Consider the following 110,170-nt stretch of genomic DNA (forward strand, 5'->3'; position numbering starts at 1 on the left):
AGAAGTTTAATGCACAGAAATGAGCACTCTAAAACATTGCTAGTGGGAATTGTACAAACTCTGCTGAAGGCAATGCATCAGTTATAATCAAAATTATTAAATGGTGGTTACCCCTTGGTAGTGAAATTACAGGTGGTTTCGGTTTTATCTTAGTTCTTTGTTTTCCCAACAAACAGAACAAACATTTTCTAAATATTTTAAATTATATTTTGAAATATTTGAGATTTAATCAAGACTCTCTAGTACTCATAAAGACATAGGCTAGCTGGTTAGCTCAGTTGCTTAGAGCACAGCCTTATAACACCAAAGTCATGGGTTCAGGAATCCCATACAGGCCAGCCACCAAAATAAATAAATAAATATATATTATCCTTCATGTTTTCATGTTGAATTACTTCAGTTGGACATTAGATTACAATGTTCAGTGTATTTTACATACCTCTACACACGATCTACAAATATACAAATGATTTGCAAATAATTTTCAACATAATCTCATTATTAAAGGTTAATTAGTAATAATGTTGTCTTAGTCTGTTTTGTGTTGCTATAACATAATATCTGAGACTGGGTAATTTATAAAAAATAGAAATTTATTATTCATAGTTCTGGAGGCTGGAAACTCCAAGATCATGGCACCGTTACTTGGTGTCTGGTGAGAGCTGCATCCTCTGGAGGGGAGAAATAGTGCATCCTCACATGATGGAAACGCAAAAGAGGACCGACTCCCTCTGTCAAGCCCTTTATAAGGGCACCTAATCCCATGAACAAGGGAGAATTCCTCATGGCCTAATCACTTCTTAAAGGCCTCACCTCTTAATACTATCACATTGGCAACACCTGAATTTTGGAGGGAGCACATTCAAACTGTAGCAAATAGGAGGGTACTTCAAATAGTTCATGGAAGAGTAGGACTAGAAGATAATATGAATCTTTCCATGAACTTTTTGAAATACCCTCATATGTAAAATGCTGTTTTATCTTTGAAACTTGTTTTAGTTATGTGATTCTCAATAGAAATCGCACAAATAGAAAAGGGTATTTTTACTAAAATTACATGACATTGTCTTTTCTTATTGTGGTAAAATATACGTAACATTAAATTTATCATTTTAACTATTTTAAAGTGTACAATTCAGTGGCAATAAGTGCAAGGGTACTTCAAAAAGTGAACGGAAAGTTTATTATTATCTTTTAAAAAATTAATTAACGTATTATTTTTTACATTCTAAGATGTTGCGGAGCAGTTGGGGTGGAGGGAGAGAGAGGAACAGGGAGGGTGATAGGGTGAGAGGACAAGGAAGTGGGGACGGGAGCATTGGTCGAGGCCTTTAGTACCCCCCCTCATTCCGGCAGAGGAGCCCGTGGGGCTTATGGCAGCAGCTCGGTTGTGGCTGGGGTGGATGAAGACAACATGGGGGTGTGGCTGAGGCCCTTGCATCCCCCAACCCTAGCTCAGGAGCCCGGGGTGCTTCCAGCAGTGGCCTGATGGTCATGGCTGGGCTGGATGAAGATGTCAGGGGGGCATGGCTGAGGCCCTTGGCCCCCTCCACCCTGGCTCAGGAGCCCGGGGTACTTCTGATGGCAGCCTGGTGGTCATTGCTGGGCTGGATGCTGACATCATGTAGATGTGGCTGAGGCCCTTGGTCCCCTCCACCCTGGCTTGGGAACCTGGGGCACTTCCAGCAGCAGCTTGGTGATCATCACTGGGCTGGATGTGGACATTGAGGGGTTGTGGCTGAGGCCCTCGGCCCCCATCCCCGGCTTGAGAGCCTTGGAAGCTTCTAATGGTGGCCTGGTGGTGGTTGCTGGGCTGGATGTGGACATTGGGGGGCTGGCTGGGGCCCTTGGCCCTTCCACCCTGGCGTGGGAGCCTGGGGTTTCCAGTCGTTCTAGGTTTTATAGACATTCTTTGGTGGTATTAGACATTTACTGGTTAATATCAAGATTTTGTCTCTGATCTCTGGGTTTTTTGTTTTTTTCTTTCAGTTCTGTGTTGGATTATTAGCTACTCCCACCACTTAAACTTTGCACTAGAACTAATTTGTTGTCCTTTGCTTATTTCTAAAATGGGGGAACTTCCTGTGGGGACCAGCACTTGAGCCCTGTGGTTGAGCTAAATTGCCGCTTTGCTACCGATACTCTAGGGAAGGCTTTTCATGCAGCTCAAGTTTTTAATTGTTGACCTTGTAAGCACTTCCAGGTCTTTTGTCCTGCCAAAATTCATACATTGAAATCCTAACTCCCAGTACTTCAGAATGTGACTGTATTTGGAAATATGGCCTTTTGAAACGTAATTAAGGTAGGCTGGCCAGTTAATTCAGTCGGTTAGAGCAGCCTTGTAACACTAAGGTCGAGGGTTCAGTTCCCTGTGCTGGCCAGCCACCAAAAAAGATGATTAGGGTAAAATGAGGTCAGAGGGGTAGGTCCCATCCAATATTGTGGTGAATGTTGAAGCAGAGACGGTCATGAACTACTCAGAGACAATGGCAGTTGCAACCGAGGGACTAGGAGCGACCATTCACCAAGCTAGTGAAGGCCTACAGTCAAAGTCCAATGGATATTTATTATGAAAGCCATGAGAAAAGTAAGCGGACAGGATAAAGGAGAGGGAGCCCCAGTGGCAGAACCTCCTGAAATTGTATTTGAATAGACTATACTGCATACTCCCTTGAGTTCAAGGATGCAGCAGTTTCCAACAGCTGGTGTTATCATCCTGAGAAGTACTGTGTGCTCCCACATGGGTACTGACACCATGTGTCTCTTCTGGCTGTGGCCAGAGGTCATGGCCGTTCTTTTAACAGAACATATCACAGAATGTTAACCCTCTACATATTCCCCTTTTTTATTTATTAAAGGAAGTCGAGGCCCTCAGGGAAATCAGGGGAAGAAGGAGAAGGTAAAAATAGGTGATGGCATCTTAAGTGCAATCATAGCTTCTGCATGTTGAGTTCTTCGGAAAAGGAGGCATACAGTGTTTAAGACTGCAAGCAATGGGGCCGAGCCCGTGGCGCACTTGGTAGAGTGCTGCGCTGGCAGCGCGGCGACGCTCCCGCCGCGGGTTCAGATCCTATGTAGGACTGACCAGTGCACTCACTGGCTGAGTGCCAGTCACGAAAAAAGAAAAAAAAAACCACAAAAAAAAGACTGCAAGAAATAAAAAGAAATGATCAACTATAAAAGCACTTGTGAACCAAATCATAAATTTAAAGAAGAAAACCAGGACCTTGGATCCAACCATTTAGCAATGTCAGTTAACTCACATAAAGTAATATTCTTAGCTTCTTGTTGTAATTGAAACGTCTGCTGTTTTAACTTTGTTTGAAGGGTTGAAATATCTTGTCCTAAAGATGAACTAAATGCTCCTTTAATATACTTTTTAAAATTTTTCCCATGAGACAGACTCATTAAATGGTACACGGTTTATGCAAAACTTATTAAAATTGATATTACATTCCAATTGTAAATGTTGTCCTTAGCTTGTTGTCTTTCTACTATCTCAAGGACAGCCGCCTCTAAAGCATCGAGGCATTGAAGAATTTCTTGATCTATAACAGTAAGAGATTCCAATTCCCCAGTAACATTTTGCAAAAGTCTATTGATATGAGCTGTGGTATGAATAGAATGGGTTAAAGCCACTGCAGCAGTAGCAGCTGTGGCAGCAAGGCTGTAATAGCAATAATAGAAGTGATTAAAATTCCCCAAAATCGTTTTTGACAAGGATGTAGGCTGTCATAGCAAAAAACAAATTTTCAGGTATTTTGGAGTGCCTGTAGTTGACAAGGCAGTCTCCACCTGAGCAGTGAGACATTTTATGTCTTCCCAAGTGATACCAGTGGCTCCATGGGAACTCAGAAGAAGACCATGATCTCTTTTTTGATTTGGGAAACGCATGTATGGAGTGTTTTCAGTTGAATTAAGAGATAGGTGTTAGAGGCCTGGCAGTGGATTCCGATGAGGACAGGCTCTTCTCCAACTCATGGTATGGTTTTATTAATCGGGCAGGAACCCAGATAGGACCTGTAGGCGATAACACAGAAGCATATCTCCTTCCCCATGTTGAGTTCTATAGGCCTTTTCCATAAAGGGCCATTTAAAGGATCTCTATAAAGAACTAACGGTTTAAATCTGTGATCTGATGGAGAAAAATGTCTTTCAATAGCTGAAAAACCAATATTAGAAATGTTTAAAAAACTAAGAGTTAATAAAGCTTTCCACAGTTGTTCTTGTGGGGATAAATGATCATGCATAGTCCCTCTTTTTTGTTTTAAAAGTTGTGATTTAAGGAGCAAATATGCTCGTTCTGTAATAGTTTGTCCTTGAGGGTTATATGGAATTTCTGTAATATGTTTAATATTCCAACATTGACAAAATTGTTTAAAAGAATTAGAAGTATAAGCAGGGCCACTGTCAGTTTTGATTTCAGTAGGGATTCCTGCAGAGGCAATTGAAGCCAGTTGATGGTGATGAACATGTTTAAGAGTTTTCTCCTGTTTGACAAGTGGCATGTAGAACTCTGGAAATTGTCAGTAACAACATGAATGTATTTCGATTTACCAAAAGTCGGATGATGAGTAACGTCCATTTGACATAATGCTTTGGGTTGCAAACCATGAGGATTAATACCAGTTGAAAATGGTGCAGCAAATGATTGACGAACAGGACAAGCCTTAATAATCTCTTTTGCTTTGATTAAAGGCAGAGAATATTGTTTAGCCAAAGCTCAAGCTCCTTGATGAAAAAATTGGTGAGAAATAATTGCAGGAGTGAGATTAAAAGAATAAATATTCAATATATCTGCCATGCCATTGTCAAATGATATAATAGGGCCAGGAAGATTAGAATGAGAACGTACATGAACAATAAAAAGATCCTATGGATCTGCCCGCCCTAGCTCGATGTAGCTGCCTCACCTGCTCCCTGCAGAGCTGGAGACCTCTCCTGGTGGCGCGGGCCCAGGGCAGGGACAACCGAGGGGGACAGGAGGGGAACTGGCCAGGGGAGTGGGCTCTCCAGGGAAGCCCAGATGTGGAAGGTGAATGTGCTGAAAAGGCCTACAAATCAGAATGTTTGTCCTTCCGGAGGGATGAAGTAACTCATGGCTGGCCAAACTCAAGTCCCAATTCAACCGTGGTCCAGCAACATTCGCTCTGGTTAGCAGCCTTTTTTCTTTTTTGGCAGCTGGCCAATACAGGGATCAAACCCCAGACCTTGGTGCTACACACTCTAGGCAACTGAGCTAACCAGCCAGGCCTAAGACTATTTTTTTTTTAAAACTATGCCTTTCTTCTGCATTCCCACTATTGCTTTGGTCCAAGCTTAAATGTACCTGACATGGGGTAATTCACAAAGAACAGAAATTTATTTTGCATAGTTCTGTTGGCTGGCAAGTCCTGTATCAATTTGCTGGCATCTGGTTGAGGATTTGATCTGCTTCCAGGATTGCACCTTGAATGCTGTGTCCTTTAGAGGAGAGGAATGCTGTGTCCTCACATGGCAAAAGGCAGAAGGGCAAAAACGGGCAAACTCCCTCTGTTAATCCCTTTTTAAAGGGCATTAATTCATTCATGAGGGCTCACCCTCAGGATCTAATCACCTCCCAAAGGGCTCATCTCCCAACACTGTTGCATTGGCCATTAAGTTTCCAACACATTGATGTTTTTTTTTTTTTGAGGACAACTCTTTGTTGCTATCAGAGGCTTTTAGCATCAGTACATGGTTCTGACTGTGATACCTTCTTCAACATGCAGAAGGAGCTCAGGATCCAGAAGTCATTAAGAGAAATATAGGTAGGCTAAGGAGGCAGGGGAAATAACTTTTGTCAAGAAAATGCTAATAAGGCTGGCTGGTCAGCCCACTTGGTTAGAGCATGGTGTTGGTAACACCAAGGTCAAGGGTTCAGATACCTGTGCTAGCCAGCCACCAAAAAAAAAAAAAAAAAATCCTAATCACAACAGCTTAATATAAAACTAGGATACTAAATTTAGTTATAACATGTTACAGACTTAAATTGTAGAGTTGTCCCAACATCTAGACAGTGTCTCCTACTGATTATAAATGAGTGAAAACTCATCAGTGCTAAAAATTTAATTTTAGTGGTTACATAAATGTTTCTTTGGTAAGCACCTGGATATATTAACTTTATCACAAATTCTGTATACAAATGTCAAAAATGCTTTCAACAAATCTGAGGGTCCTAATTACCTGTCACTTTTAAGCTTCATTTTAAGATAAACAAAAATGAAGCCTGGCCAGTTTGCTCACTTGGTTAGAGCATGTTGCTGATAACACCAAGGTCAAGGGTTTGGATCCCCATACTGGCCAGGTGCTAAAAATATAAAAATAAAAATTAATAAAATTGGGGTAAATTGCTAAAAAATAATTTTGGGAGTTTCCTATCCAGTGGAAGAGCATGGATCAGCATGCATAAAATTCATTAAGTATTTGATGGAGAAGCAAGCAAATGCAGCAGGACAATTAAATCAAGACACTGAGGACAAGATTTGCTATGAATTTTAGAATTTTTTTTTAATGTTAAATGTGTATTTTTGACATGGGGCAAGCTACGTTACATTTTAGAAGAAAAGGTGAAATACTTTTTAGTAATTTTAGTATATGACATACTATAAATTTATTTTTTTTATTTTTTAAAAAAATTTTGGATCTTTTGAATTTTATGTGTATATATATATATATGTGTGTGTGTGTATATATATACATATATATATAGGTCTTTAAGTGCTCCAGTAATGTTGAATTGTAATTACCTGCACGAGTAAATGAGTGTTTTTCGTTTTTTGTTTTCCTGACTCACTTCAAATCAGTCTTTCTTGGTTTTGCACGTTCTCGTTCCCAGAGTATTCACCTTAGTTTGCACTTGAAGGTAATACTTGTTGAAACTACATGACGGACACAGGCTGCAAAGGTGTATAAGGGGAAGCATGTCCCTCTTGTCTTGATAAATCAGTGCCACACAGAGAACCCACATCTTCTGAAGCGTTAGTTTCAGAGCGTTTGACTCCGTGACCGAAGTCCTCCACTTCCGTGTCCTCTGCTCTGTGTTTAGCAGAGCTGTGCTTGCACCACCGCGGCTGCCGGACCTCTGATTGGCACTTCTGGACTGCTGTTGTACTTGGAGAAATCTGGGCCTGGGACAGAGGAGGGATGTAATCTGAACACTCTATTGTCACAGGTCACTTGGTTGTGCTTGAGGGGACGGTAGACACAAATGGAATCTAGAGGCAGGAAAAACTGCAAAGTAGAAAGGTGACGTGCCTCCGCCTCCCAGCGGTCGGTCAACTGGGAGCTGTCCGCGTCTGTGCTTTCTGCAGGGGCCCAGCTGTAAGAGGAAGCCAGTCAGGAGGGGCTTTCTCCATTTCCAGCGTCACCACTGCCCCGGCAAGCCTGGCTGCTAGCAACTGCAGAAGCTGTCGGCAGGCCATACCGTCGTTGCTTGGTAAGGACTGCCAAGTGTTGAGACGGCTCAATTTGGGCAAACTGAAAGTGACTGGGGCCTAGTTGACACTGCAACAGCACGGAAAATGTGAAGAAAATCCAGTGTGGCAGTGTGAAGGTCCCCATTCAACTCATCCAGAGTAATTCCCTCCATTCTCATTATTTCCGCTGAGAAACAGCCACGGAAGCTGTCTCTTGCCAGCACCTTCAGTCCTGCATTCTCTCATTCTCAACAGCGTGGGCAGCTGGGAAGAAACAGCGGATTGCAATACAACTCAAGCATACAGTGTGGGCCTTTAGGTAGCGAAACACCTGCCCCAAAGACTGCCGGCCAGAGCCACTGTCGCTGGACCGCGGCTGAGCTGCTGCTTGACTTTGGCCAGCCATGAGTTACTTCAGCCCCCCCCGAAGGACAAATATTCAGACTTGTGGGCCTTTTCAGCACAATCACCTTCCACATCTGGGCTTCCCTGGAGAGCGCCAACAGGAAAGACAACGGTCCTGGAAACTTGATGACGTCCTTTGGATCTGCCTGCTCCCCAGCTCGGTGTAGCTGCCTCCCCCTGCTCCCCGCAGAGCTGGAGACCTCCCCGGGCCCAGGGCGGGGACAACCGAGGGGGACAGGAGGAGAACCGGCCGGGGACGTGTGCTCGCCGGCGGGACGCAGGGCTGCGGCCGGGGTCCACCCACCCATTGGTTCCACGACGCCCCCGACGTGAGGCGGCCTCCGCGGGGACCAGGGTGGGGCGGGGCCTCGGGCAGAGGCGGAAGGGGGAGGGGAGGGAAAATAAGACCCAGCCAGGCGGCGAGGGCGGGGCCCACGCGGTAGCCCTGGGGGACGCCAGGGGGACGCCTTCAGACCTTCAGATGGCTGCTTCTTTAGGGAAGCATCTATTCCAGTTCTTTGCTAATTCTAAAATTTTATTGTTTCTGTTCAGTTCTGAATTGCAAGTGTTCTTTACGTATTCAAGATATTAATCCTTGGGCCGGCCCGTGGCTCACTCGGGAGAGTGTGGTGCTGATAACACCAAGGCCCCGGGTTCGGATCCCATATACGGATGGCCGGTTCGCTCACTGGCTGAGTGTGGTGTTCACAACACCAAGTCAAGGGTTAAGATCCCCTTACCGGTCATCTTTAAAAAAAAAAAAAAAAAAAAGATATTAATCCTTTATCAGATATAAAATTTGCAAATATTTTCTCCCGTTCTGTGGTTGTCTTCGCTTTCTTGACCGTGTTTCATCATTTTGGCCCTTTTATTTTTTGTTCTTGTTGCTAGTTCTCTTTTATTTCTGTAAACACTTTAAATAAAATTATTTTATATGCTATATAATCATTCCAGTACCTGAAATCTGCCCTTTTTTTCCCTGTTGACTATTGCCCACAGCACATTGTTTCTATGTATATTTTGTAATTTTTGATGAACTGTTCTTTTTTGTTATTTTAAATTAAAAAAATGTTTTTGAACTGATCTTAAATTATGGAAATTGACAAAGTTTCTTTGCTTGGCCAAATTTTAGTCAGGCTCCTGAATCTTATCCTACGCCCATCTATATACTTCTTTGTAAAATCCAGTTTTGGCAAAGAACTCTGCTATGTCAGTTTAGCCAGAACTCCCCACACTTGATATATGAGCACCCTCGGTATCCAGTCAAGTTCATCCTGCACCATCTCACAGCTGGTGTCTGATACCCTGGCCTGCCTTAAGCAAGAATCCTGTTAGGTCCATTTAGCCAGAATTCACCTTACTCCTCATGTTTCCTGTTAGTAATTTTCCATCCACTACCCCCACCCTGATCCTTCACTATACATTAACACCCGTGTATGCTGTACTTGGAGTTGAGCCCAATCTCCCTCCTACTTCAAGAGTCCATTGCAGTGGTCCCTACACCTTTCTCAATGGTCCTGAATAAAATCTGGGCCCGGTCCGTGGCTCACTCGGGAGAGTGTGGTGCTGATAACACCAAGGCCACGGGTTCGGATCCCATATAGGGATGGCCAGGTTTGCTCACTTGGGAGAGCGTGGTGCTGACAACACCAAGTCAAGGGTTAAGATCCCCTTACTGGTTATCTTTAAAGAAAAAAATAAAATAAAATAAAATCTGCCTTACTGTGCTCTAACAAGTGTCACTGATAACTTTTTCTTTAACAGAATCTAGATTTTACTTTGAATGAATCTGCTGCATTTCCCCAGAGATTGTTTCTGTTTGTACTGCCAGTGCCAAAAGCAATTGTTGGAGCTTAGGACATGATACCCCAAATTATGGCAACTTGTCATACTGAGAATTTTAGCCGAAGGAGACAGGAGGGCCTGACATGCAAGAAGGTCTCTCTCTAATCTTCTCCCACACTCCAGTCTCCCACCCCTCTTTTCCCCCCAAAAGCAAACTATTAAACCTAGAAAGATCGCTCTCTGTCTCACCTCCTCTGAAAGTAGATCATAAGATCCTCATGTGACAGAGGTCCTGCCCTATATCCAAAGGAAAGGAATGCTGCACAGAGAAGTCAAGAAAAATCTCAACAAACAGGGCTTGCTGAGTCCCCTAGCTTATTACTGTTGTCATACCCATTTTTGTCCAATCACATTTCTGTACAAGTATTCACTTCTTTCACCAGACTTAGCATGAAAATATAGTTGTTTCACATTTACTAACAGACCCAAATATATATAGCTTTTCTATATCATATAAAAACAAGATGTCTGGGCCGGCCTGTGGCTCACTCGGGAGAGTGTGGTGCTGAGAACACCAAGGACCCGGGTTCGGATCCCATATACGGATGGCCGGTTCGCTCACTGGCTGAGCGTGGTGCTCACAACACCAAGTCAAGGGTTAAGATCCCCTTACCGGTCATCTTTTAAAAAAAAAACAAAAAAAAACCAAACAAGATGTCAATATATATCAACTTTATTTTTATTTATTTATTTTTAAAAGATGACCGGTAAGGGGATCTTCACTCTTTCTTTTTTTTTTTTAAAGATGACCAGTAAGGGGATCTTCACTCTTTTTTTTTTTTTTTTTTTTTTTAAAGATGACCGGTAAGGGGATCTTCACTCTTTCTTTTTTTTTTTTAAAGATGACCGGTAAGGGGATCTTCACTCTTTTTTTTTTTTTTTTTTTTTTTTTTTAAAAGATGACCGGTAAGGGGATCTTAACCCTTGACTTGGTGTTGTCAGCACCACGCTCACCCAGTGAGCAAACCGGCCATCCCTATATAGGATCCGAACCCGTGGCCTTGGTGTTATCAGCACCACACTCTCCTGAGTGAGCCACAGGCCGGCCCCCGGGATCTTCACTCTTGACTTGGTGTTGTCAGCACCATGCTCACCCAGTGAGCAAACCGGCCATCCCTATATAGGATCCGAACCCGTGGCCTTGGTGTTATCAGCACCACACTCTCCCGAGTGAGCCACAGGCCGGCCCCCGGGATCTTCACTCTTGACTTGGTGTTGTCAGCACCACGCTCACCCAGTGAACTAACCGGCCATCCCTACATGGGATCCGAACCCATGGCCTTGGTGTTATGAGCACCACACTCTCCCGAGTGAGCCACAGGCCGGCCCTATATCAACTTTAAACTTATGCTTAATAGTAAATGTTTTAGTATTTTGACTTATTTAGAAATGACCTGGACATTTAATGAATATCTATTACTTAATTTTACCTAAAGTTTCAAGTTACCAAAAAGATTTTTTGAAATGATGAAAAGTTCATTTATAAACATTTATAAAGCCTTATTTGTTATTTATTTATTGTTGTTGTCCTCTGTAAACCAGAGATAATTTACTTATTTTTAACAACCATGCTTGAACTGTTCATGAAAATTCTTTGAGAAACTGAACAAAACTAGCTGTAATCTCTCAAGTTATTTCCCTCTAAACCATATTTACGGCATGTGAATTTTAGACAGTCATCAATGAAAGAGAGCGAGCTGAAATGCCAGGTACCGACTGAGCTTTATTAAAGGAAAAGAATCTGCCCGGCTGCACTCAAAATGGAGGGCAGCAACCAGTGTCAGGGTGGGAGGGCTTATATAGGCTGTGAGGAAGGCTGACGCAATCAGGGAGGTTTGGTGCTGCTGTGGAGAAGTTTCTGTTTCTCAGAAACCATGAGGTCTTTCATAAAGGAAAGGCTGGTGGCCATTTTGTGCTGAATGTGTGTAAAATAGCACCGGTCACGTCCTAGACTGTGTTGGTCAGGTCCAAGATGGCGTTGGTCAGGTCCAAGATGGTGTCGGTCACAGCCAAGATCCATCATTCCTGCCTTTTAAATATAGGGGGAAGGGAAAAGGGGCAAAGATCTCTTTGTTCTGAAGCTACTTCCTGCTTGAGATGGGCGAAGATACAAAAAAAATAAAACAATTAGGTGGTGGGGTATTGGTTTTGTGTGGGGAGGCCGTATTCTTCTGGGGAAGGGTCGATGGTTCTCAGGGGCTGATAAGCTCCTCCCAGGAACAATTCGGTGACCTTTTCGTTGGTGAAAGCCTGTATGTATTCCCACTCAAGGATGACTTCAACACTGGAGGTGGCCTGTCGGGACCAGTCTTGGAGCAGCTCCTGTGTGAAGGACATGAAGGGGGCTTGGAAGAGTGAGAGGATAATCGCCCGGGAAAGATCATCCTTCTTCTGGGATTGGGGGAAGAGTGGAGGTCCTGGAGATTTTCAACTTTGAGGATCCTAAAATGGATAAAGTGTAAGGAGATGTTGGGTTGGGGGTGAGCAGAGGGACCCCTCTGGCTTGGAGTTAACAGATTCTTTGGGTAAAGTCTCAGGTGCTAGTTTTACCAAGGACAAGTGATACCAAGGGGCCTTTCCTAGTACCTTGACTGCCATGGGGGTGGTGAGAAGTTCTATATAAGGCCCTTCCCAACATGGCGAGAGGGGCTTTGGGATTCGGGTTTTAATATACACTTGCCGTCCCAGGCTCAGTCTAAAGTCTGAGAGGATGGTGGAGAAAGGATGAGGTAATAGAAGGTTGGCCTGTTCCCAAAGAAAATCCCTAATGAGCAAAAGAGTAGGGAGATACTGGCCTAAAGGTGATAGGCTGGAAGGGAGAGGTGTGAGGGTGAAGGGTCTGACATACATAAGCTCAAAGGGGCTGAGGCCTGTGGGTTTGGGGGGCACCTCGCAGGTGAGTGAGTCTAAAGGGAGAAGTTGGGCCCAAGGGAGGTAAAGTTCCATGGACAGCTTGGTGAGGTGTGTTGGCTTTTTCTACTTTGCCTGATGACTGAGGCTGACATGGTATATATAAAAGTCCCATTTGATATGTAAGGCCTGTGCTGTGAGTTGTGTAATCTGGGAAATGAGTGCCAGGCTATTAGCAGACTGGAGGCTGGTGGGCAAGGCCAAAATGAGGGATGATTTTTGAGGTGAGAGCATGCGTTACTGCTGTATCATCCTCTGAAGTGCAGGGAAAAGCCTCACTCCAACCTGAAAAGGTATCTACTAAGGTTAGAAGGTAGCGTGTCCTTGTGTGGGGAGGTATGTGAGTAAAGTCAATTTGCCAATCCTGGCCAGGAGTGTACCCTCTGGCCTGGGGGGTGGCAAAGGACCAAACTTGGAGGCCACTTTGATTGGAGCAACGAGTACACAAAGGACAGTTTTGAGTGATTTGTTTAAGTAACTTGGCCATGTGCGGAGAGTAATATAAGGGCTGAAGGAGGCGTAGTTGGGATTCATAGCCTATACAAACTGAATTATGGAAATCTAAAAGGATTTGCTCAGTTTGTGTGGTAGGGAGGACATAGCAACCAGAGAGAATACACTAGTTGTCCCTTCTCTCTGATCCCAACTGTTGGAGGTGTTGTATTTCTTGGGGTTTGTATTGGGGTGAGGGCATAGGGGCCATGAGAAGGACCTGAGCAGGAGAGGAAGAGTGGGGGCCTGGTGATTAAGCAGCCTGTTTTGCAGTGAGAGATCCACCAGTTTGTTTCCCTGGGCTATGGGGTCGTTGGAGGTTTGGTATCCTCTGCGGTGTATAACCCCAACCTCCTTTGCGAGTTGTGCAACCTCAGGAAATATCTTGATAAGATGTCCATTTTTTATGAGCCCTCCCTGAGTGGTCATGTATCCTCTCTCCTTCCATATGGCTGCACAGGAGTGTAGGATGTGGTAAGCATACTTAGTCAGTATACATATTGACTCATTTGTTACTTGCTAGAGTGAGAGCACGGGTGAGGGCAATGAGTTCTGTCTGTTGGGAAATGCTGTTAGAGGGAAGGGGGGCAGCCTCAATAGCTTGTGTTAGATTTACTATGGCATAAGCCGCCCGGGGGTGGGCATGGAGGTGGCGCTCCCATCTATGAACCACGTAATGGGATGTGGGGAGATGTGTGGAAGGGGATTAGGAAAGAGGTCTAAAGCCTCCATGCAATTGGGTTCTAAGGATCATGAGTGTTTTGGGATGAGAGTGGCTGGGTTAAGGGAGGGCAAGGTTTAAAGGAGAACTGGGAATTTTCTTTTTTTATTTATTTTTATTTATTTATTTATTTTTGTTTTTTTTCCTAAAATATGACCGGTAAGGGGATCTCACCCCTTGGCTTGGTGTTGTCAGCACCACGCTCAGCCAGTGAGCGAACCAGCCATCCCTATATAGGATCCGGACCCATGGCCTTGGTGTTATCAGCACCGAACTCTCCCGAGTGAGCCACGGGCTGGCCCTAGAACTGAGAATTTTCAATAAAGGTAAGGTGGATAAATTGTAGGCAAGAAGGGGAGAGAATTGAATGGCCTTATGGCTGAGAAGGTCTTGAAGATGATGGGTGGAACGAATGACTGTTTGTTGGCCAAAAGTTAGTATAGAGCTTTCTTGTGGTAAAAGGGTGGCTGCCGCCAAGGCCTGTAAACAGGGAGCCCATCCTCGAGCTGTGGTGTCCAATTGTTTAGATAGGTACGCAACTGGGGAGAAAATATCTCCTGCCTCTTGTCCCAAAACCCCAATTGCCAATCCTTGGGTTTTGGTGATGTACAGGATAAAAGGATGAGATAGGTTTGGGAGAGATAGAACTGGGGCTGCAAGGAGAGTGGCTTTTAATCACTGGAAGGGAGAATGAATGGGCTTTGTGGGATTTATTTTTTTTTTTATTTTTATTTTTTTTTTTTTATATAAAAATAACATTTTATTTATTTATTTTTTTTTTTATTTTTTTATTTTTTTTAATTTTATTTTGTCGATATACATTGTAGCTGATTAATGCTCCCCATCACCAAAACCTCCCTCCCTTCTCCCTCCCCCCCTCCCCCCCAACCATGTCCTTTCTGTTTGTTTGTTGTATCAACTTCAAATAATTGTGGTTGTTATATCTTCTTACCCCCCCCCGTTTGTGTGTGTATGTGTGTATGTGTGTGTGTGAATTTATATATTAATTTTTAGCTCCCACCAATAAGTGAGAACATGTGGTATTTCTCTTTCTGTGCCTGACTTGTTTCACTTAATATAATTCTCTCGAGGTCCATCCATGTTGTTGCAAATGGCAGTATTTCATTCGTTTTTATAGCTGAGTAGTATTCCATTGTGTAGATGTACCACATTTTCCGTATCCACTCATCTGATGATGGGCATTTGGGCTGGTTCCAACTCTTGGCTATTGTAAAGAGTGCTGCGATGAACATTGGGGAACAGGTATACCTTCGACTTGATGATTTCCATTCCTCTGGGTATATTCCCAACAGTGGGATGGCTGGGTCGTATGGTAGATCTATTTGCAATTGTTTAAGGAACCTCCATACCATTTTCCATAGAGGCTGCACCATTTTCCAGTCCCACCAACAATGTATGAGAGTTCCTTTTTCTCCGCAGCCTCGCCAGCATTTATCGTTCATAGTCTTTTGGATTTTAGCCATCCTAACTGGGGTTAGATGGTATCTCAATGTGGTTTTGATTTGCATTTCCCGGATGCTGAGTGATGTTGAGCATTTTTTCATATGTCTGTTGGCCATTTGGATATCTTCCTTAGAGAAATGCCTACTTAGCTCTTTTGCCCATTTTTTAATTGGGTTGCTTGTTTTCTTCTTGTAAAGTTGTTTGAGTTCCTTATATATTCTGGATATTAATCCTTTGTCAGATGTATATTTTGCAAATATTTTCTCCCACTCTGTTGGTTGTCTTTTAACTCTTTTAATTGTTTCTTTTGCTGTGCAGAAGCTTTTTAGTTTGATATAATCCCATTTGTTTATTTTTCCTTTGGTTGCCCGTGCTTTTGGGGTCGTATTCATGAAGTCTGTGCCCAGTCCTATTTCCTGAAGTGTTTCCCCTATGTTTTCTTTAAGAAGTTTTATTGTCTCAGGGTGTATATTTAAATCCTTAATCCATTTTGAGTTGATTTTAGTATATGGTGAGAGGTATGGATCTAGTTTCATTCTCCTGCATAACGATATCCAGTTATCCCAGCACCACTTGCTGAAGAGGCAGTCCCTTCCCCAGTGAATAGGCTTGGTGCCTTTGTCAAAGATCAGATGGCAGTAAGTGTGAGGGTTGATTTCTGGATTCTCTATTCTATTCCATTGGTCAGTGTGTCTGTTTTTATGCCAGTACCATACTGTTTTGGTTATTATAGCTTTGTAGTATAGCTTAAAGTCAGGTAGTGTTATGCCTCCAGCTTTATTTTTTTTGCTGAGCATTGCTTTGGCTATTCGTGGTCTTTTATTGTTCCATATAAATGTCTGAATAGTTTTTTCCATTTCTGAGAAAAATGTCTTAGGAATTTTGATGGGGATTGCATTGAATTTGTATATCACTTTGGGTAGTATGGACATTTTCACTATGTTGATTCTTCCAATCCAAGAGCATGGGATATCTTTCCATCTTCTTGTATCCTCTCTAATTTCTCTCAGCAGTGGTTTGTAGTTCTCATTATAGAGATTTTTCACCTCCTTGGTTAACTCAATTCCTAAGTATTTTATTTTTTTGGTGGCTATTGTAAATGGGCAGGCTTTCTTGATTTCTCCTTCTGCATGTTCACTATTGGAGAAAAGAAATGCTACTGATTTTTGTGTGTTGATTTTGTATCCTGCTACTGTGCTGAAATCATTTATCAATTCCAACAGTTTTTTTGTAGAGGTTTTAGGCTGTTCGATATATAGGATCATGTCATCTGCAAACAGGGACAGTTTGACTTCATCTTTTCCAATCTGGATGCCCTTTATTTCCTTCTCTTCTCTGATTGCTCTGGCTAGTACTTCCAACACTATGTTGAATAGGAGTGGTGAGAGTGGGCATCCTTGTCTAGTGCCTGTTCTTAAAGGAAAAGCTTTCAGCTTTTCCCCATTCAGGATGATATTGGCAGTGGGTTTGGCATATATGGCTTTAATTATGTTGAGATACTTTCCCTCTATACCTAACTTATAGAGGGTCTTTGTCATGAATGAGTGCTGAACTTTATCAAATGCTTTTTCAGCATCTATAGAGATGATCATATGGTCCTTGTGTTTGAGTTTATTAATATGGTGTATCACATTTATTGATTTGCGTATGTTGAACCAACCTTGCATCCCTGGGATGAATCCCACTTGATCGTGATGAATAATTTTTCGTATGTGTTGCTGTATTCTGTTTGCTAGTATTTTAGTGAGGATTTTTGCATCTATATTCATCAAGGATATCGGCCTGTAGTTTTCTTTTTTGGTTATATCTTTACCTGGTTTTGGTATCAGGATGATGTTTGCTTCATAGAATGAGTTTGGGAGATTTGCGTCCGTTTCAATCTTTTGGAATAGTTTGTAAAGAATCGGTGTCAATTCCTCTTTGAATGTTTGGTAAAATTCTGCTGTGAATCCATCTGGTCCTGGGCTTTTCTTTGTTGGGAGCCTTCTGATAACAGCTTCAATCTCCTTTATTGTTATTGGTCTGTTCAAATTTTCTACGTCTTCACGGTTCAGTTTTGGGAGCTTGTGTGTGTCCAGAAATTTATCCATTTCCTCCAGATTTTCAAATTTGTTGGCGTATAGTTGTTTATAGTAGTCTCGAATGATTCCTTGTATTTCAGATGAATCAGTTGTAATATCGCCTTTTTCATTTCTAATTTTTGTTATTTGAGTCTTCTCTCTTCTTTTTTTTGTTAGCCATGCTAATGGTTTGTCAATTTTATTTATCTTTTCAAAAAACCAACTTTTTGATTCGTTGATCTTTTGAATTGTTTTTTGGTTTTCAATTTCATTCAGTTCTGCTCTGATCTTAATGATTTCTTTCCGTCTGCTAACTTTAGGATTGGATTGTTCTTGTTTTTCTAGTTCTTTAAGGTGAAGTGTTAGGTTGTTCACTTGCCATCTTTCCATTCTTCTGAAGTGAGCATTTAATGCAATAAATTTTCCCCTCAATACTGCTTTTGCAGTATCCCACAGGTTTTGGTATGATGTATCATTGTTTTCATTAGTTTCAATAAACTTTTTGATTTCCTGCTTGATTTCTTCTTGGACCCATATGTCATTAAGTAGAATGCTGTTTAATTTCCATGTGTTTGTATAGTTTCCAGAGTTTTGTTTGTTATTAATTTCTAGTTTTAATCCATTGTGGTCTGAGAAGATACATGGGATAATTCCAATTTTTTTGAATTTATTGAGACTTGATTTGTGACCTAATATGTGATCTATCTTGGAGAATGATCCATGTGCTGATGAGAAGAATGAATATTCTGAGGTTGTTGGGTGGAATGTTCTGTAGATATCTGCCAATTCCAATTGGTCTAGAGTCTTGTTTAGATCTTGTGTTTCTCTACTGATTCTTTGCCTAGATGATCTGTCTAATATTGACAGTGGAGTGTTCAGGTCCCCTGCTATTATGGTATTAGTGTCTATTTCCTTCTTTAGGTCTAATAGAGTTTGTTTTATAAATCTGGCTGCTCCAACATTGGGTGCGTACATATTTATGATTGTTATGTCTTCTTGATGGATCAGTCCTTTTATCATTAAGTAGTGTCCCTCATTGTCTCTTTTTATGGTTTTTAGTTTAAAGTCTATTTTGTCAGATATAAGAATAGCCACTCCAGCTCGTTTTTCTTTTCTGTTTGCATGGTAAATCTTTTTCCATCCTTTTACTCTTAGTCTGTGTGAATCTTTATGGGTGAGGTGGGTCTCTTGTAGGCAGCATATAGTTGGGTCCTGCTTTTTGATCCAGTCAGCCAGTCTGTGTCTTTTAATTGGGGAATTTAAGCCTTTAACATTAAGAGTTGTTATTGAAAGGTGTTGATTTATTCCTAGCATTTTATTGGTTGTTTGGTTGTCTTAGGTGTCTTTTGTTCCTTGCTTTCTGATTTACTGTTTGGTTTCTTTGTTTGTTGGTTCCTTAGGTTGTAGATAGTGTTTTTGTTAGCTTGTTTTCTCTTCATGAATGCCATTTTTATTGTACTAGCGGGTTTAGATTTTTCTTAGGTTTTTATGGCAGTGGTAGTTATTTTTCAGGAACCAAACCCAGTACTCCCTTGAGGATTTCTTGTAAGGGTGGTCTTGTGGTAGTGAACTCCCGCAGTTTTTGTTTGTCTGAGAAATATACTATTTGCCCCTCATTTCGGAAGGATAGCCTTGCAGGGTAGAGTATTCTTGGCTGGCAATCTTTGTCTTTTAGTATTTTGAAAATATCATCCCATTCCTTTCTAGCTTTTAGGGTTTGTGATGAAAAGTCTGATGTTAACCTGATTGGGGCTCCCTTATAGGTGATTTGACGCTTCTCTCTTGCAGCTTTTAAGATTCTCTCTTTGTCTCTGAGTTTTGCCAATTTGACTATGACATGTCTTGGAGAAGGCCTTTTTGGGTTGAATACGTTTGGAGATCGTTGAGCTTCCTGGATCTGAAGATCTGTGATTTTTCCTATACCTGGGAAGTTTTCTGCCACTATTTTGTTGAATATGTTTTCAATGGAATCTCCATTTTCCTCCCCTTCTGGAATACCCATGACTCGGATATTTGAGCGCTTGAGGTTGTCTGATATCTCTCTCAGATTTTCTTCCATGTCCTTGATTCTTTTTTCTTTCTTTTTGTCTGCTTGTGTTATTTCAAACAGCCCATCTTCAAGTTCAGAGGTTCTCTCTTCAACTTCGACAAGCCTGCTGGTTAAACTCTCCGTTGTGTTTTTTATTTCGCTGAATAACTTCTTCAGTTCAGCAAGTTCTGCTACATTTTTTTTCAGGACATTGATTTCCTTGTATATTTCCTCTTTCAGATCCTGTATACTCTTCCTCATTTCATCATGATGTCTAGCTGAGTTTTCTTGTATCTCATTCAGTTTCCTTAGAATTATCACTCGAAATTCCTTATCAGTTATTTCAAGGGCTTCTTGTTCTATAGGATCTAGAGTATGAGATTTATTAACTTTTGGTGGTGTACTTTCTTGATTTTTTGTATTTCTGGTGTCTTTTTTTTGGTGTTTATTCATTGTGGCAGGGGGTTTCACAGTCCACCGGTTTAAGACTAATGACTAACTAGGATGTTGCTGTGGTTGCCAATTTGGTATGGCTCCCGCCGTGACTGCTCAGTTGGCCTCTAGTGTCTTGTGTGTGTGGTTGCCTCGGGTCTTGGGCTTCTCCGGGGATCCACCTTTCTGGTCAGCTTGTACTCTGCTGGGCTGGTGGATCACGTACCACAGGGTGTGTGATCTCTGTTGAGCTTTCACTTTCTGTACAGGACTTCTCCCCGTTCAGTGTGCTCTGGCCCAGGCTGTTAGATCGTGCAGTGGCGACCCCACCGGGTGTGTGGTTTCTGTCGAGTCTCCGCCTCCCTGGCCGCACGTCTCCCCCCTCTGTGCACACTGTGCTGGGTTGGGGCGTGTCTTCTGCACCCCTCGTCTATCAGCTGGGCCTTCAAGACCCTGCTCAGCACCGCCTCGCCCAGGAAGTCTACCAGGTTTCTGCTAGGCACAGACGACCAGTCTCTCTGGGTGCCTTTGTAGCACTGTGTAGATCTTTCTCGGGTCTTGTTCACCTTTGTATCCCCCCGGTATAAACCGAGTCTAGTGCCCGCCTGCAGCCTGCTCTCCGGCAGGTTCAAGCAGACCTGGGAACTCTCCTACCACACTATTCCCAACCAGAAATTCGTTAGGCTTTTTTCCAAACTGGTGGTCGCAGAGATGGTATCTGCCTCCCAGTAACAGGAAGTTTACCGGGGCCGGAGTCCAGGGTGTGGTGGAGTGACAGTCGGCCCGCCCGTACTTCCTAGCCCTCCCAAAACTGGTCGGGACGCCCCACACCCCCAGCCCTGCCAGAGAACCGTGGAGGGAGTGGGAGAGGAGGCCGGCCCGCAGGGTCCGGAAAGCCCCGCGCCAGGCCAAGCAAATGGGCTCAGTGATGGCCGAGCAGGGCGGAGCTGCCCGCACCTGGGAAAATGGAGGCAGCACCGGGGCAATGAGTGGCCTGGTGGTGCAGGCGGGGAGCCGCGTGGGCATCCACCCCCCGAACAGAGCTTTGCCAGGGATCACTCACAGTGCTGTGCCAGGTCGGGCGCTCGCTCTGTCTCTGGTTTGTTGCCTTCCGTGTTCTCGGCGCTGCCGCCTCGGGCTGTTCAGTCGCGGCGCCGCTCGGGCGCTCCCAGGAGTCTTCTTTAATGCCGGCCTGAAACCTCGAATCCTGGATAGGGCAGCTGGCCTCCTTCAGTGCGGCCCCAGCCTCCGGGATCCTGGCTGCATCCACAGCAGCCCTGGCGCCGTGTTCCCTGTTTCAAGACTCGCTTTTGCAGCTAAGAATCAGTTCTTTTCCTGCTCCACACTTCAAAGCTGTTGCCTGTAAATGAGGCAGCCTCTCCTGCCGGGGGCAAAGTGGCGTTGAGCCCCCACGACCGGCCAGCAGCAGCAGTCCTCTCTTAAGAGATGGCCAGAGAAAGGTCCACAAGTTTCCCGGCTGCCTGAGGCCCAGTGGCCACCTTTTCCACCTCAGCTACTCCGCGCCAGCCGCCGCAGCCGCCGCCATCTTGAAACAGCCGCTTTGTGGGATTTAAAGGAATGGCAGGATTCCCTTTGACTGCCCCACAAAGTGGCTTTGCTAGAATGCCAAAGTTAGGGATCCATAGGTGAAGATACCCTGCAAGCCCCAGGAAAGAAAGGATTTCACCGTTTGTGGTAGGAGTAGGGAGTTCAGAGGTTAAACTCTTCCTATCCACCCTTATTTCTCTGGTATTGGGGGTGAGGTGGACTCCCAAATAGGTGACTAAAGGAGAAGAAATTTGGGCCTTGCTGGGGGACACTCTATATCCCCTAGAGGCCAGGAAATTAAGGAGAGCAACAGTGTGGGCCTGTGAATCCTCATATGAGGGACTACAAAGGAGATTGTCATCCACGTATTTGTATTAAAGTGCTAGAGGTTGGAGGAAGTTCAGATAAGTCTTGAGCTAAGGCCTGGCCGAAGAAGTGGGGGCTATCCTGAAACCCCTGAGGCAGTACTGTCCAGGTGACTTGTTGGGAATGATGTGTATCAGGGTCAGTCCAAGTGAAGGCGAACAGGTTTTGACAGAAAGGGTATAAGGGGATAGAAAAAAAGGCATCTTTAAGGTCAAGTACAGAGAAGAAACAGGTGGTTGTTGGAATTGTGGATAGAAGAGTATAGGGGTTAGAAACAATTGGGGTTATGGGTAAATGGCTGCATTAATGGCCCTGAAGTCTTGAACTAAATGGTATGAACCATTAGGCTTTATAACCAGAAGGATGGGTGTTTTACAAGGTGAATTGGTGGGTCAGAGAAGATGAGAATAAAGGAGTTTGTTTATAAGGCCTTTAACCCTATTAGGTGTTTATTAGCAATTTGGTATTGTGGGACATTAGGGAAAGAAGAAGGATCCCATAACCTCTTGAAGATGGGAGGATGATGAGTAGCTGTGGAAGGTGAGGAGGTATCTCATACTATAGCATTAACTTTGGCAGGGGGAAAGGGGAGGGTAGAGGTTTCCAGGCCCAAGTCTGGGGCAGCCTGTAACAGGAGTATTGTAGCTTGAGTTAAAGTGTTTAGGGTAGGGCCGAGCCCATGGTGCACTCGGGAGAGTGCCGCACTGGGAGTGCGGCGACACTCCCGCCGCGGGTTCGGATCCTATATAGGGATGGCCGGTGCACTCACTGGCTGAGTATCGGTCACGAAAAAGGCAAAAAAAAAAAAAAAAGTGTTTAGGGTAAAGGTAGCTTTGAATTTGGAAAGGATGTCCTGCCCCAATAAGGGGACAGGGCATAGAGGCATTATTAAAAATGTGTGTGTGAATTGGATGTGACGTAGAGTGCAGGAAAGTGGTTGAGTGATCCGTGGGTGGTATTCTGATCCCATGACCCCTACTATTGTGATAGAGGTATGGGATTGTTGGTCCTGCATATTCAGGAAGGGTAGAGTATGTGGCCCCTGTATTGATTACAAAGGAGATCAGCTTACCTGCTATGAGGAGAGTTACCCTGGGCTCATGTATGGTGATCTCCATGGGGTCCTTGGGTCCTGTGCATCATCAGTCCTCCTCCTGGGCAAAGCCAATAAGCTCTGGTAGGGATGGCCATGGAGCTAACTGTTGTGGGTTGGGGACTGGGCCACTGCATCTCTGGCAAGTGGAATAGGCAACCCCCCAGTGACCTGGCTGTTTGCAGTGAGGACAGAGCCTGGAAAGGGCCCAGGGTTAGGACAGGCCTGTACCCAGTGGCCTGGGTGACCACATTTGAAGTAGTTCCCATGTGACTTGCCCCTAGAGGCAGCCAGCTTTGGAGTATGTGAACCACAGGTAACATTAGCCAGGAGTTGGTATTTGGCCTGATCTCTTTTGTATCAATCCTTCTTTTCCTCCTCCCTATTGTTAAAAACCTTGAAAGCTGCATTGGGGAGTTCTTGTTGTGTCGTATTTGGACCATCCTCAAGTTTTTTTTAGTTTTTTTGAATATCGGGGGCTGATTGGGTAATGAAATGAGAGTGTAAGAGGGCCATGCCTGCAGGGGAGTTTGGGTCTGTATGTGTGTATTTATGTAAAGCCTCAGAAAGGTGGGTTAGGAACTCACTGGGATTTTTGGTGGATCTCTGTGTGATTTCTCTAAGCTTGTCATAATTGACTGACTTGTGAGTAGCCTTTTGGAGGCTGTGAAGTAGGTGTATGATCATGTTATCCCAGAGGTCCCAGTCCCATGGCCAGCTTGGTAGTCCCAATTTGGGTCCATGTGAGGAATGGCAAAGGCTCCCACAGGCCGCCTATTATTTTGGGCATGTACCTCATCTCCTGTTGTTGGGCAGTTACCCAGACCTGTTGCCTGTCCTCAGGGGACAAAGTAGTAGTGAGAATCATAAAAATATCATGCCAGGTGAGATCATAAGACTGGGTGAGATATCTGAATTCCTTAAGATATATATCTGGGTTGGACTGGAAAGATCCCAGTCATTTTTGGAAGAGATCGGAAAGAGAAAAGGGGATGTGGACCTGGAAAATTTCCCCTGTCCCTACCACTTCACAGATGGGGTATAAAGGAGCCGGAGCTGAGGCAGGGTTGTCACCTAATGAAGGGGGAGAAGGAGAGGGGTTGGGTGGCTGAGGATGAGCATCTCGAGACCAGGTGTGGGAAAGAGAGGGAAAAAGTGGAAGGGCTGCTGAAGGATTTGGAGTGTAAGGAGGTGGTCGGAGAGTAGAGTGGTCTGATGGATCCAAGTTCAGAAGGGGAGGTTGGGCATGAGCTAGGAGAATTTGAGACATAGGACAGTTTTGACAGAGAGAAGGACGTGATTGAAGACAGAGGAATGCTTGAACATAAGGAATTTCTCCAGCCTTGTCATTTCAGTGACAAAGATTGTTTAAATCTCTAATAGTATCTAAATCGAGAGTGTCATCTTCTGGCCGCTTGGATCCATTGTCTAGTTTGTATTTAGGCCAAACCTGATCGCAGTAGGAAATAAGGCATTTGGGTTTAATGTCTCCCTATAGGCCAAGAGGTTATAAATTGGCCAGGAGACAGCTTAGGGGCATAGAGTGTGGCAATTTGGATCATAAGGATCCCACATAGAGGGTGAGAAAGGAAACGAGTCCTAGTGGAAAGAGGGTGATGACAAAGTCTCATTGGAAGCTGAGAGATTGTAAATCATCCAGGTGATGGACCAGAGGCATAGAACATGGAGGTTTAGATTGTGAGGATCCCATTTAGAGGGTGAGAAAGGAAACAGGCAGTCCTAGCAGAAAAAGAGTGCCACCAAGGAGCGTCCTTGTTGCTGTGCACCTTCTTTTCAAGAGAGAGAAGCCACTGACCAGCTAGAGGAACATCCTCCAATAGCTGGGGGGCATGAGAGGGGTTCCCTCGGCCAGCTGCCTGGTCTTCGGGAAGTAGACAAAAGTCATAGAGAGTAGTCGGGGGAACCTGTAGAAGTAGGTAGGACAGACCCACTGACTCACCCTGAATTGAGGCTGAAATAGCAAAAAGAGAGAGTCCTGAATGTACCTGGTACGGAAGGTCTGGGAAGGGCAGCTGAGAGGGGCCAATAAACCCAAGAGAGGGGATCATCCGATGGTCCTGGCCAGGACCCTTCCTGGGTTTTGGCACCAAAATGAAAGAAAGTGAGCCAAAATGCCAGATACCAATGAAGCTTTATTAAAGGAAAATTATCTGCCAGGGTGCACTCAAAATGGAGGGCAGCTCCAGGTGTGGGGGTGGGAGAGCTTATATGAACTGTAGGGTGCCAAGGGCTGGCTGATACAATCAAAGAGGGGCATTATGCTAATGTGGAAGCTATGTGACCAGGGTGGAGAACTGTGCCCTTGTGGAAGCAAAAGGGTTTCTGTTTCTCAGAAATCATGAGGTTTCTCGTAAAGGAAAGGGGGAGGGGGTGGGGCCATTTTGTACTTGGCCTTGCCTAAAATGGTATTAGTTATGTTCAGAACCTATCACCAAGGGTTAGTTTGCACCATGAGAGAGCATTTGTCATAGGATACCAAGGGTTAGTTTGTGCTGTGGTATGGAACATCACCTTTGGGCCTGGGGTGGCTAATAAGTCACTGGCATAATGGCTGCAGTTTTAAAAGTAACTGACAGAAGTTTCAGTAAGTAGTTATTGCTACAGGGGGTGTGATCTCTGGCTTTTGGAGTTTGCAGGTATGTGGGAAGTTTTTTTGCACGCTTAGGTAAGGGAGGCCTCAGGTGTCCAGTTGGGTCAGACAGAAACTTGAAAATCATGCTAAGTTGGTTCAAGGAGATCTCAGAGCCAAAACCATTTTTGCTCTGAGAAAACCAAGATCCAGTGTAAATATGAAAATGGGATCCTAAGTCATAAAGATCTGACTATTCTGCCTTCCGTACACCTGTGTTTTTCATGTATGTGGGAAAAAAGCCTAAGTGCTTCATTTTCAAGAATAACTTAACAAGGGTTGCTTGAGTAACCTGTGGTGTGATAACGCCTGAAAGTTATGACTTCAGGGTGACTTCTCAAGATGGTGGCTGGTCACCTTGTTCTTTTTACTTCCTGGTTCTTCTCCCTATTCACGACTTCTTTGTGGGCCTTTTTTTGTGGACTTGTCTTGAGTCCAGGCCTTTCCTTCAACAGGAAGTGAACAATAAATACCTTATTAGGAAATAATAAAACTTACGCGATATTTGGGAAGATTGTACATCCCACAGTACTCAGCCAATGGGACTTGTGCACTAGGGAATAAATTGCTCGATGTAACTGTTTCCAGCATACCTGCCCAATAGATGCCTGATCTTGCAAGACTGCCACTAAAGTCTTGCTTCGCCATACCTCATGTCTCCGTGTCCATCCTTTGGCATTGGATGGGTGAGGACATTTTGCACAATGTATAAGAATGATGGTCTCAGAAGCTGCAAATATTTACAAAAGTAGCAAAATCATTCTGAAAATAATTCAGAATTATGATGGCCATTATGAAGAATGTTCCAGATGAGCAACACTGCACTTTAAGATTGATCCTTCCCCTCCCATGAGCAGCTATTGCTTTCCTGTTTGTCTTGTTCTTTGTCCTGAGAACTTGGCTTGATTTTCTTTCTTTTTTTTTTTTTTGTCTTTTTTGTGACCGGCACTCAGCCAGTGAGCGCACCGGCCATTCCTATATAGGATCCGAACCTGCGGCAGGAGCGTCGCTGCGCTCCCAGCGCTGCACTCTCCCGAGTGCGCCACGGGCTCAGCCCTTGGCTTGATTTTCAATCTGTCAGGGAGCACACCATTTATAGGGCTTGTGCATACAAGTTACCAACCAAAAGGCTAGGAATTCCCACAATATGGCCAGAAATGTGGGTTGTACCACATTTGCAACTAGACTGATTTGCTGACAGCTCTCAAGGCATTACCTAAGTCTTGCTTACTTTTGGCTGTTGTTGGGAATGGCTCTGCATCATAGAATGGCCAAATTAGTCCATTTATGTTGCTTATAATGAAATACCTGAAACTGGGGAATTTATAAAGAAATGAAACTTATTTCTTTTAGTTTTGGAAGCTGAGAAGTCCAAAGTCCAGGGCATACATCTGGTGAAGGCCTCCTTGTGGGTGGGAACTCTCTACAGGGTCCAGTGACATCCATGGTATCACATGGTGAGAAATGGCTGAGCAAGAGAGGGCTAATCTGCTCACTTGCTCTTCATTTAAAGCCAACAGAACCATGCCCATTACTCCAGCAATGGATTAATCCATTCATGAGGGCACAGTCCTCACAATCTAATCACCTCTTTTTTGAAAGACCCAACCTTTCAAATACCATAATTAGATTTCCCACCCTCTTAACACTATTACAATGGAGATCAAGTTTCCAATACACAAAAATTTTTATTATCTTTTCAAAAGGCTGTTTTACCAAAGATGGAATGAAAAGCTTAAGCAACTAATTGATGAGAATATTAAATCTATCAAACTTTTCCTTTCATTACTATCCCACTCTGAAGGCAAAAAGAAAGCTAGATAAAGTATTTATAAAAGTTAGAGGGCTGGCCCATGGCTCACTTGGGAGAGTGTGGTGCTAACACCAAGGCCATGGGTTTGGATTCCTATATAGGGGTGGCTGGTTAGCTCACTTTGGAGAGTGTGGTGCTGACAACACTAAGTCAGGGGTTAAGATCCCCTTGCCGGTCATCTTTATTAAAAAAAAGAGTTAGGCCATCAGGTGAGCCAGGCATAGAAAATGCTTTCTTTGCCCTATTTGTTACAGGGCTCAGATATGAAGTAAGATATAAGCTAAGTTAAAAAAGACTGACTATGAAACTAAATCAGTCTCCATAATACAACTTTCTGACATTTAGCTGGCTATTTTGAAACTCTTCGTAAAATAAATTTGCATCTATAAAGGAAATTTCCATTTGTAAAGGCATCTCCCTCTCTGAACCTAAACCACCAGAAATTTTTGTAGCAGGGAAGATATTGTCATAAAATTTACATGACAAACATTACTTGTTTAAATTGTTTTTCCTGGCCATCTTATCTAAATTGGTCCTTTCCATACACCTTTCTTTCTTTCTTTTTTTTTTTAAGATGACCGGTAAGGGGATCTTAACCCTTGACTTGGTGTTGTCAGCACCACATTCACCCAGTGAGCTAGATGGCCATCCCTATATAGGATCCGAACCCGTGGCCTTGGTGTTATCAGCACCACACTCTCCCGAGTGAGCCACGGGCCGGCCCTCCATACACCTTTCTTTGGTCAAGTAATATTGCTTAGATCTAAGTTCTGTAAATTGTCTACCTTGTTTAATCTGGGAGTCATCCCTTTGGAAGTGTAAATTTTGGGGTGACTATGTAGCAATCAGTTAGGGCAATGAAATAGGTAATCAGAAGATTGATAGTCATGGGCTGGCCCGTGGCTCACTCGGAAGAGTGTGGTGCTGATAACACCAAGGCTGCAGGTTCAGATCCCATATAGGGGTGGCCTGTTAGCTCAATGGGTAAGCGTGGTGCTGACAACACCAAGCCAAGGGTTGCGATCCCCTTACCGGTCACAAAAAAAAGACAAAAGAAAGAAAGAAAGAAAGAAAGAAATTCATACACCTACATCCAACTGATGTAGGTGACAAAGGTGCCAAGACAGCGTATTGGGGAAAAGATAGTCTCTTCAATAAATAATCCCGGAAGAAGTGAATATCCACATGCAGAAGAACAAGACCCCCTACCTGTCACAATATACAAAAATCAACTGAAAATGGGTTAAATATTTAAATATAAAATCCAAAATGATGAAACTACCAGAGGAAAACATAGGGGAAATGATCGACAACACTGGGCTGGCTGGGAAGGAATTTTTGAATCACCCTTCAAAAGTACAAGCAATAAAAGCAAACATAGACAAGTGGATTACGTCAAACGAAAAAGCTTTTGCATATCAAACAAAATTGTTAACAGAATGAAGAGACAACCTACAGAATGGGAGAAAATATTTGCAAACTGTACTTCTGACAAGGGATTAATATCAAGAAAACATTAGGAACTTAAATAACTCAATGGCAAAAAGACAAATAACTGAATTGAGAAATGGCGAAGGGATCTTAATAGACATATCTCAAAAGAAGACATATAAATAGCTAATAGGCATATGAAAAAATGCTCAGCGTCACTAATCATCAGGGAAATGCAAATCAAAACAGCAATGAGATGCCACCTCACTCCAGTTAAAATGGATATTATCAAAAAGTCAAAAGAAAATGAGAGGGGCCGAGCCCGTGGCGCACTTGGTAGAGTGCTGCGCTGGGAGCGCGGCGACCCTCCCGCCGCGGGTTCGGATCCTATATAGGACTGACCGGTGCACTCACTGGCCGAGTGCCGGTCACGAAAAAACGACAAAAAAAAAAAAAAAAGAAAAAAAAGAAAATGAGAGTTGGCGAGGATGAGGAGGAAAGGGAACCCTCCTGCACTGTTGGTGGAGTGTAAACTAGTAGAGCCATTCCTGAAAACAGTATGGAGGTTCCTCAAAAAATTAAAAATAGAATTACCATTTGATCCAGCAATCCCACTGCTGGTTATATACCCAAAGGAAATGAAGTTAGTATGTCAGAGATATCTGCACTCTCATGTTTACTGCAGCACTGCTTACAATGTCTGAGATATGGAATAAACCTATATGTCCAACAACAGATGAATGGATAAGCAAATGTGGTATAGCTACACAATGCAATACTACTGAGCCATAAAAAAAGAATGAAATCTTGTCATTTGTGGCAACATGGATGGACTTGGAGGACATTATGTAAAGTGACATAAGCCAGGCACAGAAAGACCAATAACAAGATCTCGCTCATTTGTGGAATCTAAAAAAAAAGTTGATATTATGGAGGCAGAGGTAGAACAGTGATTAACAGAGACTGGGGAAGGGAGGGAACACAGGGAGAGGTTGGCCAAGGGTTACAAAATTCAGTTAGATAGGAGGGTGTAAGTTCTGACGTTCTATTGACTATGGTTAACAGTTAAGTTTTGTATATTACATAATGGCTTGAGAAGAGGTTTTTGAATGTTTTCACCACAAAGAAATGATAGATGCATGAGGTGATGGATGCACTAACTACCCTAAACAGATTATTATACAACAACATTCTTTTGAATGTTTTTGTCACAAAGAAATGAAAACTGCATGATGTGATTGATACATTAACTACCCTAGCTGGATTATTATACAACATTTATTTATATATATATCTCAAAACATCAGATTGTGCTGCATAGGGATGTATAATTATAATGTGTCAATTAAAATAAAATAAAGTGGCCTTCCATAAATTTTATTTAACAATTCAAATCCTGACTCAACCACTTATTAATTAATTGTGTGACCTTGGGAAAGTTACTTAACCTTTCTTTGTCTTGTTTTTTTGCATTTGTAAAAGGTGATAATAATAGTACCTACCAGGGCCAGCCTGTGGCTCACTTGGGAGAGTGTGGTGCTGATAACACCAAGGCCGTGGGTTCAGATCCCTATATAGGGATGGCTGGTTGGCTCATTTAGGACAGTGCGGTGCTGACAACGTGAAATCAAGGGTTAAGATCCCTTTACTGGCCATCTTTTAAAAATAAATAAATAAATAATAGTACCTACCTTAAAAGATTGTTGAAGATTAGTGAGTTAATAAGTGTAATTCAATTAGAATAATGCATGGCATATCTTGGGTTGTCAAAACTGGGAGTGGGGGGCTACTGGCATCCAGTGTATAGAAGCCCTGGATGCTGCTGAACATCCCCTCACAATAAATAAATATTTGGTTTGAAATGTCAGTAATGTTGAGATTTAGGAAAGGTGCTCTAAGGCATTTGAGGCACAGTGATGTTCAACGTCTGACCTAGGAAATGAGTGTAGCTGAAAAAGAGAGAAGGGCTGGGGCCTGCGGTTCTCCAACAGACTGAAGTCAAGACTCCTGAGAAAGAACGGAGAGAATGAGCAGTGGCCAGCAAGGTGGAAAGAAGGCCAGGAGAGTGAGATAGCACAGAAAACAGAACAGTGTTTCAAGAAGGGGAGAGGAGGGCTGGCCAGTTAGCTCAGTTGGTTTTGAGCATAATATTATAACACCAAGGTCAAGGTTTCGGATTCCCATACTGAGCAACCACCAAAAAAAAAAAAAAAAAAGAGGGGGAGTGGGAAGTTATCAATAATAAGGACCCTAATATTTATGATGCCAGAAAAATTCCTAAGGAACTTAATTAAGCATTTACTGAGGCACAGATCTATAATGACAAATGCTTTTGTAAGGTTGAATAGAGAAAGGTCTGAGGTTTGACTATGGGGTCTGGCAAAGTGGAGGATTTCACTGATTAGGACAAGAGAGTTTTCAGAAGAATAAAGCAGTGGAGGATAAAAATCTGATTAGTGTGGTTTAAGGAGAAAACAAGCGATGAATGAGGGAAGACAGAAAGTGTAGAAAATTCTTCTATTTTCTTCCTTTATTTTTTCCTTTCTTTCGCTCTTTGGAGAAAAGAGATAGTAGCCAAAGAACAACATGTGGTCTGGGGAGTGTCTTTTCATTCCTTTTTTTTTTTTTTTAAATTGTATTAGTCTGTTTTCTGTTACTCATAACAGAATACATGAAACTGGGTAATTTATAAGAAATCAAAATTCACTTCTTAGAGTTTTGGAGGCTGGAAAGTCCAAGGTCTAGGGGGCACATCAGGTAAGGGTCGTCTTCTGGGTGGGAATTCTGGAGTCCTGTGGTGATGCAGACTGTCACATGGCAAGGACTGGGTGAGAGGGCTTTTTAATGTGCTCACTTGCTCTTCTTATAAAGCCACCAGTCTACACTTATAATAACCCATTAAACCGTTACTCCATGGATACATTAATCCATTCATGAGAGTAGTCCTCACGATCCAGTCATCTCTTAAAGGCCCCACCTCTCAACACTGTCACGCTGGAAATCAAGCTCCCACATGACCTTTGGAGGGGACAAACATTCAGACCATAGCAAAGATGAAAGATATATTAGCAGCTTGTTTTTTGCAGTTAGGAATATTCCAGTACAGGTCCAGAAACTGATCATTCGAGAAGGTGAGTAGATAACTGCAGAAGCAAAGTATTTGGCAAGAAGATGGTATCCAGTGGAGGAGAGAGAGGGGTGGCCTTTGAGTGGTGCATTGGCAGTTTGTTCATTTTAACAGGCTAGAAGGCAGAATAGGTGGCTACAGATGGAATTAGGCTGGTAGATTCTGTGCTGATAAGATGAAGCAATTTTATTCTGATTGTGTCTTTTTCTCCAGTGAGATAAATAAAAGATGACATTATTAGCTGTGAGTGAAGCAGGGGAGAATGTTGGACTATGGAGGAAGAAAATAGCATAAAACAGTTGTTTAGGAAAGTAGGAGAGGGAAATAACTAGGGGCTGAGGTCTTATCTGGTGTTTGTGGTCATAAATTTAGAGAGAGTTCATAATAGTATCTGTGAGGGCATTAGGGAGAATAAGAGTAAAAATTTGTAGTGGCATGAGCTTTTGCGGTTGGGATTTCTGTTGAAGGAGGGAGGGGAAATGATCTTGAAGTTGCAAGGGATCAGGAGAAATGTCATGTATTCTATCCTCAATTCCTGTGACATATAAGATGTACAAGAAAAACACATCCATTTCCAGAGAGGGCCGAAGGGGAAGCAGTCTTCAGAGGAAAACCATGTCCCAGTTAAAGCAGGAAGGTGAAGGGAAGAACAGAGAAAAAGTTAAGGATATGGGATTTTCTGATAATAGAGAATGAGTTTTCAAGGACTTAATTGAGGTCCTTGGACGAATAGTTTATTCCTTTTTATTGCTGAGTAGTATTCTGTTGCATGAATGTGCTGCTATTTATTCATTCACCAATGTAAGGACATTTGGGTTGTTTCCAGCTTTGGTTAATTACAAATAAAGTCCCTGTAATCATTTGAATACAGGTTTTGGTGTGAACACAGTTTTTATTTCACATGTTTAACTTCATGAGAAACTGCTGAACTGTTCTGCAGAGTGCGTGTGAGTTCAGAATCCCTGACTTTGGTGTTTACAACACTGTGCTCTAACCAACTGAGCTAACCAGCCAGCTCCAGTTCATTTCTTTTTAACATTCACTGAGGATTCACCATATGCCAGGAGTGGTAAGTGAGAGCTGAGTAGCTGTGATCAACACAGTGTGGGTCGCAAATCTTAAATATTTGCTGTATCGCCATGTATAGAAAAAAATTCGTTGACTCTTGTCATAAGACTATGACCCACAGGAATTCATGGTCTGGTTGAACAAATTTTATAAGCAATTTTATGGATTTCTTCTCTGAGGTCAATAATCACCAGCACAATTATTTTATAGAACTGGATTTTTTAATTAGTTAATATAGTACAAACCTTGCTCTTGAAACAGAAATAAAGGTGTTTTCAAGTTATTGGGAAATACGTTGTTATTGAATTCCATGTATAAAACATGCAAGTTTCCATTTTCCAGTTATCCTTGAAAATTGAGCTTGATATTTAAAAGAGAGTAAGGATGTTCACACACTGAAGCACACATCACATAATTCGTCCCATAAGTGCAACAAACAGCCTCTGATATTTTAGTAAGCTGGGAAGCCGCATTCCCCTATTTTAGAAGACCGTAATGCTCTCAACGAAGTGCGCATGAGCGGTGCTAGCCGAAGTGCCGTCGGCGCCGGCAGTGCGCAGGCGCGTCTCTCCGGGCCGGCCTCTGCGGAGGGGCGGGGCTTGCGCCGGCGCCTCTTCTTCCAACTGCAGCTAGTGGCGGCGCCATTTTGACCGTGCGGCCGCCACGGGTTGGAAGGGGTAGAGCTGGCGGCTCGGCCACCTCGCCGTAGTCTGGCCTTTCCTTATTTCGCTCCCACAGATATATGTAGAATCTGTATAGACGTAGGCCGTATCCGGTGTCCGAGGCGACCTCATCGAGATGATGTTAAGAGGAAACCTGAAGCAAGTACGCATTGAGAAAAATCCGGCCCGCCTTCGCGCGCTCCAGTCCGCGGCGCGGGAGAGTGAGCCGGCGGTCGCGGCCGCCATGGCGCTCGCGCTAGCCGGGGAGCAGGCGCCGCCCGCGCCCCCGGAGGACCGCCCGGACGAGGAGATGGGCTTCACCATCGACATCAAGAGCTTCCTCAAGCCGGGCGAGAAGACGTACACGCAGCGCTGCCGCCTCTTCGTGGGAAACCTGCCCACCGATATCACCGAGGAGGACTTCAAGCGGCTCTTCGAGCGCTACGGCGAGCCCAGCGAGGTCTTCATCAACCGGGACCGCGGCTTCGGCTTCATCCGCCTGGTGAGTCTGGGTCCGGCCCCGTGCGGCACCCGCCGCGCCCCCAGCCCTGCATGGCGAGTTGGCGTCGCGTCGCCGCTGCCAGGCCGCTCGCGCAACCCTGCCCGCGTGCTCAGAGCTGCCGGGGGCTCCGAGCTTCGCCTGGGGTCCCGAAAGGGTTTGGGGGCCGGGGGGGGGGGGCGGCAGCGTTTTGAGAGTTTTTCGAGGCAAAATTGTGTTGTAAAGGAAAAGAATTGGATATGAATTTGGAACGGAACCTTCAGTCTGAGCAGAAATTTCACTGGGCGTGAGGGACCAACGAGCAGACCTGCTTCTTTAAAGCATTACCCAGATCATCTCCTTGGCTTCAGCCAGCGGTGCGTGCGTTTAACGGTAAACCAGTTTACTTCTCACCTCCGCGCAGCCCGCTGTTTGCCTTCAACTGCCTAGGTGCCCGAGCTCCGCACTCAGTGATATCGAAGTCTACAGTAATGGGACGGTAATGAATTGTATATATCTAATATGATGTTCTTCCGCCCAGCATTCTGGAGATTTCCACGTTTTGGGGGGGAGGATGGATGATACGCTACTTTATATTTTACTTATACATCCTATTAGGTACCTTACCTCCTTTTAATTTAAATTTTGAAAAGTTTTCTAATAACTTATGCAAACGTTGTTCCTCCCTTATATTCTTAAAAAGTTCGAACAATGAGGGATTATGATTATAGGACAAAATATATACTTTTATTAGGTTTTCCTTTGTGCCTTGTGGTGAATTCATCAGTATCAATTAAACATCATTATTGTAATTTATATTTAGATGCTAGATTTTTTGCTATTAAAAATCTTTTTTAGAAACATTTTTACACAAGTGAGTGATTTTTTTTTTCCCTGTTGTCTTTCTCGTTATACCTTCAAATCTGACATTAATTGCAGTTTGTGGAAGCTTTCTCACTGGAACTTTGACTTTGGGAAATCGGGTTCTTTCCATGTGTGGATAATGCAAAATTGTACTGTATTTTTAGGGCAAACAGAAGAGAAGGGTAAATATTCACAAGGTATTAATATTAATGAGAGAAATTTCTTTAAAATCAAGTTAAGTAATTAGTGCATCTTGAGCATAAAATTATAAATTTATCTTTTGGACAGTGGAGAAACAGCCTGTCAGTTGGTAAATTTTTAAATATAACTGCAAAAATTATCTCAAAATGAAGGAAGATAGGTTTCTTTCTTTCTTTCTTTCGTTTTTTTAAAGATGACCAGTAAGGGGATCTTAACCCTTGACTTGGTGTTATCAGCACCATGCTCACCCAGTGAACTAACCGGCCATCCCTATGTAGGATCCGAACCCGCGGCCTTGGCGGCAGGTTCAGCACAGCACTCTCCCGAGTGAGCCAGGGGCTGGCCCGACAGGTTTCTGCAATAAATTATTTTGGGGTTTTTTGGGCAGCTGGTGGGTATGGGAATCCGAACCCTTGACCTTGGTGTTAAAACACCGTGCTCTAACCAACTGAGCTAACTATACAGTAAAGTATTATAAGCAACTTTTGGTAAACTTTCCAAAAAGATTTTATGTAAACTTTTCATTATCCCGCTACCATCTTGATCTGTTCTGAAGTTGACCTTCAGGAGGAGAAATAATGGAGGGGCTGCATTTCTCTCTGTGTTTGGAAAACGTTACACTTAAAAATAAACATAAACATTTTATTGACATGGGAAAATCTTTTTTTATCTTTCAAGCTTTTAATAATAGTTCCTTTCTCCTTTAGTATAACAGCATTGTCCAATAGATTTTTCTGTAATGATGGAAGTGCTTTTCAGTATAGTAGCTACCAGCCATATGTTACTGTTGAGCACTTGAAATGTAGCTAGAACAGCTGAGGGGTGGCTACTCTGTTGACAATACAGTTCATCACTTTTTTGCTTTTCATTAAAAACAACAGCAACAACAAAACAATTCTTTGGGATTATGAGATGGGAGTGAGAAGAACCACTGTTGCCTGCTCCTTTGGGATATGCTCCTCCAAATCTGTCACCCTAAATTTTTTATGTAGGAATGTTAAAATTTTGTCGTTTGGAGATTAGGATTTGGTTTACCGAATTTTTTACTTTATGGATAAGTTTATGGTTTTATCTGAGCTCTGTAACAGGTAAATTTTAAATTTTAATTTTTTTTTTTTTTTTTTTTTAAAGATGACCGGTAAGGGGATCTTAACCCTTGACTTGGTGTTGTCAGCACCGAGCTCAACCGGTCATCCCTATATGGGATCTGAACCCGTGGCCTTGGTGTTATCAGCACCACACTCTCCCGAGTGAGCCACGGGCCGGTCCTAAATCTTAATTTTTCTACTTAGGAAAATCATCCGGGGATACTTCAAAAAGTTTGTGGAAAATAGAATTGAAAGATAATACTAACCCTTCCTTGAACTTTGAAGATCCCTTGTACAGTGTATACTCTATCTGAATATAAGTATTGGTGTAATGGCTTTAAAATAGTGGTGTAATTTTATCTGGCTAGTGTTTGTAGAAATACTTTTTTTTACCTGTTCAGTAACTAATCTTTAAAATGCAAACAAATTTTCTTAAACTAACACCCATAGTTTTCCAGTTAATTGATGAGGTGAGACAACATTTTTGATATGGTATCAGGTCAGCGATGCTGGTAGTGTATGCTGGGGAAAAGAATTTAAGTGGCTGTTCCACATCAGGTCCTCATGAGACCATGGTACATTAGGGATGAAATAGACTGTGTATTTTAGACGTATTTAGACTGTGGAATTTTAGACCCAAGGATTATTTTTAGATTTTGGTTGGTTACTAACAATTTAGATTGGAGAAATTGAGAAGTTGTAGTGCATTTTAAAGTTGGTTTAATGTAGCTAAAACTTGTATTAGTTTGATTTGAACTCAGTTTCTGTTTTTAGTTTAGTAAAACAGATTTCTGAAACAGTAATTCATGAAAATGTGGTCCCTGTCCAGCAGCTTCAGAACTCCTAATCTAAGCAGAAGGGGCTGGCCCGTGGCTCACTCGGGAGAGTGTGGTGCTGATAACACCAAGGCGGAGGGTTCGGATTCTCTATAGGAATGGCCGGTTCTCTCACTGGCTGAGCGTGGTGCTGACAACACCAAGCCAAGGGTTAAGATCCCCTTACTGGTCATCTTAAAAATAAATAAGTAAATTGTTTTTCCTACCATACATGCTAGCAGTGCTGACCCTATACCGTCTCAAGCATTGTCTTGCCTAATCAGTTAACTGGGACTCTGTTAGAAAAGTAAATTCTAGGGCCCCACCCCATATCTGTGAAATCAGAAAATTCTGAGCGTTGGGGCTCAGGAGTTTTGGGTTTTAGGCAGCCCTCCATGTTATCCTGATACTTGCCAAAGTTTGAGAATCACTGTTCTAGAGAAACCAATTGAATTAGAAATCAACTGAATTTACTTTTACTTAGTCTTTGGAGACTTGGGCATGCTCCCCCGCCATGCTTTTTCTTTTTCTTTTTTTAAAGATGACCGGTAAGGGGATCTCAACCCTTGGCTTGGTGTTGTCAGCACCACGCTCAGCCAGTGAGCAAACCGGCCATCCCTATATAGGATCCGAACCCGTGGCCTTGGTGTTATCAGCACCGCACTCTACCGAGTGAGCCACGGGCGGCCCCGATGCTTTTTCTTTTTAATTATGAAATTTAATTATGAAATTATGCATTTTTTTTTTAAAGGCAAGCCACACTTTATTTAAAAGAGATAGATGTACACACAAGGGAGTCAGCAATAGAGAAGTTGTCTTCCTGAGAGAAGTTGGGGAAGGGTTTTTAAAGGGAAGCATTTCTTCATTTGAGCACAGCATCTTGATGATTTCTGGTATCTTTATGGTGGTTGCTAGAGGGGTCCACTCCTGCATGCAACTCCCAAAGGGGTCTCAAGGTTAAGCTGTAACTGCTGCTCTCCACAGAAAAGGCTGCTAGGTGCTGGGGGCTCTGAGGTTGCACTGGCCACAACAGCGGTGGCCATGCAGAACTGGAGGGTGCAGGTGCAGGTGCCCGTGTCCTGGGATCCTTAGGCAGCAGTGTGGGCATGCTTCCACCACTGCCTGGGTTGGTCCCCCACTGCCTGGGTTGGACACTGGCAGGAGGAGGACGCCGCTGCAGGGGCTGGTGGTGGAGCCAGGCTCTCTGAATGGGCTCCCCTCCAGCTGGCTACCCTCTGAGGGTCCAGAGCTCACAGGGTCCCTCCAGTGGTGGGCCTGAGCAGGATTGCAGGGCACCACTGTGCAAGGAGCAGCCCCTCTGGGCCCTGCCCATGCTTCTTATAAAATGTTCAAATATTATAGAAGACTTGTTGCAGAATGTACTTAGTGGGTCTTGCACGTCATCTTTTATTTCAGGAAAGCTCTTTTAATTACAATTTTAACATTAGTGAAAGATCTTCCCTCCTCTAATATCGCCTACTAAACGTAATCACTGTTAATCTAGTATAATTTTTCCATGAAAATCAAACCTGCTTTACATTTTGTATTGTGATTTTATTTTTTCATTTAATGTTTTTGGCATTTTCTGTCGTTAGATTCTCTTTAAAGACTGTGTTGTATATTATAGTATGGATGTACTGTAAGTTATTTAATCAACTTTCTGTTGATTGACTTGAAGACTGTTTCTATTTTGTTCAGCATATTGCCTTGTACTTATTAACTTAGTACCCTTGCATTGAGGAATTTTAAGCAGCTAGTAAACAGTGAGGAAAGTTCATGTGCTTTGGAAAGAGCTCTGAAACAAATCATTTGATTGTTCTTGCAGTCACCATCTTGGGGTAGTCATTTAGTTTCTTGTGATTTCTTGTATTCCTTCTATTAAGAACCTATAGTTTTACTCTTTGTATAGAGTGAAGCAGGGACATCAGTTGGAAGGCGGGATTTATGGTGTATTAAGTGGAGATTGTAAATTCTTTATAGGTTCATATCAGCCCTTGAAGTGATCTTGGGCAAGTTACTCAACCTCTCTAGGCTTGTTTGCCCATATGTAAAGTTTTGGATATAGTAACAGAACTCACCTCATAAGATGAGGATAATGAAAGGTAATGCATATATACAAGGATACTTCAAAAAGTTCATGGAAAAATAGAATTAAGAGATAATTTTAATTTTCCATAAACTTTTTGAAATATCCTTGTGTGTGTATTATAATGGGTTATTATAGTAACTACTTGATAAAAGTTATGTCTTGTTATTTTTCTGAGCCATATGGTAAAGTAATCTTTGGTCTCTGTTCATTTACAGAAGTTTTATTGATTTAGTTTTAATTGATTTTAGACATACTTCAGTATATGTTTAGAGCAATGATTCTCAAACAGGGCAGTTTTGCTCCCCAGAGGACATTTGGCAACATCTGGAGACATTTTTGGTTGTTAAAAACGGGTTGAGAGTAGGGGGTGGATCTACTGGTATTTGGTGAGTAGGAACCAGTGATGCTGCTAAACATCCTACAATGCACAGGACAGCCCCCTGTAACAAGGACAATCTGGCTTGTAATGTCGATAGTGCTGAGGTTGAGAAGCCCTGGTGTAGAACTGTTTACAGCCGTGGAAAGTATACATTTTGAAAAAAGATCTGTAGCGTTGAAAATTTCTGATAGCCATAAACATTTTATTTGGCCCAGACAACGTCAAAAATGGCATAGGTTGCTAGCAGTAAGAAATCACTTCATGTAAAAATTGAGATTTCTCGCTTTATCTGGAAAAAAAAAAAATGAGACGTTGTGGCTATATCTGACTGAATTTGAACAGGAGTGCCCTTAGAAAACACTCTTCAGTTCTACAGTCCTGACCAGGCTCCCTTTATCTCTCTGCCCTCAAACATCTTATTATGAAAAATTTTAGACATGGAGAAATGGACATCCATATGCCTGCCACCTAGATTCCACACTTAAATTTTGCTAGATTTGTTATTTCCTGTATCTTTTAACCTCTCCATTCATCAGTCCATGACTCTTAACACTCCAGCATACTTGTCATTAACTAGAATCCAGTATTATTTTTTAGGGTATTTGAAATTTACATACAGTGAAAGGCACAGAGTTTAAGTGTAATAGTTAGTGAGTTTTGACAAATGCATGTGTCTGTTTGACTCAGACCCTATCAAAATGTAGATTAACCTCACCTCGTGAAATTTCCTCATGTCCCTTCCTATTCCCAATTCTACTTGACATTTTAATTCAAGACTATTCCTGTAATTTACCTCTCAGAATTGGATTATATGACCTATTAGGCAACAAAGTACCCATCCATCCTTTTTTTACTTTTTTTTTTTCTTATTTTGTTGTTGTTAATTTTCATCCATACCTTTTTAGATATTCATTAAATGTTCTCTGCTACTACTAATGAGTTGAGTAATAAACAAAATGACTTTTTTTTTTTTTCTTTTAAAGGGTGATTGGTAAGGGGATCTCAACCCTTGGCTTGGTGTTGTCAGCACCACGCTCAGCCAGTGAGCCAACCCGCCATCCCTATATAGGATCTGAACCCGTGGCCTTGGTGTTATAAGCACTTCATTCTCCCAAGTGAGCCACGGGCTGGCTCCCCAAAATGACTGTTTTGAATATCTCTGTTTTGAATATCTCTAGAAATATCTTTTCTTTTCTTTTTTTTTTTTTTTTTGGTGTCGTTTTTCGTGACCGGCACTCAGCCAGTGAGTGCACTGGTCATTCCTATATAGGATCCAAACCCGCGGCGGGAGCGTCGCCGCGCTCCCAGCGCCGCACGCTACCGAGTGCGCCACGGGCTCGGCCCTAGAAATATCTTTTCATTTGTCTTTGTAAAAGTAGTTCTATAGATAGGTTTTTGTATAAGGACAGTAACTTGAACATTTTAGGGATTGAATAAAGAGCTCTGTGACCTTAAGGCATTTTTCATAAGATAGTACTCTTTTTATTTTTTTATTTTTATTTTTTTTATTTTTATTTTTTTTATTTTTTTATTTTTTTATTTTTTAAAAAGATGACCGGTAAGGGGATCTTAACCCTTGACTTGGTGTTGTCAGCACCATGCTCAGCCAGTGAGCAAACCGGCCATCCGTATATGGGATCCGAACCCGGGGCCTTGGTGTTATCAGCACCGCACTCTACCGAGTGAGCCACGGGCCGGCCCGATAGTACTCTTTTTATATATGCATATAAAGCCTCAATTCAGTTCTCCCTAGAGACTTCCCAAAACATAATAAAAAAGAACATACCTCTATTAAATTCACTAGCTTTTGTTTTATTTTGTTTTTTTTTGTTTGTTTGTTTTGTTTGTTTTTGGCAACTGGCAAGTACAGTGATCAAACCCTGGACCTTTGTGTTATCAGCACCATGCTCTAACAAACTGAGCTAACTAGTCAACCCCTGGTTATTTATTGTTTTAGATACCTATCTATACCAACTTTGAATTCTCCAAGTAGAAGGAAATTCTCTTATCTTGTGGTTTCAGCAGTGAGCTTAGTCTCTATTTTATGATATGTGCATTTGCTTCTCTGTGTCATGAAGAGAACTGTTATAGCCCTTGAATGAGTGCATTTGCTTCTCTCCATGTGGTGGTGAGAAATGTGTTGTGTAGCCATGCAGCTATTTCAGAAGCAGTGATTAACAAGACCTTATAGTTTTTATAGATAATGTGAAAGAAAAATGGAAATAGAAAGGAAAGGAGATTTGTCTGGCAAGAGAAAGATGGGATGTTTCGTTAAGATATAAATATCAAGGGCTGGCCTGTGGCTCACTTGGGGCGAGTGTGGTGCTGATAATACCAAGGCCATGGGTTCGGATCCCATATAGAGATGGCCGGTTAGCTCACTGGGTGAACGTGGTGCTGACAACACCAAGTCAAGGGTTAAGATCCCCTTACTGGTCATCATTAAAGAAAAAAAAAGATATAAATATCAAAATCATGGAGAGTGTAAAGAATTATTCTTTTGATGATAGTTTCTAGTAACTGAAATTTGGTCTCAAAAAGTAATTGTGGGGCCGGCCCGTGGCTCACTCGGGAGAGTGCGGTGCTGATAACACCAAGGCCCCGGGTTCGGATCCCGTATAGGGATGGCCGGTTGGCTCACTGGCTGAGCGTGGTGCTGACAACACCAAGTCAAGGGTTAAGATCCCCTTACCGGTCATCTTTAAAAAAAAAAAAAAAAGTAATTGTGTATTTCTTTTAATATATATAGGAGATTTAAAAAAGATATCACTTTGAATATTTAATAGCTGATAACTTGTTTATGAGCAGTTAATCTTTAAGTGATGATTTTTAACAGGACAGTGGGGTTGGGACTTTTTACTTAACTATTCAAAAATCGTTTTAAACTTTAATAAAATGCATGTGATACCGAAGTTAAAAGCTACAAAAACAGAGGGACCCTGTCAGCCATTTCCTGAAGCTACTCATTTCTCCTCCTTAGAAACAAACCACTATTTTAAAGTTTTGTGTTCCTATCATTTTTTAAAAATAGATTTTTCTTCCTCCTAAAAAGGAATCCAGAACACTGGCTGAAATTGCAAAAGCAGAACTGGATGGCACCATTTTGAAGAGCAGACCCCTCCGAATTCGCTTTGCCACACATGGAGCAGCCCTGACTGTCAAGAACCTTTCTCCGGTTGTTTCCAATGAGCTGCTAGAGCAAGCATTTTCCCAATTTGGTCCAGTAGAGAAAGCCGTTGTAGTTGTGGATGATCGAGGTAGAGCTACGGGAAAAGGTTTTGTAGAATTTGCAGCAAAACCTCCTGCACGAAAGGCTCTGGAAAGATGTGGTGATGGGGCATTCTTGCTGACAACGTAAGTTTAAAATACTTTGTCCTCCTTCTATCCATTTATATATGGGCTTATCTGTGTTCTGTAATTCTGTGTTTCCTTGCAGTTCATACTGTCTTGGCATGTGGAAGGTAAGGTATTGAGTAAATACTCAATGAATATGAATAAGGAATTTTTGTGTACTGCTAAGAGTAAGGAGTCATATACTTCAGACTTGAGTGTATTGTGGATTCATAGTTGAATCTCAGGAATGTTTTGTATTATGATTTTCATTCAACTTATTGAACATTTATATATGCAAAGGCAAAATCTTATATGCTTAAATAAAGTAATTCTTTAAATTTTAATCAACTATTGAGGTACAGTGTACATACATTAAAAAGCACCCTGTTTTAAATGTAGTGCTCAATGAATTCTAACAAATGTATGTTCTCATGTAACCCACAACCATAGTCAAGATATAGAACATTTACATCATCTCACAAAAGTTCCCTTGTGCCCTTTTGCAGTTATTCCTCACCCCTTAACCCTGCGCTAAACAGCTATTGATATTTCTGTTACTGTAAAGATATAGACAAGTTTTGTCTTGTCTTTTTTTTTTTTTCTTCTGCGGCTTGGCCAGTATGGGGGTCAAATCCTGGACCTTCGCGTTATCAGCACCACACTATAACCAGCTGAGCTAACTGGATAGCCCTGTCTTTTCTAATATTAAATGAAATCATGAAGTATGTACTCTTTAGTATCTGGTTTTTCTTGCTTAGCATAATGTTTATCAGATTTTATCCATGTGATTGTATAATACTGCTCTTTTTTATGGCTGAGACATATTCCATCGTATGGACTTAACTACAGTTTGTCTAGTGACCTATGGGTGGATATTTATGTTGCTTCTAACTACTGGCCATTATGAGTAAAGCCACTACGAACTTTGTGTATAAGACTTCTGGGGAGCATTATGTGTTCATTTGACTTGAGTAAGTACTTAGAGATAAATTACTGGCTGTTCAGCTTTATAAGAAACTGCCAAACTGTTGTCGAAAGTGGTTGTACCATTTTACATTCCCACCAGCAATGAATGAGAAACTTCTTGTTGTTCCCTATTCTTTTTGTTTGTTTATTTTTGTGGCTGGCCAGTACAGGGATTGTACAAGGCCGGTTCATGCCTTGGTGTTATCAGCACAATGCTCTAACCAATTTAACTAACTGGCCAGCCCCTGGTTGCTCCATATTCTTACCAGCACTTCGTGTTTTTAGTCTTTAGGTGTTCTCATGAGTTGTAGGGGAATCTCATTGTGGTTTAAATTGATTAATGATGACTAATGATGAGCACCTTTTTTCATGTGCTTTTTGGCTACTTATATATCTTTTGTGAAATGTCTGGAATTTTTTGCCCAATTTTTGATTGGGTGGTTTGTTTTACGGAATTATCAAATCTAGGTACATGTCTGTACTGTTTATATTTCTCCTAATCTATGTCTTGCTTTTTAATTTTCTTGACAGTGACCTTCAAAGAGCAATTTATATTTTGTGAAGTCCAATTTATCAATTTTATTTGTTTTATAGTTTGTCCTTTTTGTGTCCTTGTATAAAATCTTTGCCTATACTAAGATTGCAAAGCCTTTCTTATGTTTTCTTGAGAAATTTTATAGCTTTTATATTTATGCCTGTGATCCATGAGTGTGGTGTGAGATAAGAAGTTATTTTTTTCATGCAGATATTTAGTTGTTCCAACATTTAAAAAATTTTTTTGGTGGCTGTCTGTTATGGGGATCCAAACCCTTTGACCTTCCTTGGTGTTACAACATCGCACTCTAACTGACTGAGCTAACTGGCTAGCCTATGTTGTATTTTTTTTTTTTTTGGTGGCTAGCCGGTAAGGGAATCTGAACCCTTTACCTTGGTGCCATCAGCATCATGCTCTAAACAAGTGCGATAACAGGCCAGTTCCCTGTTCCAGCACAATTAATTGAAAAGATTATGATTTTCCCTTTGTTACCTTTGCAGCTTTATCAAAAATTGGAGGTGGGGGTGGCGATGGTGGGAATCTGCCCTCTGTTTTATGTTTAAGTGATTGGTTAGTCTGGTTCCAAACTGCACTTAATTACTTTATTTATCCTGAGCCTGGGAATCAGGTGGTAAAAGTCATCCAACTTTATTATTTTTTCAAAAAATTTTTGGCTATTACAGGTTCTTTGTATTTTCTTATTGTGGGGTGTTGTCAGCTATTGGTTGGGGTCATTCAAATATTTTAGAGTTTGAGGAATTGAATAAAAAATTGTTTCCTGGCTCCATGGTGCTTAGTTTGATGATTTGTAAAACATTTTTCAATTTGTTTTTGACTACTAAGCATTCATGCTAAAACTGAAATTCATGCTACATCTGCCGTTTTACGACACAGCCAACTTGTTCCTGTGTCAGAATCTTTGGTCTTGAGAATGCTTCCTCTCCAGTTTGTCACAGGCCTTGCTTTTCTGTTTTATTTACATTTAGCTAATGCTATCTCCTCAGAGAAGCTGATCATTAGATCTTAAAATAGCCATCCCCTCTGCATTGTTACTGATGATTTACTCCCTGATTTATTTTTCTTCATAGCACTTACTGTTTTAATTTGTTATGTCTTTCTCTGCAAGTAGAATGTAAGCTCCATGAGGGCAGGGGTTTTGTCTTGTTCAGCACTATAATTGCAGCACCTGTTTTCTAATAATCCCCAGCCACATAGTAAGCTTGTAATAATTATTTCACGAATGAATGAAAGAACTAAAGCAATAAGAAAGGCATGTGATTAGTATTTTTTTTCCATTGCAAGCTTTTATTAGTTGGTGTTTTGTAAAGTGATAGCAGGCATTGGTAGATATTTAACTGTTTTTTATAGATGGCTTTTTTTTTTTTTTTTTTTTTAAAGATGACCGGTAAGGGGATCTTAACCCTTGATTTGGTGTTGTTAGCACCACGCTCACCCAGTGAGCTAGCCGGCCATCCCTATGTGGGATCTGAACCTCGGGCCTTGGTGTTATCAGCACCACACTCTCCCGAGTGAGCCACGGGCCGGCCCTATAGATGGCTTTTAAATAATTTTTAAAAATTTTAAGGGAATAGACCAGGTGTTGAACATTTTATTGCCTGTCACGTATTTCCTAATCATGGTATCTTCGATTTCCACAGCAACGCTGCTTATTGTTTGTCCCATTTTTTCAGATGAGAAAATTGGCCCAGAGATGTAGTTTGCATTTGCTTAAGGTTGTACAGTTAGTAAGTTGTATTAGTTGTAATAAGTTTAGTCTGATGCCACATCCTTTGCCTTTTATGTTGTGCTACCGGTGGAGTGGCTTATTCTGCCAGCAGACTCTCCTTGCTCAGGAACTTTGTTAAACCTTCTCATAGAACTCCGGATGCTCCTCTCCCTGTTGTTCCATAGTGGTCCCAGCTGAAATGACACCTCATGGAGAGAATTTCCCTGACTGCCTTATCTAAAGCGGGCTCCCTCTATTAGTCTCTATGACAGCATTTTTTTTTTTTTTTTTCCCTTACCAGCTCTTAAACTGATTACTTTGTTATTTACTCACATATTTTTTGTCTCAAGACTTTAGGGACTGTGTTTTGTTTACCCTTGTACCCTAGCCCCAAGTATAGTCTTGGTACATATTTGGCAGTCAGGTATTTATTGATTGACTGAATCTCAGATATCTGAATTGCTCAGATACAAATATGTTTTAAAATATCTTGTGTAATAAAATTTTCTCTTGAAAATATATATATAGTTTTTGGCGGCTAGCCAGTATGGGGATCCGAACTCTTGACCTTGGTGTTAAAAGGCCATGCTCTAACTAGCTGAGCTAGCCAGCCAGCCCTGAAAATATTAAATTGCCATGAAAATATTAAATTGCCACAAAATGCTGTATATTATACATGGTTTTGGGCAAACAGCATTATACAATACAATGGTTTAACATATTTTGCAAAAGTATGTATAAATTACATTTGAATGTTATTTTGAGATTACAAAAGACACAGAAAAATGGGGGGAAAAAAGAAAATTAGAAACCTTTACCTGTGATGATAATGCTATTCCCACATCTTTAAACATTGCACCTGGAGTGTTAGAGATACTCATACCCTAGAGCTGCACAGGGATTGAGTAGGCATAATCACACGTGTTCACATACTGAAATTATTCTGTCTGTAACTGCTGCTGCTTTTTCTTTTTAAAAAGATCATTGTGGGCTAAATTAAATGTAGACATGGTGGTCTGTTTGTCATTTTCTTACCGGTATCCTTGAAAAAGATGCTGGAGTTGCTTCCATAGAAGCAGAAAAATTTATCTGTTTCAATTTAATTTAGAAAAAGAAAGTTTCCCTTTAAAATACCCTTTAGTGTTAATTTAAATTGTATATTTTAATGCAGAAAAGTGTGAAGCCTGTATGTGTCCATCAAGGGAGGGATGTGGCTTGTATGGACCTTGCTCATGACTTCTCCCAGCTGAACAAGCCACTTGGTCGTCACACAGTTTCTAAATTGGTTTTAGTATTAGTTTGAAACTAATTATTGGATTATTGGTTAAAGAGAGTGAGCATGAGGAACAGTGATTTTGAAATGTTGCTTTTAATTTGGAAAAAATTTATGCCTACTTAAAATTTGCCAAAATAGTACATTGAACACTCATACCCTTTACCTACATTCACTACTTCCTAACATTTGCCACTTTTTTTCACTCTGTATATGCACAATTTTTTTTTTTCTAAATAGAGTCAGCTATAAGGGTCATATTTCATCCCTGAATATTGTGCTGGTATGTATCTCCTAAGAAGATTCTCTTATAAGCCACAATACAGTTGTACTACACTGAGGATATTTAGCACTTGTTTCATACTGTTATATAATATGCAGTCCGTAGTTAATTTTCCCTCATTGCCGGTAATGTCCTTTATAACTTTTTTTTTTCCAATTTAGTGTTTACTCAGGGATCACACATTAAATTTAGGTATCATGTCTTTAATTTCTTTTTATCTGGAATAGTTCCTCAAATGACAGAAATGTTAATGTTGTGATGTTGGCATTTTTGAAGAGTCCAGGGCAGTTTTTTTGCTGAATGTCCCTAAATTTGGATGTGTTTTCTTAGGCTTTTGAGGGTTTTTACTATTAGTGCCTTATTTTAGCTTTCTGGGAGCAAGCACTCCATTGTTTCACATGTTTCACTTAACACTCAGACCTACATGGCCATTGTAGTGGTGACAAATACCTTGAACCTGCTTTTTCATCTTTACATCACTACCTATTATTACCTTTGGGATTATTGATTTATGATAAACTCCTTATTAGCTTCTTTTTATAAAGGGAAATTTCTCTTATTGTGAATTTTTTCTTGTGTCATTAAAGATTCTGTGTAGTATTTCATTATAATTATGTCCGATTTAACTGTTCCTCTATTAGTAGGCATTTAATTGTTTTTTTTTCTGTAATGGGTAAACTGATGATAAACAATATGGTACATAATATTTGGTCACTCTTTGTTTCCTGGTTATGGATTTTTTTTTTTTTTAAACAGGCTTAATTGGTTTACTTTATTTTTCTTGTATAAAAACACACAGTAGCCACATCTGGAGCCTGGATTCTTTGCACAGAGACTTTGGTGTGTGCCTTTACAAGATGGTCAGTGAATTCCTGACAGGGAGATTTAGTGTGAACAGTTTTTTTCAGAAGTTGGGAGTGAGATAGCTGTAGGTCTTAGAGATGGCATCAAAGGTGGCCTTGGCGAAGTTTCCTGGGGTGGCAGTGCTGCCCCTGGCCAGGGTGTAGTGGTGGTTGGTACTGGCTTTCATCAGCAAGTTCTTTGACACAGGGGCTTAGATGATGCCAGTGCCTCGGGGGGTTGATGAACCAGCACAGAGCCACGGAAACTGGTCTCCTTGCAAGGGACGACGTAGGGTTTACTAGTCTTTCTCCCTTGGTAGCCTTGTTGTACAGTGATGATAGAGAGCTCAGCCAGGAAGATGATCCTCAGTATGGTGGTGGCTTCCACCTTGGATCACTTAACACTCAGACTTACATGGCCATTGTAGTAGTGACAAATACCTTGAATCAACTTTTGCTGGCTGTTGAGGGTCTGCTTTTGCGTGGTGTAATGTTCAAAATCTTTTCCTTGGGGGTTGTCCGCAGGAAAAAGTTGGTGACCTTAGACTCCTTGATAGGCGGGGTAAAAAGATAGGTTTTCTCCAGGGATTTGATTTTCATGTCTCCTGTAAGGCAGCCCAGCTTGTTGATAGGAAGGGGTAGGGGCACTCTTAGTCCTCACCCTTGCCTCTGCAGCCGTGGTCCCCAGGTGTAGATTTTTATGGGGCAAATTTATCCCAAGATTTCGTGGCTGGGAAGCCCAAGGTCAAGGTGCAGGGAGAATTGGTGTCTAGTGAGAGGGCTTGCTTCCTGATTCTTAGACAGGAGAGTCTAAAAATTTGTATCAGTCAAGTTTCCTCCCAGAAGGCTGTACTCCCCTTCTGTCTTAATGTGTAAGAGTTGTCTAGTGGCCCATATTCATATGTTAAAAGTTTGAAACTTATAGTTAAGATACCTGACATGTTTGAGAGTACAGAGATGTCATCGTTTTTCTCTTAACTTTGTTCACCATTTCTCTTGACCTCATTTAATTAATTTTGTCAGTTCCTAATGATTCTGTCATATTCTGAGAAGGAAATGATCTGCTTAGTATGTTTTCCTTTTTGAGTCTCTTTTTCTGAATTATCTGGGGGGTGGGTGGCATGTGTTAATGGAAGGGTATGCTCATTTCTCTCTTTGTTGGCTTCTGTTCAGGTGTAGCTCTTCTTTTTTTTTTTAAAGACATTTTATTTATTTATTTATTTTTTATTTTTGTCGTTTTTTCGTGACCGGCACTCAGCTAGTGAGTGCACCAGTCATTCTTATATAGGATCCGAACCCGCAGCGGGAGCGTTGCCGCGCTCCCAGCGCAGCACTCTACCAAGTGCGCCACGGGCTCGGCCCAGGTGTAGCTCTTCTTACCTGGTCCTATTTTCTGATGTTTGTGGTCCTGCAGTGGCTTCCTGTGGGTGAATGGTCCATATAATGCATCTTCTTCATTTTGGCTCTGGACCCCTTTGGAACCTCTTGGGACCACATCCCAAGTCCCTTTTTCTTTTGGGTTCCCACTCAGTTTATTGAAAGACTTTGCTGAACAATCCTGGTAGACACAGGGAGACTGGGGATGGGCAGACATGGGTGGTTTGAGGTGGTAGGCTGTGGGGATGATGAGGGCCACATATATAAAACATGGGTTAGGTAAGCATTCTTTTTCATTGTTGTATTTTGTAAAAGTTAACTATAGTGGTTATGCTGGTTCATGACTGTTGCTTTATTTACTCATCTTTTTCTGGCTTTGACATTCACCTATGTCCGGCTCAGCAAATGTTTATGGACTGATTTTATGGGTACATATGATACTTCTTGAGAATTTGTGTCAAATGAGACATTTTCCAAGTATATATTTTTGTTATTATAAGAAATTTATGGGAGGGTGTTAATTCTCAGCACTGTTAATTCTTATTGATACTTTTATACCTATCCAGGACCCCTCGTCCAGTCATTGTGGAGCCCATGGAGCAGTTTGATGATGAAGATGGCTTGCCAGAGAAGCTAATGCAGAAAACGCAACAATATCATAAGTAAGATTTTATTAGTTAAAGATATTTTAGATTTGTACAATCAGTGATGTTTATTACATCACATTTGTTATCAAGTATTGTTGGATTATAAGATGTTCTGTTTAGTCATATAATCTGATTAGTAGAGTGGCCTGTTCTACATGGCGTAGTAGTTTTCTTATCTATATGGGTAAAACATTATACTAAGAAAATTCTCTACTTTTCTACCTGGTGGGTAGATAGGAGAAGACTGTAAGTAATATGTATGCCAGTGAAACAATGAAATCAATGTAAAGTGAAAATACTTCTTAAATTTGTATGCTTCAGGTGTATTGCAAGTTAAAAGGAGACTTCTAGTGGGCAAATGGAGTTGAGAGTTCCTAAATAACCTGGTACCAGTCTTATAGATTTAAAGAAAAACCCCATTTCCAAACATAAGTTTTCAGCAATGTGTTGCTTAACAGTGGGGATAAATTCTGAGAAATGCATCATTAGGCAATTTTGTTGTTGTCGGAACATCATAGAATATACTTACACCAACCTAGATGGTATAGCCTATGACACACCTAAGTTATATGGTATATGCCCCATTGCTCTTAGGTTGTAAACCTGTATAGCATGTTACTGCACCAAATACTGTAGGCAATTGTACCACACTGATAAGTATTTGTGTATCTAAATATATCTAAACATAGAAAAGGTACAGTAAAAATACACAGTATAAAAGATAAAAAGTGTATAGGGCACTTCCACGAAGGGAGCTTGCAGGACTGAAGTTGCTCTGGATGAGTTGGTAAGTGAGTGGTGAGTGAATGTGAAAGCCTAGGACATCACTCTATTATAGACTTATAAACAGTGTATACTTAGGCTACACTAAACTTTTATTAAAAAAATTATGCTGTGGTGTTACTAGGTGATAGGAATTATTCATGTCCATTATAATCTATGGGACCACCATAGTATATGTGGTCTGTTGTTGACCAAAATGTCATGCAGCACATGACAGTATTCTTTTACTGATTACCTTTTTCACTTAGTATGATACAAATATGTGCACGTAAATTGCCTGCACGAATACACTTTTTAAAAATCAGTTACTTGTTTAATACGTAAATAAAGCTTTTAACACTTTGGAGTGCCTTTGTGCCAGGTACTGTTCTAGATACTGGCAGTGTGGTCAAGTAGGTAGTAGGGTTTGTTATAGCTTACCATTACAAATTTGAAAGAGCACACTTCTGGATTCAGGAATTAGAGAACTGGAATTATAAGGGTGTTAGAAGAAGTGGAATTTACAGACAGTATTTGTGTGGTTTAATTATCCCAGCAAACCTTATAAGAGCTAATTATATTTCCAATTTTACTACTAAAGAGTTATGCTCAGAAGGAAATGCTTATAAAACGTAAGAACCAAGAGTCAAATTCAGTTCTGACTCCAAAAATACATACTGTTTCAGTGGTGTTTCCTTTGGGAGTAAATGAAGAATTTTTTATGTCTATGTGACAGTCAATCTCTGACTTAGGAACTGCTAACTAATAAACAGTTCTTTTAGAAAAATTAGCGGTTGGTAGATACCTTCTACTCTTCCTCCCTTTGCAGTCACTGCTTTAAAAAGAAAAATTCCAAATCTGTTTTTCAGGTATGGAATACCTAGATCGTGGGATAACTTCTTTTTTCATAAACCTCTGAAGATCTTTGAAGCTGTTTCTTGTTACTACATCTTTCCTTCTGTGACAGCCTCCCACTTTATCTCTTCCAACTTTATCCCACCCACTCATCCTCTCTTCCCCACCCCAAAATAAAATATATCTATACTTTTATTGGTGGGATACGGATTGTGTTTCTTTTTTTTCTTTCTTTTTTTTTTTTTTAAAGATGACAGGTAAGGGGATCTTAACCCTTGACTTGGTTTTGTCAGCACCATGCTCTCACAAGTGAGCTAACCGGCCATCCCTATATAGGGATCTGAACCCGTGGCCTTTGTGTTATCAGCACCACACTCTCCCAAATGAGCCATGGGCCGGCGCTAAGGATTGTGTTTTTATTAATACTTTTTAAATAGAAGCTATCATAGCCAAGAATAATCTAAGAATTTCTTTGAATTTCAGGTACAATTATAGGCCTTTATTTATTTTTATTTGGTCATTTGTTTGATTATCATTTGTTCATTCATTCAAAAAATGTACACTGAATGTATACAGTGTACCAGATACTATAATAGGTACTTGAGGTACAGTAGTTAACAGACATATATGATGTCTTCACTGAGTTTACTATCTAGTGGGGGAAATAGGTATTAAACAAATAAATTACAATTATAATAAGTTAGGTCTTTATTTTTTGGCCCAGCCAATTAACCTGGCACATGACATTCAATAAACTAGCTGCTTTTATTACTTAAATCTGATTCCAGACAGTTAACTTAGGACACATTTGGTTCATATATTACAGACTCTCATGTAAAATAGTTGAATGAAAATTAGAAAGGCCTTACTGGAGGTAATAATTAGGAGAGTGCAGGTTGTTGCATAAGATTTCGAAGGTGTGAATCCTGGTTCTGTTACTTAATTAGTTGGGCATCCTTGATTTGGAACTCAGGCCTGTGAAACCATCAAAATATTGCCATGAGGTAATTCATGTGGAGTACCAGCCTGACACAGTGCCTTGAAAATTGTAAGTGCTCAATATATGGGAGTTGTTAATTCTCATTTTTTGTTATTGTTTTATCTTTTAAGCATACATTTCTATGTTTTTAATGTAAATTTAGGGAAAGAGAACAGCCACCACGTTTTGCTCAACCTGGGACATTCGAATTTGAGTATGCATCTCGATGGAAGGCTCTTGATGAAATGGAAAAGCAGCAGCGTGAGCAGGTTGATAGAAACATCAGAGAAGCCAAAGAGAAACTGGAGGCAGAAATGGAAGCAGCTAGGCATGAACACCAGTTAATGCTAATGAGGCAAGGTAAAAATGGATTTTCATATAGAAGTGGTATGATTCCCTTCCTCCCCCTTTGAGGTTCACTTATATGTACCACTGTTATTTATTACTATTTAAATTGCTCTTTAGGAGTTTAGAGGCAGTGTGTGAACTCAACATATTAGAAATAAAAATCTTCCTTTTCTGAGAGAATTTTCCTTTAAAAAAAAACTTACTAAAAAAAAAGTTTTATGTATACAAATAGTGTATGTTGGAGGCAGTTCAAGGATGTTAAAGTTTGCAAGTAGCAAATACATGATTCTGGAGCAAAAAGAGAAGCACAGTGGGCAATTCTTAGTAGATAGATGTGTCATAAAGCCACATCAAACTTTTGTTTGGTGGAAAGAAAAGTTATGACAAATGCCATTTATCGAAGGTATATCTTTATGTATGCTGGCTACTTAATATATAAGATATATTACAACAAATCAAAAGTACAGATGGCTAACCTGGCAGAGATGCAAAAGATTTATGAGTGCAGATGGATATGGAGATTAAGGAAGAGTAAATTCTTAGTAATTGGTAAGAGCATTTTAAACACTTGACACTCAGCTAACTGAATTTCTAAGAGCAGTCATAATGGGCAGTAATTTACTCTCATCCATTGGTCAAATACCTAACAATATGACAAGCTGCTTGTATTAGTCCATTTATGTTGCTATAATAGAAATACCTGAAACTGGGTAATTTATAAAGAACAGAGGTTTATTCGGCTTACAATTCTGGGACTGCTGCATCTGGCATGGGCCTCAGGCTGCTTCTACTCCTGGTGGAAAGTGGCAGGCAGCTGGCGGGTACAAGCAAATCACATGGTAAGAGGAAGGAAGAGAGAGAGGAGGTGCCAGGGTCTTTTTAGACAGCCAGCTCTTGCGGGAACTAACAGAGCAAGAACTCACTCATTAATCTCCCCACTCCCACGAAGATTATTAATCCATTAGTGAGGGATCCGCCCCCATGATTCAATAAGTTTCCAACACCACCACATTGGGGGTCAGATTTCCACATAAGTTTTGGTGCACACAACACATCCAAACTCTGTCACTGCTTAAATTTTTAAATACATTTCAGTAGCTCACTTCTCTCCTTTTCCTGTGTTCTAGCTTTTTATGCTTATCTATTTTTATTGTTCACATCTCCTATCCTTTCTTGTCCTTTAATTTTCCAAATTTTCTCTGGTTCTTCCTATCACTCTTCTTTTACACTATCCATGATAGTTTTGTATTTCCTTATCTTTTTTTTTTTTTTTTTTTTTAGTAAAAATGACCGATAAGGGGATCTTAACCCTTGACTTGGTGTTGTCAGCACCACGCTCTCCCAAGTGAGCTAACTAACCGACCATCCCTACATAGGGATCTGAACGTGTGGCCTTGGTGTTATCAGCACCACACTCTCCCTAGTGAGCCACGGGCTGGCCCTTAGTTTGGTATTCTCTTAAAATAAGCATCTGATTGCTTTTTAGTTTGCTCTTAAGATTTTTTTTTCTTTTTTTTTAAATTTAGCATTTCAGTAAATTCTTATTTACCTTCTCTTGGCTGTCTCCAGAGAGAAGTCACTACAGATGTCTACTTGGGTTTCTGCAGTAGCATTCTTAAGGAGATCTTAACCCTTGACTTGGTGTTATCAGCACCACGCTCACCCAGTGAGCTAACCGGCCATCCCTATATGGGATCCGAACCCGTGGCCTTGGTGTTATCAGCACCGCACTCTCCTGAGTGAGCCACGGGCCAGCCCAGTAGCATTCTTACTGAGCTTTTCACCATCTAAACTTGGGCTTCGGTAAACCATTCTATACTAGAGCCGGTATTTTTTTTAAAGGTGGGAAAAAATTGATCCTTTATCTGTAAATCTTTTTGGTAAATTCTCGTTTCCATTAGGATAAATTTGTGTGTGTGTGTTTCTATTCAGTGTTTATTGAATGGTTATGGTTAAGTCACTAAAGAACTGTGCTGTTAAAATGGAATCCAGCTCAGCCAACAGTATAGACTAGCCAGACATTTTTGGTTTCTTTTGGACCCCAAACTTGGCAGTTCTGTAAAGTTCATTCTTCTCACAGAACTCATTCATATCTTTCAGTATGTTTAAAGATAAATAAACCAAGTCTCTTATTGTCCAGAAAATTTGAAAATTGTTATCTAAAATACCTTCTGGCTCTTAGAGCTGGAAGAGAGATGTTAAAGTTTATTCAGTCCAGTGGTTTTGAAATTTTGTTACACATCAGAATCAACTGGGAAATTTTTAAAATTTTAGTTTCCTAGGCTTTGTGGTTGTCCTGGCACTTCTGTTCAGTATGAATTGTTCTCTCTCATAGCCTCTGTGCACTTCTTGGCCACTTTGTTTTCCCGCTATCTACAGTCATGCCATAGTTAGGGAATAACATTGATTAGATGTAAAAACATGTGTACTAAAGATTTCTCTTGTTGCTACTGACAGTAGTGTTAATAGTCATCAATTTGGCATGTATTTGGATGTTAGTTATAGAAGACACTGAAGTACTGAGGATATGTTGATGACAAAGAACATTTCTTTAAACATCATAGAGCTTTTTTGTGTGTGCTTTAAAAAAACTTTGTCTCACCTCTGAAGGTATTTTGATTTTTATATTTATTTTAGCAGAAATCTGTAGTTGGTAAATTCATTTCAGTTTTAGTTTGTTAAAACATTTTTTAAAAGTTTACAACTTTCTCCCTTTTGCTTTACAATTTTATATATTGAGGAGGAACTTTGGGTAATCCTAGTTCTGAGGTTCTGCAGAAACACATCATGACATATCATGGAAGTAGAAAGCTCAAACAATACAGAAAAAGTGTCCCCTCTCCCACACTTTCTGCTTTCTTTTGGGAATTGATTGATTGATAACTAGTTTTTCTTTTTACTATGTTATTAAAAATAATCCTGCAATGGCTATTTATGCATATACGTTAGAAAATTTTTGTAAATGTTGATTTTTTTCTTATTGGGCATACCAATACCTTATAATAATGGATTTATTTATGCTTTACTGACTTATTTAGTAAAATATATTTAGTTTATTTAGTCCTTTCTAGATTCAAATCCCATTATACTGATTACAAGATACTTTTATTTATTCCACCATCTGTTTTTGATCATCAATATAGTAGACAGTACCTGAATTTTCTTCATGGTTATTTTTATTTTTTATTTTTTTTTAAAAGATGACCAGTAAGGGGATCTTAACCCTTGGCTTGGTGTTGTCAGCACCACGCTCAGCCAGTGAGCCAACCAGCCATATAGGATCCGAACCCTCCGCCTTGGTGTTATCAGCACCACACTCTCCCTAGTGAGCCATGAGCCAGCCCTCTTCATGGTTATTTTTATGTTACCTTTGTTACTGTAAATCATGTAACACTCAGCAGATAGTATTAGCTCTCCACTATGTATTTTGCTATTTTTCTCTCCCTTTCCTCTACTGGATTTTTCTTGATATCATTCTTTATGTATGCCTTTGTATTTATAAATCAAGTAATAGAAGTGTATTTATTTCCCTTAAATGATATCTTTGGATTGCTGACTACCAGAGCAAAAAGAATGAGGAAAAAGGCATATTCAGCTCCTTTTTCTTTCTCTTTTCCTGTTAATTTTTGTTATCTCTGATTTGCCTGGATTGATGACATTGATTTAATGTACTTTAACCATAATTCTCATCTATGTTTAAATCTATTTTTTTAATTCAATTTTATTTATATTTACTTTTGTGGGGTTCAATGTTTTGTTTCAATACATACATATCCTGCACAATGATTCACTTAGGGTAGATAGCATAATTTTGTCCCCATTAGCTCACCCCTAATCTTCCCCCCACCCCCAGCCCTCCTAGCCCCTGGTAAACATTATTCTATTCTCTCTTTTTTTTTTAAACACACAAAGATTAACATCCATATTGCAAAAAGAACTCTTAAAAACGAATTAGAAAAATCGAAGCAGAAATTTGGTGAAGGACATGAGCAGATAAGTCACAAACCCTAAAGAAATGCACATGGTTAATAAGTACATTCTGGTATCTGGTTGTGGGCAGGGGAGGGGCGGGTTTGTTCTGGTCTGGCCTGACCAACCCCTTGCATCTGGCTGGCTCTATTGCTGGCCTAGATGTGGGACAGCAGGGGTGGGGCTGAGGCCCTTGGCTCCTGTCTCTCAGGCACCCCACCGCCCCCCTGCCGACATCTCTAGATTCAAATATTGCATTTCTAGAAAGTAGAACTATTAGAGTATGCATTCAGTTTTCATGACATGCATGATATTAAATTGAAAAAACATTGTCTCACAGTCTTGCAAATCAGACTTCCCTTTTGCTGTGTATCCATATCTATGAAATAATTATAGCATATAGTTTTATGTTCTTTTATCTTTAAATTTGTTAGGTAATCATTTTAAATGTTGTTTGGTGTAGTAATAAATAATGCTGCAGCTGATGTCTTCATGTCTGTGGAGGCGTTAACAAAAATTACCAAGTGTGATTTAATCAAAGGATTAAAAACTCTGCTAGTTACACATTTTTGTAATTTTTTCCCCCAGAAGGCTGTTATCATGGCAGTGTACAAATGCATAAACTTTAGTGAATTTTCAGGAACTTTGGATATTAGCGACTTAAAAAAAAAAAAGAATTTAGTAAGTATAAAATGGTAGTTTTGTTTTATGTTCATAGTTTTCCTTGTAAGTATGAGGTAACTGTGCTTATCTGATGATTTGATTGTGGGAGGCTTTAATTAATGCCAGTGTTATAGGTGAGGAGATATCTGAGAGGGTAAAGTAGCTTTTTCAAATTTCATACTTTAAAAGTAGAAAAAACAAAAATTGGTTTTTTTTTCCTTACTCCTTTTCATGGAAGAATGTGTAATGCATATTTTCACATTTTTTATTATTATTAATTTTTTTTTTTTTTTTGGTGGCTGGCCTGTATGGGGATCCAAATCCTTAACCCTGGTGTTATAACACTGCCCACTAACCGACTGAGCCACCCCAGATTTTTCCCCCCGCATTTATTGTTATATATGGTAGGTAGTCCCTGATTTAAGAATAGCTAACCTACAAAACAAACCATGGATAAAATTGTTATAGGATATACTGGATTGACTTCCTTGGATTATTAATGATAGCAGGACACTTCCCATACTTTGGCTTATTGAAGCATTTCCTGTTAGGAATGTAAGTAGATTATATATTTTTGGTCTCTAGCAGGTTTCTCCAGCTAAAAGAATTACGTGATAGTTGTGTGGTTTTCAATGTTAGTTGCCCAGGGGGGGCATCTTGGGAACTTCAAAAATAAATACAATGCTTGGTCCACATCTCAAGAGATTTTGACTTAATTGGTCTGAGGTTCAAAGGTATTTAAGTAATTCTAATGAGCAGTTAAGGCTGAGAACTAATGGTATAAAGGTTTGAAATCTTTGTAGTCATGTTTAATGTTTTTTAAGATAGCTACATGTTTTCACTACTGGCATGTTATCAGAATCATCTGGGCCCTGCCATGTGTACCAAAACAGACTTTTCTTTTTTTATTATTTTTAAATTTTTTTTGTCTTTTTGTGACCGGTAAGGGGATCGCAACCCTTGGTGTGGTGTCGCCTGCACCTTGCTCAGCCAGTGAGCACACTGGCCATTCCTATATAGGATCCGAACCCGCGGCGGGAGCACCGCTGCGCTCCCAAGTGCTGCAGTCACCCGAGTGCACCACGTGGCTGGCCCCCAAAACAGACTTTTCTGAGCAGAGTCCTAAAATGAATTTTTAAATTTTTATTTCTTAAGTTTCCCAGGTAAGTCTGACTAACCATGTTTGGGATACATTTTGGAAAGAGCTAATAAGCCAGCTCTGAGTATAGGGATTTATTAAGAAATAGGCATTTGAGATAATTTATGTTCATTTTTGAAATTTCACTTAACATGGTAAGGAGAAAACAACCTGTAATTGTGCCATCCAGAGTATTTTAATGTTTCACTGTTTTTTAATATATGCATGTACACATCTTGTATGATATTACAAAGATTTTTAGCTTGGAAGATTTTTTTGAGGGGGGGCGTTCATTGAATCGTAATTGATTATACATATTTTGGGGATTCAGTGTTGGCATATGTTTATTAAATCAATATTACTAGTATGTATATTGTTACAAATTGTACTTATTCTTTATGCCACTTGTCCAACCCCCCCCCCCCCCCCCCCCCACACACACACACTGATAACCCTAGATTTCTAACTTGGAAAGTTTATACTCTGCTTCTCAGATGGACAACACAAATGTATTTTTCATTATCTTATCTTTCTCTGGAACCCCTCTTCTTGGTACAACAGGGATTGGTGATAGTGGGAATACTTTTTTTGCTGTGGAAAATGGTCTTGTTCACTCCTGTATTCAGCCTCTTTGCCCTTCATAAGAAATTGACTTAGTGCGGGAGGAATCTTATACTAATTGTGATGGGAGTAGTGTTCTTTGAGTTTTATGCTATCTTATCATTCCTACTGTTTGTCTGGTCTGGTTCTTAAGTGCCCTCTGCTGGTGTCTCCCAAAGCGTCTTTTTGGGCTTTGGATTTGCTATTGCAAAAAATTATAATTTAAAAGTTATAAATGAAAATGAGTTATATATAGCTGTCATTCTGTTCTTAGTATGTGCCACCTCTTATGTTAAAACAGTTACTACGCCTTATAATTTCTGAACATAAAGATGGATTTTATTACTTTTCATATACGTGAAGAAACATGCTCAGAAAGGATATTAATTTGATGAATTATGCAGCTTATAATCTCATTATAAAATGATTAAAAGACAAAAAGAGGAGTTAGGTGCATGAGTTTGAATAAGTTACTAAATATATTGCCAGTGATAAAGAACTTTATGCATATTGATATAAAAATACAGAAAGGGAAGCTAAAAATATTAATGTGCAGTCAATATTTTATAGATCTAATGAGACGTCAGGAAGAACTCAGACGCTTGGAAGAACTCAGAAACCAGGAGCTGCAAAAACGGAAGCAAATACAACTGAGGTAAAAGAACATCATTGTAACATAAACATGAATATATATAGTTTCCATTGTGTGTGTTAGTAATAAAACTGTTAGAGAACAAAGAATAAGAAAATTGACTCTTTTTGCTACACATGGGGAATTACTTACTCCGCAGTGTAGCATAATTCATTCCTGTTCTTAAGATTTTTTAGCTGGTTAAGGGCACTTTGATTGCATACACTGTGAAGTAAATAAGGGGCTTAGGCATTTTGTGTGTAATTTGTTGTACAAGTGTGCTATGATTTACTAGAACATTTTTCCAGAGATGGGTGTATTTGAGTTACTCTTTATTTTTTCATGTTTATAACACTGCTATGAATACTTTATTCATCTCTGTTGTGCGTCTCATCGTTTGTTCAAAAAGATTTCTGGAAGTGGACTCCATGGTAAAAAGGGTGTGGGCATTTAAAATCTCAGTACATAACAGGCAGCTGTGATGGTCAACTTAAAATGTTTAGGTAAGCAAGTTTGGGAGAGTGGCTGATCTAAGATGTATGAACAAAAATTGACAGCTTTCCTTGTGGCTGAAATAGTTAATTGTGAAACATAATGGGATAAGCTTCAAAGTTTCAAAAAATCATAATAATTATGAAATGTTATAAACAAAGTTATGACAGATGAAGCAAATTTAGAAATTTTGTTCTTGAAAGTGCTATAAAAGTAGTAAGTGCTTGTGGTAGGAATAAGGTGCTCAGGGGAAAATAAAAGCAAAGGAGTAAAAAACCATGAATGAGTCTGAAACTTCTCCACAGTCTGCAAATGGGAGGTATTCAGTATATTTTGATGTATTTTTTCCAACTTTGTGTTTGCACCTGATTATATCTATGTATATTTATTTCTATTTCAGAACTACTCTGATTTTACTTTTCTTAAGTCGCTCTCAAATTATAATCTGTGGATAGGCAACATCAGCATTCTTACTTGCGGAATTATTAGAAATACAAAGTTTCAAGCCTCCTTCCATGACTACTGAGTCAGAACTCCCCACATAAACTGCGTACCTCAGTGGCTTTATTTCACCTTATCTTTGCTTCTTTCCTGTTTTGGGGGCAGCTACTCTGTACAGGGATTCAAACCCTTGATCTTGGTGTTATAATACTGTGCTCTGACGAACTAAGCTAACTGGCCACTCTTGCTTCTTTCCTTTTTATTTAGTATAGGAGCTCAAGTTGAGCAGATTGTTTTTTGTTTTGGTGGATGGCCAGTACAGAGATCAGAACCTGTGACCTTGGCATTACCAGCACCATGCTCTCCCAAGTGATCTAACTGGCCAGGCTTCCTTTTTATTTAATATGTTCAAATCTCTTTCACAAAGAAAAGGAAAGCTCACCTGCCCAAGCATAAAACCTTATCTGAATCCAGCTTTCTCTCTCTCTTTTTTAATTGAAACATAATTGGTTGTACATATCTGTGGGGTACTGTGTTGAATATCAATATCTGTGTGCAATATGTGATGCTCAAATCAGGATAATTAGTATATTCAACATTATACGATGTAATCATCTTTTGTTGCCTTTTACCAATTGCTTTCTCCTTTTATATTGACTTGACAGCTAAGCTTTTTGAACTAGTACCCTACCATCATGTACACATACACAAAAACAAAAAAGTGAAACCAAACAATATGAGGGAAACCAAAATAGGGTACAAAAATATAACAAATGAAACTAATTGTATTACAAAATAACATTAAAAAACACAAATAACATAATCACACTGAAGTGGGATGGGGAAGAAAATAAGGAACTTAAGTAACTTTGGAAAACAGTATCTTGAGTGGATACTGAAAGTCTAATGACAAGAAGAGCCATATATACTGTAATCTAGTTAGGGGTATGGGTTAGCAGTTTTGTTTTTTGTGTTTTGTATTTACCTTGGCTATAAAGGGTTACCGATTTTGAACCTACTTTGTGTGCACAAAGTTTTTTAAGTGAACAAATTAGTAAATATAGATAATAAGATGCAAGTTTCTCATTGTGGGAGAAAGAAGAATTAAAATTAAAATGAATTCTGTAGTGTTGGATTGGAATTAGAGATATCAGTATAAATTCAGTGGTATTTAATATTGACAGATAGTTGCAGAAATATAGGTATGTGTTTATGTGTGAGTTAATATAAGTACATAAATTTCATAGCTCTGTCTACTGAGAAGGCCCTAGAGGCCCTCATGGCCACATAACAGTGAGGCACATCTAGTACCCAGATCTTTGTTTCTAAGTACTGTTCTCTGATAAAAGGAACCCCGAGGCTCTTTGGAGAAGTGGTTGGTTCCAGGACTGAAAAATCCAAGATGAGACTGGAATATCCTGTGCCAGAGAGTAAGAAAGTGCTCAAAAAAAGATAGGGCATGTCAAAAGAACCAAGAACCAACCTGAAGGGGGGCTCCTAATGGCCAGAGTTGGAACAATTTCAGCAACAAAATAAAAGAAATGATAATATTAGATTTTAAACCAGAGAATAAAACAGATATCCATGAGTCCATATTGATAAAAGTAATTGAATAAATAAGTGGTGGGGAGAAAGGACAGTTCTTCCTAACAGTAAAATTGAATTAATAAATGCAGAAGGAATGAGGGAGATAGAAAATCACCAATAAGCAAACACTATATTAATAATTGTTACAGACAGGATTTAGTGATAGATGGTAAAGTTGATGGGCAAAACTTGAGACGGAGGATTTTTGCAAATTTGTATAAAGTACGAATGGAAAAATAGTAAAAAAGTGGAGAAACCCAGCAGACTCTACTTTTCATATCACCCATTGTAAGACGACCTCAGGAGCCCCTTGATAAAATTCACTAAGGAAGACATAACATCGTTTTTATGGTATTCTTGTCAAATATGCATAACCGCATTCTAGTCATGAGAAAACATCAGACAAACCTAAATTGAAGGACAGTCTACAAAATAATCAGTTCTCTTTCAAAGTTCACAAAAGAAAAACTGAACTGTTAAAAGAGTGGAGGAGACTAAAGAAAAATAATAATTGAATACAGTATGAGGTTCTGGATAAGGTCCTGGAACAGAACAAGGACATTAGTGGGGAAACGGGTGAAATTTGAATAAGGTCTGTAGTTATTTATAATACTGTACCAATATTTATTCCTGGTTTTCTTAATTGTACCATGGTAATGTAAGACATTAATAATAGGGGCAGCTGGATGAATGTGTGTGTGTGTGTGTGTGTGTGTGTGTAGAAACTGTGTACTATTTTTGCAACTTTTCTGTAAGTCTAAAAAAGTTTAAAGTAAAAAAAAAAGAAAAACAGCACTCTGGGTGTTGGGGAAAAAGTGGGGAGCAAAACCCACATGCTTTGCCACTATGCAACTCACATTAACATAGGAGTTAACCAGACATTAGTTAGAATGATCAGATTACTAAAAAGAAAGTGACGTGCTCAGAGTGACTCTAATTAATCATGGGTTGAAATATTGTTTGCTATTTGTGATAAGTCTGTGTATGTGGTAATTTTTTATTGCATGATTTTCCTAGTAAGCAAGGGCATTAGATTCAATTCGAAATTCAGATACCTGAATACTAACAGTAAAACGATCTCAACAATGAGGTGATAATTTGATATGGGTAACCTTTATGTTTGGGTAAATTCTAGCAAATGCAGGCAGTGATAAATCTGTTACAACCTTACTCTTTTTTTTTGTTTGTTTTGTTTTGTTATTAGTGGACTTTATTATTTATTTGAAAATAGCAAGCTGAAAGTTATGTGCATATCAGCAAATAATGTAGACAGTTGAAAGCACATGGGTTCCTTTAGCATCTACAGTTCTGCTTAGAGTTTTCATTTAGACACTATGTGGTGCATCATACCAAGAGCTCTCATGTTCCCTAAGTAGATATAGTAGTTTATGGAGGTTTTACATTCTATCCATTGTTACAGCCTTACTCTTGCCTGGTGGCTGGGGAATTTCTTTTGACATTAACTGTAAGAATCTTGGATTAAGAATCTTAAGATCGAGTAGTTCTGCAGCATATCAAGGAAAGGAAAAAATTGTGTTTGGAACTTAGTTTACATATTAATTAAACTGTCAAATTATCCCATACTTTTTTTTTTTTTTTTAAAGATGAACAGTAAGGGAATCTTAACCCTTGACTTGGTGTTGTCAGCACCATGCTCACCCAGTGAGCTAACCGGCCATCTCTGTATGGGATCTGAACCCATGGCCTTGGTTATCAGCACCACACTCTCCCAAGAGAGCCACAGGCCAGCCCACATTATCCCATACTTTTAAGAAAAAGTAAATGAAGAAAATTACAGCAATTAGACAGAAGAGATTTATCTGGCTGAGGCTGCTACCACATAAGACAGCTTTATTAAAAGGTCAAATAATCTGGACTTTGCCTTTTTGTTTTACCTTATTTGCAAGGTAGAAAACACCAGCATAGGAAAGTATATTTTGAGAGAAATAGAGTTGATCTGGAGTTCACAAATTTCTGGTTTTCCTTTCTATGCTACAAATACATTGTTACTTTTTCATGTGTCACGTAATTCTTCAGAAGCTGTGGCAGCATAGAAGGAAGACCAGGAAGAGGGGCTAGATGAGCTAGTTGAAAATGTGACTTGACCACTTTGTAGTTGTTCATTTTGTTTTGTTCATTCATTTATTCAGTTTCTCTTCACCCACTTACTCATCTGCACAACCACTCATTCATTTCCTTTCTTAAGTCATTCAGCAAATTATTATAAAGCCTTTATGATGTCTTGGGCCTTGTGATAGATTTGAGGGCATAGTGCCAAACAAGAACAGTAGGGTGGTTTTAACCAGTAGGCATCATAGCTTAGTGCCTAGGCCCTCTCAGTTTTTCAAAATCCTACAGATATATTTGAGACCTGAAAATAATTAGTGGGCCTCCAATTAAAAATTATAAAATTTAAGTTTTATCAATTTTCACCTAACTATAATGTGAAGGATATTAAAATTTGTTACACTTCTATACTTTTTAGTTTCAACTGTGAATAAAACCTAAGAGTAATCCTTGACCCAAAGAGATAATTTTGGAGTAATACTTGACCAGAAGAGATAATTTATGTACTTAAAAAGGTTAGCATCTTGTGGAGTAGAAATAATTGAAAGCAAACATATGTGGACAACAGGGATTGTCTCTGCATTCTGTTTAGTATTTAGATCAGTGTGGTATAATCACAAAGGCAGTGCTCCTGTTCCCCAAATTATGCCCAGTGTGACATAAACTTTTCCATACCCTATTGTAGGCTCATACAAATGAATTCTTTTGGGGGGGGGGGCTGGCCAAATGTATGGGGATCTGAACCCTTGACCTTGGTGTTAACCAACACCACGCTCCAACCAACTGAGCTAACCACCCAGCCAAATGATTTTTGAAAGTAGTAACAGGAATACCATTCTTTTGATTGCCTTTTTTCTGACAGCTGCACCATAGACATTCCTACCTGTCAGTAGATACACATCTACCTCTTTGTAACAGTTGTATTCCATGGCATCAGTGAACTTTAATTGTCCCCCATTTATAACTGATTAATGTGTCGTCAACCTTTTGCTTTTACAAGTAATTCCACATTGTATATATATCCTTGCTCTCTTGTGCTGATATTTCTGTTTGGTTTACTGGAAGGGGTTTGCACATTTAAAATTATATGCTACGAGTTGTCACCCAGCAAAGTCACCAGGTCCACACTACTCTGTCTGCAATTCTGAAGACCAAAAAAAGCTTTGAAACCAAAAGATTTTTAATGTATTGTTTAGTGGCAGGATCTGACATTGGGCTATTTGATGGCAAAATTTGACTTGAACTCATGTTGTAGTAATGTAAAACTTTTATTATTTCCAGAGAGTGTGAATATTAATCTTACTGCAGAAATATTAATGTGGTTGCTTATGAGGTGCTGCCCCAGGTCCCACTGTGAATATAAGTACTATTAGTATATTGACCCCTTTTTAAAATTAGAGAAACTCTGAATTTCAAAATACATTTGGCCTTAGAGTCTCTTAGTAAGATAGTTTTACCTGTACCTAATGTACATTTTTAGCAGTGTGTGAATGTGAAAGTATTTTCTTAACAGTAAAATTTGAGTATGTCAATGTCCAAGAAGTGGATTAAAAATTTACTGTAAGATTTTCCTTTTTTTTTTTTTAAGAAAAAAATTCCTGCATTTGCTAGAATTTATCTAAACACATGGTTAAGAAATGTTAAGAGAGTTATATTTTGTAGAGTTAGACAGCAATCTCAAAATAGTCCAGATTTTGCTTGCAATCCCTTAGCAACATTGTTCCTTTATGTGGTCTCGCATTTTCCCTTGGCACTGGAAGAAATCACCATATCTTATAGGTGGTGGACTTGTGTTTAGGGAGAGTGTTGTATAACAAACAGCAGCAAAGTATCTTAAAATTTGAGAATTACACTGTAATTCTGAACGTAGAATAACTTAGAAGATGAGACCTACTATGGGGGAATCGGTTTATATATTCTTTGCTGTTTAAATAGCTATTACAGTTTTTGTGGGTGGAGGGCATATATATTTGGATTTGCATTGATTTAAATGCCAATATGAGAGAGTCTGTTTCTTCATTATTATTATGTAGTTTTTCCCTCTTAATTATATTATAACTTAATTACTGATTTAATAGTAATCCCGCACAGGGATTGGCAGGGGTCGGCCAACTTTTTCTGGAAAAAGACTAGATACCAATTTTTTTTTTGTTTGTTTTGGTGGCTGGCAGTTTTGGGTAGATAGCAGCTATTTTACACGTTACAGTTCATGTGGTCTTTGTCTCAGTTACTCAACTGCTCTAGCTCCAAAGTAGCCATAGACAGTAAAGTAAATGATTATTCTGTAAAACTTAATTTACCAAAACAAGTTGTGGACTGACACCAACTTCAGGGATTTCTTCAGTGGGTTGATGAAAATGCGGGGGGGGAGAGGGGCATATAATAGGATTTTTACCTAGGCAATGTGGTTGTTTGAGGTGGCTTACCTCCAGATACGTTTTGAGTGCCTGTAAGATGTCTGCTAAGCCAGTGATAGATCCAGACTTTTCCTTATTTTACAGTAGGAGGTACACGTTTGAGCCTTTTTGGACTCTTGATTTCTTAAATATAAGCATTTAATTACCCAGTTTTTCATTGTTACTTTGTTTTTTTGATTTACCCTAGTTACTTTATTTCCTTTATTTGATTTATTATAAGTTTGCAGCAGAGAAGGAAGGTAAATTTAGGATGACATGGACAGTCATTAGTCACAGATTTGGCATGATGTCATTTGTACAAATAATTTTGTTTTACATGAAAAAAATCCAATTATGGTTCATATGTAATAATGCTAAAATTTTTATTTTAAAAACTTCAGACATGAAGAGGAGCATCGTCGTCGAGAGGAAGAAATGATCCGACACAGAGAACAGGAGGAGCTGAGGCGGCAGCAAGAGGGCTTTAAACCAAACTATATGGAAAATGTAAGTAAAATACTAGTTAACTAAAATTATTTTATATTTTCAGGTGGCTGGTGTATGTTTAGAATTTTTTAGATTTTGGTTTATATAGTATATATTTTGGTTTATATATTTTTCTAATCTTTCTGAGTTTGTAATGTTAAACTAGTTATTTTTTTATCCTTTTACAGGTAGGTAGTAAATTAAAATTAATTTTTAAAGGTAAATTTCGTGTTTTATTAAATGGATATTGTCTTTTTCCATTATTTTAATTGATTTTTAAAAAAATTCATGCTACTAAATTAGAAATCTTAATATATACATCATCTCTACTTGACTGATCATCACCATATACTGATATTAAAAATCTTTATTTTGGAATATTTGAGACATATTCAAAAGTGTACTAGTATGTGCTCATCATCCAGTCATAACATTTATAAACACATGGCTTATCTTTTTCATCTTTAAGTATACTCACCTTCTTTCCCAAGTTATTTTGTATGAAATTCCTGACTTCATATAATTTCATTCATAAGTATTTTCAGTATGTATCGCTAATAGATGAGGACTCTTCTTTTAAATGCCTTTATTATATCTTAAAAATGGTCAATTCTTTAAATATTAACTATTAAAGCCCAAATTTTGCACAAGTCTTATAAATTTCTTTTTGTAATAGGTTTTGTTGAATTGACTTTTTAGTTCCGTTTAGTTCTATAGGTTTATTCTCCTTACTTTTTCCGCATTTATTTTTAAGAAACAGCCTTTATTGTATAGAGTATCTCACATTAGTATTTTGCTGATTACATCCTTGCAGTGATATTTTAACATGTTCCTTTATCCCTGAATTTCCCACAAACTGGCATTAAAAGACTAGATCTGTCTCAGATTTTTGTTTTTTGGGGGGGCCGGGTGATGGGGCAAAGAAGACTGACTACTTCACATATGTTGAAATCTATAAGTTCTTTTTTTGTTTTTTTTGGTGGCCGGCCAGGACCTAGATAGAGCCTTGGTGTTCTCAGCTCTATGCTCTAACCAACTGAACTAACCAGCCAGTCCAAAATACAAGTTATTTTTTACTTTTTATTTTTTTTAAAAGATGACCGGTAAGGGGATCTTAACCCTTGACTTGGTGTTGTCAGCACCACACTCACCCAGTGAGCCAACCGGCCATCCCTATATGGGATCCGAACTCATGGCCTTGGTGTTATCAGCGCCGCACTCTCCCGAATGAGCCACGGGCCGGCCCCAAAATACAAGTTATTAATAACTAATAAAGAGTTTCGTTGTTCACCTTGAAAGAATGACAACTTATTAGCTCATTATTCTGAATAATATTTACTGTTTTTTTCTCTGGTGTTCAAAAGCCATGATTCTTTCATAAGAACTTAAACTTCTTTGATTAGTTTTTGAGGCTAAACGTATTAATTCAGATCATTGGTGCTTTTTTCCTTTACCTTCTCAGTCTCCATTCTTTTGTCCCTAGGAAATTTTAAAACTTTTTTTTATTAAAAAGATGCATAGTAAAATAAATTCTAACTCGTGTAACAAGAAATTTTTATCAAGTAAATGTCCTTTAAATAAAAATTATGTGGCATTTAAATTCAATTAGTTTTTTATTATTTATGTCATATTAGTTTAATTGATTTTTAAATTCCATTACCAAATTAGTTGAGTAAGTTTTTAAGCATTCTAAATTTTTGTAGAGTAATTTCTTGCTTTATTTTGTAATCTTCTTTTTTCTCCTTGGATACATAGCACTTGTTTAGTGGCTTTTTTCTTAGTGACATAACTTAAATTGTCTTTGGTTTTTTTGGTTGTTAAATTTGAACATAAATCTGTTGGATTTATCTATGTGTAGATATTTTATGATGTTATAAATGGAAGTGGAATTTTAAATATTTCCAGGCCTGTATTTGAAAAATAGTAACTAGTGTGTTTATCTCCAAATATAATCATGTGTAAACCATGTATGATACATTTCTTAAGGAAACATTCATTGAGGGTATGGAAGTTCTACCTACTCCTTTTATTTAACTGAATATTTACTAAGGTGCTTGCTTATGATAAAATTGATGGAGTAAAAAAAAAATAGATGGAATCAATTTTCTTGATATCTTTCTGGCATAAATTTTTACATTTTTGAGTGAATGTGCAGCTCTTTGTAGTAATGTCATATACTTAAATAATCGTTTGGGGGACTTAGAAGGAAATGAGGTAGTAAAATATATTCTACTGTTAAACTTGATTAATTGGCCATATCAAATTCGGTTGTTAACTTTTTATTCTTTTAAATAATTTTACAGTTTAACAAAATTTGTATCATAGTTTTTATATGTTTAGTGACGTTTAATGTAGGTAGAGGATGGACAAATATTTTGGTAGTTTTAATTTTACTTTTCTATCATAAAAATTTGGAAACATTGTTACAATTTAAAATTGAATTACTGAAAATTCGTATTTTAATTTAAAAACATTTTTGTCTTTACAGTTCATTTTAACAGCAGCTAAAATTTTATAAATATCCAATGAACTTTGACTATAGATGAATTAGATATTTTAAAATACTCACATTGGGTTTATTGGCATTTGAAAAATAGATCATTTATTGTTTCACAAGATTCTACTCTTAGGAAAGGGTTAAATGATAATATATTTAAATATTAAAATACCCTTTTTTCTTTTTTAAAAGATGACCGATAAGGGGATCTTCACCCTTGACTTGGTGTTGTCAGCACCACGCTCACCCAGTGAGCTAACTGGCCATCTCTATATGGGATCCGAACCCATGGCCTTGGTGTTGTTATCAGCACCACACTCTCCCAAGTGAGCCATGGGCTGGCCCTAAGATACCCTTTTTTCAATTAGTTACTTAAAGTATGTGTTGTATACTTGAAGCATAATAATAAAATTAATTTGGCTAGAGCAAAAGTTGGCAAACTATATAGCCTGGGACCACTGCCATGGAGATAGGATGGTGTTTATCCTATTAAAGGGCTATTGGATAAAAAAGAACATTAGACAGACTATTTGTGACCCACAGTAACTTAAAATATTTACTCTCTGGCCCTTTACAAGAAAAGCATGCTGGATCTTGGGATGGAATATTTGTAATTTTTTAAAAAATTAGTTGTTATGTTAGATAAGGCCACACAGTAACTATGCTGTTAATTTTCTGAGGAGCCAACCATATTTCAAATCGTATGGAAGTGGCTGTGATAATTTGGGTAGCAATGGAATTAAAATTTTAGGGGGAAATATAGTCTTTTATTTTCAGGTTTTTGGGGGGATTAGAAATTATATGAATGGGCATGAGTTTTTCACTATTTTGGTGTCAGTTGTATTTGGTTTCTAGCTTTGTAATGCTGTTTATTAATATAACCTAATCTACCACTACAAGAAATATTAACAAAAGCTCTTTACAGGTCTCAACTATTTTATGTTAATAGGAATACATTGAGGCAATTTTATTAACTATTCTTCATTTTACTTTGAAATCTGTTTTTGGAAAAAATTGTTAAAACAATTTTAACGTTTGGATTTTATTTTTTATTTTTTTTGTTTTAAAACTTTGAAATTAAGCCCTCTTAGGTGCTTTCTCTTTTTTCAGTGTTCAGTTTAAAGGGAGGAATCAAATGGTAAGTGTTCAGCTTGCCCAAGTAATAAGAATTTTCTTGATTAGTTTTATATATATATATATATATAATTTATTTTTAAAAATTTTTATTGAATCATAATTGATTATACATATTTTGGGGCTTCAGTGTTGACATATGTTGATCAAATCAATATTACTAGTATGTATATTGTTACAAATTGTGCTTATTTTTTATGCCCCTTGTCCAGTCTCTCCCCATCCCTCTTTGCCTTCCGCCTCCTGCCACTGATAACCCTAGATTTCTTCTCTCCCTCTGAAAAGAGTAACGGTTACTCTGTTGATTTGTTGCCTAGGTGATCTGTCCAGTACTGAAAGGTGTGTTCAGGTCTCCCAATATTATAGAGCAGATGCTTCTTCTGTCGCTCTGAGATGGTCTTTGTGGAGAGAGACATCCTATTCTTTTCTTTGTTCTCTACTGGTGACTCTCCTTGTGTGAGTGCACTTCAGTGGCTGGTGGACCATCTGCATGGTAGTTGTGACTACCACTATCTAGCCACTTTCACGGCAGCCGTGGTTATTGTGGTGGCTGTGGTGGGCCACCCACATAGAGGTGATATTTTTGGCATGCTCCTTGGCGCTGGTGGTATGCCTGGGTGTGGGTGTGGTGTCCAGACCCCAGCTCAAAGCCCCGGCCCCTGGACAGGCCCCGAGTCACTGGTGGTGTGCCTGGGCCAGAACTAATTTTTTGTACTTTGCTTACTTCTAAAGCAGGGGAACTTCCTGTGGGAATCAGTACTTGAGCTGTGTGGTTGAGCTAAATTGCTGCTTTGCTGCTGTTTCCCTAGGGAAGGCTTTTTGTGCTGCCCTTATAGGGACTTCTGCCTCCTGGGTTGGGTAGAAACTCTGATCTGGGTCTGAATCTTTTCATCAAACTGCACCCCATGCAATTCTGTATTCCCAACTAGTCACCACTGAGTGGTCCTGTGCTGACTGGGGGTGGATCGGCTGTTCTTGTGTCCCAGTGTTCTCCCGGTGGGCCTGTCTCCCTCACCACCTGTGCTCCAAACACTTCCCTTGGGACGGGCCCTGCACCAGTCCCATGCAATGTCTCACTGGCCTCTGAATGGCTCCCCGTTTTCAGCTTTTCTGGCTCCTTGCTCCTATGTGGGTCCACGGGAACCCTATTTGTGGTCTTAGTGTCCTGGGGGCCACCAAGGCCCTATTCTCCCCTGCCACCTCCAAGCAACTTCATCTGAAGGGCACAGCTGCGACTTCTGCTGGTTCCTGCTCCATGCACTCAGCAGGTCCAGCCTTAAAGTGGCCGTGGCCCAAAATGCTCCAAGCAGTTTTTTCTTTCTCTCATCGAGGCTTCCCCCTCTTCATGAAACTCTGTAGGTCTCTCCTTCTCTTCCCCTGAGCTCCAGCAGCCCCAGCTTTGTTACATTTTTATAGTTGTAAATTGGTTGATTTGTGGGAGAGAGTGATGCTGGGGACCGTCAATTTCACCATCTTAACTGGAACCTTTCTTGTTTAGTTCGAAGATGCCATCTCTCATTTCTTTCTTATCTTGCTGTTAGAAAATTCCAGAACAACTAGGAAAGAGTGTGGGGCTTTGAAGTAAAGAATAACTACTGTTAACTATTTTGTCTTAAATAATAATTTTATTTTATTTTATTTTTTTAAAGATGACCGGTAAGGGGATCTTAACCTTTGACTCGGTGTTGTTAGCACCATGCTCTCCCAAGTGAGCAAACCAGACATCTCTATATATGGATCCGAATCTGTGGTCTTGGTGTTATCAGCACCACACTTTCCCAAGTGAGCCATGGGCCAGCCCTTAAATAATAATTTTTCTTAATGTAACAAAGGATAAGGGAAAATACTCGTTATGTCTGGTCATATTTTTCTTTATCAGCCTTTAACTTGATCATAATTTTGTATCATACGTGAGCATGTATTTTTAAGAGTTCCAAGGATGTAAGTCAGCACTGCATCAATTACAAGTTCTCATTCTTATTTCATAGATTATTTTTCCTTAGAAGTCACTCTTTGATAATTGCTATCGTAATTATAAATTAAACATGATATTTTTCACTCTTGTAGAATAAAATACTTATGACTGCCTTAATATATACAGTTTATACTGTGTCTTAATTGCATTTAGGTTTATCTTTACCATAGTGTGGAGTGTATTAGACCATTTTCTAGGTAATATTTACTGAGTTGGAATTTTCTATTTATGACAATTTCATAGCTTTTGGACATATCACAAGCAGTTATTCTGGAAATAATGAGAATTTTATGAGATTATCTTGTGATCATTTTCATATTGGGTTTCCCCACTTACTGTAGATAAAGCAGTTTAAACACTTACATACTGCAGTGTACCAGCTTTATTTGTGGAAACAATTTGCGTTGGAGTAAAGGCAGATTTTAATTAGAAAATTTTGTTGATGCAGTTTCTTGGAATGAACTTTGCTTCTTGGGAAAATGTTAATGTCATAAAAATATCCAAATGTCAGTCTTATTCTAGCCTAGTAAATACTTTTTTTTTTTTTTGTCTTTTTTGTGACCGGCACTCAGCCAGTGAGTGCCCTGGCCATTCCTATAGAGGATCCGAACCCGCGGCGGGAGCGTCGCTGCGCTCCCAGCGCTGCACTCTCCCGAGTGCGCCACGGGCTCGGCCCCTAGTAAATACTTTGTTTAGGAAAATTGGGGTAGTGTTTAGATTGGATGCTACTTAGTTTTTGCTTTTCCATAAAGAAAAGAATAGCCCTTCAGATCTGTTCCAGATATCCTGCATTAAACTAAAAATACACCTGACTTGGTATTGAAGATTTTTTGGTCCCATTTTAGTAGTTGGGAATAGCCCTGAGTATTTCAATACACATGCAATATAAACTTGAAAGTAGAGGTATATTATATGCTAAGGCAACAATTTGACCCAGTCGTGTTCCTTTGTCAGAGGTGTTACATGGGGCCAGAGACATCAAGGAAATGTAGCCAGAGGCTAAGAGTGTAATACCTCTTCCAAGGACAGTGTTTTTCAAACATTACATAGTAAACACTTAGGGAATTTTTTAAAATGTGAGTTCCTAGATCTTACAGCTAGAAATTGATTAGTTTTGTGATCCAAGTGGATTGTGATGTGTTGTCTTTTGATGGCAGTTTTGCGAGGTTTAGTACTTTCAACCTTGCAGTACATCTGTGGAACTTAAAAGAGAAAGATACCTGAGATCCAACCCACCAGATATTGTAATTCAGTAGGTCTGGGTTGTGACCATGGGATTTGCATTTTAAAAAGTTATACAGGTGTGTGTAGGGGTGGGGTGGGGGAGGGGATAGAAAAGTAAAAAGCTCTACACCTTGTTTATTTTTTTTTGTTAGTGAAAGTTGAAAACCAATGGCTGTATGTTGAAATGCGAATAGCAGTAGTGGAATATTTTATGGGTCCTGGGGAGTGTACATTGAGGGCAGGCTTTGATGTGTTTCAACATGGGGGGCGGGATTCATACAGAACACAATTTAAATAGCACAACATTCTACATTAATAGTGCCCTTGTTACCAGCAGTCAGGCTCTGTTTGCCATCTCGCGCTAAAAAAATGACTTGAAAGTCCAAAAGTTGGTACAAGCATTGGAAGATTTAATGAGATAACCAGCATCTGGGGGGTGACCAAGTTAAAATCATCCCACCTTCTGATGCCCGTTCTGGGGTTTATAAAGTGGAAGAGGTGGGAAGGTGAGCTAAGGGTTTTATCCTGCAGGATAAAGGGGGAGGCTTGCCGTAGGACCAGCAGAGGGTCTGAGTCATATGTCAGGGTGCCATGATGGACTTGGTGCTTTGGCATCATGGAGTCTGCAGCTGATGGACTGGTCAGCTTCAAGCCCTTGATGTTATTTTAGGGTTGGAATCGTAATCTCCTAGGAAGAGCTCAAAGACAATAACCTCAGTCAAGCATCAGTGGAACATAAAAATACCTGACTCGTACCTCTAATGTGGACGCAGTTTTCCTTTAAGGAAGAAGATGAGTTAATAATCAGCTAGGGTGCTTTGCCTTACTTTTGGGTCTCCTCCCTTTGCAGTTGATTAGGGAGGTAAGAAAAACAAGAAAACTTAGTTTTAATTCCTAATTGTAGGTGCACAGCATCTAAAGTAAATCAGCATAAGAGGGTGTAATGGGAGATAAACAGAACTAAACTTTTGAGAAGGATCCTATTGGGTCATTATTTCATCTCCAGGCAGTTTCAGCTATAAGTTTCTTGTGTCCTCTGCTAACCTCAAGGAATTGATGATTATCAGTTCCCAAGTGAACTGCTAACTGAAATTTTCTGCTTGATCTTAGTTACCCCGAAGATGTCTGTTCTCTAGCTAAGGTCTCTTTTACCCCGTAGAATTTGGGTGTGGTAACTTCAAATTCAGCTTTCAGATTATAATGCAGGGGATATTGTCTCAAACGATGTATTAATTTTTAGTCTTTTAATTATTTCATCTAGACCAGGGTTCAACAGACTAGAGTAGGCCTGGCTCAAACCATATACTGCCTGTTTTTGTAAATAAAATTTTAGTGGAACACAATGTGTTGTTTTGGTTTGTTTATGGCTGGTTTGCCCAACAGAGGCTGAGTTGAATAGTTGCGACATGACCGTTTTGAGATTGTATGGCCTGCAGAGCCTGAAATATTTACTGTCTGGCCCTTGAACCAAAAATGTTTGCTGACCCTTGATCTACAGCTAATCTGAGAGTTGGGGGGAATCTATAAAAAGTGGCTCATATTAACTAAGAGTTTGTGAATTATAATGCATGTTTACTAATTTATATGTTCTTTTCCAGTGTTTTTAGAAGGTTCACTGAGCACAGCACCTCATGTCCTAGATCCAGGTTTCCTGAAGAATCCAAATTAGTTTCCAGAAGGTTCATTGGTAGTTATGGTTATAAATCAGAGCAAAAGTTTTGGGAAGAATTGGTAAAGCATCATTGCCTCACAGCTGATACCTTGGAGTTTTCAAATCATTTTAGTTATAGTCAGTAGAGGTATAAAGCATTGTTCTTTCAAATGTTACCTCCTTTGATGAATATTGCCAAATGTGGCCTGTTATTTAACCAGTCACTTCTTTATGTTGGTCTCTTCCTACATGGGCATTGTTTCTCTTACCACCCATTAATTTAATTATAACCTGACTTTCCCTGCTGTGCCATGCACAAAACTCAAAACAGAAACTCTAGCTAATAATAAAATTTCATTAATTGATGCTGGCAGAGAGAAATGATCCCTATTGTTACTTACTAATGAGTAGGTACAAATTCATTTTCTGAAACGGTCTGTGAATTTTTGAGAGGAGAAGTTACAATTTTGTGGTTTTCTCAGGGCCATCACTCCTCTTTTTCTACAGATTATTTATCCCTAACAAGTAATTTGATTGTGCTTCAGTAGAAGTTGTTTTTTTGGGGAGGGGGTCTAGACAATTGAAGCATTTAAACAAAGGACATATTTTACAAGAGATTTTTATATGGCCTCTTCATCATCCTATGGAAATAACTGAAGAATTATTTGCCGTAGGATTTAGTGTCAGATTTAGGTCTGGCCTACTGAGCAGGGTATTACTAATTGCTGGTTAATGGTGACCCAGTCCCAATGCTTTGGACGTGTTGGTGAAAATCAAAATGGATAATAATAATAATAATATTGCAGTGGTCTCACATGTAATGTTCTAGTTGTGATCAGTTTTGGTTGTTGATGTTTTCATTTATTTATTCACTAAAATAATTTGATTATTGCAACAAGCCAAGTACTTTTATGAATACTTGGGATGGTACATAATTGGAACTTGACTTACACTTTTATGGTCAAATGAAAACAAACTGTGGCATGTAAATTTGTAATGTTTGCACATATTCTTGGAAATGATCTTTAGGATTTTGATGATTTGAGATACTTGAGTTGAAGGTATGTATCAGCTTTAACCAGGTTTTGAATTTTTGAATCACTTCTCAAAAGGATGATTTAATAGTTTTAATATCTAATCATATATAAGGAAACCTTAAAAATTATCATCCCAACTGGGACAGATGAATATGGATACATCCTATTAAAAATTACTTTCTTATAGCAAGCATAAAACGGACTTTTTAGGTGAACCAAGATGTATGATTAGGGTAACCAGTCATAAGGATAAGTAGTGGTTTTCTTTTCTCTGTTTTATCATTCATATTTAAAAGTCTTCTGAACAAATCCAGGTGGAAATGATTACTGAGTCTCTCATGCTCTATATAATACAATGCACACTTTATCAGAAGATACTTTAGTGTGTTTGATTATTTCTTTGTCACATTAGATGACTCTTGTCTTTTTTTGGTCTTACTTTCCATTAGAGTTTCAGATGGGTTCGTAATACATAAAAATTTCTGTATCTTTGTATCTCTTTTTTCCTCGTAGAGAGCATCTGTATAGACTCAACTCATACATTACCTCCTCTGACTCTTCATCCCAGCTATGATCCTTCTTTAACATAGTTCTTTTTTAAGTACTTACCAAGTTGCATTCTAATAATTTTCTGACTTTGCTGTCCACTGATTGTTCTGTCTTTTTTTGAGGTCAGGAATTTTATATTTGTCATATTATAGTACATAGTTGTAAGCTGTAAAATGTAAATAGTTGTTTGAGGTCCTGTTTTTCAAATGCCAGTGCAGCTCGATCACGTGCTTTTTAGTATTCTTTATGGGCCACCATACCATGGTATTTATTGAACACTAATATCTCAGATGTTTAACATTTGGTACTTTGGAAAATATGGGTGATATTGAGGTATGACTACTGATGTATTTTTATAGACTTTAAAATGGAGTCACATAAAGAAGAGTAATTTTTAAAAACAGTCAAATAACCAACAATTTTTTTGTGCTTGGTTTTCAGCACACCTAACTTTTCAATATGTGGATCCCGCTTGAATATCCCTTCAGAGTGTTAGTATTACAGGAAGACTCGGAGGTTTCCATTTAGGAAGAAAAATGTGTTCACTGTTTCCTGTGTTCAGAAACAGTGCTGGGCACTGTAGAGGATGTTAGAGGATTTTAGGCATGCAGTACTTATTCAGCATGTTAAGAGATACAACTAAAAGTTCTGAGAGCTTAGAGAAAGAAATTTTCTACCGGAGAATGTTAAGCATGCCATTGAGTAGTATTGACATTATTGTGGGAATTATTTAGATTCCTTTTTTTTTTTTTTTAACGATATGATTGGTTTATTATTCTGCTGTGTTGTAGGTATACCTCATGTCTTTTCATTTGAAGTGGTAAGTTCTTCTAATAATGTTTGGTTCAGAGTGGTAAGACCTTACTTTTTAGCTAATGTTTACTTTTTTTGAAGAATTGGAGAAGAGAGTCAAGATTGGCACATAGAAGTGGTTAACTAAACACTTTTGAAATGTCTGATATGTGTAATACTATTAATAAGAATTTTGTTTAATTTTCAAATAGTTTGAATTAATAACAAGAGCCTAGGAAGGCATAAAAATGTAACTTGTTCTTCTTTATGACTTGTTTGGTATATTTAAAGCCACCTTACAGGAGTTGTTCTAGATGGTGATTATGTGAGAAAATATTTTTTAGGCCAATCAGGATCTAATATCTTTTTCAGTACTTCATATTGAGGCCTTCATGCCCTCAATATGTAGTATCACCGGAAATGTCAGAATTTTATACTGAATTAAACTAGATGTAAATAGGAATATCAATATTTATTTTTAATATTAACTTCTAGTGGTAGGCCGTAGGAACCATGGGTTTGTAAACATGCTCTACTGATGAAATGGATTTGTTTAAGCTAGACTGTTGATAAATATAATCACAAATTTTCAAAGGCTTTTAAATATTTCAAATAATTGTAAGTATATAGGTAAGTTTGCTTCTTTGTCTTATATCTTCCACTGTATTCTGCACCACATTTCAAATCCTGGATCTTCTGGTTGTACATATAACATATCTTTTATAAGATAATGTCTTCATGTGGTATGTTATTGCTTTTTCTAAATCCCATGTTTAAACAATTGATGTGGTTGTTGAAGCACATATAATTGCAAATTTTAAATAACTCTTTGAGCCTTATTTCAGTACCATTTAAATATTTCAAAAATTACTATGTATTAAATCTGTTGCTTTGAGTTAATTACTTAGAAAAAAATATATATTGTCAGAATTTCAAAATATCTGATAAACTATTAAGATAATTTATTGAATGCCTAGTATCACAAAGAGGAAAGGGTATTCTCCTCTATAAAATATGTCCAGTCTACGTACACTGGACCTTGTTTTCTTCTTCCACTGTTTTCTTATGTTGGTGGAACCAATTTGGAATTGCTTCTTGTGCCATTTATATTTTTCTTTTGTTACATCTTTTATACCTTGACCTAGCCAGTCATGATAGTTGTTTAACTTCGGTAAGGAAATATTTTGGATAAGAAAGAGGTTATGGATAAAGAAGTGCAAACCAGTCACCAGTATTTATGTGAGCTTTGGTAAGATTTTGTTAATAGTATAGTGTTTGTCTTGTAGCTAGTACCATTGCTCATATCTTTGGGAGTTCTGGATAAAATTTGAAGAGTAATTAAATATTACTAATTAATTTTAGGTTTCTGTTTTGTTTTTGGGGGGTTTTTTTGCAGCTGATGGTACACAGATTGAACCTTGGACCTTGGTGTATCAGCACCTCACTCTAAGCAACTCATTTTGGGTTTTAAAAGCCACTCTTTAGTTACAATTTGCTGTGGCAGTTGAAAACAATAAAATTAAAAATGTGCTCAGGTATATGCATTAAAAAATAAAATTCTTAGCTGAAAATGAGTTTGTTCCAAAAATTTATTATGTAAAATCCTTATTTTCTTCTCTCTCTTGAGGTATGCTAGATTATATGGTTACATTTAATTCAGCTTCAGTTAGAAAGCCACCCTATTTATTAAAAAGCAGCCATTAAGTTTGCTGCATATTCAGTTTAAATTGACAGTAGTATCAGAATCTGTTCACTCAGCTACCTGCACCAGGTTTTAAAAATACATTGTTGAGTGAATCTAAACTTAATCATATCTTAAGTTAATGAACAAGTAAGTCCCCCAAATTCTGTTTGTTATTGCCTGTATTTCTGATGTGATATTTAACAAGGAACAACTATTTTATTTCATGATTAAAACTTGCAGTATAAATTAAAGTGTAATTGATTATTCTACAAGAAACATTATAAAGTTTTATTTTTTTTAAGTAGTCTCTTTTTAAGAGCAGTCTTAAGTTGACAGCAAAATTGAGTGGAAGGTACAGAGATTTCTCATATATGCCTATCCCCATATATACACAGTCCCCCCACTATCAAAATACTGGACCAGAGTGGTGTATTTGTTAAAATCGATGAATCTGCATTGACAAATTCTTATCAACCAAAGTCTGTAATTTATGGTGTTGTACCTGAGAATTTTGACATACATAAAATGACATTTATCTACTATTATAGTAGTATCATAAAGAGTATTTCCCACCCTTAAATTTTTCTGTGCTCTGCTTTATTCATTTCTCCTTCCTAACCCCTGGCAACCACTGATCATTTTACTGTTTACATAGTTTTGCCTTTTCCAGAATGTCATATAATTGGAATCATACAGTGTGTAAACTTTTCAGATTGGCTTATATTACTTGAGTAATGTACATTTAAGTTCTCTCCATGTCTTTTCATGGGTTGATAACTCATTTCTTTTTAGTGGTGAATAATATTCCGTTGTCTGACTGTGCCACAATTAATCCATTCACCTACTGAAGGACATCTTGGTTGCTTCGAGTTTTAGGAATTATGAATAAACCTGCTATAAACATCCATGTGCAGGTTTTTGTGTGGACATAAGTTTTCAACTCCTTTGGGTAAAAAAAGCAAGAAGTGCTATTGCTGGATCGTGTGGTAAGAATTATAAAAAAACTGCCAAACTGTCTTCCAAAGTGGCTCTGTCATTTTGCATTCCCACCAGCAATGAATATGAATTTCTGTTGCTCCAGATTCTTGCCAGCATTTGGCGTTTTCAGTGTTTTGGATTTGGAACATTTCAGTAGGTGTGTTTAAATTTGCAATTCCCTAATGACGTATGATGTAAAGTTTTATTTTAACAGTCATAAAACTGAGGAATATTTTCCCTAATATACATGGGTAAAGATATTTTGGAATGCATGTATTTAGGCTGAGGGGGAAAAACTCACCCTAAGTTAATATGTGGGATCTTCAAAACGTTCATGGCAAGATTCGTACTATCTTTTAATTCTGTTTTCCATGAACATTTTAAAGCACTCTTGTATAACTTAAGTTGTCTTATGTTTCTTAAAGTATTTCCCCCCTCCCTATCTAGCAGTGAGTAATACAGTGTTTTGGAAATTAACCCTGAATTGTTTTTAATTGCCTGAATTTAAAATGTTAAGTTTTCCAAGCATTCTCTATTGGTTAGGTTAGAAAGTTTACGTGCCATTGTTTGAATTTTATCAGTGGGAATGTGGGGTTTTTTTCCTTTGTAGTTTAAAAATATTTACTTTTATTAAAAAAAGATTAATTTGTGGATGTACACCCTACAGTATCTTAACACTACGTGAATGAGTAATTTTTTGGCGAAGTGGCCTAATTGCTTTTGCGATTTTTTTTTTTATACCTGTTCTCTTCATATTTTATGTAATTGATTTTTGCTCCATTCTTTATGTCTAAATATGTTGTTTTTGTTAGCCAGTGTTTCTGGATGCTAACAGTTCTTGTTTAATCTTGCTCATGAAAATTTTACTAGTTATTATTTAATACTCCTACTATTTTTTTAAATGTAAATTCCTCTAGTGAAGGCAGTTTGTTAACTCTAAAATATTAAGTGCTAAATGTAATTTATTTTTTAGGAAGTTTAGTTTTAGTAATATTTAATGATAAGAAGGTTGAATCTTGTTTTTTGCCAGCACGTAATATACTTTTCTCTAGAATTACATATTTCTTAGTGGATTTATATGTTCTGTATTATTATTTTTAACCTTTTTTTTTTTTTTTTTTTTTTGAGAAATGGAACCTAAATAACACATGGTGATCCCTAGACAATCCTTAGAAGCTTCTTTAGAAACATGAGAGGTTTTTATGAATGAAGATGGATATTGATTGTGGCCATTAAGGCTAAGTTCACTCAAACAAGAGTTTGGATTGATCAGAGTACTAGAGGAATATATCCTGTCATTGATCATAAAGCTTTGTTTCAGTTGATACAGTTAAGGCGGTTTTTATTTTGTTCAGTGTATTCTAAGGTTTAGACATTAGTATTAAACCTTATTTTTGCCTTACTTGAGTACCATGTAATTCCTTTAAATTAGGTTACCATAAAAAACCCACACAATATCTTTAAAATCACAGATTGATACCCTAAGTATTAAATATTAAAGGAAAAATACCTATGTTCTACACAAAATAATGTCAAGTGCCAGTTGTGGCATTTTTTACCACACTTTGGGAAATATTAGTTTGGTTAATCACATTAGTGTACATTTTCTGCTTTTTTATATTTTCATGGAAGAACACTGACTGGAGCTTTAAAAACAGTGGTTCTCAAACATATTGGCTTCCAGATCTCTTTACACTGTTAGAAATTATTGAGGAATCCAGAGAGCTTTTGTTTAGGTGATATCAGTATTTGCCATATTAGAAATTAAAACACATTTGAAGACAATGTGTTGTAGAGGAAGAGTGGCCTTATTTTACATTTTTACAAGTGTCTTTAACAGTGGGCTTCAATGTAGGGAGAACAATGATACTGTTCTATGTTGTGTATCTTTTTTCTTTTCTTTTTTTTTTTCTTTCTTTCTTTTTTTTTGGACAGCTGGCTGGTTCAGGTATCTGAACCCTTTATTACCAACACCATGCTCTCCCCAGTGGGCTAACTGGCCAGCCATGCATTGTGTGAATTTGTTTAATGTTTTGCTCTGTAGAAAGTGTTTGGCTTCTCATATTTGCTTCTGTATTCCATCTACTGCTAAAAACTCTTTTGGTTAAAAAAATTAGGAAAAATATTCTTTAACATGGATAAGTAATAAGGGGGGAGCATATTAATAACCTTTTCACATAAGAAGTAATGTCTTAAAAAGTACTCTTTTTCATTACAATCCATTGGTCTACCTTGGACTTTGAATGGATGTTATATCTTGGGCCTATGATTTTGTAATGTCATGTACCAATCATTGGAAAAATAATGATCTGTTGATTTAAGCAGTTCTTCCAAATGTTAATGTGTTTTTAAATACAAAGTTAAACTTCTTGATATCGTTCTCACAAGAAAATGCCAAATACTCAAGTTAATATTACAGTTTGTCAGATGTTAGTGTCTCAAGTAAAGATCTTATTGCATGAAAAAAGTGGCTCATTCAGCATGTAACCCAATCACATGAATGCTTTTTCTTGAAATAACCATCCTACTTAAGAAGCAGTAGTGCCTTATTTATACATCCTGTTCGTTTGCACAGAACCCTAAAAAAGCATGTTCCCAAGGAGAGAGATTTAATAAAATTAATAAATTTTACTGCTTTTCCAGGTATTTATAATTGAAAATTTTAAACTGCAATTTCATGCATGTGACAAATACAGCAGTTACTACCAAAAAAAGACCCTGGATATGTGCTAAAACACTGGGATTTTTGCCACCCATTGCTTTTGTACCATCAAATGTAGTGAATGTCAATACAGTGAAAAGCTTGAATAGATTCTAGTATTATAACTGTGTCTTAATGTTAATAAAACCTGAAATAGCTGTGACTTAGTGTGCTTCCTGAAAGGGTCTTGGAGACTCTTAGTACTCCATGGACTACACTTTGAGAGTCATTGTTATAATGGGATGCTGTTTTCTTATGTGGTTCTGGGAATCAGCCATGCTTTGCTTCCTCTTTTGGTCATCTGTTAATTTAAGTACATTTGAGAACAAACTTTATGTAAATCTTTACATGGAAAAGCAGACTGTCTTATAAACACTGTAAGGATAAATTAAAAATCATGCCTTTTGTTAGACTGACTGTATTTGAAGAATGAAGGCACCTTGTGAAGGTGGAAATTTCATGAACTCTTATTTTAGCGGAATTTTGTAGGCCAGCTCAATCACTATCTGACCTTGAGTAAGTTACTTAACAGCTTTGTGCCTCAGTTTTATCATCTCTAAAATGGGATAACATTAGACCTACCTCATAGGATTGTATCAATAATTTGAAACAATTTTCATAATAGCTTTATTTTGTTTCACTACAATCTTTTGAGATGTTGGTTACAAATAAGTTGTTTCAGCTTAAACCACAACTCTTGATTATTAGTATAATAATAAATAAAGCATCATTAAAATTAAAAAGGAAACATTTATTTATGAGTTCTAATTTAAAATATATTAAAAGTAATTTATAGGAGGGTCTTTTGTATTGTTTTTTGGGTGGACACAGAGTTATAGTGAACTTCTTCAAGTGATTCTTTTTATTGATGTTTGATATATTAAGTGGTAATGAGAAATACTGTCTTATTTTCAGTTTACAAAATAACCTTAAATATAATCTCTGCCTCTTTTGTATTTTACTAGAAGTATGTAGAAGTGGATTTCTAGAAAGTAACAGCAACCTGAAGACATGACTAGGAAGCTGAAAACTTCTTTTGCTCCTTCTAAAATAGTTACAAAATGATCTGTTATCAAATTATACTATCTCTTTTTCTTAAGAGTAAAGCTGTGTAAAATAGTATTGGTAATTTTCTTTAAGATATCAAGATTATTAAATACAAGTGTAATTATAGTGAAAAATGTTATACACTGAGAATTGCTATTTTAATGTAGTGTTAGGCTAGCATGGAATATTCTGAGACATTCTGATTATCTCATCTAAAGAAAGTTATTTTAGAACTTGAACTAGTTTACAATATAACATTGGAAGAAAAAAGTTACTGCCACTGTTGGATAGTTGACTTAAAGCCATAGATCTCTTCAGTACCTTAAGTTTCCCCTGAAATTTTCTTAATGATGAAAATGGATTTAGTAATGATAAAAGAAAGTAATTAACTTTGTGAATAGTAAAGTTAAATATTGTTATTTTAGAAAACGATATATAAAGCTGAAATGTAAAGATACGATATAAAATATTGTCTATGTCCCTTTCCCCTGCCAGTGAATCATAGGCCTCTGATATTCTTCATGGATGTTAAGGAGTATTTGAAAATTGAAGTCTCAGACAGTTAGACTATAATAATTACCCTCTTTTAGTGGCTAGATATTGAATTCCTAACCTTTCATAGTGAAGGCAAATCCAAAAGTAAGAATATAAAGTAAACTCTTATCCCCTCAAAAAGTCAAGTATTGGGCTGGCTGTTTAAATTACTTGGTTAGAGCACAGTGCTGATAGCACCAAGATCAGGGGTTTGGATCCCCGTACTGGCCAGCTGCAAAAAAAATTCATGAAATAAATAAATTAAAAAGCCATATATTTTACTCTGTGGTGTTGGAATAGCAAGTGTTATTACTACAGAAGATTTTGGATGTGCTGAAACATTCTTCATTTTATCAATAGGTTCTAAGTAGTGATGAGGAAATGGTAGCTTGGTTTGGTTTATTGAGAGTAGTGATCAGTGTTTTTTAAAAATAGTTTTTTCCACATAATGCTTGATCAATACCCAATTTTATTTACCTTTTTTTTGCAGGTCAATAATAATAACCATTAATAGTCAAAAGTTTTATGAGGGCCGAGCCCATGGCGCACTCGGGAGAGTGCGGCGCTGGGAGCGCAGCGACGCTCCCACCGCGGTTTCGGATCCTGTATAGGAATGGCCGGTGCACTCACTGGCTGAGTGCCGGTCACGAAAAAGACAAAAAAAAAAAGTTTTATGAGAAGAGGGGTATTTAGGAAAGTTAAAAAAATAGCTTTCTGAATGATTTGGAATTTAAAATTTTCTAAATAATGTAATAAAGCATTTCATTTCTTCATGATGGTGTTTTTATAGTATGAAAGCTTCACTAGTATGTATAGTTTCATACCTTTGGGCATCTCCATTTAGATTAGATAGGCAGTGTTTTTTGTTTTTTTAATGGAGCTATTTGCTGTTTAATGACTTTGTTTCCATCATAGGCTTTTATTTCCAGCTTTGTAAGTGTTTTTAACCAATATTTTATATTATTAAATAGAATTTCAAGTAAACATTTAGGTTTTAATGAAATTGTTTTTGGAAAGTACACTATGCTTTCTTTAGATTTAAACATTGCTGCTTTTGTCTCAGTGCTTTTCATGATTGCTTATTTAACATACTTCTCTGAGATTGAAGGTGGTCATCACATCAAAATGGAAATTTCAATTTAAATATGTTATCTTGAGTAATTTCACTAAGATTTTATTGAAGTTAGTTCCGTGAAACTGTTAGTTAATGAAGAGTGGTTTAGGAAGCTGTTTCTGTAACGTTTTGAACATTTTTATGACCTATTGTGTTATAGTTAATATTAAGAATGCCTTGTTTCAAAACTTGCAAACTGTATAACGCTTCCATTCAATTTTTCAAGTAAAACCTTTGCTCAGTTACAGGAAACCAATGTTACATTCAGCTTTCAATAACTGCTTGTGCAAAGTGGAGTCTTATGGTATATTTATGGGCCTTGGGTAGAATAATGCTTGAGTAGTTGAGTGAAAATACAAGAATGAAGTATTTAGACAATGAAGTATTTAGACAGTGAAAATTATAACTTTATTTTTATCTTAGTGCTTAAAGCTTTTTGCATTGTGTGCTTGAATACATTTCAGTATAAATGTGATAACAGTCATTTCTATTTTAAGACTTCAGTGACCTGGGAGGAAAAAATAATTGGCTCTGGTGCATACTAGATTTTCCTTTGTTTTAAATCTAGGCATGTGTTTTTGATCTACTGGAATAAAAACATTAATAATCTGTGATAGATTTTATGTAATCTGGCTTATTGATAATCTAATCTTGCAATATAAATTGGGTGCTCTAAGCACTTGTAATACATTAAGCCTGGGAGACTGAAGTTTCTTTTCAGTGTTCTTATTAAGTAAATGATGTTGGAAATTTTCACCTTTTAAAATGGAAAGTGATGTCCCAATTCACTCTTTTCTTTTTGATTTTTAGATGGGAAATGTAAAGTCATAAGATCGATAGGTTGACTGTGACAACTATGTTTACTTACAGAGAGAACAGGAAATGAGAATGGGTGATATGGGTCCCCGTGGAGCAATAAACATGGGAGGTAGGGATTTGAAGCAAAAGGCTTTTGTAACTTACTTGTAATTCTTTGGGGGACTGTATGTATGTGCTGTTTGTGGTATTTACTTATCAGTAAAAAACTAAAATATGGAACCAACACTTGTAAAGGTGAAATCTCTTACATTTATTAAACTGAAATAAAATACAATTATATTTAAAATATATATATCTAGTTAGAAAATTTTAATTTTGATTATTTGAAGGCCAAACAGATGTGCTATTCTTTGATAGGTTTAATGAGAGTAACCTATAAACCAGGTTTTGATATAGCCTAAAACTAGTTTAGTCATCCCATGGTATAATACAACTAAATTTCTTTTTTAAACTAGTATTTTGTGTAACTTTATGAATGTTTAACTTTTTTTCTCTTAATTACATTATTGTGCAAAGAAGTGAACTGAGACCTCTATAACTTGTCAAAGAAATGTGTCTTGCTAACTTGTAAGAGTTGATAAAAAGCTTTTAAAGAAAGCAACTTTAAAATTGATTGGCTTGTATAGCCAGGTTGTCAGGGAAGTAGTATTGAGTAAATAAACCAAGGGGAAAATAAGTATGGAGCATTGTAGGTTTTATTAAATTAGAAATTTGAAATGCCATACATTTAAAAATTGGATATCAAATTAAATTTCATGTAAATTTTTCACATTAAATTGTCCCACAGAAGCTGTCCATGAAGTTAAAATCTTCATATAAATCAAATGTACATACTGTTTGAAAGATTGCATTACCATAGCATCCAATATACATAGCATGCACACACATATAGTTGGTCCTCCATATCCGTGGGATCTCATCCATAGATTCAGCCAACTGCAGATCAAAAATACTTGGTGAAAAAAAAAATTCTGCCAAGTTCCAAGAAGCTAAAATTGAATTTGCCATGCGCCGAATACTGCATTAAATCTCCGTGAATGAAATGATGTATGGGCATCATATTAAGTATTGTAAGTAATCTAGAGATGATTGAAAGTATGCTGGAGGGGTGTGCGTAGGTTAATATCCAAATACCATCCCATTTATATAAGGGACAGGAGCATCTGCAGTTTTTGGTATTCAGGGGGGTCCTGAAACCAATCCCCCAAGGATACTGAGGTATGACTGTACAGTGTATGAAATAAAACTTAAAACATATAATGTGTGGAATGAGCATTTTCCATCATCAGTCTTTTTTTTTTCTTTCTTTTTTTTTTTTAAATAAACCTCTCATGCCAGTTCTGTGACATCACTAAATTAGATAATCTTGAGTCATTTATTGCTGTCTACTTGGTCACTACGAGCAAGTAGTTGCTGAGCATCTCTGGTATGCAAAGGAAGCGTGAAACATGGCCATAAAGAACTTAATCGGAAAGTTATTACAATAGATAATGTGAAGTAACTGGTGAACCAAGAGTATATAACTTCTAAATTATGAAGCATAGTTGAGTGTATAATAATGGTCTAGTATTTATGTCTTTTTCAGAGTAAATTCTGGGATTGTATATAAAATTATCCATATGGTTTTAAGGATTGTAAGAGTGAGGTTATTATGGATTAAGGGCAGTTTCAAAGGCCATTACAATTATTAGATTGTAATTAACCTCAGAACCACACTTTAAATTGGTATAATACTTAAAACCATTTGTGATAGTGCAGAGACCCTGAAAGCATTGTTTGCTTGATTAGCAGCTTTATCAGAAGAAATATGGGAATATGCCTTTAGATATCTTATTTACTTAGGAATTCAAGAGAATTAAAAATTGTTCTGACATTTTATTCATCAGACAACCATATATGCATTTTAGCACTTAACTCTCCTAAAGAACAGTTTCTCTTCTTTAGTCTTCATTCAGTGTGGGACTTCTTTCCATGTGAGACTCTATATTATCATTATCACCACCATCAGTTGGCTTGCTTTTGAGTAGGAAAAATTATCATATCCCATCAACTTACATTGATGGAATTTGGCGGCAGATTTTCTGGTGTATCACCAGTGTGTATACCAAGTGAAACATACATTATGAAATTGCTTTTCAGGTAACTAGATAATGCTAACATTTCTTAGATCTTTAAATTTAGTTTATTTATAGCTGTGTGGTAGAAGACATAAGTTCTTAAAAAGAAGGCTTTAAGTTAACTACTGAGAGTTGTAAACATTATTTTTGATTTTTTTTTTTATACCTGCGGTTATATACTTCTATTCCAGACTCTCAAGTTAAGTGTAACAGCTATGTTCTATTTGAGAGAGAGAGAGGAAAAAAAACTTATGAAGGGAATAGATAAAGTGTAGATTTATCAGCAAGAACATTTTGGAAATAAGTAATTTCTTCCTATGAAGTTGGTAGGGTTGGGCTTCAAAGAGTAGTATAATATGATGCCAGGAAATGGTAGGGAGTAAGACTTCTTCCTCTCAGCTGTTCCTTGGACTTGACCATATAAAGAGTTCAGGCTTATTAGGTATTTATTTATTTATTTTTTCTTTTAAAAGATGACTGGTAAGGGGATCTTAACTCTTGACTTGGTGTTGGTGTGTCAGCACCATGCTCTCCTAAGTGAGCTAACCAGCCATCCCTATATAGGATCTGAACCCACGCCCTTGGTGGTATCAGCACCACACTCTCCCAAGTGAGCCACGGTCCGGCCCTTGTATTAGGTATTTAGAGTTGTGTGTTTGAATGAAAACTTCAACTCCTTTTATAATGTATCTTTGAGAAATTGAGATCTGAGTGTCAGAAAATTGACCTACATAATGAAATACTAGAAGAAATCCCTAAATTGAAATCAGTATTTGTTATGAATTTTTAATGATAAATATGAGCACTTAAAAAGTCAAAAAAATTTTCAAAGAAAACACTAAAAAATATTGTATTTGGTACCATCATCTATGTAGTATTATAGCTCAAACACTATTGCACTTAAATTAATGGATATCTTTTTGATGAAAAAATTTGAAGCATATTTGATAATCCTCATTTCCAGAATTTCACCATGTCAAAAAAAACCTAGGTAGCTATATTAATATATTATCTGTATTTGGTTGCAGGTGCTTTTAAAAATAAGTTTTGTCATGATGTTTCAGGTTTCTTTTTTTTGGTTTATATTGCACATTTCAATATAAAGTTAATAAAAAGTACCTCCAGTAATTTGGGGAGGTATTCAATAACTATATAAAAGTCAAGAGGTTAGTTACAGTGAGCTTTATATATATCCTTTCACAACTTAATAATATTTGCGTGCTAATATTTCTAGCCATGTTTTAAGAAAAGAGGTTTTCTAAGTGCTGTTCCTTTGTTCATTTAAACTGGTAGAGTGTAGTCACTATTGTTAGGGATTATTTGGTTTAAAGCAAACTATTGCAAATAATAATGATTGTTTTAAAACTTTCAAACTGTTAAAGTCTCAAATGTCCTACAATAATTGATAGTTGCCTCATTTATTTTATGAACATTTGTTTTGGGGACAAAAATTCTAGAGTGTAGGTAATGCTCTATTGCAGAGCTGATAATTGAGTGTCCCATTCTTAAGGAAGGAAGATTATTTTGATAATAGTCTTGCTATATAAATTGCATAAGTATTGTTAAATTTTCAATGTTTACTAAACTAAGATAGGACAGCTCTAAGTATAGATTGTTTTACGTAGATGCGTTTAGCCCAGCACCTGCTGGTAACCAAGGTCCTCCTCCAATGATGGGTATGAATATGAACAACAGAGGAACTATACCTGGCCCACCAATGGGTCCTGGTCCTGCCATGGGACCAGAAGGAGCTGCAAATATGGGAACTGCAATGATGCCAGATAATGGAGCAGTGGTAATGTATCATAAACATTATTTTGATTATATTCAGTAATATACACTCCCGCCCCAAAGATAACTTCACACTTATCATAATTTGGCATCATCTGTTTGGCAGTAGAGATTAACAGCCAGTAAAGAGAAAGAAATTTTGTGAAGTTATATGGTGATTTATGAGAGACAATTTCTAAGTAGCCCAAGAGTTAGGATTATCATCCATGGTATGCTTTTGTACCCAGTAAATAGCAAATGCATATGTTAGTTACAGTTATTTTTCATTCAGTGCTTTTAATTTGTATTCACCTTTCCCAGCATTCAGTGTAATATTAGATCAAGTATCTTATGATTAATGCCTTTTTCCTATGTGGACTCCTACCTGTGGAGGGGACAAAACTCCAGTTATGTGCAAAAACATTTTTGGTAAAAAGATCACTTGTCATGATTTATTCCAAAGAATATAACTGTAAAATAATTAACATTAAATTTTTTTTTTAAGTAAAATATAAACTTGCATTGCTGCATTCTTTTCACAGAATTACTAATTACACTTGTTACTAAATTTAAAGTAGACAATTTTTGTCTTGATCTGAGAGTGTGAAGATATCTTTGTGTGGGTTAAATATTATAAAAAGGCTTTTTAGTTGTAATTTTTATTATATTTGAATATTAGTAGCAAGACTGATACCTTTTATCGTTTCTCTTAAAGTCTGTCACTAGTTAAATGAGGCTTTATGTTGGCCGAACATTTTCTCATTTGGTGTTTTTTAATGGTTCTAAATAACATTTAGAAAGGAAGATTGGTTGATTCTATATTTTGAAAAGGCAGGTTAGTTTTGGAGCTACCATATCAAAATTTAAGTTGCCATTGGTAACAGAAGGCATTGCCACTTAAACTCAGGCCATCAGTTGTAAATCTGTCGTGATCCAGAGACATTAGAAGTTAAACATTGTGCATCTTAGAACTGATGAATTCATTGCTTATCATTTTTAAGTATATTTATGTCAAATGCAGTCTTTTAAGAATTTGGAAAAATTATATGTGCTAACAGATGGATTTTTAAAACCGCACAGGGAAGATAGAGGCAGTGCCATAGTATCTGCTGTGAATAGATGGCACATAATGCAGTTAGTACATTATTTCCTTCAATGGAGGCTTTATTTTATAGTAAAATGCCTGAAAGTTAGTAAAAACTTATACTACTTAGGCTGAGTTTTTGTGTGGCATATAATCATTAATAGTAACTTAGAAATAACATTAACTGTCCTATTTTTCTATGCCTCTCCCTGAAATTGTAAACTTTATTTAAATATCGCCCTTCATCTTTTTGCACTATTTACTGCTACATCTGAGGAGTTCTGTTCAGCCTTTGAGATTAATATGTGTCATTATTGTGAAGTTTTTCAAAATATGTGATTCAGATGTTTAATTGTACTATTATTATTAATATTACTAAGTTAGCAATTTTTAAAATCTCAATCTATTTTCCCAATAATAGTTTCAAGGACAACACCTCAATAGTTTTTATATTGAAATCATAATTCTTTGCGTGTGTTTGTACTAGTGCTTTCTGTCTTAAAAGCATTGATGTTGAAATTTTTAGGATGTTTACTTTTAAAAACAGAATGTGATGCTGCTCCCCGGTTTTATTTTTCTGATTTTTTTTTAAAAGTATTTTTCTTACACAACATAGTTTAATGCAATAGTATCTTAACAAAAGGGGGGGGGGTCAGAGCAGTATTATGATACTGACTAGGCTTAAAATGGCATTTGCTTATGTCATAAAATCAGTTCTTTTTTCATGAAATTGGGGCATAGCATTAGCAATATGTAAATCTGCAGATACTGCTTCTTTTTCTTTTTTTTTTAAGACATAGTAACTAATTAAATTGCTCCTTTCTTCCTTCTATGTGTGATCCTGATTCTGCTGGACTTTCTGCTGAACATCATGACACCACCACTTGGGATTTTGCCAATTTTTCTTGTCACTTATATTTGGCGTGTTCCAAATGGACTCTGTACTTTTATGTGGTATTATAGCACAATGATAGATTTTCCCAAGGACCACCATCTCAGATGGGCTCACCTATGGGGAGTAGAACAGGTTCTGAAACCTCTCAAGCACCAATGAGTGGTGTGGGTCCTGTGAGTGGTGGTCCTGGTGGCTTTGGTAGAGGAAATCAAGGGGGCAACTTTGAGGGCCCTAATAAGCGTCGCAGATATTAAACTTTCTTTCACCATATTTAGAAAAAAAGTTTCAGTGGTATGCCTTTACACTTTTACCTGTTACCTGAAAGAAATGGTTTTATCGTTGATGTATGTAGACTTAAAATTTTTTTTTTTTTAAACTTGAGGTTTTTGTATTTTTCTTTTATTCATAAGCTTTGTTGAGAATGGTAACGATGATGCTCATTGTGAATGTTAAAATGTGTTTGTGACTTTAGCTAAATATAAGTATGCCATAGTACTGTGACAACTATGTAGTTACTTAATCTCAATAAAGAAATCATTTTGGGTAATTTAAAAATGTTATTAGTTGTATTCTCATGATTTTACTAAACTTTACTGTAATAGTAATATTTTGGTTGCTTTAACTAATACAGCCATTTAAAGAGAAAAATGATTTTACTGTTTGTGCAAGTAGCCTTGAAGATAGAAACTTAATGAAAGCTAATGTCCATAAGGGGGAGATAGAGTAGTATATTTGGGGGTGGGTAGGTATGGAAGTTTAATTTGTATAAACTTGATGTTTTGTGAAATCGGAGTTGCTGCCAACATTTCATATAGATTCTGAATATTCAGGTATTCTGAGAAGGATTATTAAGGATACCTTTGTCCTGTGCTGATTTTTCCAAATAAATCTTTTGAATCTTGATCAAAAAAAAAATGTTTGAAGGCACCTCTCTTTTGCTTATAAAATAATCTTTATTCTTATCTGCCATTATTTGTTTGGTGTCAGTATCTAGATCTTAACCAGTTTTCATTGTACAGTTAGTGTTAAATTCTTTAAAATCAAACAATACTGTTGGGTCGGCTGTTAAGCGAGGATTTGCTGTGTGATGGTGAATCACGCATTTCTTGAGAATGCAGGTTTCTGGAAGTATTACAAGATGGCTTGACTTGGCAGTGTTGTAAATATTTCTCCATAGTTTGGTAAGGCTCTCCACTAAAATTTGTCTGATGATCTAGTACTGTGTCTCTAAGGAATACAGTTCAAGTGATTTTAAAAAGCAGAGAATTAACTTGTGAGTGGCTAGGGTCATTGGATTCTGATTAGATCCCTCTACTATCAAATTACTGTTTTTGGATTTTGATTTTCTTCTAGGGGGAAACAGATTTTATCACATTATGTTTACTCCAAAAAAAAAGTCATAGCTAAATTTAATAATTTGTATATTGGTCATGTTTATTTAAGTTTGCATTTAAGGAATTATATATTTAACTTATACCATAAATCTATAATACATCAACCCTGATCATAGCATAGTTATTTCTCACATAACATTTCAGTGTATTACTGTATCATACTTCTAACTCCTTTCTGGAAAGTAATATCCTGTTTTAGAATAAACTGTAAAATAGTGCCTTTTTGTTTCTCCATGGTGTCTGTCCTTGCTAGAAGGAAAGAAAATTTGGTTAGTTTAAAATGTTGCATGTAAAGGTAGAAAAGACCAAGGAAAAAATAAATTTACATAAAAGCTGTTGGTTGTAAAACATAATTGATATGCATTCTTTTGTACCAGTTAAATTTTTCATATGTACTGTTTCATGCTCAGTTATTTTTTAGACGCAACAGTGTGGATGGAATTATTTTCTAAAACTAGCTTTGTTCACAGGCTTTTTGTTTTTGGCAATTCTTTGAAAACATGATTAGGAGATTGTTAAAATAATAGTCAAAGATTGTTCTCATTACATATCTCATGAGTATGAGATGGTGGGGAGTGGGATTTGTTTTAATTTGTGACATTAATTGGGGTGTGGCGAGTTTTACTGTTAATTATAATTATTAAGTGATGTCTATTGGATTTAAATCTAATTTTCCCGTAGTCTGTATTTTATTATATAATCCTTAGGTAATTTGTAGCATTGTATTTCATTTGAAAGCTGAATTAAGATTGGGAGAAACTTGATCTTTTGATATTAATGCCAAGCTACCTTTGGCCAAGGTTGTGAAATTCTCTATGATTCATTCAACAACATTTGAAAGCCAGTGCACAAAGAGATATCTTAATCTCCTGAACATTCTACTGTCCGGGCTCAACTCTGGCTCCGAGAACAAAGTTCTACACATCTTTTTCCCTGCATCAAGAAAATGTTTGTTCCAGTACTTAACCAAGTTTACTCTGGGAACAGCCAGCTTCTGAGTGACAGTCAAGTGGAGCATCTCTGAACTCCTAGTTATTCAGTTTTCAGTGTTTTTTATAGTTAAGAAACTTTGTGGCTGGTTTAGTCAATATTTTTTCTTGTGAATTTGTATACCAAGGGATAGTTGTGAATGTCATTTATATAAAAGTGTTAGATATAAAGCTAAAGAGGAAATTTAATAGTTTTTGCTTTTTCCATAAGTGTGAAGTTGTCCTATATGATATAATTTTTCCATAAAAAGATAATATGAAACAATTTTAATATTATAATATCACAATGTTATGGGTTTTTTTGTGTCATGATTTGAAATACCAAGTTTAAGGTCTGCAGGATTTAGGTTTCATATGCTATTTGTAATAAATATGCATAAAATAAAAGAACATTCAATTCCCTAAATGTTTTATTATAGCATTATATTTTCTTGGAACTTCCTCCATATGTTTATTTTGAAAATAAATGCATTGTTTTTCTTCTTTGACAGATGTAGTTTTTAAAGAACTTTGGTTCACTTGTGTTTTGTAAAATTCAATTTGTTATTCTTCCTGGAGTCTTTTGGATTTTTCTGTCTAAAGTCAGTGCTGAGCATTCAGTGAAAAAGATTAAATATTTATTTTTAATCCTAAAATATCAGTGATATTAGTGGGTAAATTTCTCTTTTAGGTGGAATTGCCATTTAATAGAAACAGGAATTATCTACAAGGAGAGTGATTAAAATTTGACTCTTGTCTCTCAAACAATAATTGAAATACTTTTACTGTTTATTCAGAAACACGTTTGTTGAATATTTCAGTAACTTGACATTTATATGTAAAGTCTGCAGTGGTTGCTAAATATCAGTGTGAATGATTAATAGTCACTGATTAATAAGTGGGGGTTAAGTTGATAATCACAACATAGATTCTGAATGAGAAAAAGGACATTAATGTGATTGACATGAAATGTTTTGTGAAAGACTGACAAAATGTATGGTAAATGCTTTAAAAGGGTTTAAATTGAGTGTCAGCTGGTACTTATAAAGAGCCACATCATTTTGAAAAAAAAATAGGAAAACCTTCCTGAGGAAGTAGTTGAGCAGTGATATACAAAATCAGACTTTTTTTTTTTATTCTTATTCTTTTTTTTTTGACCGGTAAGGGGATCGCAACCCTCAGCACGGTGTGGTCCGCACCATGCTCAGCCAGTGAGTGCACCGGCCATCCCTATATAGGATCCAAACCCACGGCCTCGGTGCTACCAGTGCCGCACTCTCCCAAGTGAGCTACTGGGCCGGCCCAGACTTTTTATTTTTAAGAATAAGACACTGAGCACCCATATACTGTTCTCCTAATTCAGCAGTGTTGTTCATGTTTTCCTGTGTTGACTTCATAGATATTTATAGGCATGGACTTTTGGGGGTTGGAGGTGGGAGATTGAGAAACTACTGCCAAGTAGGCTTCATGTTCCTTCCTAAATATATTTCAATACAGGTCTTCTAAAAATAACATTTTTTAGGTCAGTTTCATACTGAAGAATATTAATTTCCTCATATCAAATCAAAAAGTCTGTCTTTTAAGTTATATAGTCCAGTATGGGCTTATTTCATTGTAAGCCAATCATATGATTAAATATATTGAGAATAGTCTTACACTTTGTAAGACTATTACTTCGTTTCCAGCAGCCTTCATTATTAAATATCTAAAAATGGGAAATAAATTTCTTGTGTTCATTTTACATGTTTTTCCTGGTGGTGTAAACTGAAGTATGCATACTCTCCCAACTGAATGGTTAGTCTGGAGAAATAATGATTTGCTGAAAATTTTTCATAGTATTTTATCTTTAAACTCTGCATTTATGCATTATGTATTGTATTAGCTTCTTTTAAAAGAAATATTAAGGATACTATCTTCTATGTGTTATAAAAATATTTTGTATTTTTTTCCGTGATTACTGAATTACAGCATCAATGACTGAAGTTGGAAACTTGTTAGACTATTTAAAGGCCTTACCAGAGACCTGTGTTATCTTCAGATTTTATTTTGACCTCTTGTCTTTTTCTGTAAAACCATGTTTAGATTATTAATATATCCCTTAGGGTTCCTCTCTGTTGAAACTTATTATTTGATTATATTTTTATTTACCTGGTTCAATTTGTAGTTTACATTTTCTTTTCTGTTTTATATTTTATTTTTCTTTAGCCTATTTTCAGATTGAAGATACTGAAATTCTTAATGTACCCACAGTTTGTATACATACATTAAAAAAAAAATCTTTTTTAAGCATATTGTTTTATGGCTTGAATCACCATTATCGGTACCAACTCCCCCCTCTGGAACAGATATACTATATTTTGTTGGCTGTTCTTTAAAAAAAATCTTAAGTTAGAATTATTCTTTTTCAATTTGTCTTTCTGGTTTAAAAAAATGAACTTTAAAGGAGATGACTTTCTGCTTGTACATGTATATAAAATTTCACTTGTGTCTTGTAGGATAAAATCACCCATATTTCGTGGGAGGCAGTTCAGTTTCAATATTTTAAGTTTAGAATTAGGTAGAATTAAATGAAAGTGTACTTAGTTTGAATACATGATTTTTTTCTTTCTAGTTTTTTCTGTATTTTAAAATAAATTTTAGTTAATAAGGAATTTCTGAGTTTACTCATTAAATACAGTGTTCTGCATTGCATTGATAGTAATGTAAGTGGACTTTTTATTTCTTAAATGCCCTATGTAAGTGGTTTGTTGATGGTGTTGAAGACTGTGAAATTGATGTTTATTCTAAAATTTTTTCTAGCTATTTATTGTTAAAACAGACAACATCATGTTTTTATCTACTATGCATCTCATATAAAGTAGATATTATACCTGTATTATCTAATATCAAAAACTTAAATGAGTAGCCACAGTCATTCATTATGTTTTTTCTCAGAAATGGATCTAGAAGATATACTCTTCCTTGTTCTACCTGCTTTTATGCAAAAAGGCATTGTATGTTAGTCAGCTAACCAGGGTTTTGTGAATGTGAGTGAATTAAGAGTTTTATAAGAACTATGTAAATATAATCATATGCCTATTAACTTTGCCATGTTTGGACTATGAGTTACCTATATTTTAATTTTTATATGCTTATATAAATTATTTTCTGCAAATTGTTTATATTATCTCACATGTGAAAATAGAGAAAACACCTTGTCACAGTATATATTTTGCCAGAATAATTATAGTTAATTTTTCCTCGGGGTATTTTCACATTATTAGAGATTGTAAATTAGTATCAAATTTCAGACATTCCTTAGATTTAAATACGTTGCTTATGGTTTTATGTAATACGAAAAAGTAAACTTTATCTCACATAGTCATTCTATAAGACTTTTAGTAATTCCTGACCTTTTCTGTTGGAGGCAATAGTAGTGACTTGCTCAGTGGTTACTTAGTCTATGTTAATTCTTTGAGCTGGTTAGAATATTTTTACATTTGCAGACTTTTGAGTATTTTACACATTAGGATTACTTTGGAGCAAACAGTTAAGCAAATTTATAATGATAATTGGAGTGGTAGTCCACAAAATGATATTTTCTTAGTTATATAAGATTTACAGGGAGTCATGTCATGAAGAGTTCACTGTATCCACTAACTCATTGTGGTAATATGTACTGAGGGTACTACTGTGTACTGGGAACTTTACTAGGGATTAAGATACAACAGTGGAGGGCCAGCCAGTGCCTCACTTGGGAGAGTGCAGTGCTGATACCACCATGGCCATGGATTCAGATCCCTGTATAGGGATGTCCGGTTAGCTCAGTTCAGAGAGCGTGGTGCTGACAACACCAAGTCAAGGGTTAAGATCCCCTTACCGGTCATCTTTAAAAAAAAAAAAAAAGATACAACAGTGGAAAAAAATTTTGTCCTCTAAATTAAGAGAAAGCAGGGTCGGGCCTAGATAGTACCTGGATGGGAATACCAGGTGCTATAGTCTTTTTTTTTTTTTTTTTTTAAAGGGCTGGCTGATTTGCTCAGTTGTTTAGAGTGTGGTGTGATAACACCAACGTCAGGGGTTTGGATCCCCATACCGGGCAGCTACCTGTCAAAATACCAACCACGTAAATTAAGGGACAGCATCCATAGACGTCCCTATAAGTAAGTGGTTCTCAAATTTCAGCCTGCATTAGAATCACCTGGGGAGCTCATTAAAATACAGATTTCTGGGCACTACCCCACAGTTTTCTTTCTTTTTTTTTTAAAGATGACTGGTAAGGGGATCCTAACCCTTGAGTTGGTGCTGCTAGCACCACGCTCTCCCAAGTGAGCCAACTGGCCATCCCTATATAGGGACCCGAACCCGTGGTCTTGGTGCCATCAGCACCACACTCTCCCAAGTGAGCCACGGGCTGGCCCAGACCCCATAGTTTCTAATTCAGGTAGGGCCAAATTAATGTCCCTGGTTATACTGATGCTGCTGGTTTGAGAATGCCTATTCTGAAACATTGTAACTCAAAAGAGGTACAGTAGCATTTTTGGCTGTGTGGTTTTGTTAATACAGGTTGTGCAGTATCCCTCGCCAATCACTAAGGCAGTCCAAAAGCATTTCTAAGCATTTCTAACATCCCTAAGCATTTCTAGCTATTGCCAATTGTAAGCACCAAAAAAGTCCATTCTTTTTGAGGATATGTAGCTACTGAGTGCCACATAATACGTAATATTTATTATGCTTTTTTTGAATTAGGCTTTTGTTGTGTTCACAAACCTAGTTCAAGTGAAGAGGGTATATAGAAAAATTTATTTTGAAATTTTTGTAAGATAAAATTTTTCCCTTAAACTAATTCTCATCTGTTCATACCAATATGAGAAACTAAACTGTAATAATATGTTTTTGTATCAGTGTATTTGGACATGCTTTTGCCTGATGGGTGAAGGTGCTAGAAAACTGTCCTGGTCGTAACTTACCTCCTAGTACATATGAGTGGAATGATGCAATTTTGATGGAATAAAATGATGGCCTGACCTTTTCTTTTGTGTGAGCTTATCTTATGCTTTTCTAGATTGAAGATAAAAGATTTGATAATTCTGTTCTAAGACCATGTGTATATTAAACAATTTCATTTGCTTTGCATTCTTTTTAAAAATAATGTGCATCAAAGAGTTAAATGGAAATTAAGTAATTTTACAGTAAAAGTTTATAGTTTGCTTTGTGAGACCTTATGCTGTATATATGAGGGTACTTCAGAAAGTTTGGGGGAAAAAAAATTGAAAGATAGTACAAACTTTCTATGAACTTTTAAAAGTACTGTCTCGTGATTTCAATGTCTATTCAAAATTATGCAGTACATTAAAAAAATTAAGTTGGTCCATTATGCGAGCACATAGTTGCTGTGTAGATAGTAGTTTCTTACAAAAAGCCGTGACTATGATGGTGCAAATAAACAGTCACCTTATTTCAAGCCTTTTAATTTCTCAGAAGTTCAATTCTAGAATATTGATTTTGATGTGTATATTGCCAAGAATATCTGTTAGTATAGAGACTTGTTTCTAATTGTAATCCAGATGTCACCTGGGAGCCTCTCTCAGTCTGCTTCCTAGAGACTGCCCTGGCATATAACTTAGTGTCTTCTCAGTTTTCCCAGGTAATCCACAAAAAATCAAGCATTTTGTGATTTTTGTGAACTAAAGATGGGTTTGGCTCTGGGAAGGTGCATTCATCAGTGATCAAAGATATCATCCCATCTGCCCTTTTGACATTGTACCAGCCATACCCCTCCCCCATTTTTTTCTATTCCAGACTCAGACTCCTTGCTCCTTGGAGGCCCAGGATTAAGAAACGAAACTTATTCTACCTCAGGGTGGTTTATTAACCTGTTTTTGACCTGAGGAATTCTTATGCAGGTTAATGAGTAAAACTAAAAGTTTACATCATTTCTAATTTCTTGACACATTAGTTTTCAACATTCCTGTTGAATTATTTATTACTAATATTCTTCAGTCAAGAAATAATTACTAAGAAAAAAAAAACTATTTTAACTCCTGTGATACTAAAATGACTTATATATCTACAAAAGTCAGTGCTTAACTTTCAGGCACAAATGCAGGAAAAAATGATACATTTTAGAAAAGGAAATTGCCTTGAGTTTTTATTGTTTGCCATCCTGTACATTTACTGAAGTCTTTTGATTTGGAATATAGTTCCCTTTCCCACCCACATGCATATTTTACAACCCCACTGTTACCTTACAGGGAAGCCATAAAAGTTTTAGATTGTATTTTATCTGTTCCTAGTAGATTTATTTATAGTGATTAATTGGGAAAAATAAAAGAACAACTTGTTTTTTGTTTTATTCTTTGCTGTGTAATTTGCTACATTGACCTTTACCTGGAGCTACTACGTTTTCTTAAAAATTAGTAAGTGGAGATTAGAAGTTTTTGAAAAATAACATGTTCCAAGTTTTGGGGCGGGAAGTACAATACAAAAAATATGTATTTACATTTAAAATTTCTCCCTTGTAATATAATGTGTTTAATGTATGTCATGCTATTTGTGCTACAAGGGTCAGAGGTAAGGTAAACTAAGGTACAGGGGTTCATATGAACTTTTAGACCTATGATTGGATCAGATAGTCCCTAGGATAGTTGAAAATACCGATCTCATAAATTGAATTATTTTGGAATTTCTTGAAGAAAATGGAAGAAGACTACATATCATAACTAGTTTCTACTTCTGTTTTGTAGGTCATATAAATGTAGCATAGCTATACACATTAAATAATTTAGCAGCACTTGAAAATCTGAGTTAAACACTGATTTCCTGTAGTTGCTATGTTGACTGTAGTTTCTTGCAGTCTGGGCACTGTGGATTGAGCTGCGGACACAGTGGATCAATCTTTTGCCTTCCTGGTATTTGTGTTCCAGACACAGAGCAGCAAACAGAGTGACAAATAGAGTGGAATATCTTACCATGTATCTGTAAGAGCACAGAAAATGACAACTACTCTTTTTGATAAAGGAAATAGAAAATGTTCATTTTAGGAGATAAAGGGGAAGATGTTCTGTTTGATTTAGTTGTACTGATTCAATGAGTTGTAATAAAGTTAAGTGGGTGCAGTAAGTTTTCTGTCTAGAGTTGTGCTGTCCAGGTGGTGGTCACATGTGTCTTTCACGTCCTTGGAATGGGACTAGCGAGACTGAGGAACAGAATTTTTAATTTTAAAGTAGTTAAATTCAGTTATCAATACAGTATTATGCATATTTGGAACAACTTGGATGTATGAATCTACTTTTGCATCTTCAATTTTGTGTAATCTAAATATACATAAGTATGTTAAAAGAAAACAGCATCTGAGGTAGATGTGCAAAGACTTACTATGAAGAAAAGAATGTAAAATATCTCACCAATTTTTAAAATATGGCTTCATGTTGAAATGAAAATATTTTGGACATTGGTTTCAATAAAATATACTATTAAGCTAATTTTACCTGTTGCCTCCTCCCCCCTGCCCCTTGAATATGGCTTCTAAAAAATATAAAATTTTACATGTGGCTCATACTGTTTTTTCTTCTGGACTAGTTTAGAAGAGTAGCTGTCAAATTTTAGTTTTTCATTTCAAGACTGTAATCCCAGAATCCTGTTACATGGACTGTAATAATGTAATTCATTTATTGTTACCTTTAAAATGAATAACATCAGATAGAAGTCAAGTATATTTTAACTGTTAAGTGTTAATGTGAGATCGATTTCCTGTAACATAGTTACTTGTTTGCCAAAGTGTAAGGAAGGAGTTTGAGCACCCAGTTCTCAGGAAATAAATAATACACATTAACGTTTATACTGTACCTTTCCCTTTTGCTGCTTTTCTTTTGTTATTATGATCTACTTGATACTATCCATAAAATTTTAAGCAAATATTTTAAGTCCTGAGAAAATTTTGTCATGTAAGATTTCTCTTCAACATCTGTGTGAGGTTATCTTATTCATTTATTTGTTCATTTTATTGCATCTAAAATGTCAGCTGTAACAGTTAGGGACCCTATCGATCATTTAGTGATTAATCATCTTTTTCTAGCAAGTCCTGACAGGCACAGGGTTTACTAACAAGGATGCAGAAATGAACAAAATATGGTTCCCGCTCTCTGGGGGTTTGAAGTTTAATAGATGCATGATGCATAGCTGTAAAGAAATTGTTTGACTAAGTGGTAGTAATAAAGGGAATACAAAGTGCTCTGAAAACCTAGGAGCAAGTATCCACTTACATTGGGGAGACTGGGAAGACTTCACTAAGATGATAACCTTTGAACAGGTTTTAAAGATTAGTGGGTACTTACCAGTTACAGGTTTTTTGGAGGGAGAGGGCAAGGGAGGATTGTGGAATGGCAGGACGATGGCTGTGGTCACAAGGGCCCATGGCAGTGAGCAGAGATCCTGAGCATCCAATAAGCTGTCTAAAGGGAAGGAGGAGGTAAGAACTGGTAGAGAGCAAATGAGTAAAGGTTAGGTAAGGTTGTGATTGATCTAAGGTTAAGAAGTTTATAAGGATTATCTGGATCTCTTATAGAGAAGTATTGTTTCAGAAAGCAGAGAGACCACATAGATCACTGATCCAACCCCAGGCCCCTCACATGATTTTTGAAAGGATCTTTAGTGATAATGAGGATTGTTCAGATTTCCAGATTTGAGTAATTCAGAGGTAGAATGAATTTAGCAGTGACTAATGTATTGGAGAGAAGGCAGTGTAAAGTGTTCTCGGAGTTTCTAGTTTGAACGATGAGCTGAGGTTTCTATTAACTGAGACACCAAAGGTAAGTGTGTTCAAGATTGACAGTGAGTGGGGTGTAGCTACTAGAGGGAGAAGAAGTAATACATTGGATATTTGAACATTGTAAGTGGTTTGTTGGAATTTTAGAAATGGTAGAAAACCTGCCTGGTAAATTCCATTCTCTCCCAAGGCATATCATCTGTTACTGAAGGTGACTACAATACCCTCCTAACTTGACCTATTTTTACTTGCTCATGCAGTTTATTCTGCACAAAATATCTGTGCATCCCTTTAAAACTTAAATTACATCGTGGTCCCTCTCTTTTGTCAAATGCAGTATCAACCCATCTGAATTAAAACCTAGCTGTGTTGTAGACCACAGGGCTTTATTTGATTTGGTCTCTGCACTTTTCCAACCCCATCTGCCTTCTTCCTTGCTCACTAAACTCTAAGGTGGTTCCTCTGTCTCCCAGATATTTTTTGTAGATCTCTTATAAAAGAGTCTTTCCCAGTAGAATTTCATGTCACCTCTTCTCATATGTGTTATTTTGTCAGTATATATTATTTGCTTGTTGCCCACATTTCACTCATCTCTTTTAGTATTCACAAAATGTTTGGCTTTTAGTATTTCTTGCACTGACCTGAGTGTGTGGATGAGAATCCAGGTTGTTTATTTAATAAATATGAGCATTTTTGTCTCAGCCTGTGCATATAATAGTGAAGAAAATAGATTGGTCCCTACATTCTTTGAAGTTTTAGTAGGTGGCAAGAGAAATCATGGGAAGAAAACTCTTAAAAAAAATTCTTAGACAACTCCAGAGGAAGAAGGGTATAGCAGGAAGATCCAGCAGAGAATGTGAGTAGCCCAGTTTTTAATGGAATTTGGTAGAGGAATGTGCACTCCATCTAAAGAGAGAGAGAAAAAAATTGGAATGGATGGATGGGAGTCAAGACATCTTCCTCTGAGTCTGGAGAGTGGGAGAGGTTGGCAGTATGGGAATAGAAAAGAAGATTTTAACAATTGAAATAAAATTGAAAAATAAAATTACTGTATGTTTTGTGTATTGGCTGTACACAGTACAGTGGTGTTCGGTGTTGGTTGAACACCCCAAGCATCAAGAAGACCAAGGACTTGGAAGTAAGTTTAAAGGCCTACCTAAAGACTTTTCAGGGAAGTCACTTTTTTCTAATTGAGTGTAAAATGAAGTGTACTGGTTTTATAAGTTTACATATTTGATTTCCTCTTGCATCTTTTCTTTGGTGTGCATTGAATAGAAGAGTAGAAGCAAAGAAAGTGGACAGGTTGGCTGCTAGGAGCAACTCCTCAGGAAGGGTCTCTTAATAAAATGCCACAACTTGAACCCATTGCTGATGTGATTTTCCATGTACCCTTCCTGTATGTGGTTATTATATATACTTCTATGGACACTGATGGTTTAATTAAGTTAATTTTTCTGCTAATTAAACTTTAAAATGACAAAGTGATTAAGGTATGTAGGAGAGAAAATTCAGTAAAAATTGTATGTTATGAAGGGAACACCTAATCTCTGACAGGTTTTGATAGATAAAAATCTATGAAAAACATAGGTCAAACTATATTTTACAGATATTGGGATGAGCATGTAGCTCATAGGTTGAAGAAATGTTATTCCCTAAAACATTTCCAACTTGGTCTTTTGTGTTAATAATTCCTACTTATGAGGGGGTAATAGAGATGTTCTGAGGCATTCCTAAAAGTCACCAGGTTGCCTTGTACACCATGCTATTTTCAGTTGCTTGCTTAACTTAATTTGGACTTTGAATTCATATTTATTACTGTTTAAGGATGAGTTTTAGAGATTTTTAAAATTACCTATAAAATAGGCATTGTTTGCTTTTCTGGGTTGCTTTTACAATGATGATTTTAAATGTATCTAAGAAGAGACGTAAGATTAACATTATTCTCATAGACAGGTGTGGCAGACATTACTCAGTTCCTGCATTCTGGTTTTTGTTTTTCATTTGTTAAATATACAAAGTGTATTCTTTTTAATATTCTGGGCTCTATATTTTATTGTAAGTGCAAGTTCAGAAGAATGGGAATGCCACCAAGTCTGGAGACCTCTGCAAGAAACAGTTTTCTGTTTAGCCATTTCTTCTCTCCTAGACCTGAAGATGATGAAAAGTTGGGAGATAAATACATAATGCAACATGTGAACAAGATTTTTAAAATTTTCAAGTTTACATGTGGTACGGTTTTTGTTATAGTCAACATGTTACAATCTTCTAATACTTTTAATCTTTTAATACTTTTGGAGCACAAATAAATGGAATCTTAGTCAAGTTAGCCAAAACTCTAATGTAATTTTTTCTATCTAGCTAACATATAGCATGTGAAATAAATATATATTTAATACATTTAATAGAACCGTTGTTAGATTTTCTATCCTTATATTTACTAGTGTGGAAAGAGAACAGGTTTTTAAGACCATTAGCTGTTTAAACTGTTTTGTATAAATATTTTCATGTACTCTTTTCCCTAACATTATTTTTACTACTTCCTTAATTTTCCATGCTCTTTATCATCCTATCTTTATTTAGCTCCTGTCTTCACCCACACCTCCTTCCGGAGGCCTTCCTTTTTCTGTTCCAGTCTGAACTGGTTGCTATCTAGAACAGCTGGAGCAAAACCTTAGTATTTCATTCCTCTTCTCGGTTGGATGTGCTCTTGGCTGCATTATCATTAATGAACACTTGACAATTCGTTGTGACAGTTAACTATATATATTTTTTTCCTGTTTGTCCCTTAGTAGTTAGAGCACAGGTACTAGTGTAGGAGTACTGCAATGACTTTAGCTTTTTTTTTTTTTTTAAGAATTTTGTCACATCATTAAAAATAACTCAAATATTAAAATACTAATTTAATGTGAATTCTTTGTTGCTTCTGTGTGATACTTGGATATGAGCTAATTAGGCTGATACTGTATTTGGTCAATAAAATAAGTGATTTTTAAAAGAATTTATAGGGTCCATAAATGAACTCTAAGAAATTATATCAGTTACATATGCCAAGAGCCTACCTAGATTGTGTTAGCTTAGAAAACACTAGAAGTGGTCATAGATGTGAATGACTACTTCTATAATAGTGGGAGTGACATGGAATATAAGTTCCATTCAGCAGATATTTGCTCCATTTAAGGCAGGCAGTTTTGGTTGGGTAGGAGGTGCTTCTCTCCTGCAGCAACTTCAGACTACTGGTAGAGGTTAGAAGACGGCACAATTATTATGAAACAATGCAGAGCAGGTTTTAGGGAGAACAGAAAAGGATGATAAACATTAATAGGTGTAGTAGCACGTTTCAACAACCAACCCAAGACTTGCATTACATATTCATGAATTGAGTGGCAGAAAGAAGAAAGGAAAAATTCAATAATGCACAAATGAATGTAAAAGTGTTGGAATCTTGCTCTCAATAAGGCATACATTTTGTTAAGCTTTTTGTAAAACATCAGCTTTTGCTGATCATGAGACAGGTTGTTTAGTACCCTATTTTTAAAAATCAGCTATATGTACAGTTCAATGGCAGTGCTATTTAAACTCGGGTGCCTTCACATATACATGAAACCTGTTGTACCAACTAAATGTGTTACAGGGAGTTTGGTGGAGAGGAATGAATAATATAAGGTAAAATAATGGGAAGGATTTGTGTAGGGTGAGTGAGGGAGAATGTTGTTTATAGGTGGGAGGATTAGAGTACCGTTCATAATAAAAGGGAGGATTGTATATCTTAATGAGTGTGTCTGGGGATTTGGGGAGGTAGCAATGCTTAAATATCATCTTCAGATGAGTTGTATCTGAATTTGGGAGCAGATGTGATTAGAGAGGGCCCACTATGAACCAAGGCTGGGAGCTGATAAACGTGGACCAAACCGGTGGGAACCTAAAATGAGACTGGAAAACTAATCAGAGATTTATCTGTAATAAGTAACCATTAGGAAATTTTTGGTGAGAGTGCCAGTAGTCAGATTTGTATTTCAGATCACTAGTAATTTTGGGAAGGATGCATTTGAAGTAACTCCAGGACTGTAGGCAGGGAGAGCAGCTGAGATTCTGGGGAGCAGGTAGGGTTGGAGCAGAAGTGCAGAAATCAAGACATTCTAGGGCCAGCCTGTGGCTCACTCGGGAGAGTGTGGTGCTGATAACACCAAGGCCACGGGTTTGGATCCTATATAGGGATGGTCGGTTCGTTCACTGTCTGAGCGTGGTGCTGACAACACCAAGCCAAGGGTTAAGATCCCCTTACCGGTCATCTATAAAAAAAAAAAAAATCAAGATATGCTAATTCATTATGAAATGGTCAGGACTTGATTAATTGGATGTGGGGATTTATATGGGAGAAAGAAGGCAAGGATGACAAGTGATGGGTTTTTTTTAACCAAAAGTTGTTTTGGTGCTATCAGAATAGTTAGGGGCAAGGTCGGGATGGAAGGTTTCAGGCCCTGTGACATCTAGAAAGGATGTACAGTATAAAATCCTGATGCTTAGGGAAAAGGTCTTGACTGGAGAGTTTTGTTAGTTGTCATCGGTAAACTAAGCAACAATTGATAAATGCAAATATGGCATAAATAGTTCACCAGTGCAAAATTTGTTTTGGTTAGTGGCCTGAGATATGCTCTGTACATGTACAGGTGGAACTATAGGTTCACCTGCAGGGCTTGGTGAACTTCATCTGATACTGGAGTACATTTAAGTCCTTAAATCTGCATTTATTGGTTACAGAAACAAGCATGTTAAAAAAAAAGTGGACATTTGTTAAAGTGGGTTTTATTAGTATTTGGTCAATGGCCAGCATGAGGTAATTTGGGAACGGAGATGGGCTAACTCCTATTTTCTCATTCCTCAAACTTAAAAGGTTACCTAAACAGGCCCTTCATTGTAGCCCATCATCCAAATCCTCCTTTGAGATCTATAAATAACCCTTATACCATTCTACTTTGGAAAACATTAACATGTTTTCATATACTATTTATAAGCGAACGATACAGTTTTGAAATTTTTCAATAATATACAGTAGGTGCACAAAAATCAAAATGCAAATTGGTTCATAGTAAAAGTAAATTTCTCTATGCAACCCGTCACCCAGCTTCCCTATCCAGGGGCAGTCATTGTTACTATTTTCTTGTGTATCTTTCTGGAAGTCATTCACAGACATGTTTGCATATATTCTTAATCCATACACAAATGCAAGTACACTGTACACACTGTTTGCTTATTTCCCCGCAATAATTTTGAAGATTACTCCAGATACATGCATATGAGAGAGATTCCTCATTCTTTCTACTTCTGTCAGTAGGCCATGGTTGTATGTGTACCAGATCTTTTTTCTTTTTTCTTTTTTTTTTTAAAAAGATGACTGGTAAGGGGATCTCAACCCTTGGCTTGGTGTTGTCAGCACCACGCTCAGCCAGTGAGCGAACCGGCCATCCCTATATACAGGATCCGAACCCGTGGCCTTGGTGTCATCAGCACCGCACTCTACCGAGTGAGCCACGGGCCGGCCTACCAGATCTTTTTAAACACACACACACACACACCCACCCCCACCCACCCACCCACACC

The 110,170-nt window shown here is 37.9% G+C and overlaps 1 protein-coding gene and 1 pseudogene across 1 annotated transcript; one reads left to right on the forward strand and one right to left on the reverse strand.

Annotated features, from left to right (window-relative positions):
- Nucleotides 1-6,899: 6,899 nt before the first annotated feature.
- Nucleotides 6,900-26,099, reverse strand: LOC134381689 (cyclin-I-like; annotated as a pseudogene).
- A 7,451-nt stretch (nt 26,100-33,550) lies between these two features.
- On the forward strand, nt 33,551-94,382 carry PSPC1 (paraspeckle component 1). The gene is made up of 9 exons (XM_063103279.1): nt 33,551-34,054; nt 42,519-42,820; nt 50,368-50,463; nt 53,208-53,404; nt 60,333-60,417; nt 67,778-67,883; nt 87,650-87,707; nt 91,341-91,510; nt 93,533-94,382. The coding sequence occupies exons 1-9, from the start codon at nt 33,689-33,691 to the stop codon at nt 93,716-93,718; spliced, it is 1,566 nt and encodes a 521-aa protein (XP_062959349.1). The 5' UTR covers nt 33,551-33,688; the 3' UTR covers nt 93,719-94,382.
- The last annotated feature ends 15,788 nt before the right edge of the window (nt 94,383-110,170 follow it).

This window comes from Cynocephalus volans, chromosome 7 (genome assembly GCF_027409185.1).
Source record: "Cynocephalus volans isolate mCynVol1 chromosome 7, mCynVol1.pri, whole genome shotgun sequence".
Taxonomy (NCBI): domain Eukaryota; kingdom Metazoa; phylum Chordata; class Mammalia; order Dermoptera; family Cynocephalidae; genus Cynocephalus; species Cynocephalus volans.

Bases quoted from the DNA above. Each gene is read 5' to 3' on its own strand.
- PSPC1 (XM_063103279.1), top strand. From the start codon at position 33,689: ATGATGTTAAGAGGAAACCTGAAGCAAGTACGCATTGAGAAAAATCCG. The intron at 60,418-67,777 runs GTAAAAGAACAT...TAAAAACTTCAG, and splicing joins CGGAAGCAAATACAACTGAG to ACATGAAGAGGAGCATCGTC. The intron at 87,708-91,340 runs GTAGGGATTTGA...TGTTTTACGTAG, and splicing joins TGGAGCAATAAACATGGGAG to ATGCGTTTAGCCCAGCACCT.